The sequence below is a fragment of the Symphalangus syndactylus genome, chromosome 4, assembly GCF_028878055.3.
Source record: "Symphalangus syndactylus isolate Jambi chromosome 4, NHGRI_mSymSyn1-v2.1_pri, whole genome shotgun sequence".
Lineage (NCBI taxonomy): Eukaryota > Metazoa > Chordata > Mammalia > Primates > Hylobatidae > Symphalangus > Symphalangus syndactylus.
In genome coordinates, this window is record NC_072426.2 from 13,569,241 (window position 1) to 13,684,713 (window position 115,473).

At 41.2% G+C, this 115,473-nt stretch overlaps 1 protein-coding gene across 7 annotated transcripts; it reads right to left on the reverse strand.

The window, feature by feature from the left end:
• Nucleotides 1-4,667: 4,667 nt before the first annotated feature.
• On the reverse strand, nt 4,668-109,334 carry MRAP2 (melanocortin 2 receptor accessory protein 2). Of its 7 annotated transcripts, XM_055274128.2 has the most exons (7): nt 83,478-83,628; nt 75,780-75,852; nt 69,920-70,003; nt 68,561-68,776; nt 41,101-41,234; nt 33,363-33,462; nt 4,668-6,464 (listed from the first exon to the last, which is right to left on the reverse strand). In XM_055274128.2, exons 5-7 carry the CDS (start codon nt 41,225-41,227, stop codon nt 6,074-6,076), a joined length of 618 nt encoding a protein of 205 aa, XP_055130103.1. In that variant the 5' UTR covers nt 41,228-41,234; nt 68,561-68,776; nt 69,920-70,003; nt 75,780-75,852; nt 83,478-83,628; the 3' UTR covers nt 4,668-6,073. The 7 variants fall into 7 exon arrangements, with proteins under 7 accessions (XP_055130103.1, XP_063493886.1, XP_063493885.1 ...); XM_063637816.1 differs by lacking the exons at nt 75,780-75,852; nt 83,478-83,628 and having other exon boundaries at nt 69,920-70,355; XM_063637815.1 differs by lacking the exons at nt 68,561-68,776; nt 69,920-70,003; nt 75,780-75,852; nt 83,478-83,628 and adding an exon at nt 102,941-109,334.
• Between the last annotated feature and the right edge of the window lie 6,139 nt (nt 109,335-115,473).

A 115,473-nucleotide genomic window follows, 5' to 3' on the forward strand; every position in this document is an offset into this window, starting at 1 on the left:
AGGCCTCTCGGGTTTCTGCATGTATAGTGAGCAGGGGAAAACTGACAGCCTTTGTCTCAGCTGTCTATTCAACAATGTTTGCAAAGTGAACAGCCTTGGAAGAGGGAGATAGTGTCTCCCTCTGGAGCACAGAGCAGGTTTATTTACTATCCAGCATAACAAAGATAGTATCTCCTTCGGAGGTAAAGGCCAGGGAGGTTTGCTTGCAACCCATTGTCAAAACACAGGGTTCCCCTGAGCTCAGGGTTCCTCAGCCATGATACCAACCCACTGTGTGCACAGCATCTCCTTGAGCCCTTGCATCACCACACTGTGAGACCTGGAGGCAAGAGGAACTATTTTAATTTCTATTGCTGTTGTAAAAAAACAAAACACAACTAACAATGTGGAGTTGGTAATGGGCAGTGGCTGGTAGAATATTGAAGAACATGATATAAACTGACTAGATTGCCTTGAGTAGACTGTTAGTAGGAATATGGATGTCAACAACTCTAAGTGATGACTCAGAGGGAAGTGCTGAGCATGACAGAAAAAAAATTTTACCTGGCTGGGCGTGGTGGCTCACGTCTGTAATCCCAGCACTTTGGGAGACTGAGGCAGGCAGATCACGAGGTCAAGAAATCAAGAACATCCTAGCCAGGAGGTGAAACCCCATCTCTACTAAAAATACAAAAATTAGCCGGGCATGGTGGTGCACACCTGCAGTCCCAGCTACTTGGGAGGCTGAGGCAGGAGAATCGTTTGAACCCAGGAGGCAGGGGTTACAGTGAGCCGAGATCGCACCACTGCACTCCAGCCTGGCAACAGAGCGAGACTCCATCTCAAAAAGAAAAAAAAATTATCTTATGAACTACCTAAATCATCATGAACGGACTATTGGTAGAAATATGGACATTATTGGTAGAAATATGGACATTAAAATGGAAATGAGGAACATGTTATTGGAAACTGGAGAAAAGGAGATCCTTGTTACATAGCAGCAGAAAGCTTAGGTGAATTGTGCCGTGCAATTATGTAGAAAGCAAAATCTGTAAATAATAAAGTTGAATATTTAGCTGAGAGGATTTCCAAGCAAAATGTTAAAGATGAGGCCTGGTTTCTTCTTGCTGCTGATAGTAAAATGCAAGAGGAAAGATACATTGAAGGAAGAACTTTAAGTGAAGAGGAATCAGGATTGATGATTTGGGAAATTCTCAGCCAATTACATTGCAAAAACACTAAAATTAGGAGACTCATCATCAGGAAAGCATGCTCTGGAGAGAAAGCCAAGAACCGTGACTAGGCAACCTTTGCTATTGTCTCAAAAGAAACAAAAAGAGTATTAAATCACACAGGGGGCTCTCTCTGAAAAAATTAGGAGTGTGACTCATGGATCATTTTATCCATTTAGTACAAACTAGGAATAGAGATAGGGTTATTCAGGAGTGATCCACAGAAGAGCCTCTTGCCTAATGTAGTAAGTTTCTGTGATATATCCAGGAGACACCCTAGTTCTTGAAAATGTTATACCAGCAGAAACACTGCCAACTGTGAGACAGCCAGGCTGGTCGGTTTCCTGTTTTGGAGTGGTTTAGAGAAAAAGAACAAAAGCTCCTTACTCAAGTTGTAGCTTACCTAACTTCCAGCCAATCAGCAATAAAAGATCCAAGAAGCTGTTAACCACAAGTTCCTGCTTTAAGGGATTAGGGACTTCCCTGAGGCCCCATATGCAAACTTGGACTTAAACTTCAACTCATAGCTACCCCTTCCTCATTTTAATGCTAAAAGTCACTACCAGGGGTGGAGATTTAAAATGTAATGTGACATGCGACGTACAAAGAAGCATGCGAAGCCACTGCCCAAGCGCTAGAGAAACTCCTCCTATACATGCCCTGATAAAACACTTACCTATGGAAAGGCCCTGTAAAACTAACTCACATACTACCCTCGGGGAGCAGCCTGCCCTTTTCCTTGTGCAGCGCTGACTTCCCTGTGTACAAGCTAAAATAAAGCTTTCTCTTTCTCTTTGCTGTTATGTCTGGTGATCTGTATTTCCATCCTGGAAGATTACAAGAACCCAGGGTGCTGATTACATCTCATGGCACTCCAGATAGAACCCTCATTTTAGGGTCCTGTGGGAGCAAATGGTACAGCCCAGAGGACAGAGATAGCTGGCCAGGCACAAACCAAGGCAGCTGCACCACTGTTTCAGCCCTGGTGCCTTGGTGAGTCAAGTTCCTACATAGGATAAGTCCCCATTCCCTTTTTCTTTCTCTCTCTATTTTTCTTCCCCTATTCTCTCTCTTTCTCTTTGCTCCTATGTTTGGTGATCACTCTGGATGTCTATACTGGAAGATTACAAGAACCCAGGGCACTGATAACAACTTTAACTGAAATGGACAGAGTGAGGGCAAGACAAATGAAGGCTATCAGACTCCCAAAATTCTACATGCAGAAAAAAAGGCTGATAAAACTACTCAGCTACAAACACATTGTACTTTTCAAGTAGAAGAACAGATGATTCCAAGAGTGGAGCTTCAGGCCCAGAGGATGTAGCCATAAGTCATGAAAGACTATTTCCAGGACTTGCAGCTTAACAGTTTTCCCGGTTTGAAGGATTTGTTATTTTTTGGGACTGATGATTCATTGTTTTCCTTCCATTTTCTCCTTTTTGGAATGGGAATACAGTTGATCCTTGAACAACACAGGGTTGAACTGCACATGCCCACTTGTATGCAGAGTTTTTTTCAACCAAATGGGGATTGAAAATACAGTATCCTTGGGATGCAAAACCCACATATATGGAGAGTGAACTTTTCATATACACGGGTTCTGCAGGACCTACCGTGGAACTTAAGTATGCAAGGATTTTGGTGTATACAGGGCGCCTGGAACCAATCCCCTGCATATACTGAAAGACAACTATATTAGTAACTAGTATCTTATGTCGGTCACATCATTGTATTTTGGGAGAAAATAACTTATTTTCTAGTTTTACAGGTCCACAGATGGAGTTTTTCCCCAGGATGAATCATGCCCAGGATCTCACTAATACTGAAATTAGATGGTTGAGATAATAAGATTTGAGACTTTTAAGCTGATAAGATTTAGGGAATACATGTGACTTTGAATTGATTCTATAGTGAATTGAGACTGTGGAGTATATTGGGATGGGGTGTATGTATCGTGCATATAGAATGGATATAAACCTTTGGGGCCAAAGGTAAGACTAGCAGGCTAATGGTTCCCCAAACACGTCCACATCCTAATCCCTGAAACCTGTCAATATGTTGCCTTATGTGGCAAAAGGCACACACTCTACAGATGTGATTAAATGAAGGATCTCAAGATGGAGAGATCATCTTAGGCAACCCAACGTAATCACAAAGGTCCTTATAAGAGAGAAGCAGGATGGTTAAAGACAGAGACGTAAAGTGGAAGAAGAGGAGCCACAGAGTGGGAGCAACCCCTGGAAGATAGAAAAGGCAAGAAAACTGATAAATCCTGAGAGCCTCCAGATGGAATGCTGCTGCGCTAACACCTTGATTTTAGCCACTGAAGCTGAGTTTAGACTTCTCTACTCCAGAACCGTAAGACAATAAATCTGTGTTGCTCTAAGTCACTAAATTTGTGGTAATTCGTTACAACAGCAGTAGGAAACAAACTCAAGAACCAACACGAGCATGAAGCATATGTGGCCTGCTGTGATGTAATGAAGATTTTTTTCTCTGACCCGAGACTCTTGTGTCTTCTGGCAGCATCCACGAGACTATGGCAAGCTGACTTGCAGAAGCGGCAAAATCTTGGACCATTCACAGTTCTTAACATTTAGTTCATAAAAATGATGATATAGTCATGGGTATTTGTCTGACCTTTAAATATCTTTCAATCTTCTGATCAATAAATCTACTTCTAAATAAGATACCACTTAAGTAGCTGCGAACTTTAATAATAGCCCATGATTTATATTTCATTAAATAAATTATGCATAATCATACTCATATTAGAAGTTAAACTCTGGCCAGGCACGGTGGCTCGTGCCTGTAATCTCAGCACTTTGGGAGGCCAAGGCAGGCAGACCACTTGAGGTCAAGAGTTCGAGACCAGCCTGGCCAACATATAGTGAAATCCCATCTCTACTAAAAAATACAAAAATTAGCTAGGCGTGGTGGCACGTGCCTGTAGTCCCAGCAACTTGGGAAGCTGAGGCAGAAGAATCACTTGAACCCAGGAGGGGAGGCTGCAGTGAGCCATCCAGCCTGGGCGACAGAGCAAGACTCCGTCACTCAAAAACAAACAAACAAAAAAGTTAACAAACTCAGCATTCTTTAATACTCTTGCTCTCTTGCATAAAAAGCTCATGAAAATAGCATCTATTTGTAAAAATATGTTAAAGTAGCTTTAATTACAAACAAAAATTCCATACTTTGTTTTACTATTCAGAGTCTTAAAGAATGATATTTTCTTTAAAATACATCATAGAAAAAGGATTTCTTTTAGCGAAATAATCCCTAAATGAAATCTCATTCACGACTCAGATCACCAGAATCCCAAAGATGGTAGAGTCAGCACTGCCTACTCCAAGAAGTTAGGAGACATTATAAACATGGTACAACTTTTTGGGAAATAAAAAATTGGATGTTGGGAAATAAAAAATTGGATGTTTGAAAATAAAGAACCAGAGAAAATTTCTGTGCAGTCAAATGCATTTATTTTGTAGCTTAAGCAAGACAGGTGGTGAACAAATTCATAACGAAAATGCCACCCAGAGATTAACAGCTTGCCATGCATGCAACTGTGTGCACAAAATCAAGTTGTTTTAATACCAGCGTGCAGCTTTGATTCCTCATGAAACTAAAGCTGTGTTGCTCACATGTTTACATAACTCAGGCCACCCTGAATATCTGCTAGTGGGGAATTTACAACCCACTGACCAACTCAGCTCAAAGCCAGATGACTATCACCTACACATCTGCCAAGGTAATAGCATGGCAAATAGTATTTTTCTTGTTCTGTAGCCAATGGCACAGATACACCAACACAGAGATACCCAGAAGGCACCTCCTCTCACTCAGCTGACAAGCTTCCTAACATTTCTTGGGGACAAGAGTACCATGCATGTACTATGAATTGGTACTTATTCTGAGGCAGGGGATGGCTGTCCCCAGATTAGAGCATGGGTGGTTGGAAGTTCTCAGAAGAGCTTTTTCAGCACAACCCACCAGAAACACTGGCCACCGTGACTGTGTAAGATGAGTCTCCTGGCATTCTGGTAGACACTCAGATCCCCTGACTAAAGCTTGGCTCAATTACGGTTGAGTGGAAGGTACAGAGATTTGGGAGAGCCTACAAGAGATACGAGGCGGTACCCTAGTTTATACTGTTTTATGTATAGCTCAGCCTCATCTGAAGGCAAAGTCATAAATTCACAAAATATTAGAGGTGGGATGGATCACTCCAGACCTGTCAACCTACAGTTAAAAATGGGGCAGCCCAGAGAGGTAAAGCAACTCGCTAAAGGTAGAGCATACTAGTGGCAGGGCCAGATTAGAACATGGTAGGCTAATCCTCACCCAAGAATGCTGACAATAAGTGTTTGGCCAAATTTTTCAACAATCAAGACGGGCTGGTATAAATCAGAGCTGTCCAATCTTTTGGCTTCCCTGTGCCACATTGGAAGAAGAGTTGTCTTGGGCCACACATAAAATACACTAACACTAACGATAGCTGATGAGCTTCAAAAAAAATAGCAAAAAAAGAAAAATCTCATGTTTTAAGAAAGTTTAAAATTTGTATTGGGCCACATTCAAAGCTGTCCTGGGACACATGCCGCGGGTTGGACAAGCTTGGTGTAAATACTTTAATACATACCCCCAAAGCTCCAAATGTATTAAAAAGAAAAACAAAACAAAACAAAAAACCACTCAGCTTAATCAGCTCAGCTCTCTTCTAAAGGCGTCTCTTCTCTGTCTCTCTGTCTCTATCTCTGTGTCTCTCTCTCCCCCAAACACACACAATTTTGGTGGATGTAGATTTCTTGCTACATAAAGACAGAATCCACATCTTCAGGAAGACGCTTTACAGAGCATGCTTCTCAATCCAAGTCTTTATGTGAGGTCTGGGAAAGTGGCTTAGTTTCCAGAACAATAGGTGGTTCAGAAATCAGAAGATCATCCTCCCCAAAGGAGTTCTGGTCTGTGTTCACAAAGTTGGGGATGTCAAACTTCATGAGCCTGTTCAGCTCCTCCTCTGGCTTCTCACTGCTTCTGATGGCTTCCTGGAGTTGGACATCACTGTCAAGGGCTGTGGTCTGGTGAAAAGCTTTGGCTCTGTCCAAGCGTTCCACCTCATTGATGTAGCAGTGAAAGAGAGACCTGGACTCCTCGTTGCCTTGGCGAGAAAATACCTTATCTGGCTCCAGAGGTCTTCCAAAGTCTGACACAAAGCTGTTCATTCTGAATCTCTTCTCTGAGGACTCTGCATTGCTATTTAAAAAAAGAAAACAAAAGATTGCTTAACTCCAGCCCATTCACCTGCAGAATCATGGTCTTCTGCACGTGGGGCAGGCCACCACATTTCCACTAAGCACCTATTGAGTGTAAGCCCCTTGCATGGCATGCAGACAAACATGAGAAATAAGAGAAATCCCTTTTGAGTATGTACGGATAAACCCAAGGCAAAGGCTTCAAGATGAGGACCCCCAGATCATCCTGAAAACAGACATCTTGCTGAGGAATTCCCCAATATTCTGCAGACACACCAGTATTTTTCAGTGGAATTCTTGGACCACTTGCATCATAATTACTCGAAGTGCCTCTTAAAATGCAGATTCCTGGGTCACAGACCCTCAGAATCTGTGAATGTAGGCTCAGTAATAAGCATTTTCATATATTCTCTAAGGCTCATTACTCACACCGAAGTGTAGAACCACTGGCCTAAAAACAATAATACTATCTCATAGGGGTACATTAAATATTTGCCAAAATGCTATAATATCCATTTTTCTCACTTGATTCTCACGGGTAACCAATACAGTCACTTAGGGCAAGAATTATGATGTGCATTTTACAAACGTATGAACTCAGGCAAGGAGCAGTCAAATTGCCCACTTAGTCACACAATCAGTTTGTGATATGAGTGGGAATAAAACCCAGATCCCTAATCCCTTGTTTCCTTTAATGTGGAACAAATAAGCAGTTCAAGGGTAATAAATGAGTCAATGAGTGGATAAAATAACTCTCAATTAGTCCCACAAGTGAATGAAAAAAAGAGCCCAGGTCAGCTGAGAACCTGATACTCCATCTACTTTAATCACCATCCTTTCCAGACTTAAAGAAGAATTGCCCACGCACAGGGAGTGACTCCTTAAGGGCACACATCATGACTGAACGTGTTTTCAAGTCCAGAACAGAACCTGACAAAAATCAAGCTCTGGAGTCTGTGCTCAACAGATGTGTAATCCTCTCAGTGTTCCCAGTTCTTAACTCTCTTCCTTCCCATCCTATCACTCAGGAAAAAGCACTTATGACCAAATTCTGTAAGAATTTGGGCAGAGGAGAAAAAAAACAAAAAACGAAAAACACAGGTCTGGAAAACCTGATCATATATCACTAAACTCCAAATTATCAAAATCACCTGGATTTCAGAGGTCAGCAACCCTAGAAGGTTTGTAATCCAGCTAGCTGAAGGAATTTTAATATCAGATCTGTCTCCTAGCAAGGTTACCTGGGTGACATCAAGCAAGAAATCCTTTCGGAAACCTGCATTTTTCCTTTTAATAATAAGCCGGGTTAACAATTTTCATTGCCCACTAAACAAACATGTTGTGAAGGTCAAAGGTTTATGCAAGAATCCAATATTCTACTACGTCAGGTACTCAGAATTCAGAGAAAATCATTTTAGAGAGACGGAAGATTTATGCTTTAGTGCAAATTTACATGGTCTTCTTTGTCTTTCTGTAAATGAGTTTCCCCCAATTGTCATTTCACTCAGGTTTAAAAGATATTTGAGAACAGAGATGAGTGTGCCAGCAACCTGTGACCTGATAAACTAAAATGTCACCTAGGAAAAAGAGTGGCTTAAAGCTGTGAAAGGAAAATATCTTGGACCCCCAAATCACTAAGCTAAAGGGAAAAGTCAAGCTGGGAGCTGCTTAGGGCAAACCTGCCTCCTATTGAATTCAAAGTCACCCCTCTGCTCACTGAGATAAATGCATATCTGATTGCCTCCTTTGGAGAGGCCAATCAGAAACTCAGAAGAATGCAACCATTTGTCTCTTATCTACTTACAACCTGGAAGTCCCCTCCCTGCTTCGAGTAGTCCCGCCTTTCCAGACTGAACCAGTGTTCATCTTACATACGTTGATTGATGTCTCATGTCTCCCTAAAATGGATAAAACCAAACTGTGCTCTAACCACCTTGGGCACATGTCTTCAGGACCTCCTGAGGCTGAGTCATGGGCATGTGTCCTCAATCTTGGCAAAACAAACTTTCTAAATTAACTGAGACCTGTCTCAGATTTTGGGGGTTCACAAAGCATTTGGAGAAAGCATAATTAAGATTGCTGGGGCCAACACCATTCCTCAATTCCAAAGCTAAGAAGCTCTGAGAAATAGCTTTTCTGCCTACGTGTGGCACCAGCTGAGTGCAACAGCAGAAGCCCAGCTGTGTGTGGCTGCTCTTCCATAACACAGCTATGTTTCCTGGAATTAAAGTCCATTACTCACCCTTGCTGGAGAACTAAGGCACAAGAGACCAAGATAATTTTGTCCCTCCCCAGGACAGTGCCAAGGCAGTAGACATTAAAGCCCCTCTGAGGTGCCTTTCCTGCCCCCTGAGGCTACCCTGTGCTCCCATGGCCACCCCCTCCCCTCTAGATTCCTCCCGATGATCCCTTGGTATGGCAACAGTACGATGTGCCTGATTCTCCCTTCCTGAGAAGAGCAAAAAGTTCATCTCTGTACTCTTAAGAGTCCAGTAAATATTAAACACTCAATACACTGGACTTTTATTTGTCTCTTCTTTCCTTGACTGATAAACAAAAGGACCTGTATGTTGTGAAAGTTGTCAGAATAAATATGGAGTCACTTATGTTATTAAAAAATAGCCTGATGAATAGAGCTGGGGAAGGCCATGAAGTGGGAACTCTCACTCACAAATGTCTGATAACAAGAACCATCATGAAAGACTGCAAAAACCATAAACTTGCACAAAAAAACACTTCTATAAGGACATCTGCCCAGCAACTGCCTGTCCAACCTGGAACTGGCACCACCCATATTGTTCCTTGTAGCTAAGGATAACTCTCCCCAAACAACTATGTAATCCTCCTTACTTTTCCTTTAAAAACCTTCATCTTCTTTTACTTCCCAGAATATGCACATAAGTTATATGGCATGAGTATTTTCATTGCAATGACCCATTACCATGGAAACATCATTTTCTTTTAGAGAACCTCTCAGTGTTTGTTATTTAGGTTGACATAAATGGTCTCCAGAAGTGGAACCTGAAGCAAGATCACTTTTGGAAGGAATCAGTGATTCTTGGAACCTGCAGGCTGTGCTCACCTTGAGCCCACTTAGCTCTCTGCTTCCATGGCTCATCTGTTCTGCCCTGGTGAGTCTTCACTCAGGGTAAGCCCCTTCTTCCTGATAGAGGCTTTGTGACTTTATCTGAGATTTGGTTTGGTTATAAACCTACCTTAAATAAAGAACGCTGCATCTCTCTTGGAACAATAAAATTCTGTTTTTGGCAAGCCCTTCCTGAGAAGTGTCCTTGTGGAAAGTACTCCGGTTTCTACAGAATGTATAATCTGTCTTGGAGACATGTCTTTTCTGGTGAGTTCATTTTTGGTTCTTTCTGCATGCCTAGTTTAATATTTTGTTTGATCTGCATGCCTGGGTTAAAATTTCTGTGAACATTCCGATTTGGGTTTGGTTATGCATGTGTGTAAATGATTTGGCTCTTCCCCCTTGCTTGTTTCTGAAAATCTTTCAAGAGCAAAAATAAACATCCTAAGTGGTGGATGCAGGATGGCTAATTAAAAGCCACTATGTTGGTTGCCACTGTATAAGACACCAGTCTAAACTCCTGACATTTTCCTGACAAGATTTAAAGAATTTTCTTTGCACACCAGTACAAACTCCTGACGTACCACTGATATGATTTATGGGATTTTCTTTGCTTTTAAGAAATTAATAAGAAATGAAGGGGCCGGGTGCAGTGTCTCATGCCTGTAATCCCAGCACTTTGGGAGGCCGAGACGGGTGGATCACGAGGTCAGGAGATCGAGACCATCCTGGCCAACATGGTGAAACCCCGTCTCTACTAAAAATACAAAAAATTAGCCGGGCACAGTGGCAGGTGCCTGTAGTCCCAGCTACTTGGGAGGCTGAGGCAGGAGAATGGCCTGAACCCGGGAGGTGGAGCTTGCAGTGAGCCGAGATCGTGCCACTGCACTCCAGCCTGGGCGACAGAGTGAGACTCTGTCTCAAAAAAAAAAAAAAAAGAAAGAAAGAAAGAAAGAAAGAGATGAAATGAGATTCTCAAATACCCAGGCATGCCAGGTCTTCTGGGACTCCAGCTGGCTACATGGCTTTTCCTGGTGCACACAAACTCAATGGGCATCATGGAGATCATAAACTCCCCAAGCCTGTTTATCTTAGAGATGAAACAGAAACTGCAAATATAGAGTTAATACATAGAGCCTTCTAGGCTCTCTCTCCTCTATTTCCTTTTTCTGCCTATTTTGAATCTGCAGACTTTTCTGCTGGTGTTAAGACAAACTCACTGCTTATGGCATTCCAGTCAAAATGCAAAAAACTTAACAGCTTTACAGATTACAACAGGTTCATGAAAACCAACAATTTAGATACCTTTGGAAATGTAAATCTAGGTTTGTCTGACTAAAAAGTGCTTTTGGTAATGGAACACTTAATTAAAGGACTGGTATTCTAAATGCAAATAACCACATAAATGTTTATAAAAGTTAGCCTCTCAGAGCAAACAAGTCAAAATCTTGAGCTCAGAGGAATACTGTATCTTTGTCTGGCATAAAAATTGCTTTATCTGCTACGGAGGGACTAGAAAAAGCTGGAAAAAAAACCTGTTAAAATGCTTCCTCACTCACATTGACTAGTCAAGCAAACCAGACCAGCAAACAAAAGATTGTTACTAAAAATTCAAGGCCACTTGAAGATTTTATTTTTTTTATACAATTTAGCCAGTCCTGGCTAAAATATAAATATTAAAAATATACCCTAAACTCATTTGAAACTGAAATAAAGGATAAGAGAGGTTTATTATAATTATTATTATCAAACTGCTATGAAAATTTCCTTATCCAAAATTTTAGTTCACAGCCTTAATAAGATTATCTATTGGGGCAAATAAACATTAGCCATGTGAACAGGTCCCATTTGTCGGAAATATAATTTGAGTTCAACTGTCCTTTTACAAACTGAGTTTGTATTACTATATTACACTGTCTCATGACTAAAATATCCAGATGAAAGCTAGAGAATCTGCTTCTATGTATTTGTATTGTCTGTATGTTTTAATGTTGTGTGTATATAATATTTTTCTACTAAAATATATTAAAGAGATCTGATTAATAAATTTAAAAGGGAAGAAAAGCACTTAAATTGAGCACTGTAACAAAAATATAGTAACTAACCCATGTGTTTTTAGTTCACATTACTTAAATAATTTTTTGATAAATAAGCTGGTTTTAAGTTTGTTGATAAAATAAAAATAGAGAGGTCTTCAAAATTGTCAGCATACATTTTTGCCTGGGTTTACTGTTCATCAAGATTGTACTAGATGTTTTAAGGTGATAAAATTATAAACTCACCCTAAAAACAGAATAAATTTGTTTCTGTAATTCTTTGATATGTAAAACTAATTTCACATTGTTGGCTTAATAAAAGCAGCTGTATCTTCTGAGTTATTGGCAAAATACCTATATATTTAACTTTAAGGTTCTTACTTAGGTGAACACCTGATATTCACAGGCTATAAAAATGATTAACAAAGAAATAACTTAAAATGATGACTAGCTTTGTCTAATATCTCAGTTTCTATGAGTAATCCAGGTATAATTGTTAAAAGTAAACAGGCCAGGCATGGTGGCTATTGGGAATAACGCTCAAAATCCTAAGGAGATTGAACACTCAAACAAGGGATTTTTAGCAAAGCAATTTTACTTTTGTGTAGAGGGATGTTTTTTTGTTTTGTTTTTTTGCCAGTCGCGATGAGAACACACTTGAACAAAGGGGCACGAAAGCCTTTATTTCTGACGCAAGTCCTGCCCCTGTGCTCTTTTTCTATTGGCCGGGGTCGGGTCGCACAATCTGAATTAATCTTGGTTGGTTAGACATTTGAACTTTTTTTAGATAAGGTGGGCACGTAAGGGAGAGAGGGGAAAAGGGGAAGGGGTGTCTGTGATGAGCTAGAGGGCTAGTCTTTTTTTTAAATAAGGAAAGGAATGTGAGCTCGTACTGAAAAGCCTGGTACTGTGGCATGTCCTGGCATGTAAACAAAGGCAGAAAGGAAAAAAAGAGAAAAAGGAGAAAGGGGTTGGGGAGTGGGTACTATGAATTAAAGAATAAAGGATTGATCAGGCTATTTGAAGAGAAATCTCATCATATCTCACAGTGGCTCACGTCTGTGATCTCAGCACTGTGGAAGGCCAAGGCAGGAGGATTATTTGAGCTCAGAAGTTCGAGATCAGCCTGGGCAACATGGCAAAAGCCCTTCTCTACTGGTAAGCAGGAGACAGAGACATGGAGAAAGTTATAAGTAAGAAGATGCACTTCCGGTAAGGAAGGTTAAAAAGAAAAGAGAATAATTTCGTATAAGAAAGAATCTGTGTAGTAAATTTTTGTTCTAAAGTAAAATGACTGGTCATTTAAGAAAGAGGAAGAATGGGACAAAACTAAAGGCTTAAGCATGTTACTGAAGATTTGAGCAGGTCATGAAAGGTTCATGAAGGCTATAACTAGATGGGAATTATCTATAAGCCTTGCTAAAGATTGAGCTTTAATATTAAAAGTATACTAATACGAGAGAGAAAAAGTTATATTTCTAGAGAAAAACTACAACACTCTTGTTATTAGATTTTTAGCTCTGTGCATTATTTTCAAGTTCTTGTTATCTGCCTATAGAATAGCTGGATCCTGAATTATTCTAGATTCTTTCAATCCAACTCTCTACCATGGAATTACTAAAAATGCAAACTGTTCTGTTTCTGAAGCCCTATAACCTTAAACTTGGTGAATTTTAAGGGACAAGTCTAATGTCTAATGTATCGGTCAGACAGAGAGTTCACCAAAGCACCTGTATTAATCTGTTTTCACACTGCGATAAAGAACTACCTGAGTCTGGGTAATTATAAAGAAAAGAGGTTTAACTGACACATAGTTCTGCATGGCTAGGGAGGTCTCAGGAAACTTACAATTATAGTGGAAGGCAGAGGGAAAGCAAGGCACATCTTACATGGCAGCAAGAGAGGGGGAACCCACCACATACTTTTATTTATTTATTTATTTATTTATTCATTTATTTTTAAGATGGAGTCTTGTTATGTCACCCAAGCTGGAGTGCAGTGGCTTGATCTTGGCTCACTGCAACCTCTGCCTCCCAGGTTTAAGTGATCCTCCTGCCTCAGCCTCCCAAGTAACTAGGATTACAAGCATGTGTCACCACCCTTGGCTAATGTTTGTATTTTTAGTAGAGAAAGGATTTCAGCATGTTGGCCATGCTGGCCTTGAACTCCTGACCTCAAATTATCCATCTGCCTGGGCCTCCCAAAGTGCTGGGATTACAGGCGTGAGCCACTGTGCCTGGCCAAGGAATCACCACAGACTTTTAAGCCATCACATCTTGTGAGAACTCACTATCACAAGAACAGCATAGGGGAAACTGCCCCATGATCCAATCACCTCCTACCACGTTCCTCCCATGACACATGGGGATTACAATTTGAGATGAGATATGGGTAGGGACACAGAGTCAAACCATATCGGCACCTTATGCCATAAACAGTCACATTCAAACTGCAAACCAAGATGAGAAGTTGACAGCTTCATGGCAGTAGACAGTTTTTCCCAAGACATCAGAAAAAGACTCCATATCATAATGAGACTTTGATCCCTCTTAATGCCTACCTTTTTCATTTCACAGGATAATGGTGCACTTGAAATTTCACAATCAATACCTTTGGCTGGTAACTTTAAAAAACCTGACCTAAGAGATCCTTTAGTGCACCTAATGGGTGATTTTGTCAACATCCCTAATACAACTGTTGTTCTCTGTCTGCTCTACTTTAATTCAACCCACCCTTGGGATGCCAGGTAATAAAATTGCTCTATATTATCTATTGTTTAAATAAGTAAATATATGTGCTATTGCTAATACTACATACTGTACCTAGATATAGTCCTCTGGGAGAATTGAGACCCATATATACAAAATAAGAAACAGGTCACATAGTTAAAACAAGTCTCACCTAATCCCCTGTGTTCATTTGATTTATTCAATTGGTCGCCTTTAAGCCCAGGTTCATGCCTCAAAACTGTTAGGCAAACTGAGATTATCATATTACTATTAATTTTACTTTCTACTTTTCTTTGTAAACTTTGTACCTGTTACTTGTTAAAATTCTTCAGAAGTACAACTCCTAACAGAATAATGCTGGACCAGCACTTTGAAGTAATAGCCAACACCTACAAAACAGACAAAATTGAACTTAAATATGGACTTCAGGTAGACTTAGCCTGAGAGCCACTCCCTCCAAACTTCCTTTGTTGCTCAAATGTGGCTAAAAGGCTTTTGACACTGATTCCTAGTCACCAATAACTTCCCTCTAATGTAGGACTAGATTAAACCAAACCAGTACAGGTAAATCCCAGCACCAAGGGACAATCAAAATTTAACTATGGGATGATTCATCAGTGATGCCTTTTGAGAAAGATCTTCATCAAACAAGGGAAATGTGAAAGTTGTCAGAATCAAAATGAAGTCACTTATGTTAAAAACCCTGGCAATAGGGCACGGTGGCTCATGCCTGTAATCCCAGCACTTTGGGAGGCTGAGGCGGGCGGATCACAAGGTCAGGAGATCAAGACCATCCTGGCTAAAACGGTGAAACCCTGTCTCTACTAAAAATACAAAAAATTAGCCAGATGTGGTGGCAGGTAACTGTTGTCCCAGCTACTTGGGAGGCTGAGGCAGAAGAATGGCGTGAACCTGGGAGGCGGAGCTTGCAGTGAGCAAAGACCATGCCACTGCACTCCAGCCTGGGTGACCAAGCAAGACTCCGTCTCAAAAGAAAAATCAAACAAACAAACAAAAAAACCCTGGCAATAGAGCTGGGGAAGGTTATGAAAGGAGGGTCCTCATGCATGAGTGCCCGTTAATAAGAATCATCACAAAAGACTCTGCAAAAGCCATAACCTTGCACAAAGGCCATCTCAGTCTTACAACAAAAAAATACTTCTGCAAGGACATCTGCCCAGCAACTATCTGTCCAACCTTGACTGACGCCACCTTTGTTTCTTTTTTTGTTTGTTTGTTTGTCTGTTTGAGACGGAGTCTCGCTCTGTCGCCTAGGCTGGAGTGCAGTGGCGCAATCTCGGCTCACTGCAAGCTCCGCCTCCCGGGTTCACGCCATTCTCCTGCCTCAGCCTCTCCGAGTAGCTGGGACTACAGGCGCCCGCCACCACGCCCGGCTAATTTTTTTGTATTTTTAGTAGAGACGGGGTTTCATCGTGGTCTCGATCTCCTGACCTCGTGATCCGCCCGCCTCGGCCTCCCAAAGTGCTGGGATTACAAGCGTGAGCCACCGCGCCCGGCCGCCACCTTTGTTATTAATCCTTGTAGCCGAGGATAGTTATCTTGAAATAACTGTGTAATCCTCCTCACTTTTCCTTTCAATATCTTTATCTTCCTTTACCTCCTAGAATACATACATAGTTTACTATATGAGTATGCCCATTGCAGTGCCCTATTACCAAATAAATATCATTTTCTTTCAGAGAGCCTCTGTTTGTTCATTTGGGTTGACAATGTGAAAAACTCATCGTGGACACCCCTTGCTTCAATTCAGTTACTATTCTTATCATCACTGGGTAAAGTTCACATACCATATATGTCACTGTGAAATGCATAAACCTTAAGTACAAAATATGATGAATTTTTATTAATGAACACACTCATGTAACTACCACCCCAATCAACATAAAGGACATTTATTTCCTTCATTCCAGAAAGTTTTATTCCATTCAATTTCTACCCCCTTTAGGTAACACTGCTCTGATTTGTATTTCCACAGGCTAGGTTAGCCTGTTCTTGAAATTTATATAAATGGAATCATATAATATATGGCTTTTTGTGCTTGGGTTCTTTTGCTCAATGTTTTTGAAATTTATCTATATTGTTGCATATGACAATAGTTTGTCCTTTTTCTTACTAATGCCCATTGTATGAACATACTACAATCTATTTATTCATTCTCCTGCTGAAGGACATTTGGGTTGTTTCTAGCTTGGGACCATGTGAGTAAAGCTACTTTGAACGTTGTTGAGAAGTCTCTTTGTGGATATGTTTCTACTGCTCTTGAATAAATACCTAAGAATAGAATTGAGTCATATAGTAGATCTATGCTTAACTTTATGAGAAACTGCAAAGAGTTTTCCAAAGTAGTTGTACCATTTTACACTCCACCACAATGAGTAAGAATTAGTTTTTCCACCTCTGCTGTAGTCCATTTCATGTTGCTATAAAAGCATACCTGAGACTGAGTAGTTTACAAATAAAAGAAGTGTATGTAGCTGAGAAGTTCAAGGGTATGCCCCTGGCTTCTGGTTAGGGCTTTCATGCTGCAGCACAACACTACAAAGAAGGTCAAAGGAGAAGCAGAGCCATAAAAAGGAAGGAAAATCTGAGGAGTGTCCTGGCATTACAGCAGCCTGCTCTTGAGGGAACTAATCCATTCCCAAGAGAGCTAATCCAGCCTTAAGAAAGCACGAACTCACTACTGTGAGAATAGCACCAAGCCATTCACAAGGGATCCACCCCTATAACCCAAACACCTCCCATTAGGCCCCACCCTCCAAAACTGCCACACTGGGGATCAAATTTCAACATGAGCTTTGGTGGGGGCAAACAAGCTATCCAAGCCATAGCAACCTGCTTCGCAACATTTGGTGTTGTCAATCATGTTAATGTTAGACATTCCAATGGGAGTGAAATGACATGTCATTGTGACTTTAATGTGCATTTCTCTGATGTGTAATAACATCTGAGCATCTCTTACTGTGCTTATTGGCTATTGGTTTATCTTCTTTTGTGAAGTATCTGTAGGAGTCTATTTAAAAACTGAGTTGTTTGGTTTTTGTTCTTGACTTGTGGAAGTTTTATAATATATGCAGAATATGAGTTGTCAGTTATGTGTATTGCATATATTTTCTCTTGATCTGTGACTTGGCATTTTCATTTTCTCAAAGATGTCTTTTGATGAGCAGAAGTTTTAATTAGTTGTTTATCAATTTTTTTTCCTTTATGTTTAGTGCTTTTTACATCTTCTCTAAGACACAATTGCCTACCCTAACATCATGAAGATATTCTCCTATGCTTTCTTCTAACTATGTTGGCCAATATGATACATTACCAATATGTGGCTATTTAAATTTAAATTAAGTAACGTTCAAAATTTGGTTTCTCAGTCATATTACCCACATTGCAAATGCTCAGTAACCACATGTGGCCAGTGGCACCTAACTGGACAGCACAGACACATTTCCATCATCACAGAAAGTTCTACTGGCCAGTGCAGTTCTAGGAGCTTTTACTTTGAAGACACACTCCGTATTGAGATGAGGTAATCTCATTCATTTTTTTTTTCGTATGTTTATCCAGTTAGACCACCACTGCCATTTAAAAAGATTTTTCTTTCAATTGACCTTATACAAAAATCACTGTATTACTACATGCTAGTAATGAAAAGGTAAACTCCATTCACAACAACATCAAAAAAAATAGAATAGTTAACAATAAATTTAACCAAGAATGTTCAAGACCTGTACTCTGAAATCTTCAAAACATCGCAAAGGGAAATTGAAGAAGACCTAAGTATATGGAGACATAGATCATGCTTGTGAATTGGAAGATTTCAGGTAGAAAATCATATAACCATAGACATAAGCTAGGCAGTTTCCTTCTTTCAAGAGCCAAAAGCCCTTCAGTTTCTATCTGCTTATGTTCATTCTCTAATGCCTTCCAATAATTTTTCAGGGTTTGTCAAGATTTCATCATTGTTAGAAGCTCTCCTGTGTCATCCTAACTGTGTCGTCCTACAACTGTTTATGTTGATAGAATCCTGAAACCATTTTTTTACTTATTTGTTCTGAGAATTTGTAGTCATCATTTTCTGCTTATTATAAGAAAGGCTATTGGACTTAACCTATTGACTGCAACATCACAGAACTCTACCAGCCAAAATAAAGACTGTTCAGACTGTTCTGATCCTTAGCCTTTTCTTCTTCTCACCACAGGTTAAGTCATATATTCTGTGTACCTGTAAAAGTCTTTCTACCTACACAGAGTGCATCTAACACAAGGACCCACCCAGTCCTTTAATACCCAAAGTGTAACTGTCATTTCCTCCCCAGGACACCCACATGCTCACAAACTTTCATCAACTCCCCAACTCCTCTGTCTGACACTCCAGGCCCCTGGTCTCATGTCATCTGGCCTTTCCAGTGTTCTCTCCCACCAGTCCCCTTGCTAATCCTACAGTCTAGTCTAGCCACAAAGGATGTGACAGGCCCCCAGTGTACTCAGGACTGCCACTCTTTGTGCCTTCGTTTGTGCTGTTCTTTCTACCTGATAGGCCCTTCCACCAGTCTGTCTGTCAAAATCAAATAGCTTCTTCACCGTCAAATCCAATGTCACTGACTCCATGGAGACACTCTGATCTCCCAACGGGAAGAAATCTGTCCCTCCTCTGTGCTCTTGCCATATTTTACTAACCTGCTCTTACAGGTTGCATCCTTTTCTGCCTTGTGTCAGGGCTATTTTGTGTATGGTCTTTCTCTTCTATATACTGATGTGCTGTATTTGGTTCATCTTTGCATCCCTGGAAGAGCCTTCACTACTTAGACCTCAGTGAGCACTTTATGAAATACCATGTACTGAACAGCTATATCTGTGGGCTTGTCCAAAGCCCTGATTCCTATGAGAGGCACAGCTACTCTGATGTTAGTGAAGTGCTCCTACTTCTGTGACCCTGAAGACAAATCAAGACAGAAGGATAGACTCCTTCCACTTCCATTTGCAGAGGGACAACACAAGTAATGCTCTGGATTATTCCACCAGCAATTTTCCAGATTTTTGATGAGTTTTTACAAATGAAATACCTGCTGCTGTGCCAATGGTCTTAGCATGCTGACCACTGTCTTCAGGTTGCCCCACTCACGAAAAGTTGTGGGCAGATCAGCCTGTGGGCACCTGATATTTCCAGCAGTCACTTCCAGTGGGCTTTTAAAGATACATATGCCTGGCCAGGCACAGTGGCTCACGTTTGTAATCCCAGCACTTTGGGAGGCCGAGGCAGGTGAATTACTTGAGGCCAAGAGTTTGGGACCAGCCTGGGCAACGTGGTGAAATGCTGTCTCTACTAAAAATACAAAAATTAGGCTGGGTGCAGTGGCTCACACCTGTAATCCCAGCACATTGGGAGGCAGAGGTAGTTGGATCACCTGAAGGTAGGAGTTCCAGACCAGCTTGGCCAACATGGAGAAAAATACAAAAATACAAAACTAAAAATAAAAATACAAAAACTAAAAATACAAAACTCAGCTGGGCATGGTTTGGGCACCTGTAATCCTAGCTACTCAGGAGGCTGAGGCAGGAGAATCACTTGAACCCAGGTGGTGGAGGTTGCAGTGAGCTAAGATCATGCCACTGCACTTCAGCCGGGGTGACAGAGTGAGACTCTGTCTCAAAAAAAAAAAAAAAAAAATTAGCTGGGTGTAGTGGCACACACCTGTAGTCCCAGCTACTCAAGAGGCTGAAGTGGGAGGATCACCTGAGCTTGGGCAGTTGAGGCTAGCAGTGAGCCGAGATCGCGCCACTGCACTCCAACCTGGGTGACAAAGTGAGACTCCAACTCAAAAGAAAAAAAGAATAACTCCTGAACAAAAGTTATAGACTGAACCAGACACATAAAATAGATTTTCTACCCTTTCATAGCAGTAGATACCTCAGAATGACAGGGCTTCCTCAGGAATCACTCACTACATCTGCATTTTGCCATCTAGTTCCTGTGACCCTGGTCAATATCAAATCTTTTGAACAATGACATTTCCCTGCTGTTAGTCTTCACTTCCACGTACCCATTCTTTAATGAGTGCCATATTCAGGTAAATTGCTATTCAAGATAGAATATAATTCCCATTTTTACACGGTCCTGAGCAATCCTGCACCGGCCCCTAAGGGAAGAACAGCCCCACCTGGATGAGATGTACTTAACAAAGGCTACAAAAGGAGGGTATGTGAGGCACGTAATGTCTGGGGTTTGATAATTTTTCAAGAAGTCCAAAGTATTCTACATAACAATGTGACCCAAACTTTTCCCATTACTCTCTATCTGGCAGATTTATGATAATGGGGCCATAATGCTTTAACAAGACAGCATGCAGAGTAAATGGTTCCTTAGCTCAGAAAGCAGGAGGAAATGCTTCTTTTATCTTCACTGTCCTTCAAAAATCCAGATAAGAGATCCCCTGCCTGCGCCACCATACAAAAGCAAATATTCCATGGAAAAAATAATCCCCATCAAAGCTGCTTCTTAGGCCTAAAAGCTTTTAAGAAGGGTGATGTCAGCTTTATAACAGTCTTTCTTCCTCTGTAGTCTACCTTCTCAGTGCTCACCAATACCTGCCTCTTTCCTTCTGGATGCACAGAAGACTACCCTTCCCAGCCCTGGGCAGTCAGGTGGGTGTGGCTAGTTCTGACTAATGAGCTGTGGGAGGAAGGGATGTGTGCTGCTTCCGGCTGAAGAATGGAGGGGCAACCTTGAGATCTCCAAGTGTTTTCTTACCATGTCACAGCAACCTAGGAGGCCGCGTGGTGGGGAAAGGGCAGCTGCAAGTGGAGATGTTTCTGTCTGCCCCTTGCCAACCTTAGCAGACATGCAGTTTAAGCAAGAAATAAACCTTTGTTGTGTTATACCAAGATTTGAGGATTAACTTCTTACTGTCTGACAGCCTAGCCTAGCACATATTTCCCCCCTTAACAGAAGCCACTAAGTAGTTAGTGATTCCAGAAGTTCTCATTCTGGCATGATCCCAGGTTAAACAATTCAGGGGAAAAAAATACCCATTTTATTGCAGTGTGATTGGCCCTGTGCAGTTAAATGGATCTCAACTCCTGTCATCCAGTACATTAAAGGAAAGTCCAGCCAGGATGGCGGATAAACATTCTCTCTCAGGTAAACTGTGATTGGTTCCTGGTGGCTGCCTGGAGATCTGTTTTGAAAATGATTCTCAGGCAAAAGTCTTGGCTACACAGGGAAGATGATGCAGTCCATTGCTGATGTCTGTTGTGGGCACGGGCACAGGGAGTCAGGGCACAGGTGGTGTTATCTGTCATCCTGTGTCTTACTACTATCAAAGGGAAGCTCACACACTTCCATGTGTCAGCAATGATGAGATCCTAGGGAGCCATTTGGCCCTGGTCTGAGACGTCTCCAGGGAGAAAAATATTAAATTCAGTGGTAGATCCAAGCACCAGTCCATTCTGAGCTTCCAGACTTACTCAGGTATATTAACCATGCTGTTGGAATCACGTTCCAAAAGGATGTTGTTGATGTTCTACTTTAGGAAGTAACTGGTGACAAACCACCCAGAGAGCTGGATATGTAAAGCAATCAGAATTCAAAGGTGTTGGTCCTTCTGACTCATCACCAGGATTCTCTACCTAGCTGCCATTCTAGATTCATCTTACTGTTTCACTTTGAGACACAGCCAAGGTGAAGCTGGGATAGAATGAGGCAACATTTTGAAAGTGTAGATATAATGCTTAGGGTCTGGGTATCCCATGGGAGAATGGGTTCCTTTGTCTTCTCCCTCCTACTCTTTACCTGGACTCTTCAGCTCACACAGTGACTCATCTTTACTGAGGGATGCTCTGAGCCCAGCTATTGCAAGAAGCTCCACCGTCTGCTCACTTCTGTGTTTACAACAGGGATGTCCAATCTTTTGGCTTCCCTGGACCACATTGGAAGAAGAATAATTGTCTTGGGCCACACATAAAATACACTAACACTAATGATAGCTGATGAGCAAAAAAAAAAAAAAAACAAAAAAACAAAAAAACCACAAATATCTCATAATGTTTTAAGCTAATTTACGAATTGGTGTTGGGCTGCATTCAAAGCTATCCTGGGCCGCAGGTTGGACAAGCTTGGTTTATAATAATCCCAGCAGGCAGACACTTCCTTATTTATATATAAGGAGTCTCAAGCACAGAGACGTTAAGAATCCAGGCCAAAGTCTCAATAAGTAAACCTGGAAATGTTTGAGTCCAGAGCCCCGTGCTTGGCACAGTATGTGACAAAAACAAACAAAGTAATCATCATGGCGGATGGGAGGCAGGACTAGATTGCAACTCCAACTTGGATGGACAGAGCAGTGTGCAGAGGCTCGCACTGTGAATTTTAGCTCCAGATTGACTGCAAGAACAAACCAGCAATCCCAAGAGGACCCACAGACCCTCTGAAGGAAGCAGATTGCTCCTGCAGGACCCAGGAGAAACCCCAAATATTGTGGGTGCCCCAACTGCAGAAGTGGGAAAGGGAGAGCCTCCTCTCCTGAACACACATCCCCACTAAAGTAACTGAAGGTCTCTTTGTGGGAGAAGTTTCCAACCGTACCTGAAGCTAAGTCAATTTAGAGAGCCGAGTGAAATACAGCGGTAGAGGAAGAAGAAAGGCCCTGGGCGCTCGCTGGGTCCACAAGCAGGCCATTCCTGCCTGGCACCATAGGAATCTATCAGCAGGGCGGCCAGAGGAGCCGGGGGATCAGGGGGAGAAACACCAAAGGGAGAAGGAAATCTCCAGCTGAACTTTGTAACAATTTGAATGGGGCAAGAAGCCTCCTGGCCAGAACTCGGGGAAGGACACGAAACCAGTGTGCAGACTCCATAGGTGGGGAATGAACCAAGCCCTTTTCTTTCGCAGCTGGGAGGAGGGTAGCCTGGGGCAATTTCTCAAGCCCAGCTGCCCATTGCCTGGAAACAGATTAGGGGCTGTTAGTGGGGACATGGTGGGAATGAGACTGGCCCTTTGATTTGTATGGGAGGTGGGTGAGTCCTGTGACTGCTGGCTTTTCTCCACTTCCCTGACAACCTGCATGACTCAGCAGAAGCAGCCATAATCCTCCTAGGTACACAACTCCACTGACCTGGGAGCCTCACCCCCATCTCCCACAGCAGCTGCAGTAAGACCCACCCAAGGAGAGACTGTGCTCAGACACGCCTAGCCTTGCCCCAACCCAATGGTCTTTCCCTATTCACCGTGGTAGCTAAAGACAAAGGACATATACTCCTGGGAGTTCTAGGGCCTTGCCTACCACCTGTTTCTCCCCAAACTACCACAGCTGATGCTCTCTGGAAAGCAACATGACCCGGCAGGAGGCCAACCAGCACAAAAATAGAGCATTAAACCACCAAAGCTAAAAACCCTCACAGAGTCCATTGCACCTCCCTACCACCTCCACTGGAACAGGCACTGGTATCCACGCCTGAGAGACCCATACAAGATTCACGTCACAGTATTCTGTGCAGACAACCCCCAGTACCAGCCCAGAGTCAGGCAGACTTGCTGGGTGGCTAGACCCAGAAGAGAGACAACAATCACTGCAGTTCTGCTTACAGGAAGCCACATCCATAGGGAAAGGGGGAGAGTACTACATCAAGGGAACACTCCATGGGACAAAAGTATATGAACAACAGCCTTCAGCCCTAGACCTTCCCTCTGACAGAGCCTACCCAAATGAGAAGAAACCAGAAAACTAACTCTGGTAATATGACAAAACAAGGCTCTTTAACAACCTCTAAAAATCATACTAGTGCACCAGCAATGGATGCAAACCAAGAAGAAATTCCTGATTTACCTGAAAAAGAATTCAGGAGGTTAGTTATGAAGCTAATCGGGGAGGCACCAAAGAAAGGCAAAGCCCAATACTAGAAATCTAAAAAACGATGCAAGAAGTAAAGAGAGAAATATTCAAGGAAATAGTTTAAAGAAAAAACAAAACTTCAGGAAACATTGGACACACTTATAGAAATGGAAAATGCTCTGGAAAGTCTCAGCAATAGAATTGAACAAGTAGAAGAAAGAAATTCGGAGCTCAAAGACAAGGTCTTCAAATTAACCCAATCCAAAACATTGAAAAAGAATAAGAAAATATGAAAGAAGCCTCCAAGAAGTCTGGGATTATGTTAAACAATCAAACCTAAGGATAATTGGTGTTCCTGAGGAAGAAGAGGATTCTAAAAGCTTGGAAAACATATTTGGGGAAATAATCAAGGAAAACTTCCCCAGCCTTGCTAGAGACCTAGATATCCAAATACAGGAAGCACAAAGAACACCTAGGAAATTCATTGCAAAAAGACCATTGCCTAGACACACTGTCATCAGGTTATCCAAAGTTAAGACAAAGGAAAGAATCTTAAGAGCTGTGAGACAGAAGCATCAGGTAACCTATAAAGGAAAAACCTATCAGATTAACAACAGATTTCTCAGCAGAAAACTACTAGCTAGAAGAGACTGGGGCCCTATCTTCAGCCTCTTCAAACCAAACAATTATCAGCCAAGAATTATTTCTCCAGTGAAACTAAGCATCATATATGAAGGAAAGATACAGTCTTTTTCAGACAAACAAATGCTGAGAGAATTCGCCACTACCGAGCTACCACTACAAGAACTGCTAAAAGGAGCTTTAAGTCTTGAAACAAATCCTGGAAACACATCAAAACAGAACCTCTTTAAAGCATAAATCACACAGGACCTATGAAACAAAAATACAAGTTAAAAAGCAAAAACAATAAAACCAAAGTACACAGGCAACAAAGAGCACCATGAATGCAATGGTACCTCTTATTTCAATACTAACATTGAATGTAAATGGCCCAAACACTCCACTTAAAAAAATACAGAACCACAGAATGGATAAGAACCCACCAACCAACTACCTGCTGTCTTCAGGAGACTCGCCTAACATATAAGGACTCACATAAACTTAAAGTAAAGGGGTGGAAAAAGGCATTTCATGCAAATGGACACCAAAAGCAAGCAGGGGTAGCTATTCTTGTATCAGACAAAACAAACTTTAAAGCAACAGCAGTTAAAAGAGACAAAGAGGGATATTATGTAATGGTAAAGGCCTTGTCCAACAGGAAAATATCACAATCCTAAACATATATGCACCTAACACTGGAGCTCCCAAATTTATAAAACAATTACTTATAGAACTAAGTGGGGGACTTCAATCCTCCATGGAGAACACTAGGCAGGTCATCAGACAGAAAGCCAACAAAGAAGCAATGGATTTAAACAATGGATTTAAACAAATGGACTTTACAGATAGATTCAGAACATTTCATCCAACAACCACAGAATACACATTCTATTCAACAGTGGATGGAACTGTCTCCAAGATAGACCTTATGATAGGTCATAAGACAAGCCTCAATAAATTTAAGAAAACTGAAATTATATCAGGCACTCTTTCAGATCACAGTAGAATAACACTAGAAATCAACTCCAAAAGGAACCTTCAAAACCATGCAAATACATGGAAATTAAATCACCTGCTCTTGAATGAGCACTGGATCAAAAATGAAATCAAGATAGAAATTTAAAATTCTTCAAACTGAAACACAATAATGACATAACCTATCAAAACTTCTGGGATACAGCAAAGGCAGTGCTAAGAGGAAAGTTCATAACCCTAAACACCTACACCGAAAAGACTGAAAGAGCACAAACTGACAGTCTAAGGTCACATCTCAAGGAACTAGAGAAAAAAGAACAAACCAAACCCAAACCCAGCAGAAGAAAGGTAATAGCCAAGATCATCAGAGCAGAACGAAATGAAATTGAAGCAAAAAAAATACAAAAGATAAATGAAACATAAAGCTAGCTCTTTGAAAAGATAAATAAAATTGATAAACCATTAGCAAGATTAACCAAGAAGAGAGAAAATCCAAATAACCTCATTAAAAAATGAAACAGAAGTTATTACAAATGACACCACTGAAATACAAAAGATCATTCAAGGCTACTATGAACCTTTACGCACATAAACTAGAAAACCTAGAAGAGATGGATAAATTCCTGGAAAAATACAACCCTCCTAGCTTAAATCAGGAAGAACTAGATATCCTGAACAGAACAATAACAAGCAGTGAGATTAAAATGGTAATTTAAAAATTACCAATAAAAAAAGTCCAGGACCAGACAGATTCACAGCAGAAGTCTACCAGACATTCAAAGAAGAATTGGTACCAATCCTTTTGACACTATTCCACAAGATGGAGAAAGAAGGAACCCTCCTTAATTTATTCTACGAAGCCTGCATCACCCCAATACTAAAACCAGGAAAGGACATAACCAAAAAAGAAAACTACAGACCGAAATCCTTGATGAACATAGATGCTAAAATCCTTAACAAAATACTAGCTGAGTCCAACAACATATCAAAAAGATAATCCACCATGATCAAGTGGGTTTCATACCAGGGATGCAGCGATGGTTTAACATATGCAAGTCAACAAATGTGATACACCACATTAACAGAATAAAAAACAAAAATACATGATCATCTCAATAGATGCAGAAAGTGCATTTGACAAAATCCAGCATCTCTTTATGATTAAAACTCAGCAAAATTGGCATACAAGGGGCATACAATGTAACAAAAGCCATCTATGACAAACCCACAGCCAACATAATACTGAGTGGGGAAAAGCTGAAAAGTTCCCTCCAAGAACTGGAACAAGACAAGGATGCCTACTCTCACCACTCCTCTTCAACATAGTACTGGAAGTCCTAGCCAGAGCTATCAGACAAGAGAAAGAAATAAAGGGCATCCAAATCAGTAACGAGGAAGTCACACTGTCAGTGTTTGCTGACGATATGATCATCAGCAAACCCTAAAGGCTCCTCCAGAAAGCTCCTAGAACTGATAAAAGAATTCAGCAGGCCGGGCGCAGTGGCTCATGCCTGTAATCCTAGCACTTTGGGAGGCTGAGGTGGGTGGATTGCCTGAGCTCAGGAGTTCGAGACTAGCCTGGGCAACACAATGAAACCATGTCTCTACTAAAATTAGCCAGGCATGATAGTGTACGCCTGTAGTCCCAGTTACTCAGGAGGCTGAGGCAGAATTGCTAGAACCCAGGAGGCTGAGGCAGGAGAATTGCTAGAACACAGGAGGCAGAGGTTGCAGTGAACCGAGATCATGCCACTGAACTCCAGCCTGGGTGACAGAGTGAGACTCCGTCTCAAAAAAAAAAAAAAAAAAAAAAAGAATTCAGCAAAGTTTCCAGATACAAGATTAATGTACACAAATCAGTAGCTCTTCTATACACCAACAGCGATAATCAAGAACTTAATCCACTTTTACAATATCTGCAAACACACACACACACACACACACAAAACAAAAAAACAAACTTAGGAATAACCTAAGGTCAAAAGACCTCTCCAAGGAAAACTACAAAACACTGCTGAAAGAAATCACAGATAAAACAAACACATGAAAACACATCCCATGCTCATGGATGGATAAAATCAATATTGTAAAAATGACTATACTGCCAAATGCAATCTACAAATTCAATGCAATCTCCATCAAAATACCACCATCATTCTTCACAGAATTAGCAAAAATAATTCTAAAATTCATATGGAACAAAAAAAGAGCTCGCATAGCCAAAGCAACACTAAGCAAAAGGAACAAATCTGGAGGGATCATACTACCTGGTTTCAAACTATACTATAAGACCATAGTCATCAAAACAGTGTGGTACTGGTATATAAATAGGCACATAGGCCAATGGAACAGAACAGAGAACCCAGAAATAAACCCACTTACAGTCAACTGATCTTCAAAAAAGCAAACAAAAACATAAAGTGGGGAAAGGACACTCTTTTCAACAAATGGCGCTGGGATAATAGGCTAGCCACAGGTAGAAGAATGAAACTGGATCCTTATCTCTCACCTTACACAAAAATCAACTCAAGATGGATTAAGGACTTAAATTTAAGACCTGAAACTGTAAAAATTCTAGAAGATAACATTGGAAAAACGCTTCTAGACATTGGCTTAGGCAAGGATTTCATGAGCAAGAACCCAAAAGCAAATGCAATATAAACAAAGATAAATAGCTGGAACTTAATTAAACTAAAAAGCTTTTGCATAGCAAAAGGAACAGTCAGCAGAACAGACAACCCACAAAGTGGGAGAAAATCTTCACAATACATACATCTGACAAAGGACTAATATCCAGAATCTACAAAGAACTCAAACAAATCAGTAAGAAAAAAAAAAAAACAATTCCATCCAAAAGTGGGCTAAAAACATGAATAAACAATTCTCAAAAGAAGATATACAAATGGCCAACAGATATATGAAAAAATGCTTAACATCACTAGTGATCAGGGAAATGCAAATCAAAGCCACAATGCGATATCACCTTACTCCTGCAAGAATGGCCATAATCAAAAAATGAAAAACCAGTAGATGTTGGCACGGATGTGGTGATCAGGGAACACTTCTACACTGCTGGTGTAGAATGTAAACTAGTACAGCCACTATGGGAAACAGTGTGGAGATTTCTTAAAGAACTAAAAGTAGATCTACCATTTGATCCAGCAATCCCACTACTAGGTATCTACCCAGAAGAAAAGAAGTCATTATACGAAAAAGATGCTTGCAGACACATGCTTATAGCAGCACAATTCACAATTCCAAAATCGTCGAACCAACCCAAATGCCCATCAATCAACAAGTGGATAAAGAAACTGTGATATATACGGTGGGACACTACTCAGCCATAAAAAGGAATGAATTAACAGTATTTGCAGCAATCTGGATGGGATTGGAGCCTTATTCTAAGTGAAGTAATTCAGAAATTGAAAAGCAAACATCATATGTTCTCACTGATATGTGGGAGCTAAACTATGAGGATACAAAGGCAGAAGAATGAAACAGTGGACTGTGGGGACTTGAGGCGGGGAAGAAAAGGTGGGGGTGAGGGAGAAAAGACTACAAATATGGTATAGTATATACTGCTTGGGTGATGGGTGCACCAATATTTCACAAATCACCACTAAGGAACTTCCTTATGTAACCAAGTACCACCTGTACCCCAATAACTTATGGAAAAAATAACAAATCTGGTTGCTTGCTAACACTTTCGGTTCAATAGAAGGAAGAGATTAAAAATTGCCAATCTGAGATAGTTGAGTGTAGTGGTTAATGACAGGAACTTCAGCACCGAAGAGACTTTAGTTTGAGGTTTGACTCTACATTTTTTCTTTAACTTGTGAAGCCTCAGGCAAGTGTCTCAGCCTCATCTTTCTTATCTGTAATATGGGAACACATGGAATTTACTTCATCTTCCTGTGAGGACTTGGTGAGATATAAAGTAATTAGTTGACCCTGGCATCAAAAAAATGGCTCTTATTATTTTCAATGTTGTATTATCCTTCCCCTCACCCCCTAATTATCACAGGCAAACTTAAAATTAGTTGTTTTCTATTAACGTTGGCTATATGGAAAAAAAAATGTCCACCTAAGAAGGAAATTCCTGCCAAACAAATGTCAAGTCTGTTAAGACCTAAAAGCCTTTATACAGATTTATTTCAATGTTTTTCCACATGTTCTGATTCTTTCAGTTTTCTATTATGATATACTGCAACCAAATGCCATATCTTATACTGTGTCAGCCTGTGTACAGAAGCATTTAAAATGTGGCCCTGAGGGAAGATCCATTATCTTCTTAAATGTTAAAAAAAGTTATTTTTCCTTAACCTTGTTAGAAGAATTCAGGGTTACAATGACCCCTGTTCTGTGATTGAGCATTGTTCAGAACAACCATCAAAGACAGACTGTCTAGGGGCAAAAGGGAACTGCTGACTGGAAGGCTAAAAGGCAAGTCTCAAGTACCCAGGGTTGCCATGACACCACACGGAAGTGAAGATTAGTCAGGGATCTCCAGAGAAAACAGAACCAACACAGTGTGTGTGTGTGTGTGTGTGTGTGTGTGTGTGTGTGTGTGTGTGTGTGTATAAAGAGAGAGTTTTATTTTAAGGAATTGCATCATGTAACTTTGGGGGTCAGCAAGTCCAAAATATGTAGAGTGGGCTGGCAGGGTGAAGACAGTCCAAAGACAGTGTCCTGGTAGAACCCCTTTTGGCTTGAGGAGGTCAGTCTTTGTTCTATTAAGGCCTTCAACTGACTGGATGAGGCCCACTCACAGAATGGAGAGTAATCTGCTTAACCCAAAGAGTACTGATAAATGGTACTCTCAACTAAGAAATACCTTCACAGAAACATCTAGAATTGTTAACACATAAAATTAACCATCACAGGAAGTCACATTCTATTTTGTGCTAGTGTTCCTAGTCCTAAAATCTCCTGTCTTCTATATCACACACATCTATCTCAATAACCCACAAAACTCCATCGGTTCCTCTGAGGAAAAGGAAGATTAACAGGGTATTATTATTCCCTGACCACTCTATGAGTTGTGCCTTAATCTGAGTTTATTCTAGGCTTTTCTTAACCCGCTTGTAACCCACACCATATTTTCAAATTCCCTGGGCCAATATAATAGAAGTGAAGCATGTGCGAATATTTACAATGACATGAAGAGAGAAAAAGGAAAGCTTGTGTCTTTTTAGTGGCTGTTAAATAGATTCTCAGCCATATGTCTCCAAATGCTTCAATAAAAATGATATTTTCCTTTCATTTAAAATATTTGTGTTTAAATTTTTTTTTAAAAAAAAGGGTCTTACTCTGTCATTTAGGCTACAGTGCAGCAGCACAATCACAGCTCACTGCAGCCTTGACTTCCTGGGTTCAAGTGATCCTCCCACCTTAGCCTCCTAAGTAGCTGGGACTACAGGTGTGCACGACCATGCCTGGCTGATTTTTGTATTTTTTGTAGAGCCAGGGTTTTGTCATGTTGCCCAGGCTGGTCTCGAACTCCTGAGCTCAAGCAATCCTCTCACTTCGACCCCCCGAACTGTTGGGATTACAGGCATAAGCCACCGCGCCTGGCTGTGTTTACATTTTTTTCTTCCTAGCCCCTGATATCTAGAAATAGCTGAGTGATAGCAAGAACTGTTCCCTTTGCACAGGCATTTGTTATAGTTCAAGTGCAGGCTGAAGAGTGAACCACAGATGCCGGAGGCTGTGATGAGGCACAACCATGAAAGAGAGCTGCTGCCAGGCTGTGAGGCAAAAATGAGATACTGAATATAAAAATGCCAGGATTCGGCTGGGCGCGGTGGCTCACGCCTGTAATCCCAGCACTTTGGGAGGCCGAGGCGGGCGGATCACGAGGTCAGGAGATCGAGACCATCCTGGCTACCATGGTGAAACCCCGTCTCTACTAAAAATACAAAAAATTAGCCGGGCGTGGTGGCGGGCGCCTGTAGTCCCAGCTACTGGGGAGGCTGAGGCAGGAGAATGGCGGGAACCCGGGAGGCGGAGCTTGCAGTGAGCCGAGATGGCGCCACTGCACCCAGCCTGGGCGACAGAGCGAGACTCCGTCTCAAAAAACAAACAAACAAACAAACAAACAAACAAACAAGAAAACCAAACCAAACCAAAATACCAGGATTCCTGTGAAACTTCCGTTCACTCTCCCAGGTCTCTCCCACCCTCCCCTGTCCTGCTGTGTGCTTGGGAAACCAGCCATTGATGCAGCCTCTGGCTGCTGGTTGTGTTCAGCCAGTGGGGAGCAATGGTGAGAAATGGGAAGGAGGGAGAAGACTGAGGTCTTGGTCTTAACTTTGAAGCTCCTTCCCCGAGAGGACACACTGGATTTGCTGTGTGCCTCAGCCCAAAGTCACAACTCCTCTCAGCAGACTCCCGGGTTCCACTTGTGGCCCCACCCCTTGCTTCCTGGGATCTAGGACGGCTGCTTCTCAGTGTTGCCAGCCCCGCTGTCCTGAATGAGCCTGCATAGTTGCCCTCTTCCCTGTGCATAACTTCTGAACAGCCCCTTTATCAAAAACCTTTTTTCTTTTTTTTTTTTTTAGACAGAGTCTGGCTCTGTTGCCCAGGCTGGAGTGCGGTGGCGTGACCTTGGCTCACTGCATCCTCCACCTCCCAGGTTCAAGTGATTCTTGTGCCTCAGCCTCCCGGGTAGCTAGGATTATAGGTGCCCTCCACCACAACCGGCTAATTTTTTGTATTTTTAATAGAGACAGGGTTTCGCCATAGCGAAGCTGGTCTTGAACTCCTGGACTCAAGTGATCTGCCCGCCTCAGCCTCCCAAAGTGCTAGGATTACAGGCGTGAGCCACCATACCAGCCAAAAACTCTTTTAATTACTGTTGCCTGCTGGTGCTGACTAATAAGGTATTCAATATTCTCTATTTTCCCTTTTATTAAAAATTTGGTACCAAATATATAAATCCTTTAAGATATTTCTGAATTTTTTACAAGCTATTACTGAACAAATACTTTTTGATGTTTCTCAATGTTCTTTAAGCACTCATGTAATACTTTCCTCCATCAATCCAAAGTCTAGCATCATCACAAGTCCTACCATGTTAGGAGAATTATGTAAACCACAGTGTTTGCCTTTGTATCCTAGTTTTAAGAAAACTCTGTTAAGTTTATTAATCATTGTCAATAGTTAAATTGAGTTGAGTATCCAGGAACAACTATTACTCTGCTTTTTGAAATAATTGTTAAAACTGGTTTTCATCCTATTTTGCCATTGTCTTTTCCACTGTTTTTAATATGGTGAATCATCTAAATCCTTTTGGGAATATGAATAAAATACATTGTAATTAATAAACATTTCAATGTCAAAATCAGGCCCACATCAGCATTAAGACTATAGGAAAGACCAAGAAACCCAATTTCATAAAAGTCCACTTGAAAATAAGCCCAAGACGCAAGAAACAAAAAGCCAGGAGAACAGTTGGATCCCATCCACGGGCATCTAGGTCCAGACAGCAAATCCATAACCACCCCCTTCTCTTCATCCACTGGAAGCACCTCCGGCCCTGGGTAGTAGTTTCTATTTCCTCAGTCTCCCGTGAGCCTTAAGAGACATTTAGGAACAGCCCAAACTTACTCTTGGTGTGGGGCTCCTGTCTTGGTCAGCAAGGTCAGCACAAAAAACATAAAAATCACGAAGACTGCAAGACCAACCCAAAATCCAATCACAATGGAATCTGAAAGACAGTTAATACTGGGATTAGTATTTCACAGTAGTTTAAAACTTGAACATTCAAGAATCAGAGCTTCTTGGAGAGGCTTTGGTACATGAAACATGAAAGGAAATCAACAGTCTGATCCGCAGTTGGCTGGAGATTGATAAGATGTAAAGGATGAGGAGGAGGGAGGAGTCTGCTCCGCCTCCAGGTTTCTGTCCCAGATAGCATGAAGGGATTTAGGCCTCATTGACTCATGCTTTCCACATCTCAAGGAAGGAACCTAGACCAGAGCATAGGTTATCTGGGACCCCAAGATTCCACTAATGTGTTTTGAGTTAGAAAATAAAATTTTTAGCAGACTACCAACTCAAGTTTTAAGTGCATTTGGATTCCTACTGTTAAAAGAAAAACTTTAGACAAATTAAATTTAACAGGTCTTAACTGTGCAAGGAAAACAAAATTCTTGAACTGGGAAGCTCCCAGAATCAGAATAGATTCAGAGAGACTCTGGGCTGCCTCATGGTTGGTTAAGATTTAGGGACAGAAAAAGGAAAATGATGTACAGAAAAAAGAAGCAAGGTACGGAAACAGCTGGATTTGAACACCATTTGAACAGCTGTCTGCCTGGGAGTGCCTAAAGTGCAGCTGCTGTGATTAGCTGAGACTGAGCTACTGTTACAGAAGCATTCGCTAGGTTTTCAGTTTGCTTACCTAGTAAGCTAGGTCACAGCTCATACCTAAGAATGCAAGTATGCAAATATGGAGGCCTTCTTGGGCCAAATTTTAGTTTAACAACTCAATTGGTTAGCAGCTCAATTAGGTAGCAACTTTGCATTCTCACTTACGTTCACCATGGATAATTCAGGCTTTCATTAATTCTTGCAGAGAACATACAGATGGCCTCTTGAGTGCTCTCTCTGCCTTCTGCCTTTCCCCGTGCTTTATTTCTGTACAAACCTGCTTTAATCACAGCCCTGATGATACTGCCCTTTCATGAAAAGCTCTCCAACAAAAACAGAACTGACCCACTTTTCCAGATTAAAAGAGATTCCATACGTAAAGCACTTTATACAAGGTCTGACATCTGAGAAAACAGTACACCACAGGTGCTGGCTACCGTCATTAGAATTGTCATTTTCTCCCAATTTACCTCACTTTAAAAGCCATGTGTTTCCAATCAAACTAGGGGACACTGTGTCCCCGTATTTACCTTAGCCACAGCTTCCTCACAGCCACACCTTACCAGGGCTCTTACCAATACCTGGCTGGAACGACTTTTCCCAACGCGGAGCTAATGAAAGTGTATCCATCCTTCCGAGTCCATCCACTACAGTATCTACTAAGCCTCAACTAATTTCCATAATTGATGTGTCCTCTCCCTCCTTTGAACCCAATAACATTTTGTCTGTACTTCCCTAAACAGGGCTCTCCTTGGTCCTATCTTGGATAACAATCACAATTCTTTATCTCTAGGACCAAGGTTAGATTGGATTGTCTACAGAACTTGGTACTTGCACAGTAAAGCCTCAAATCTAGGACACAACAGAGTTGAATCATTCTACATTTTTTGGCCTATACTAAGAAGCTTATCTATGTGGAAATACAATGAGGATGCTTAGCAATCTTCTAAAAATAAGTGATTGGAGCTTAAATATTAAATGTGTTTAAATGCAAAGCTTTATTCTAATTAAATTATGTATATGTAGCACTTTTTCCAAAGTGAAGAAATCAGATTAACAATTTACTCTGCATAATTCATACTTTCATCCCACGTATACTGTTGCCTAGAGGTTAACAATGTGTGTTCAGCACTCTGAAAAACTAATGTGTCTAACCTTAAGTGCCAAAGAAATAGAAATTGTATACTTTGCCTTTTAATATAGTAGAAATGAGGTATAAAAAAAGACATAAGGGAAACCTTGATCTTAGAATTTTGGCCTCCAGAATTGTGAGAGAATAAATTTCCAGTTATTTGTTATGACAGCACTAGGAAACTAATACAACTTGTTTAACATAAATTTAAATTTAAATTTATGTGTTAATTTCCTCAAATCCCACTTCTATAATCTTGTCTAATACAGCTAATTTATAACAACAACAACAACAAAAGACATAAGGGCCAGGCGCAGTGGCTCACGCCTGTAATCCCAGCACTTTGGGAGGCCGAGGCGGGCAGATCACGAGGTCAGGAGATCAAAACCATCCTGGCTAAGACAGTGAAACCCCGTCTCTACTAAAAATAAAAAAAAAAAAAATAGCCAGGCATGGTGGCAGACGCCTGTAGTCCCAGCTACTCGGGAGGCTGAGGCAGGAGAATGGCATGAACCCGGGAGGCGGAGCTTGCAGTGAGCAGAGATCGCACCACAGCACTCCAGCCTGGGTGACAGAGCAAGACTCAGTCTCAAAAAAAAAAAAAAAAAGACGTAAGGACAAATACCAAACACCACATGTACTGAGGTACAACTAACACCAAATAATTAAATCTCAACTATCTGGACATGGACTGTGAAGAAACATTGTACAGATAAATAACAGTTCCCTATACTGTACTTTATCAACTGCCTGCATAGCAAAAGCAAATTCTAAAATTATACACCAATGCTATATTTAAGTTTTCGGTTTAGAACTGAATCATGTTGATTGACATTTTTCAAATCTGTGTACTAGGAAGGTGTTCTGCCAAGGACAGCTTTCACACTGCAAATGGTGGACTGACTCCCAGAGGTGGAGGAAAGCATGCCCTCAACCCAGCCCAGTCCCCCTTCCCTCTGCCCTTCTAAGTGCCCCCAGGGAGCTAATCAAAAAGCAGCAATAATGTGAAGCATAGGAGGGCTACGGCCTTCAGAGAAGGCAGGTGGTGGCAGAGTTGGGGAGAGGCAGGCTGTGGGTAGAATCTGAGAATCCTCATGATCCAACAGCATTTCCAAACATTTCCTTAATAATGCGGCATCTATGTTTTTCATGGCAATATGCTTTAAGTAGCTCTGCTTATTCACATTCCCCTTTGAACAAAATTTAGCTTCCTCAAGTTATTTCCACTAATTTCCCCCAACCTCATCTTCTGCCCTATGACCCATCCCCAGGGGATTTTCTCACCCTGAGCCTCTTACGAGAAACATCAGAGATCCCCATCTCATCCCAGAAATATCCAAACTCTCTTTAAGTTTTATTCACATGTAAGTTTCATGGGCATAGGCGCTACAGTAAGATGGGAAAAGTGGAGCCCCTGGTCTTCCCAAAAGCATCCTTTTCTGGGAAGTCAGAATAAAGCTTTATACAAAGCAAAGCTCCAATGAGGCTAGATGGTTAAGAAAGTCAAAAGAAACCTTCCAAAGGAGTTTCCACCACAGCCAAGCTACCACACTCTGTCCTGTCTAGACACTGAGCTACTTGGAGACTACTGTTGTAAAGGGGTAGAACAATTGCCCCGGGGAATTGCAAATGGAATGTGTCAGAATAAAGTAACCCCCCTTAACCTAACCTTTAATGAATGGAATGGAACAAGAGAGCTGAAAGTTGACATGATTTTTTTCCTTCCCAATCTAGGGTAGGACTAGGTTAACTACTCCACCCGACTCGCCCTCCTCTCCACCTCTTGAGGATAAATGGTGAACTTTCCATTTTGTGGTTATATGAAAAACAAGGGTTAATATTTCACTTGAAAGAGAGGGTTCATGATACTTTCCTCACATCACTTTTTGTTCCTAAGGCAGTAGGGTCAATTCTGTGATATGAATTCCTGGCAAAGAGCCAACAGTGATGTTCCCACACTTGTCTCTACTATCTTACTCCAAGCCTTTGGAAGCTCTAGCTCTGTTTCTCATCCTAACGACCTGGCTTCTTGCTGACTCATCCATGCATGGGTCTGGTATCTGCAAGGTGGCACATGAAAAAGCATGAATTTGGCCACCACTGATAGCTCAAATTAAGAGGATATTCCTTCAGTCTTTTCTCAACACAGCAGCCAGAGTGGTCCTGCTAAAATGTGATTGTCCACTCATTGACTCATCAGCTTTTGCTTCTGATGCTTTAAGAACACCTTGTCTCACCCAGCCACACCCTTCATAAATGACCCATTCCTCTCCTTCCCTTTATAGTGAGACACTTAAGAGATTTGTGTGTACATGCTGTCCCCAATTCCTCTCCTCTCATTTCTTCTTGAACCAATTCCATCAACCTTTTACCCCCAGCACTCCACTAAAACTGCTTTCCAAATCATTGCCAGTAACGTCTACATTATAAATCCAATGGTCGAATCTCATTCTTCAATTAACTTGACCTAATAGCAGCCTTTGACACAGACTGTCTTTGCAACCCTTTTTTCAGTTGGCATCCAGAAGACCACAATTGTCCAGTTTTCTTCCTACTTTCTGTACGTTCCCCTCAGGCACCTATGCTGCTATGCAACCCTCCAACTTCTAAACACAAGCGTGCCCAGGGCTCAGCGTTGGACTCTTCAGTTTTCTATCTACACTCACTTATCCAGCCTCTTGGCTTTGAACGCATACCATTCACCTGCTGATGACTCTCAAGTCTACAGTTTCCCCCAACACCTCTCCTCCCTTATCCTCCTGGATATGTGATAGGTGTCTCAATTTAACAGGTCCAAAAGGGAGCTCCTGGGGTTCCTCTCTGAAACCTCCTTCTCCCATACTCTTCACCCTCTCAGTTAAAGGCAATTCCATCCTGCCAGTTACTCAGGTCACAAATCTTCAAATCATTCTTGACTCTTCTTTCTCTTACACATACCGCCAATCCATTGACAAATCTTGCCAGATCCATCTTTTAAAAATATCCAGAATGTATGCATTTCTCACCACTTCACTCTCCCTATCTGACTCCAAGCCACCATCATCAGCTGCCTGGACTATGGCAAAGGCCTCCTGAATGGTCTCGGCTTCTAATCTCATGCCTTTCACTCCCCAGTTGCAGAATGATCTGTTGAAACCTAAGCCGGATGGCACTCCTCTGCTCCAGACCCTCAAGTGACTTCTCAGAGTTAAAAGGCCAAACAAAGTCCTTAGCATGACCTCTAAGGCCCCCCCACGTCCTTGGCCCCACAGCCTCTCTGACTTCGTTTCCTGCTGTTCTGCCTCTTATCACTCCCCTGGTACCACGCTGGCCTCCTTGCATGATCCAGTTCACTCCCGCCAAGGATCCTTTTCTGGGATGTTCTTCCCCCAGATATATTATTGCTCAATCTCTCACTTCCTTCAGGACTTTTCTCAAATCTCTCCTTCTCAGTAAGGCTTTCGATGGCAATTCTATACTGTCACCTCGACACTCCACATCCCTTTACCCCCACTCTATTTATCCTTTTATATTGCCGTCTGACATTATCTATTTAACTATTTATTGTCTGTCCCTCCCACTAGAATGCAAGCTCTATATGAGGAAATATTTTTGTCTTTTCAGTTCACTGTTGTCTCTCCAGTGCTTAAAATAGTATTGCACATAACAGATGCTGAACAAATATATATTGAATGAATGAATAAATAAGTTTCCACTTTGTTGGTGCCAAATCTGTATCAGATACATGTCCACTTCTGATACGTGATAAGGTTTAACATTGGATTCAAAACTGATGGCAAAAGAATTCTCAAGGACCATCTGAGGTTGCTTCTCAGATGAAACACCCTTTGAAGGTAGGAATCTTAATTTCAGCAGAGGAACTTCGTCTAAAGATGGAGCTATTGTTGCCAAGTATGATCCATTACAGGTAAGGCAAATAAAGATAACTGTTACGGTCATTCCTGTCCGCAATGAATGCTTCCCCTTGAAATGTCCTGCTTCTGTTCTTTTGAATCTGCATCTAATTAGCTTTGCATTTTGCCCAGCAAAACAAGGAGTCATACTTGAAGGTCAGGATCACAGCATTTTTACATGAAAGAGACTGTACCAGAGCACACATTTCAACAGTTGACTTGATCTTTTCACTTTCCTGTATATCTGGGGTTTTGTGTTTGTTTATTTTTTGTTCTCAATGTATTACATATATTGTCAGGTTCCTGAAGCTAAAGGCTGCTACTTATCAGCTCTCTTATATCAGAACGGTAAGTGCTCAGGCATTTTTGTTTTATCTTCATGTGAATATTAAAATTAACAAAAGCAATTGTTATTAATGGTATAGTAAGTAAAGTAAGTAAGGAAGGAATGAGTCACACCTCTGCCTATGTTTCTCAGGAAGTTTTCCAGCTATAATTATTTCTAGAATGCAATATCCTCAAAAAATAGTTTATTCAATCGTCTCTGGAAACGTACCAACCAAAATTACAGCAGCAGGCCTGTCTTCTGTGCCTCTTAAACTAAGGAAAAGAGACAGAAGCAAGCTGACACAAAAGTAAAGTTGATGTCACCAAGCAGTGAAAGCCCACATTTCAAGAAAATATGTGGCCATTTTCCCAGTCAGTTTGATATCCACTATAATTCAGAACAAGCAATTGTCCTTACATAAAGGTTATCCTAGAAAAACAACATATTAAAGAATTTAAGTCAATTAAAGAAGGTGATTTCACACCGAACAGCCTTCTATCAGATAATCAGTGACAGCATACCTTGATGAATACCATGTGCTTTTTTTTCCACAAAGAAATACTGAGCAGATGTCAATAAAGGAATGAATGGAAGTATTTAATTATTACTACTCACTTAAGGGGTAAAGGACATATGGCTTAATTAATGATTTTTGCTAAAGGAACAACAATAGAAAGCCCTTCTTGCAAAAGAGCCCCAAGTTGGTGCAAGAGATCATGAATGCCAAGACAGGTCAGGATAGAAGCAGCCAGGAAATAATTAAAGGAACGAAAAGACTTTCTTTGCTACATGTGTTTCTCTGATTCTAAGCCCTCTTATATTTCCTAATGTGTCCCACTAACCTGGACCAGTTCAGAACGTAAAAATTTTACAGTGCTGTGGATAATTCACTCTGACAAAAGTGAACATTTCGGGGATATTTACGGGGTTACCACGACAGGATCTGAGACTGGGCAGCAGTTCCTGCCTACCATGTTAACTCTACCTAATGAAGCAAGGATGTTCCATGCTGGCCAGTCAGCATTCAGTTATGACTGGAGTTGAATAGCAACGTCTCACAGAATTACATTTTCTTGCTCTGTGCTGGACCCTTAATTACTCCAATAGCATGAAACACAATTCACTCCTAGAACACAGTGTTAGAAATGATCGCAGGCTATTCTGGTCCATCATTATGAACACACATGGATACACTGCTCTCCACAGCTCCAGAAAACCAAGTGGGATGAAAAGACGCTGCTGTGCTACAAAAGAAGGTTCTTCAAATAACAGTTCCAGATGCTATTTTTATACATATTTTTGATAGTTCAAACATTCACAGTTTGGAGGAACTAAAATAGCAAATGCTTTTTTTAAAATTCTCAATCTCAGCTTGACATTGATTCATGTTCTCCCACTACGGGAATGTTTTAGTCTTTCATCAATTAGAATCACCAAGGGCCTCCTGGACCATTCCTGAGCAATCAGCCTATGTGTGGAGGTGAGATGTTTTGTAGGATTTGGGAGGTAGGGAACAGAGAGTTCTGTAAGAAGAAAGAATGTTCAGGAGAAGTCGTCCTTGGGGATTTCACAGGTTAAGAGAAATACAATTATGCATACAATGAGGAATTGTATAAAACTTACATTTATGAGCCTTCAGTCCGTCAAAGGAAACTGGTCCAATCTCATAATATTCATATTCCCAGGTGTAATCAGAATTAGATGCCGATTGCTGGGAGGTTCTGTTAGAAATTAACCTCTGGGCAGACATCTCCAACCTGCACAGATGGAGAAAGTCAAGGGCAGAACCTGTTAATTCATCCAGAGCTGCACAGTTACCTTAACTACTCTTGATGGCATTCAGGAGTTTGGCAGCAAACCCCTGGAGGAGGTCTTACCCCCTAGGCCAGGAGGGGTTCCTACCAGCTGTTCACACCTCATATCATGTGGCCACTACTTCCTTTTCTCTCGCCGCTAGAGTGGAATAATGTATTTGAAGTCAGACACTGTATATTTTTTGTGAGCTTAACCCAGTGCCTGGCACATAACCAATGTTCAGTAACTGATGAAGGAAAGAAGGAAAGGAAGGAAAGAGTATGTGAAAATCTCTGAGCTTACAGCTTCAGGCTCAGCACCTATACCTGCAAGAGTATGGAAAGAGCCTACTGAAACTAGTTCATTTCTGATACTAATTTGATGTATTACTCAATCTCAGATTGACATTGATTTATGTTCCCCTATAAGGGAATTTTTTAGTCTTTCATCAATTAGAATCACCAAGGGCCTCCTGTACCATTCCCGAGCAATCAGCCTATGTGTGGAGGCGAGATGTTTTGTGGGATTTGGGAGGTAGAGGACAGAGAGTTCTATAAGAAGAAAGAATGTTCAGGAGAAGTAATCAAATTAGTATCAGAAATGAACTAGCTCAGTAGGTATCCATTGAACACCTACTATGCAACAATGGAGATAAGCAACCTAAGGTTTTGTTTGTTTGTTTGCTTTCCTTGCTTCCAGTGGGGTTGGAGGAAACTAAGTTTAATAAAATGGAGTGAATAAAGAAAAACAGGCAGCGAAAGTTGCATAGTGGATCTTGCAGAAGATCCGCAACAGAAGTCCACAACTTGTCCAACTGCCTACTCCTGAAATTTATCATATTTTCAGGATTTCCCAAGTATCTTTGTTAACTGTGACTATTTTAGACCAAAAAATCCTAACTTCTTTGGGAGAAGATGGTTGCGCTGCGCAGCATGGATGCCGAAGGTGATAAGTCAACGCAGCCTGTTTTCAATAACTGTGTTTGAGCACCTACTGTGTGCAAGACACTGCACACTGTGGGGTGGGCAGAGATGCCTGAGACAGATGAGTACTCCACAGACCTTCCCTTGTAATGGAGAAAGGAAGACAAAGTGACAAATAGCAGTGACATAAGGGAAAATCTGAATGAAATATCAGCAGAAACGAAGATTCACTGAGCAGTCACTAGTCATTTGAGCTTCGAGATTGTTGAAGCAGCCCCGCCTCAAGAGCTTTCTGAGGTTTCTTTCGCCCACATCCCTCCCCACTGCCTCCAGGGCACAATCCTCTGGGAGGCTGCGGCAAAATCACCACCACTCTTCCGCCCCACTTCTGCATCACTCTCCCCTTTCCCTTGCCCCTTCTTTCCCATCCCAGACATGGATTCCACAGAAAAAGACTCCAATCCCACGTCATCATACTGTCCAAAGGATGGGCCCAGAAAGCCTAAAATATTTACTTTCTGGTCTTTTATAGAAAAAGTTTGCCAATCCCTGCTCTAGAGCCATGAAAAAAAAAAAAATCTGAGCTTCAGTTTTCCCACTAGTAACATGAAGATGATTATGGTACCCACTTCATGGAGTTGCTATAAAAATTAAATGTGATGTTGCATGAAAAATTAAGAAAAATATTAGCAGGCAGCACAACTATTATTAATTAGAAATGCTGATCTTGAATAGAAAAGCCTCGCTTTGTTCTTCAGACACACCCAACTCCCTGGTCAGCCAATTCTTATCAAATGCACCAAGTGTTAACTGATTGATTCAAGCAATCCACCTGCCTCACTCTCCAGAGTGTTGGGATTACAGCTGTGAGCCACGGTGCCTAGACAAATAAATAAAACTATGACAAAAAATTACTTAAAGGTGTTTAGATCATTTAAAAGTTAAAATGATCAACATTTACATCCTAGGAGTCAGGCTATTCTACCAACTCAAAAATAAAATAATCTTTCTCTCCTTTTTTTCCTTTTTAAGGAAAATAAGATGAAGTCTGGCTTGATCATATCATTTTTAGTAGAAATCAACATTACAGCTACTATAATAGCAGAGCAGAGGGAGGCACTAAACTTCATCTGGAATAGAAAAATAGTGAAAAGTACTTAAAGGAATAAAGAAAATAAAGATGGAGGGTGTTGTCTATTCAGCACACCACAGAATCGAGAGCTGTTCTCCCATGGCCACACAGTTCTCAATGTCAGCACACAGTGGGGACCCCCATCTGTGGCTACCAGGGTCCACAGGACCAGTCAGAAAGCAGCAGTAACACCACCCTCATGGGGCCGGTCAGGAACTAGTCAATAAAATATGTCTGTGTAAGAGTTAACTGTAAGGAATATCAACCACCCACCCTACAATAGAGACATGCCTTCTTTTTCTCCCCCTTACACTATTCCCTTTCATCTAAAGGAACTATTTAGGGACGGATTACTAAAGGGCATTACCAAAGGGTAATGAAAGTTACATGTGCAAAAGTCCTGAAGGTGGGAAGAGAGGAGCAAAGTTCTGACAAACACTGACAGACAAGAATGAGTGAATACCAGAGCCAGCCTACACGAGGTTTTCATTCTGCAGAATGAAATGTGACACCAGCTCTCCCCAAGCAGCCACCAGTTGCCTGAGTAGCCTTCAAACAAAAGGAGGGGCATTTGTCTCCACTGGCTCTTTCCTCTCACTTCTTGAATCCCAAAGATAGTTTTGGAGGACAGAACCTCTGACCTCTTCTTTAAAGCAGTCACCTAGTGCCCTTGAAAAAGTGCATGAAGCATTATTTTTTCATGCAAGCCTCAAATTAATCAGCTTAGGCCATCAGATGCACAAAGACCAACAACAAACATAAGGCAGTGCTAGGGAAGTGTTCTGTATCGTCCCAATTACCAAGCCCAGCAATGGCTCTCCAAGCTTTGCTGAAACATAAGCTGGGAACTGCCAGCATGTCCAAGTAGCAGCCCCCACAGTCTGCTATTCCCGCCACAGTGTGCATGATCTCGGCCATCTACGTGGTGAGGGAGGCAGCCTGGCCCTGAGCCTCACTCCCTGGGGTGCTGACAGGCCGGCAGCTGCTCGCTCTTGAACACAACAGCAGGAAGCGGCAGCTCCACGGGCAGCTGCTCTCTGTACGGCTGCCACTCCTGAGAACCACCCTCTCCGCACTGAGATTTTCTTAATGTCAGATTTCTTTATAAAATTAGAGTCATGAAAAATAACTTCTTTGACAGGAAACATATCCTAAACAAGCTTCCAGGAGCATGAGAGAGAGACTAAATTGCTCTTTTGAACAGCTGAAAGCATCATTGCCAACAAAAGCAAAAATGAAGATTAGGACTGCATCCCAAAGTTAGCCCTGAAAGGAAGCTTACCTTTTCCAGGTGTGCACAGGGTAGTGTGGCCCAGGCCAGCCCATTGTCGGAGAAGAGGGGAGATCACAAACCCAAACAGAGAAAGCGTGGTGAGCAGGCCCAGACACCTCTCATTAAACCATCGCCCCTTCTCCAACCCACATTCCCATCACTTTCATCCCTTCTTCGGACTATCCAATCTTTCCTGCTCCAATCCAGGTTCCCATACCACTCCTGGGCACTCTCTTTTCCTCCCTGCCCCCCTTTTTTTGAGACAAGGTCTTACTCTATTGCCCATGTAGGAATGCAATGGTATGATCACAGTTCACTGCAGCATTGACCTCCCTGGCTGAAATGATCCTCCTGCCCCAGCCTCCCAAAGTGCTGGGATTACATGCATGAGCCACCACACCTGGCCTCTTTTCCTTCTTTTATTTTGAGGCAAGTCTTGCTCTGTCACCCAGGCTGGGGTGCAGTGGTGCGATCTCGGCTCACTGCCACCTCTGCCTCCTGAGTTCAAGTGATTCTTCTGCCTCAGCCTCCCAAGAAACTGGGACTCCAGGCACAGGCCACCAGATCCAGCTAATTTTTGTATTTTTGGTGTAGACAGGGTTTTGCCATGTTGGCCAGGCTGGTCTACAAACTCCTGACCTCAGGTGATCTGCCTGCCTGGGCCTCCTAAGGTGCTGGGATTATAGGTGGAGTCACCGTGCCCAGCCCTCTCTACCTTCTTAAAAATGGATCAAGCAATTCTCTCCACCTCCCTGAATTTGAGGAGATGTACTCAGACATAGAACTTCTCAAAGAGTGAATAAATGCCTTTGTATCAATATCCCTAGTGGATTACGATGGTATGCATGTTAAGGGGGCTGCTTCTTTGGAGTTAGACTCTTTTTTTCCATGTTAAGGGGTAAACATCAGCAGATGAGTTTTACAAGTGACCACCAACCCAGGCACAGGACTAGCACATTAAGAAGACATCCAAAAGGTGCCAAAAACCCTGAAAAATGAGCATGCCCCCACACAAACATGCACACAACTGACGGCGCAGCTACTAAGGCATTCCAAGAAACTGCCAGCCAGTGCCACAAATCCAAAGACCTATGCTGACCAGTTTGTACAGGGGAAGACCTAATGGCCAGTCAGATGATCAAAGTTCCCAATTGCAATGACTCTCTCACCTTCCTCTTCAATCCGCAAACTCCAAAAGTAGGCATGCCACCCAGGACCACCAACCTCTGTTCTGGCCCAGGCCAGAAAGGTCTTGTCAGTTACCTGTTCTTATCCTTCTTCCTCTTACTTCCAGGAAGACTGTCCGCCGCACAGCATAGAGAAGTCACCCTTGTGACTCATAACCCTCTCTCTCCTCCAGCAAAGAGACTTGAGAAACCAAAGATAAAGCTCAGCCACGCTGCACTTTGGTGGCTGATGAGCCCAAGATGGGAACTTCAGAAGCGCAACTTTAGAAGCTTAATTTCCTCCTTGCACAGAACAATGGTGCACCCAGCTTACCTGTGTCTAGGTGGGTAGGGCCACACAGAAAATGAGAGACTTCAAGGTTATGAATCACACTCTGAGCCAGCTGGATCTTCTTAAAGCATCTCTATAAGGCAATGCCTCCCAGCAAGGGATCATGCTTGACCCTCTCAATCAAAGCCGCCACACTGTCCTCCCAGGGCAGTACTTTAAAAACGGTAACATGGTGTTATTCTCAAGTTTATTTCTCCTTTTTATAGAGTCTGCGTGAACCGCCACCTTCTACTGGCACTTCCCACTTAATTCCCAGGTCTGCTGATTCTTTTTCTGTGAATCCATTTTAAGTCAGTGATGTCTTTCATGGGGCGTGGATTTTTCTCTCCTCCAATTAAAGAAAAAAGGTCATTCTTCCAGGACTTTGTAGTCTTCTCCTCCTCACGACTATTTTGACTCGAGTATGACTCTTACTTTTGAAGTCTAATGATCTGGCTACTCAATTCAGTCTAGAGACATTACACACACGTACACACACACGAACGCACGCACGCTGGGCTCTTCCTTTTCAAATGGACATACTTCCCACATTTCTCTACACTGCCAAGTTTTATGCCATTCTCTAGTGTTTCCTAGAAAGTACTCAATTACCCAGCAGCCCTCAAAAAATGGCGACTGACAGCTAACAGAGAATTCTGGATGTATCTATTTCCTGCCTATCCCTGCTTCTCCTGTGCACATCAGCAACTTGTTTCCGGCAGCAAGACAGCGAACAAAAAGCGTTGCCAAGCCTGAAGACTTCTTCCATCTTAACATAAAAATCAACGCCAATAGAAGATCAACTTCCAAAAACAGAAATGGGACTTAATATTTTACACTGATAGATATTCAGTCACCACCTGAAATAAAGAATTGCTTAATTAAGAAGTGGGCACCCTTCTTTCACCAGCTGGTGTCTCAAAGGGGACAAGCAGTTTGGATTCATAAATCTACATCTTCCTGTTATGCCCTGGGCACCTATATAGTAGTAAACAGGCTAGTAAGCTGTTTTTTTTTTTTTTCCTGAGACAGAGTCTCCCTCTGTTGCCCAGGCTGAAGTGCAGTGGTGTAATCTCGGCTCACTGCAACCTCCGCCTCCTGGGTTCAAGCGATTCTCCTGCCTCAGCCTCCCTAGAAGCTTGGATTACAGGTGTGCACCACCATGTCTGGCTAAGTTTTGTGCTTTTAGTAGAGAAAGGGTTTCACCACGTTGGCAAGGGTAGTCTCAAACTCCTGACCTCAGGCGATCCGACTGCCTCTGCCTCCCAAAGTGCTGGGATTACAGACATGAGCCACCACACCCAGCCAGAAGTAATTTTTAAAGGGAGTGTTTCCTGGCTCTGTAGTACTCCACAGACTAGTCCCATTCTAATAGACTTCAGCTGGACATAAAGAATTTCATGCTACACACCGAGGAAAGAAGCTGTGAAGTCTCCATGTGGAGAAAATTTCCAGAGAAGAGAAGAGGCATGGTCCTGAGACGCGACTGCACCTCTGCCCCTGGCTCTACAGATTCAGGGAGCTGAATTTTCAGTTTTCCAGAGATAAAAAAGCCCTTATGGAGTCAGTCATGCTAATCAAGCATAGCAGAATGATTTATAACGAGCATATCCATTTGCTGAATAAGGAAAACAATGGCCAAGCTGACCACAGCACATGTTTTACATGGTCTGGGAAACAAAATTTAAGATCTGAAGATTAGCTGGTGAATGTAGAATCAAGACAAGGGAGTTATAATACGACAAAACAGGACCCTAATGCTCCACCCCACTACCCGTGTGCCAATGTGTTAGACTACCAGCCCGTATTCCAGGGTCAATGTCCTGTTGCCACCACAACATGCTATCATGGTTGAGTTGGGGTCCCCATCACAGGAAAGGCATAGGCTTAACTCTCGCCTTTTCTAGACCTTGCTTTTCTTGGTCTGTACTTCAAAAAATTCTAGGCAAGTTGAGGGCATCAGGAGAATACCAAGCCAGACACTTTTATTACAGTTAGGTTTTCTGGGTTCCCATGACTATTTTATTTTTGCTCTATTTCTAAACTGTTAGGAAAAGTATGCTTTAAATTACTAGTGTCAAGTCAAAGAATCAACTATCAAAAAGAAATGCTTCATAATGAGATACCACTTCACACCCTATTAAGATGGCAATTATCAAAAATCAGAAAATAAGTGTTGGTGAGGGTATAGAGAAACTGGAACCCTTGTGCACTGCTGGTAAGAAGGTAAAAAGGTACAGCCACTGTGGAAGGCAGTATAGCAGTTTCTCAAAAATTTAAACATAGAATAACCATATGATATAGCAATTCTAATTCTGGATATATATACAAAAGAACTGAAAGCAGAGACTTGAACAGATATTTATACACACCTATGTTCATAACAGTATTATTTACAATAGCCAAAAGGTCAAAACAACCCAAGTGTTAATCACAGATGAACGATAAACAAAATGTTGTATATACAATGCAATATTAAGCCTTAAAAAGCAATGAAGTTCTGAAACATGCCACAACATTGATGAACGTTGAAAACATTATGCTAAATGAAATAAGCCAGTTACAAAGGGACAAGTATTGCATGATTCTACATATATGAGGGTACCTAGAATAGCCAGATTCCTAGAGACAGCAAGTATTGGGTTGGTGCAAACCTAATTGTGGTTTTTGCAAATACTTTTAATGGCAAAAACCATGATTACTTTTGCACCAACCTAATACAATGGTGGTTATCAGAAGCTAAGGGTGGGGAAATGGGAAATTGTTATTTACCAGTAAAAGAGTTTCAGTTTGAGATAATGAAAAAGTTCTGGAAATTGATAGCTGTAATGGTTGTACAACAATGTAAATACATTTAATGCCACTGAACTGTACATTCAAAAATGGTACATTTTATATTATGCATTTTTAACCAAAATACAAAAAAGTTCTAATATTGTTTATAATTTTTTTTTTAGGCTAGGCTTGGTGTATCATGCCTGTAATCCCAGTACTTTGGGAAGCCAAGGCAGGTGGATTGTTTTGAGTCCAGGAGTTCGAGACCAGCCTGGCCAACCTGGCAAAACCCCGTCTCTACTAAAAATACAAAAATTAGCTGGGTATGGTGGTGCATGCCTATAATCCTAGCTACTTGAGAGGCTGAGGCACAAGAATTGCTTGAACCTGGGAGGCAGAGACTGCAGTGAGCTGAGATCATGCCACTGCACTCCAGCTTGGGTGACAGAGCAAAATGCTGTCTCAAAAATAAATAAATAAATAAATTAAATAATACAAATAATTTTTAAAAAATAAGAAGAAGCAGTGCTTCCAAATCACAGCACTTGAGGGGAGGGTAATGAGAACTCTCTAAAGCAAAAGAGAACCCCAGAGGATGACAGAGGGTGCTGAGACATCTGAGCACCCCTCCCTGTGTGGATCCTTCCTCCCTGGTCCACCTTCAAGGATCCAGCTTTGCTCTTTTCAGCCGCCCTGTGGGGATTCCCTTTCAAGTAAAAGGAACATTCCCTCTAAGCTGTGAGGAATCACCCCTTTCAACCCCTGAGAGAGTCATAGACAGGTGGGAGAATATGTGTGCTTTGCCAGCTCATGGTCCTCTCACCCTGACCAGTCCTGGAAACACACCAGCCACTTCCCAAATTCTCCTTTTTTTTTTTTTTTTGAGATGGAGTCTCGCTCTGTTGCTCAGGCTGGAGTGCAGTGGCGTGATCTCAGCTCCCTGTAACCTCCAACTCCTGGGTTCAAGTGATTCTCCTGCCTCAGCCTCCTGAATAGCTGAGACTACAGGCGTGTGCCACCACACCCGACTAATTTTTTCTACTTTTAGCAGAGATGGGGTTTCACTGTGTTAGCCAGGATGGTCTCCATTTCCTGACCTCGTGATCTGCCTGCCTTGGCCTCCCAAAGTGCTGGGATTACAGACATGAGCCACTGCACCCGGCCAAATTCTCCTTTTTATAAGCTTTACCTTCTGTTGTACCTGCCATTAGCCCAATTCATTTCAGAAGTCCACTACAAATTATCATTCCAAAGCTTTCAGGTCCTTCTCATGGATTACATTGAAAATTAGCAGCTTCCCAACAACAAAAAGGAAGCACCTTAGTTTCATTAAACCGGTTCCATCCAGTCTCTGGGGAATGTTTTCTAGACACCAGCCCGTTTTCATGGACCTGGAATACAGAGTTGCCAGCATTTTTATTTTGCAAAGTAAGGAAAATTTAAAAAAAAACAACTATTATTAACAATTATCATTTTGTAGACAGTTATCTTAAACACCCTCCAAGTAGAGAAGATATAATTTCACAATAAAGGCAGTCCTCTGCAAGACAGGAGGGCTAGCAGTCTGACATCAATATTTTCACAGCAAGCAGACACTTCCATGGCGGTTCGCATGACACTCCTCTGTCTACTGCATTCACATGAGAGCTACCTATTACGGCTGAAATACTCACCCCCTTTACAAACAAAGGAAAAGAACTGGAATGGATGCAGTGAAAGTCCTTCCAGATCTATGATTCTGTAACTTAACAAAATACCAAGTTGCTTTTCACTTGTATCACAAACTCAGTGGTCTGTATCTATTTGTATTATGGGTGTGTATGTGTGTTCACATGCATATGAAAGCACACACACACACGTGAACATACACATTGTGTGTGTCTGTATATACTTTTTTTTTTTTTTTTGAGACAGAGTCTCGCTCCTCACACAGGCTGGAGTGCAGTGGCATGATCTCGGCTCAATGCAACCTCTGCCTTCTGGTTTCAAGCCGTTCTCATGCTTCCGCCTCCTGAGTAGCTGGGATTACAGACGTGCCCTACCACGCCCAGCTAATTTTTGTATTTTTAGGAGAGACGGGGTTTCACCATGTTGGCCACACTGGTCTCAAACTCCTGGCCTCAAGCGATCCGCCCACCCTGGCCTCCCAAAGTGCTAGAATCACAGGTGTAAGCCACTGTGCCCAGCCTGTGTGTATACTTTTTTTTTTTTCAGGCTTCTTCATCTTTAATGAAGGGTGACGGCTGGGGGGCAGGTCATTCGTGGAGGTGGCTCCAGAACACAGAGGTCTTGGGGGCAGCCTTGCCTACGCCAGGGCCTTCATCAGGGTTTCAGTGCAGATTTGGATCTCTGCCCTTGCAGCCTCATCAGCTGTACCCGACAGCTCCACCAACACCTTATTCAAGTTCATCGTGGCTGCCCGATGTCCAGCATGTCCAGAGTCACTGCCGTCATTCATTGTGTATAAAGTCATTCCTTAGCATCTGTGGGGACTTGGTTCCAGGACCTCTCAGAAACCAAAATCCAGAGATTCTCAAGTCCCTAGTATAAAATGGTGTAGTATTTGCATAGAACCTATGCACAGCCTCTGGTATACTTTAAATAATCTCTAGATTATTTATAATACCTAATACAATATAAATGCTATGTAAATAGTTGCTATCCTGTATTATTAAGGGAATAAATTACAAGGAAAAAAAGTCTGTGCATGTTCAGAATCCTTTTTTTGTTCAAATCTAGTCAACTATCCTTTTCTTGTTTAAATATTTTCCAACCACAATTGGCTAAATCCATGGATGTGGAACCCACAGGTGTGGAGCCCCGACTGTACTACAATGTGAATACGGTGCTGTATGCACTGAATTGTGTCCCCACACCCAACATCCATATGTTGAAGCCCTAGCACCCAGTATCTCAGAATGTGACTGTATTTGGACATAAGGCCTTTTAAGGGGTAATTAAGTTAAAATGAGGCTCTCATTCATTCTGAAGAATATCTTCATAAGAAGAGGAAATTAGGACACACAGAGAAAGGCATCTGGGGAGCCCATGCACAGAGGAACAACTGTGTGAAGAGGCAGCAAGAGGGCAGTGGCTACAAGCCAAGGAGGGAGGCCTGGAGCAGAGCTTCCCTTATGGCCGTCGGAGGAAACCTACACGTGACCAGCACCTTGATCTTGGACTTCCGGTCCCCAGAACTGTGAGAAAATAAATTCCTTTGGGAGACCAAAGCAGGTGGATCACCTGAGGTCGGGAGTTCAAGACCAGCCTGACCAACATGGAGAAACCCAGTCTCTACTAAGAATACAAAAATTAGCCAGGTGTGGTGGCGCATGCCTTTAATCCCAGCTACTTGGGAGGCTTAGGCAGGAGAATCACTTGAACTTGGGAGGCGGAGGTTGCAGTGAGCCGAGATCGTGCCATTGCACTCCAGCCTGGGCAACAAGAGCAAAACTGTCTCAAAAAAAGAAAACAGAAAATAAACTCCTGCAGGTTAAGCTACCCAGTCTGTGGTATTTTGTTGTGGCAGCCCGAGGAAATTAATATAGGTGCTGAAATTAATTTGGGGAAAACAATGTTCTCTTTGGTGAACTAATTAAACTGTCCTAGGAAGTCCATTAAAAATGACTTACTTTGTACCAATCACTCTAACTGAAAAATAAATACATTTTTGAAAAGAAAACATTTACAAAATGTCATTAATCTATCCCACTACATGCCGTCTTCAGCAAACACATCTACTAAGTTCTCGTAAATATGCCCTTCACAGAGAAAGAGCACTAGTTTTGAACATACTAACATTATTATGAGTCCATTCAGATCGACAAGGATATTTTAAACACTGTTACTTAACCATGAAAGATTTAGTAGAGGTCAAAAAGTCAAGGACTGTGGACTGTGGGCTGTGCTCTTAAAGAATTCAGGCTTGTATTTCAAACTATCCTCTCCCACACAATGAACTTCATTCTTTCAAATACACCCACCCACCCACTCACCCCACACCCCTCCCCTCACACACACACACACACACACACACAGGTTAAGGGACAACACAAAAGCCTGAAGACATAGACAGTAGAAACAACAGGGCCATTAAAAAAGGGAGGACTTAAGATGGTACAGGAACCTGCAGCGGGGGAACCCTCAAAATGGTCCTCTGAGCTTTTGCCCATTCAGTTCCACCTGCAAGCTGGACTGCCTCTCCCTCCTCTCCAGATTCCTGTCTACCCTTGAGAGTAGGGATCAGATACTACCTCCCCCAAGGAGATCTCTCCAACTATTTCACTACATGAGGATCTCTCTCTTCTCTCAAATCCCATTACATGGATTATCTGAATCTCTCATTTTAGTAGCAAGAAAATATACATCAGACTCCCCAAAGACTAGACTTGGCCTCTCACTGAGTCCTCATACTGTTTTATACAGCTGCTATTCTAAAATGGCCTGACTAGGTGAATTAAAACTTTAAAGATTTTAAACTTTCAAATTCGACCATTTTAAGAATATCAGGGAATCAACCACTGTTTAAATTCTAATTAGTGGAGTTTTTGAAACATTCATTGTCCATATCATTATCAGTATTTTTGTCAAAGCCATTCAGCAAGTCTCTAGGAAGTTCCAAACTTTCCCACATTTTCCTGTCTTCTTCTGAGCCCTCTACATCTCCAGGAAATTCCAAACTTGCCCACATTTTCCCGTCTTCTTCTGAGCCTTCCAAACTGTTCCAACTTCTGCCCATTACCCAGTTCCAAAGTCGCTTCCACATTTTCTGGTATCTTTAATAGCAGCTCCCCACTACCTCAGTACCAATTTACAGTGTTAGTCCATTCTCATGCTGCTAATAAAGATATACCTGAGACTGGGTAATTTACAAAGGAAAGAGGTTTCATTGACTCACAGTTCTGCAGGACTAGGGAGGCCTCAGGAAACTTACAATCATGGCAGAAGGGGAAGCAAACACATCCTTCTTTACACAGCAGCAGCAAGGAGAAGTCAGAGTGAAGAGAGGGAAAGCCTCTTATGAAACCATCAGATCTCATGAAAACTCATGGAGGCAACTGATCCCCTGATTCAATTACCTCCCAGTGGGTCCCTCCCACGACACATGGGGATTATGGGAATTCAGTTCAAGATGAGATTTAGGTGGGGACACAGCCAAACCAGATCACACTGGTAGGAACATGATGTAGGTTTTATATGATATAGTTGATCTTAAATTTGTTTCTTTCTCTCTCTTCTTTCTTTTTTTCCCCACAGAAGATAGAATTATATTTCCTGAAATAATCTATACAAAGGTTTGTAGAAATATAGAAAACGTTTACAACCACATTCTCTCACTCAGCTCCTAATTTTTCTCTCTTGTTAAACCAGGCAACTTCAAAACTAATCCTTAAGAAACCCCTCCCTCAGCCTGCTCTGCCTTCCAGTGATTGTTGTTTTTGCTATTACCAAGGACACGCAAGAGGAAAACAAATGCAGCTTGCAGGAGAATTATTTGAAGCTTACAAACTATTTTCACTTGAAGGGTTATGAAATTTTACTAATGTTCTCTAGTGAGGCAAAAATTACACAGGTCTTGATAACAGAAACATGAGCAACAACTAAACTCAGATTTTAACATATATAATTTTAGCATCTCATAAAGATAGTCTCAACTTCTGCTTTTTTACCTCATATCTCAACAATACTATAAGGGACTGCAGAATCATGATTGCAAGGAAAATGCATACTTTCCCCCTCTCCAATAGCACTAAGCACTTCTCATACTCCAGTCAAGAAAAAAAATCACTTTGTACCCTGACATGAAGCAAAAATAACATGATCATCCTGCCTGAAAGTTGGTCTCCAAAATAAAATTTCAAACACATCTCACTCCCTTAAAGAAACCATTTTTTCCCTTGATTGCTTGCTATGCTGATGCCTGAAAACAAGTCACGACTTTTAGGAATAGATAATTGTGTGAGAAAGTTGTTTTCAGTCATGAACAACAGACTAATGTAAATGGAGAACTTTGGTAATTTGGTGGAATATTTTCTTTCAAGTATTTATGGTGATTTTATTTGATGAGCCAGTCTTATAAAGCCTGACTCCCTTGCACTCTGGGGAAGTAAACATTTTCTTTCCTTTTCTAACTGCTTCTGCCTCTAAGTCTTCCTTTGTCAAAAGTAAATGTAATAATAAACACAGATTGCTACTCTACTTAATTTTAACCCAAGCATATATTACCTACTCTGAGCTAGCACAACTTGTGGGGCCTGCTCAAATGTCAACTGTATTTTGGTTTTCTATTGCTCCTTAGAATATACTCAAGGGATTCATCTTCCCTGCCCTCAAACAAATACTTGAGTAGATCCCATGATGTTTCTGCTCATGTAACAACTTCAAAGTCCCAAAGAGGCCAGTCACAGTGGCTCACACCTGTAATCCCAGCACTTTGGGATGTGGAGGCAAGAGGATCACTTGAGCCCAGGAATGCAAGACCAGCCTGGGCAACATAGCAAAACCACGTCTCTACAAAAAAAATTTTTTTAATTAGCTGGGCATGGTGTTCTGTGCCTGTAGTCCCAGCTACTTGAGAGACTGAGATGGGAGGATCACTTAAGCCCAGGAGGTTGAGGCTGCAGTGAGCTGTGATCATGCCACTGCACTCCAGCCTGGGCAACAGACAGAGTGAGACTTTGTCTCAAATGAATAAATAAATAAATAAGAAATATAAAAGCCTAAAAGAATTAAAATGTCTAATCTTTGGAAACAAAAGAAACTCTAACCCATTATAACACGAATTTGCCCTATTTCTGCAATGTCCTGCTGCATGCTGGTCTCATGCTGGGGTTGGGGGAAGGTAAACTTCTTTTCTATTTCTCCACCATCCACTCAACTGCTAGCTAGTTTCACATCACTCCAAGATCAAAGCAGGAGGACAGGACTGAATTAACTGTCTTCATACCTCACATGGGTGTGTTAGTAATACTCACCTTCCTTCAGCTGGCTGCTCATTCCTACTTCTGCTGCCAGGTGCCCTCACTCTTAGGCCAGCCCTTCCTCCCATGTGGCCTTATCTGGCTCCCAGATCATCTTCAGACATCCTTTGCCCTCTGGGAAGGTGAGTGATCCAGCCACCTAGGCCCCTGTGTGAGTCCCAAATGCAAGAAGCACATGGACAGCTCAACTCACTCTCAAACGGCCGCATTGAGAGATGACAACGTGCTAGCAGCCCTCGCTCGCTCTCAGCACCTCCTCGACAGTGTCCACTCTGGCCACGTTTGAGGAGCCCTTCAGCCCACCGCTGCACTGTGGGAGCCCCTCTCTGGGCTGGCCGAGGCTGGAGCCAGCTCCCTCTGCTTGCGGGGAGGTGTGGAGGGAGAGACACGGCCGGAAACCTGGGCTGCATGCGGCGCTCCCGGGCCAGCATGAGTTCTGGGTGGGCGCAGGCTCACCGGGCCCCACCATCCCTGGGCAGTGAGGAGCTTAGCACCCAGGCCAGCAGCTGCAGAGGGGGCGCCGGGTCCCCCAGCACTGCCAGCCCACCTGCGCCACACTCAAATTCTCACTGGGCCTCAGCCACCTCCCCGTGGGGCAGGGCTCAGGACCTGCAGCCCACGATGCCGGAGCCCAGCCCCCCACCCCCCACCCCGTGGTGGGCTCCCACGCTGCCCAAGCCTCCCCGATGGGCGCCACCCCCTGCTCCACGGCGCCCGGTCCCATCAACCGCCCAAGGGCTGAGGAGTGCAGGCTTGTGGCGCGGGACTGGCGGGCAGCTCTGCCCGTGGCCCTGGCATGGGATCCACTAGGCAAAGCCAGCTGGGCTCCTGAATCAGGTGGGGACTTGGAGAACTTTTATGTCTAGCTGGAGGATTGTAAATGCACCAATCAGCACTCTGTGTCTAGCTCGGGGTTTGTGGATGCACCAATCAGCACTCTGTGTCTAGCTCAAGGTTTGTAAATGCACCAATCAGCACTCTGTGTCTAGCTCGGGGTTCGTGGATGCACCAATCAGCACTCTGTGTCTAGCTCAAGGTTTGTAAATGCACCAATCAACACCCTGTGTCTAGCTCAAAGTTTGTAAACGCACCAATCAGTGCTCTGTGTCTAGTTAATCTAGTGGGGACTTGGAGAACTTTTTTGTCTAGCTAGAGGATTGTAAATACACCAGTCAGCACTCTGTGTCTAGCTCAGGGATTGTAAATGCACTATTCAGCACCCTGTCAAAACAGACCAATCAGCTCTCTGTGAAACGGACCAATCAGTTCTCTGTAAAATGGACCAACCAGCAGGATGTGGGTGGGGTCAGATAAGGGAATAAAAGCAGGCTACCGGAGCCAGCACTGGCAACGCACTCTGTCCCCTTCCACATTGTGGAAGGTTTGCTCTTTCGCTCTTTGCAATAAATCTTGCTGTTGCTCACTCTTTGGGTCTGCACTGCCTTTATGAGCTGGAACACTCACCGTGAAGGTCTGCAGCTTCACTCCTGAAGCCAGTGAGACCACAAAACCACCAGAAGGAAGAAACTCCAAACACGTCCGAACATCAGAAGGAACAAACTCGGGACACACCATCTTTAAGAACTGTAACACTCACCGCGAGGGTCTGTGGCTTCATTCTTGAAGTCAGTGAGACCAAGAACCCACCAATTTCGGACACACCATCACTTGCTTTGGGATGAAGGAAGTAAATCTATTCAACAAAGCCTCCTTGCTCAACCCTCATATTATTTTTCATTTTGTTTATTTAAACATTTCTTCATATTCCTTTGCATGATGAACCCTCATACTCTTGAAGTAACCAGTGGGTTCAAGAGTTATGGAGAGGTTCTCAAATATCTACCTTGATATTTCATTTAGGAACAAAAGCCAAAATAAGAAAAATTAAAAAAAAAAAAAGACTAGACAGAAAATGACACAATGAGGCATTATCTGGTAATCTTCCAAATATCATAGCTTGGTATAATAATAGTTCCTTAAATATATTACACAAACATCATAAGAATATTTTCTTCCAATAGTTTTTGTACTCCAAGTAACGAAAACATTCCCCTTGAAAGCTAAAAAGGACAGATGTGATATTTTCTTTATAAATTTGAACTAATTTAATATGTTTGATAAAAGTTATCTATGAACTGTGGCTATCAAAAAAAGGTCACAGATAAATAATTCAGAGATGAATTCTGATTGGCAAAATACCTCAGCATCTGGGGGCCAACAGAAATGGGGAGGAGGAAGCGAACACCTTTCCAGAATATGTTGATGACATAATCTGCAAGGTAAAAGAAGATGACCCCCACTGTGACCAGAGTGGGGCTAGCTCAGAAGGCTGAAAGGGGGCAGCTAGCGATGGGTATGAACACTCACGCAGAGGCAGCAGGATCGGCAACGCAGAACAGGACACATGCATCACCAGCGCGCGCTTCACAAACAGTACTTTCCCTTGCTCGTGCAATGCACTCTGGTATCTTATCTTTCTCTTGGCTTTCATGTTTTAAAAAACCGCTATTTGCAACTCACTAAACTGATCATTAGCGTAATGAGTCATAGCCCACATGTGAAGACAATCGATACAGCATACCCTGATCTATAGCCCAGTAGATTGCTAAAAAAGGGAAGGGAGTTGGTTTGGCATAAGTCTTTGTAAATTCTTCCCTAGGTAGTTTTGAGCTATCTTAAAGAATTTGTTCTAGAATATTGCCAGGATTCAATGTTTCCCTCTTTTGAAAAGTCTCCTGGGTCCGTTCTCATCTCTTATACCTGTGCAAAGATGACTGTAACCGCTTTCACTACTCTAGGACATCTGCCATTTGGGCTTTGAACAATCCAGTCCAGTTTTGGACTTCGAGACCCTCTTTAAAGGGTTTAAGCTGGTCTTCTCATTTTGAAAAGAAAGATACAGACAGGAAGCAACTCTTCCTTTTCCTATCACCTGTTAATATCATCTATTCTTCCATAAACACTGGATGATCTTCCTTATAAGAACAAAACTCCTTGTGGGTACCCCAGCTCATAGTGACCTCTAGCATTGCTGACCTTATCCTTGCAGGCCCACCTCACTCTCCTGCATCTGTTCTTGGCTGTGTACCCCATGCAATGTACCTAAAGGAAACTAGACTCACAGTCCTAGCTTCCAGACCCCTACTCCCCACTGTTACTTAACTGGGGGAGTCACCTTGGAAAACGTATTTAATATCGCAATCTAATTTTCTCCACCTGCAAACTGAAAATACTACTGTTTACTTTTGGGGTTTTCGTAAGAATTAATTTATGCATGAGAGCTCCCTTCTCTCGTCTCCCTGGACACATTCCCTCAAGCTTCCTTTGTCTTCAAAACGCCAGAGTGTTTCACTGTTGTCAAACTAAGTGCGGAGTAGTGGCTGAGATTCTGTGCCATCTAACATGCTGTGGAAACCACAACGCCTCCAAACAGGTTTCTGCAGAGACTACTCTTTGCCTTCCTCAATTAATTACACAGAAAGGATGGGAAAGGCACGGGGCACGGGGCACGGGGCGCGGGGCGGGCGGGGGAGCGGGGGCGGGTTGCGGGGTGGGGCGGCGGGGAAAGTGTAAAACCCCTATTTCCCTGTAATCAGTAACATGACCTGCGCGCAGGCTCCCCAGTCCAAACAAAATGAATGAGCAACTGTCAAGCCAGGGATCATCTGAGAACCCTGCCCAATGCATGGGGGCGCGCCCGGGGTCAGGAGCCAGCACGTTTCCCCAGCCCAGGGGGGCTTTCTCCGTTGCAAGGCACCAAGGCGGCAGGAGGGCCGCAGCAAGGAAAGTTTTCTCACCTGCGGGAAAGCGTGTGCCTCGGCAGCTGGGGCCCAGCGGAGGGGAGGAAGCCCGCCCAAGCCCCGAGCGCCGCCGCTTCCAGGCTTTTCGGACGCCCAGCGGCGTCCATACGCACATCAGCGGGCTGCCGGGGAGGCTTTAAACTTGGTGCTCTCCACGGGGTCCACACTCTTCCCGTGGGCGTCCTCCCACCCCAGTTCTCCTCCTCCCACCCCATTCTCCAGCCCCCCTAAACTAAAGACTGCCCCCAAACCCAAGCAAGCCCTGCCTTGACCAAAGCTGCACGCGCCCCGCACCCAGCGCCCGGGCTTTGCTCGGCCCTGGGCGCCCTGTCCCGCCAGTGGTTACCGGCTGGCTCGCCCCGGCCCGAGGGCTCGGCCCTGGTTCCGGCTCCTGGCTCCTCCGAGGTGCGCGAGCGCCGCCGCCGCCGCCTCCCACCGCCCAGGGCCAGGCGAGTAGCTAGTGGATCCGAAGTGCGGCGGAGACGCGCGCTCCCGACCCACAGCGGAGGCGGCGCGGGGCGCTGGAGCCGGGGCTGCAGCGCGGGAGCCGCCTCCCCAGCGCGAGGCCGCCTTGGCCAAGAGGAGGCGAGCTTTGCAGAGCCCTTTCCTGCTCACTTTGCCCCTCCGAGTCCGGGTCAGAGCCTGAGTCAGAGAATTCTTTGCCATCCCTGGCTCTGCAGTGGGTCGCTCCGGTCAACTTTGGGTAACAGGAGGAGCTCATTAGCTGAGCGAGAGGGAGTGGGGTAGCATGAATCAAGGTTTATGAAAAATCGGCAGCATTGAGTTCAAGTTCAGTAAGGCCAGAGCCCCCCATAATGTGCTGCTTAAATTACTACGTCGATTTTAGTTTCTCTTCCTGCCCACTGGTCCAGGTGTCAAAGGGCAGTCAGACGTTCAAACGGGGTCCCAAAGGGCTAGCACTGGGCCGGGAGTAGTTTCAGCATAGCAGGGCTGGCTCATCTCTTCCTCCCTTGAGTCCATATTGCATGCCAGGCATTGATCTGGGAATACAGATGCTTGGTGCTTGCATTCTACTAAAGAGACAGGCATAAACATAACAAATAACTAAAATACATAGTATGTGAGATAGTGATGAAGTGCGGTGGATAAAAAAGAAGGGAGGAAACGGGATAATGTTTGGAGGTAGGGGGTGCATTTTTAAATGGGATGGTCGAAGATGGCCTCACAGTGGAGTAAAGATCTAAAGGAGATGAGACAGAAAGAAGTCACGCTGGTATCTGGAGAGAAAGCACTTGCTGTGTGGCAGGCACTGAGATGTTCTTTACTGCATTAGTCATTTCTTTTACTACTCTCCATATGCCATATTAGACAGGTATTACCACCATTTCCATTTTACTGATGAGAAACTGTAACTTAGGAAGGTTCAAGGAACTGCCCAAAGTCATATGCTAGTCAATAGAGGAGCTTGCCTTCAAGGTCAAGAAGCCTGGTGCCCCAGAACCATAGTTTAACCACCATTATACAGTAGCAGGGGAAATGCAGCACCCATGCAGGCTGGTGGCAGTGTGGTGAACTCAAGCTGGTGCCTCATCCACAAGCAGTTTGATTCTAAATAACATAATTTGACAGTCTATGATAAGATTTGTTAGTCATTCCCCAAGTGTCCACACCAGTTCCAGTTGCTCATTCCTGTTCACAGGGATGTGATTCCTCACCCCTGCAGTAGAGCCTCTGCCGAGCGTCTTCAGGGCATTGTGAACAAGAGTGACAGAACTGCTGCTTCTGAGGGGCTACGGCGTGAACAGGCCAGTTTCTGCCTTAGCTGTTGGCATCAGGTGGCCTTGTTCCGGGCAGAGTGTCAACGGCTCCAGACAGAAAACCAGGGCACACTGTACTTTGTGAAAAAGGCAGGTCACTAGCCCTTAGTTTCAGAAGCGGAAACTGCAGCATCTGGTGAAACAAGGACATCAATAGGATGGCCACGCCCACATTTCTCTCCTAGGTATCTCCACCTCCTCATGGTCGCATTCATTCCCGTCTTCCTTCCTCCACTGTCAGCAAAAATCTTTTGACCTTTCCTTTGTAGGAAAGGCCATTTCAAACACCGCTTCTCCCAAAAAGCCTTCCTCACTGTCTCAGCTACAAACGAACTCTTAATCTAAAATCTGATACCTCTTATGGTACCTGACATTTCCTACTTTATTTTAAAATTTAGCCTATACTGTATACCTTAACTCCTCCATAGGCCAAATATTAATTTATATTTAATTTCTCCACAGGTCCTAGCATAATGTTTTCTACCCAGTAGACATTCAATGAGTATATTTTTACTGTTGTTGTTAATAAATTAATCTGCGAGAATACAGCTTCATTGTCTTTTAATTTTGTCTTTTCATTCCAAGATAACTCACAGAAATTTAGTGACAGGACTGAGTTATATGTAGCTATAGCTGTTGTTCATCAATATAAGTTGACGATGGTTTGTCTTGAGGTAAATTCCATTTCCCTTATTTTAAGATTAGAAAACGGAGGCTTTAGAGTAATTTCCCTTAGGTCACAATACTAGTCCTCAAGAGAGCCAGGATTTAAACCCAGCACTGTTTGGCTCCAAAATGAGCTCACCACAAGCTCGTACTTCTCTTCTTTCAGTCGTTCATTCAGGAATGCATTCATTTGATCTTTCAACAGATATTTGCAAACATTGACTGTGCTCAGCTCTGTCCTAGATACCAGGAAAATAGCAATGATTAAAATACAGTCCTTGTCCTCAAAATGCTGACAATCCTGTAGAAAGGACAAAGGTAAGGAAATAATAAAAACTTCGTGTTATAAACCTTTCAGACTCATGGAGGTCCTAGAGGAGCACTCGGCTTAACTTAGGTTATAGGAAGTAGGAGATGACAGTAAGGATTCTCTAAGAAGATAGAATGTAATTTTAATGTTGAAGTTTTTTACAATGCTAATGAGGAAAGCATATGGTAGACAGAGGAAAGAGCGCCTGCAAAAACACACGCGTGGAAGGATACGATGCATTCAGAGAATGGCTTTGCTGATTCAAGAGGGCTGCAGCATGGTGATAGCAGAGTTGACATGAGGCTGGAAAGGTAAGCAGGGCCAAATCACAAGAGGTGCACAGAGTAGCTTTATGAAGTTCATCATCCGCTTAATATATATAAAAATCATGGCTGTCTATGTATGTCAACTTTCCAGGGTAGAGGTTATCTAACTTTAGTCAAATTCTCAAAGAGGCTGAATGACCCAGGGCTAGGAAGTGGGGAAGTCACTTTCCTTTCCCACAGCCTTCCATAGGTCCATGGACTACAGGAAATCCCAAGCAATTGTAACATCAACCAGGATATGCTGGATACCTGGATTGGGGTGGGTGCAAGGCTTGCCCCTGCCAAATCACCTCCAAACATGCAGTGGCACTGACATCCCTGGACAAGGATGGCTGGACCCTGGTCCTCCCAGCACCTGCACCCATGTGCCTTCTAAGTGTGGAAGGAAGGGGTTGCTGGGTGGCCAGGAGGCCAGGAGGCAGGGAGGCACCTAACAGTGTGTCCTGGGAAGGTGGCAGAAAGCAGGACCACAGAGAGCCACGACTCTAAGCCCTAAGCGCATGCTTCATTGCCTCATCTGACTTCAATTTCTGCGATGGGCTGAATGGTGTCCCCCAAAATTCATATGCCCTAAGCCTCGGTACCTCAGAATGTGACTGTATTTGGCGATCAGGCCTTGAAAAAGGTGATTAGGTTCAATGAGATCATATGGGTGGGCCCTACTCCAATCTGACTGATGTTATAAGAAGAGACTAGTACACACAGAGAGACACCAAGGGGCATATGGGTACAGAAGGACTCCGATATGAAGAGGCAGCAAGGGGGTGGCTATCTGCAAGGTGGGGAGAGAGGCCCGGAACAGAGCCTTTCCTGACAGCCCTCAGAGGAAGCCTACCCTGCTAGCACTTTGCTTTTGGCCTTCATTTCCAGAATTGCAAGAAAATAAATTTCTATTGGTCAAGCCACCCAGTCTGTGGTACGTGGTTATGGCAGCCTGAGCAGACCGATAGACTTATAGAATACCAATTCAAATTTCAAAGAATTTTAAGAATTCCAAGATGGTGATCACAGAGCATTAAATCCCCAGGGAGGGGCCCTTCTAAGCATGGTGTCCTGTGCCACTGCACCAGCCATATGCCCATGAAGCTAGGCCTTGGGAGTTGGGAAATGGAGATCTGAAGACAGCCTGGGGTTCATCAGTGAGGTGGTGTGATTAAAGCTGGGGGATGGGTGAGATTGCTTCTTAGAAACACAAAGTGAGAAGAGAAGAGGGCTGATGTCAGAAAGAGCAACTAGGACATAGAGGTGAACAAGAAAAGGTGGACCCCAGTGGAGAAATGGATAACAATGTCTAAGGCCCAAGGACATGTAATTAGGAACCAAACCCCACGGGCCCTGGCACGGAGGTCATGTGGTAGGCGTTGGGGCCCGGTTGCTGCTGGTTAAAGAACAGGTAGTGCAATTACAGGCTACTCTTCTAAGCAGGCTTGGGAGGAAAGAGGAGAATGGGGCTGCTCAGGGCCCTTGTGCAGATTTATGGGAGGCAGGAGGTCAGGAGGCCTAATATCCAGCCCATGCCCTGTCGCCAAAGCTAAATCAGCCTGCTGGAAGGGCCAGTGGAAGGCCTTCTAACCAAGATTCCAACTGGCCTAGGCCTGATAACAAAGCTGTAGCTGGAGCTTTTCTTGTGTGTGTGTGTGTATATATATATATATATATATATTTTTTTTTTTTTAATCTGAATCCTCTCCCTAGCTCCATGAGAGAAGCAACTGTTCTGCCTCCATGCAGCCTCCAGAACAGTGGCACATAGTAGGCACAGGAAACAAATGTTGAATAAACCAACAGGATACAGAGTCAAGGGAAAGGTTGTGCTTGTTTTGTTTTGTCTTTATTCATTTGTTTCAGATGAGAGACATAAACATGTTTCTAGATTGAGAACAAGGACCCCAAAGGAAGAGATAAGTTGAAGATAAGAGTTGAGAAAGGAAATAATTGATGAATAAGATAATAAAGAGTAAGAGAATAAATCAAGAGAACTTCTGGAGGGGAAAAAAAAACCTGAATTATTCTTCGGGAAATTTAATAATTTAGTCATTCAATGATGAGTATCTTGCATTTCCTGGGCCCTTCTGGGGTTAGGGAACTGAAGGGTTGGAGGGTCAGGGTGGATACAAAAGAAAACCTAAGATGTATTCCCTTCCATTTGTTCAAGGTGACACCATCTAGTTAAGAAGTATTTTATGGAAAAAATACACAGCAATGAAACACAGCAAGAATGTTCCCCGAAGTCTCAGTAATAAAGAAAGATTTGAAAACAGAGTGAACTGAGAAAATGCCCAGAGGCATTACCGCAGAGGTGGAGAGGAGATAGGGAAAAGGAAGTAGAGAGAAAAAAAGGGAACATGAGCTCTGGCATGGTCTCTTGGCAGTGGGCCGGCTGGCAGCTCTCAGCATCAGGAAAATGGGGGCTCAGTGTTGACTCAAGACCTGGGAAGCTCCATTTATTTTCCAATTGAGTAGGACCAATGCCAGCAGTCAGGCTCAGCAGGAAGCAGTAAAATCAAGACTTGTCTCAGAGAAGGACACATCCCTGAGAGTTAATGTGTCTGGGCAGGGAAAACCTGGTTCTTTCATAATGAGTCCAACAACAAGGTAGGACCAACTGAAGAAAGTGATGAGAAAGAAAAATTGACATTGTTTTCAGAAGTTAAAGTACATGCTATGGCACAGTCACCTCTCTAACTTGCTTGTTTCCTTTAGAGACGAGGGTAATCAAAGGCAAAACCGCACACACACACAGGAAGCCAGGAATTCTACTAGCTAAAGCCAACCCAGGGAGCAGCAAGTACAACTCATATCAAGGATACAGTTTCCCCCTTTTCCTCAATTAAGTTTCAGAAAATAAATAGGAGGAGGGAGTGTTCAGAAACCCCAAGGCTTCCAAGATTTGAGCAGTGCACGCTGCAAATGGTCATGTACTCATCATGAATTGCTCCCATCTCATTAATGGCAATAATTCTCTGACCATTTCTTTCTTAGATGATTTGAGGGTTTATTGCGTATTATAAACTTTCTTACTCTTTGGCATAAATTGGATTTCATTTGCTTTGTCTTGGTTTTATACTGTTGCTCTTTGCAAATCAGCACAATTATTCCTGAATATATGTGCACTGCTTTCACTTGCCAATCATTCCTTTTTATTCCAGGGAACACATGCCAGGGCACCGCACATCCCTGCAGGCTCATACATACAGGACCTCAGCCCCTACCTCCTGGTAATATTCATTTTTTCTTTCCCTTCCAATGTTTAATCATTTACTTGAAGCTTCCCTCTTACCGCTAATCCTATTGTTTTGTTCCTCCAGTAGAACTGCACAGACTTCCACCCACATAACGCGGCACTAGGCAGACAAAACATCTGATATATTTTAGTTCATGCTTGGCATTCATTCAAGAAGACGAAGCTGTGAGCCATGCTGAAATGCCAACTAAAATTCATTTTGCACTACCAGAGAGAGAGAGAGACGGCGCACCGAGGAGAAACTGTAGCCTCATGGTGATCACGTGTAGTCCTCGGCTCTAACACTCGCAAATTTCTTTCCCTCAAAATTGAATTGATGCATTTTGAAGTGAAATCCTGATGGCTTCTTGTTTACTATCACACAATCATGAGGAAGCTTCAGTTTATTGGCACAGAGCTCAGCCACTCTCAGACAGCAAATGGAAAAGAGAGACTAGCTTGTCCTGGTGCCTTGCTCCTTGTTATTCCTTCAATCGTGCCACAGCCAATACAAGGCATGACAGAATTATTCCGAAATAGAGAAACACGTTGAGCCTAGACATTGACTGTTACAGCGGTGTGGGTGGAGTCCACACATACTCATGCCCCTTCTCTTTCCCACATGCCCGCACACCTGTCTATGCAGTGAGGGGAAGATGAGGTCTTGCAGCCCTGGGTGGCTTCATCTGCCCATGAGGGTCACTTTTCTTGGTTCTTTTACCTCAAAGATATCCTGTGATCACTATGTGCTGAAAGCAGTCAGCATTCTTCTGCCTCTGCTCAAATTATCTCTAATACTATTCTTAACATTTCTGGTCCCGCCGAAATTCATGCCCATTTTGTAGAAACTGACCCAATGTGAAGAAGATGAATAATAAAAAGGAGGGGTGTGTGTGTGTGTGTGTGTGCACGTGCGCGTGTGTGTGCATGTGCGTGTGTGTGTGTATCTGGGTATGTGTGTCTGTATATAAAATCTCAGAAAGAAATGTTGAAATAAATATGAAACTTTTTTTATTATTTTAAAGGTAATATCAGCACTTTTTGGAAAACAAAATAGAAGAAAAAGTCATCTATAACTTAACTACTGTAAAACCACCAACGATAGCATTTTGTACTTTTATTTATTTTTAAATGTTTTTATTTTTAATTTTTATGGATACATAATAGTTGTAAATATTTATGGGGTACATGTGATATTTGGTACCAGCGTGTCAATATGTAGTGATCAAAGCAGGGTAATTGGGATATCCATCACCTAAAGCATTTAACATTTCTTTGTGTTAGGAATACTCTAATTCTACTTTTTAGTTATTTTGAAATATACAATAAGCTATTGTAAACTATAGTTGCCCTATTGGGTTACTGAGCACTAGATCTTTTTTTTTTAATCTAACTGTTATTTTTGTGCCCATTAACCAACTCCTCTCTATCCTCTCTCCCCACTACCCTTCCCAGTGTCTGGTAACCATCATTCTGCTATCTCCATGAGTTCAATTTTTTTTTTAGCTCCTATATGTGAGTGAGAGAATGAGATATTTGTCTTTCTGTATCAGGCTTATTTTACTTAACATATTGCATTTACTTTTAGACTGTTGTAAAACATGGCTGTTTACATAGTAAGCATATGGTGTATTAGTCCATTCTTAAACTGCTATAAAGACATACCCGAGACTGGGTAATTTGTAAAGAAAAGAGGTTTAATCAGCTCATGGTTCTGTGGTCTGTACAGGCTTCTGTTTCTGGGGAAGCCTCAGGAAACTTACAATCATAGTAGAAGGTGAAAAGGAAGCAAGCACATTTTCACATGGCCAGCAAGAGAGGGAGAGGAGGGGTGGGGTGCTACATACTTTCAAACAACCAGATCTTGTGAGAACTCTATCACAAGAAAGTCAAGAGGGAAATTCGCCCCTATGATTCAGTCACCTCCCACCTCCCACTGGTAATTACAATTCAACATGAAATTTGGGTGGGGACACACAGCCAAACCATATCATATGGTACCTTTAAATGAGTATATTGATTTTCCCACATAATTCCATTATAATGTAGGCATTTTCTATATTATTATATAACTTTATAAGCATTGACTCTTTTTTGAGAGGCTGGTCTTGCTATGTTACCTAAGTTGACCTTAAATTCCTGGGTTCAAGTGATCCTCCCACCTCAGCCTCCTGAGTAGCCAGTACTACAGGCAGGCACCACTGCACCTGAATCCAAACATCAACTGTTAATGGCTGAGTAGACACCATAATTTCTTTAACTATCTCATTATTAATAGACATTTAGGTGGACTCCAGATTTTTTTCTACTATAACTATTGCTGCAATGATATTTATATTTATCTTATATAAAGGCAGATATGATAAAATACACAGCTATATTACAGATATTACAAAATACAGTTATTCACTCTGGACCTTAATATTCATTTCACATTTGCAGAAATTTTTCAGATGTCTACCAATAGGTGGGTCCAGCGATATCTAGCTTTGCAGACAAGGGTCCCCTGTGGGTAACAGCAGACACATATCAAAACAATTTTTTGTTTAAAAACCCTAAATTTCTCGTTATTTTATATCAAGAAATGTAATTATTAAATGCCTTACGTTTAGAAGTGAGAAATCATCCATTTAGCCTGGACAGGATAAATCTGAGGGCAGGGAGAGGTGATAACTGTCTCCAAATGTCTGAAGGCCCAGAAGCCCAGGGAGACTTGCTCTGTGGCCCCAGGTGGAGGCAGGTTTCAGCTGAGTGAGGGGAACTTCTGCCAGGTGGTCTAGAGAGTTCCCTCTTGTGTGATCTGGAACAGGCTGGATAAGCACCTGGCAAGGACAGAGTCAAGGTGTTCATCAACCTGCAAGGCTGGATTAAGCTCCCTGCCAGCCCCGAGAAACAGTGACTCTAGAAGTTATATAAAATGAGTGTTCTCTGGCCGGGCATGGTGGTTCGGGCCTGTAATTCCAGCACTTTGGGAGGCTGAGGCGGGTGGATCACCTGAGTTCGGGAGTTCAAGACCAGCCTGACCAACATGGAGAAACCGCGTCTCTACTAAAAATACAAAATTAGCCAGGCTTGGTGATGCATGCCTGTAATCCCAGCTACTAGGGAGGCTGAGGCAGGAGAATCGCTTGAACCTGGGAGGCGGAGGTTGCGGTGAGCCAAGATCGTGCCATTGCACTCCAGCCTGGGCAACAAGAGCAAAACTCCGTCTCAGAAAAAAAAAAAAAAAAAAATAGTGTTCTCCTTTTGTAAAATAGAATATAATTGATTACCAAAATCTTGAATAGTTTAAAGTGAAAAGGTGGTTCCTTTATTACGATGTGCATTCATTCAACAAATTTGTATTGTGAACTCATCATGCTTCAGGCATTGTTTTAGAAGCTAGGGCTCCAAGAGTGAACAAACAGACAAAAATCCACGCCTCTACAGAGCTTACAAATGCGTAGCACACTTTTCAAAATGTTTCACGTTTTCTTATTTGACCCCATGATGATTGCTGAGGTATGTAGAGCAGCTATTTTCCCTGCTATGAATGAAGAAACTCAGGCTTAGAAAGATTCAGTGACCTCCCCAGGAGCACACAGAGAGTTGTGTAGGAAGAATGAAAACTCATCCCATCTGGGCAGGATGGCTCCCAGCACTTTGGTAGGCTGAGGCTGGATGATCACTTGGGCTCAAGAGTTCAAGATCAGCCTGGACAACACAGTAAGATCTTGACTCCAAAAAATTTAAAAATTAGCAGGGCATGGTGGCATGCACCTGTAGTCCCAGCTACTCCAGAGGATGAGGTAGGAGGGCTGTTTGAGCCCAGGAATTTTAGGCTGCAGTGAGCTGTGATTGCACCACGTACTCCAGCCTGGGCAACAGAGCAAGACTCTGTCTCAAAGACAAATAAATAAATAAATATGAAAACTCAGCCCTGGTAGTGCCTGCTCTGGTGCTCCGCACCTGCCATGTTACCTCACCTGGGGTCCCTGCATGTGGAGAGGAGCTCATATTCCTGCAGTCCCACCTCAGACTTCTGGAGTGGACAACATATCCTGAGTTTCCTAAAAATTACCACGTATTTTATGTTACAAAGAGACGAAGCCGCAGAAGGAAGCAGTGCTCTTTACAAGCCTAATATATTTTAATTTTTAAGCCATGAAGTTCTCCAAAGGCTGACATTACCTCTTACTGTTTTTTTTTGAGCCAGAGTCTCACTCTGTCGTCCAGGCTGGAGTGCAGTGGCGCGATCTCAGCTAACTGCAAGCTCCGGCTCCCAGGTTCATGCCATTCTCCTGCCTCAGCCTCCCGAGTAGCTGGGACTACAGGCGCCCGCCACCATGCCCGGCTAATTTTTTTTTGTATTTTTAGTAGAGACGGGGTTTCACCGTGTTAGCCAGGATGGTCTCGATCTCCTGACCTCGTGATCCGCCCACCTCGGCCTCCCAAAGTGCTGGGATTACAGGCATGAGCCACCGCGCCAGGCCCTGTTACTCATTTTTGAAAACCCCAAGTCTGGCACATAACACGTGCTTTATCAGTGTTTGTTAACGGATAACCACAACTCACAAAAAAAAACCACTATTCTTATATTGTGTTTTTAAAGTATGTTGATCTTATGAAGTTACAGTACCTTAGAAATGGGAAGTGCTGGTGTTTCATACAACGTCCAAGAAACTAGAAGGGTAAAGTACAGATCTGTGTATTGATAACAGAAATGTTTGGCAAAATGTGCAGGACTGGCAGGGCGTGGCGACTCACACCTACAACCCCAGAACTTTGGGAGGCCGAGGTGGGAAGACAGCTTGAGGCCAGGAGTTCGAGCCCAGCCTGGATAACACAGCAAGACCCTGTCTCTACCAAAAAAAAAAAAAATTTTTTTTTTTTAATTAGCCAAACCTAGGGGCACAGACCTCTAGTCCCAGCTACTTAGGAGGCTGAGGTGGGAGGATTGTTTGAGCCCAGGAATTCAAGGCTGCAGTGAGCCATGATTGTGCCACCACACTTCAGCCTGGGTGACAGAGTGACACCTTGTCTTTAAAATAAAAATAATAAAAACATGTAGCACTGATGCCTTAGGGAAATAAGAGTCTGGTTTAATCGTCATTTTAAAGCATCGCTTATTTTGAGAGTTGCATGATTATTTTAGTGCACTTTAGTATGTTCTGCTTAATTAAATTCTGGCCTTTAGTTTTCCAGTACTTTACCAAGTTCTCCATTATAATCACTGGATTGTATTTACCCAGAAGTAATCGTGTGACATCACAGATGTCCCCTGCACTTGGAAATTGAGAAAGATAAACATATCTCTCCATGGAAGGTTTCTAGCAGGTTTCCCTCTATTTAAAGGGAAAAGTTAATGAAAAAATGGCAGCATACTCCCTCCTTATGTTCTCATTAATTGACAACAAAGCCATGTTAAACCTAAAGTAGAAGATGGGATATATGTATACATATACATACATACATATCGTTTTAGTCCATTTGCGGCTATAACAACATACGATAAACTGGATGGTTTATAAACAATACAGATCTGGCCGGGCGCGGTGGCTCAAGCTTGTAATCCCAGCACTTTGGGAGGCCAAGGCGGGGGAATCACGAGGTCAGGAGATCGAGACCACGGTGAAACCCCGTCTCTACTAAAAATACAAAAAATTAGCTGGGCGTGGTGGCGGGCGCCTGTAGTCCCAGCTCCTCGGGAGGCTGAGGCAGGAGAATGGCGGGAACCCGGGAGGCGGAGCTTGCAGTGAGCCGAGATTGCGCCACTGCACTCCAGCCTGGGCAACAGAGCGAGACTCCGCCTCAAAAAAAAAAAAAAAAGAAAATCAGTTCTTCCTTCCAGTTTCTGAGGCAAACTCAACTCATAGTGCTGATTAGAGAACAGAGTTTCTGCCAAACTCTAGTGGATGTTCTACCAGATTTTGCAAGCAGAATAAAAACAAGTCATCAAAGAGCAATCAACTGTGGGCTACATTTCAGTTGTCTCATCGGGCAGGAGATGTTTAATTCTATACCAGATGCAAGGTTTAAATCAATAACTCATGCTTCCTTAAATCTCAGGTAGAGATCGTGGATTTCTGCATACTCTAAAGACATAAAATATAGAATATTTGCTACAGGATAAGAGATACTAATACACACAGTAACATTCTTATCTTCCGTCCACAAAAGATAATTATTTGTTTATATTTAACATACATTTATATGGCATTTATTATTTGCCATGCATGGTATGAGTATCTTGTAAAGATTAACTCATTTCATCCCCGTAACAACCACATGATTTGGTAGGTACTATTAATATCTTTATCTCCATTTTGCTGATGAGAAAACCGAGGCTTCGAGAGCTCAGATAAGTTGCTCAAGGTCACCCAGCCTGCCTGATTAAAACGTAGAGTCTGCTCCAGAATCTAGGCTCTTATCCACTTTGTTATGCTGCCTTATTAAATATTTTAATCACAAAATTTTAAAGTATTTAATTCAAGATGGTGGACAAAGTAGGCACCTGCTACTTTGATTCAACCATCTTGCTAAGGCCTGGAAAATTCCTTCCTGTCCCAGTTTTGCTGTCATCAGTTGGGTCTGAATGGAGGGTTCCACCTGTTTCTCCATTCCCTGTTCTATTCCCAGGCTCCCAAATTATTGTTGCCCATTGGTTGCCAAATAACCCTCTCAAGATCATTAATTCATTCACTCCATAGAGTCCGTTCATGAACCAAGTCTGTACTTGGTATGGAGAATATCTTCCAGGTGATTGAAAATATAATAAAAATCAGACTAGAAAATATAATAAAAATCAGACATTAATAAAGAATATCTCAGCCAGATCAAAGAATAGCGAGTGATTCACCCCTGTTTTAGTGAGCACCAGTGCTAGACTATATGATAGTATGAATTAAAACAAACAGTATTAAGTGTCTTTATGGTTCTGGTTCTGTACTAAGTTCTGGGGACATATCAGTAAATAAGATAAACTCAGCCCCTGCTTCACAGAGCATACAAGCTTTGCAAAAGGCTACCAATAAAAAAGTAATTACAAGTGCAACTATAAGTTATTTAAAATTATAAATTATATTTCTAGATTTGACTTTGTGAAATGCTAAGATTCTCTGATGCAGCAGTTATATTCTCAGGAGCTCCTTATCCAGTCTGCCAATTCCTCCTTTTAGAACTTTTGTAATACACATATATTAGCCACTAAGTAATTGAATTGTAATTCAATCAGCATTGCTATTGCTGGGTGGCAGAGAGAGATTCAGCACTTACATAGGTGTTATGTCATGGTGGGGTGCACTGGGGGATTCTCACTGGGGAAGAATTCTTTCCTCCAAAGATCCTAAAGAGACAAAGTTGGCCACATCCATAGCACCCTAGAGGGGAACAAACCCTCCCTTGAAAATCAACTGACAAAAATTTAGTACATAAACTCTATAATTGGAGAAGTTTCTTTTTAAAAAAGGACAGTGTCTCAGTGATAAAGGCCTTGAGCAAAAGGCAGAAATTAATTCAGTACGGATTGTGAGGACAAGAGCCACAGAGACACATATGTGAATCCAGGCTGCTCTGTAACCAAGACAACTTTCTTTGTGAAGTTATCATTATCCATTTAGTGAAGACAAAGCGGCAATTGGTACCAGAACGCAGCTTGCGATCTTTGAAGTCTGTATTTCTAAAGGACCTATACATTCTTCTTAGGAAGAAAGGACTATCATTTCTTTCTGTCATCTTCATAAATTTCTAGGTACACATCTGGAGAAGGTGGGAACTTCCTGATCAGAATGAGCCAGCTAGGTAAGCAGACCCCTGAAGAGATGCTCACACCTTCTTTACCAGGGCTCTGCTCTCTGCACTTACCTTCATTCAGCAGCAAGGGGCAAGTGTTTTGGAGAGTGACCATTTCATCAAACAAACATCTTTCTGTTGACTGTAAGCTCTGTTATTGCCTCTCAGAAGAACGCCTGAGCTCCAACCCGAAGGGTCAATGCTACAGCCCTGAGTATTGCTTACGGTTATCATTTCCTTTTCATATTCTCCAAGCAGAGCCCCAATATTTTTTATAAGACTTCATCCACTTAATAATTTTTACTGAAATATATCCAGTATGAACAACAAATGAAGAATGTGCCAACCAGTGTGCTAGGGCACTCTTATCCAAAGGATCTATCCCCATGGAGGACCTTGGTGTCCTAAATAGTGTGAAAGGATGCTCTTGGCACTGCTACAGATGGATGACTGAAAAGGCCTGTTTAAGGAAAAAGTCTGTTTAAGGAAAAGCTATAGGGGCCTCTGTGTTCAGTGGCCCTGGCACACTTCACTTTCAGGATTCAATTAAACGAGTCCTAGGGCACTGTGAGCCATTAGTTTTGCTACTCTGGGGTAATAGCAGGAGATTAGAAAGGGAGGTAGGAAGGGAGATCTGAACAGTGTTCTGGGGTCATCGCAAAGCAGCAGCCAGAGTTATGTGCCAAGATAACATTCTGAGATGCTGCCTTCAGGATGGCAAAGTAAGGCTGGCCAAACCCAGTACTGAAGGGCAATGAAGTATGTGAAGAAAGCCCCAGGCTTCATGCTGATAGAGCTGGCCAATTTACTTTCTAAATAGGCCAAGTTTTTCCGTCCCTAGAAAAATCAGTTGTCCATAACAAAATCTGATTAAATCATCAGTGTTTTATGATCAGTATGGGGATTTAGAATTACACACAGGTAAAATGTGTTGCTAAATGGGATGTGTTAACAGACAAAAAGACCTTGAAAGAAAAAGCATTTGTGGGCTCAGAAATTGTTTTATGTCAGCTGGGCGCAGTGGTTCACGCCTGTAATCCCAGCACTTGGGGAGGCCTAGGTGGGCGGATCACCTGAGGTCAGGAGGTTGAGACCAGCCTGGCTAACAAGGTTAAATTTTGTGTAAAAAACACAAAAATTAGCCGGACATGGTGGCAGGAGCCTGTAATCCCACCTACTTGGGAGGCTGAGACAGGAGAATTGCTTCAACCCAGGAGGCGGAGGTTGCAGTGAGCCAAGATGGCACCACTGCACTCCAGCCTGTGCAACAAGAGTAAAACTCCTCTCAAAAAAAAAAAAAGAAAAGAAAAGAAAAAGAAATTATTTTATGTCATTCCCATTTAAGAAGTAAGATCTAAAGAATATTTCCAAAGGAAAAGGAAATAACAATAGAAGGGATTTTTGTTCATTTTGTTTTTTATTCTTACTTTCATCCTTTTGCCAAGTCAAATTTTAAAGACTATGAGAAAAATCATAACAAATTGAAGCAAATTCTGACCACAGTTCTAAATATATATATTTAGGCTCAAGCAACCTGCCTCGGCCACCTAAGTAGCTGGGACTACAGGCACATGCCACCACGCCCTGCTAATTTTTGTATTTTTTGTAGAGACAGGGTTTCATCATGTTGCTCAGGCTGGTCTCAAACTCCTGAGCTCAAGTGATCCACCCTCCTCAGCCTCCCAAAGTGCTGGGATTACAGGAGTGAACCACCGCTCCCAGCCAGAGGAGGTATTTTTAAAATCCATTGTCATGGATGTATAAGGACTTTAATTCAACACTCAATAAATATTTCCTTTCCAACCCCAGTGGACACACAGATAAGGATTGGGAAGGAAAAATCTAAAATCAATTGATGACATAGGCTTTGACTAACTTAGGTCTTGGGATTTGGAAGACCAGATAGTTTACTTACACTCCAACTAAAGAATGTCCATGGCTCTCCCAACATCACCCAATGTGACAGTTCCATTAGATGACACTTTATCTGTAGCATGACACTTTTATATCCTAGCAGAAAAGTGCATTTCAGAGCTCATACTTGTTTTTACTAACCTGCCTATTCCTAAGCAGCCAGTGCATTACCCCCATAGCTCCATGTATCTCTTTAGATCTGAATGTGAGGCCCCTAGAACAAAAAAAAAAAAAATGAAAAAAATTTCAATAATGATTTTTGATGCTGTTATTCAAAGTACTAGTAGGTCTTTCGAAAAGAGCTACAAGGATATTAGGGATTAGGGATTCACAAGGGAACACATTATAGAAATGATAAAAACTTGAAAAAACATTGTTGTAAAGCTCTTTGTCATGGAATTTTTGACTCCTGTGATTGCTGAGGATAACCTGGCTTGTTCTAAGCCACTCACCTTGCCATGCCCAGGTAATATAAATTATTTCCTTCTAAGGCAATTGTATTTAACCTGATAAATAGCAAGTGACTCTGAAGTCTGGGAAAATTCAAAGTTCACTGCCTTAATTCCTGATGCCCAGAAATACAAGTTCCCAGCTCTGGCTCTCCCAATGAACGAAGGAAAAGGAAATAACAATAGAAGTGTTTTTTGTTTGTTTCATTTTGTTTTGTTTTTTATTCTTACCTTCAATCTTTTGCCAGGTCAAATTTTAAAGACTTTGCCACAAAAATCACAACAGATTGAAGGAAATTCTGCCCACGGTTATAAATGATTAAAAAACCGATCTCGTTTTTTTGTTTCTGAAGAGAACATATCAAAGTTTTGTGTATTTGTGTTCTCTCTCTAAGCCTAAGACTTGGAAAATACGAGTTAATAATAATATATAATATGTTTTCAACTCTGTCCTCCATCTGCCCCTTTCTTTAAAGAGGCATTAAAAAGGTATCCCAGTAATCCCAGCACTTTGGGAGGCCGAGGCAGGCGGATCAAGAGGTCAGGAGATTCAGACCATCCTGGCTAACACGGTGAAACTCCGTCTCTACTAAAAATACAAAAAATTAGTGGACGTGGTTACAGGCGCCTGTAGTCCCAGCTACTCGGGAGGCTGAGGCAGGAGAATGGCCTGAACCCGGGAGGCAGAGTTTGCAGTGAGCCGAGATCGCGCCACTGCCACTCCAGCCTGGGCGACAGAGTGAGACTCTGTCTCAAAAAAAAAAGGCATCCTTTTCTATAAATTATACCTGAATCTATTTTTCTGTGAACTATTTATGTCCTTTGCCCATTTTTCTATACCTTTTTTTCCCCAGGCTGGAGTGCAATGGTGCAATCTCAGCTCACTGCAACCTCTGCCTCCTGGGTTCAAGCGATTCTCTTGCCTCAGCCTCCTGAATAGCTGGGATTACAGGCGCCCACCATCGTGCCCAGCTAATTTTTGTGTTTTTAGTAGAGACGGGGTTTCACCATGTTGGCCAGGCTGGTCTAAAATTCCTGACCTCGTGATCCACCCCCCTTGTCCTCCCAAAGTGCTGGGATTACACCGCGCCCAGCCTAACACTCTTTTGTTTTTGAAACCCGCATTCATCCCCGCTTCCTAATTAAGTCCTCTATTACATCATGAAAGTTGGAAGCTGGAAATTACGATTTAATAGACTTCCTTTCTTCCCTCTGGATGCAATTTACATTGTATGAGTAGAAGGCCTCCAAGATTTTGGAAGGTGTCGAATTTCCTTTGCCTGTTTCTTTATTATTTCTCCCGAATTCTTTTCAACTTTTAACAGAGAAAAATTTCTTTTCATTGTAATATTTCATTGTAAAATTTCATTTCATTGTAATATCAAAAGATTACAGTGTCTAGTCTATTTCATTTATGCTCCTTCCAATTATGCCTTCTTTCTTTCTTTCTTTCTTTTTTTTTGTTGCCCAGGCTGGAGTGCAATGGTGCAATCTCGGCTCACCACAACCTCCGCCTCCCAGGTTGAAGCCATTCTCCTGCCTTAGCCTCCCGAGTAGCTGGGATTACAGGCATGTGTCACCATGCCTGGCTAATTTTTTGTACTTTTAGTAGACACAGGGTTTCTCCACGTTGGTCAGGCTGGTCTTGAACTCCCGACCTCAGGTGATCTGCCCGCCTCAGCCTCCCAAAGTGCTGGGATTACAGGCGTGAGCCACCGCGCCCGGCCAATTATGCCTTATCTTTATGAATTTTTTTTCTTCTAGTACTCTGCTGGTTTCACCAGCTCACCAGTTTTTATCTCTTTCTGTTGCTTTGCCATCTTGTCCATGAGTTCTTGCATTTTTGCTTTCTGGCCTTCACTTTGAGTGGCAATTACTTACTAATTTTTTAAGTCCATGAATAGCTTCCTCTCCTTGTTATTTCTCTTCATTTAATCAATGAAATTTCATGTTTCACTTATATATTTTTCTGTCAGAACAGAGCTTTATTATGCAGGCAATCCCTGCAACATGCAGCAGTACATGAAAATAGATGGGAGAAGAAGGCTTCTTTTTCTTTCTTTGTTTCTTTTTTTTTTTTTTGAGACAGGATCTTGCTCCATTGCCCAGGTTTGGAGTGCAGTGGTACGATCTCGGCTCACCACAGCCTCCCTCCTGGGCTCAAGTGATCTTCCCATCTCAGCCTCCTGAGTAGCTGGTACTGTAGGCATGTGACACCACACTTAGCTAATTTTTAAAAAATTTTTGGTAGAGACAAACTCTCTCTATGTTGCTCAGGCTGGTCTTGAACTCCTGAACTCAAGTTATCCTTCTGCCTAGGCCTCCCAAAGTGCTGGGATTACAGGCGTGAACAACCGCACCTGGCCAAGAAGGTTTCCTTGTTAATGGAAAGATAGGGTTTGACAAATATTAATAAAAAATAAGCTTACGCTTTATGGGATTTTTATTATTGAGAACTTATATATAAAAGAGGATTGTAATATATGAAAGCAATGTGAAAGATGCCCTTGTAGTGATGTAAGGACTGTGGCCTTTGGAGAGAACTTACATCAGCACATTCAGTGTGGTTATAGGATAGCTGGGGACCTGTGAGGCCTGAATTCTGAGGTCATACCAATGCAAGTTCCTGCATATATGCCCAGGGAAAGATGCAGTGATATTTATGGATAAGATGGATCCATGAATTCTTGATATCCTTTTTTAAACAAATCTTAACATAAACTTTATAACCATACTTAGCTCATATTTAGTTATTCACTGAAATGCTTGGGAAAGGAATATGTTACCTCGACATCTACCATGAAAGGAAGTATCCTCATGGAGCTGCCAGGTATTCCTCTACAGATATCTCAAAGTTTATGTGATCTACTCAACAGCTTAAAAAGCTGTGGACATCTCCAGCTAATGATACACATGCTCAAGTATTTTGGGGCATGTGTACTGATGTCTGTAATTTACTTTTCTAACTGAAGTTGAAAGCATGATTGATGGCATGGTATGGCTCTAAGAGCATCAAGAAATGAGTGGCGCTGATACAGATAAGAGGAAGAGATTACTTATGATCATTTTGACTTTTGAAGTCCTATCTATGAGACTTCATAATTGTGATCAGTGCATTGGTTTCCTAGGGCTGCCATGACAAAGTCCGGCAAACTTGGTGGCTTAAAACAACAGAAATGTATTCTCTCACATTTCTGGAAGCTAGAAGTCCAAAATTAAATTGTCTCTCTGAGGGAGAGTCTGTTCCATGCCTGTCTCCAAACGTTCAGTGGTTGCCAGCAACCCTTGGCATCCCCTGGTTCATAGATGCATCACTCTAGTATCTACCTCCCTTGTTACATGGTGTTCTTCGCTGTGTGTCTGTGTCTCTGTTCTTTATTCTTATAAGGATGTTAGTCCTATTGGATAAGCAATCTATGCTACTTCAGGGTAGATGAACTCAAGATTGTGTTACACAAGAAGCCAAAATGGAGCAAGTGGCTTTTAAAGAGATCCATCAGGACAGTGCCACTTGACCTTATTAAAACAATCCATTTGAGTTGCTACTCTTGAACAGTCTCCAGAAATCTCCTATTTGAAGTCGACTTCTAGCATCCAGACTTACTATGTATGATAAGAGACCAAAATTTAGCATGCTGGAGTTTATGCAACTCAAGTATTGGATGCCCAAGTAGGGGATCCAGTGCTGGACACCCGACTCAAACTTGGACAACTCCCTGGGGAATTTCACAACAAGATTGCTTGGAAGGTAGTGTTTTGAATTTTGAAATAGTAATAGGAGAATGGTCTTAACAGCATTTCCACTGAGAGTGGCTCTCTTTGGTATTGTTCCCATCATCGCGAAAGGGGTCCTGGCCAGGAGCACCTTATATTGGAATTCAATTTAGAATAACCCAACCTTTTAACTAAGCAAGTCAATCAGGCAGCTTTGAGAAGAAGACAGGGTAGAGAGGAATCATCCAGCTGTTGTGACTGACTCCTCCATTTTTACCTTCTGGAATTAAATATACTAAGCCCTTAATATGGGAGTATGTAAATGCCATGAAATCAACAACTACATAGCAATTGCTTTCACTTCTACAGTTTTCCTCAGTACTTTATAATGAAAAGTTTTAAGCATACAGCAAAATTGGAAGAATTTTAGAGTGACTATCACCTAGGTTCTGCCATTAACATTTCAGTATACTTGCTTTCTCATATATCTATCCATTGATTCAACCCTCTGTTCACCTATCAACCCATCTTATTTTTATGTACTTCAAAGTAAATTACAGACATCAGTACACATCCCCCAAAATACTTGAGCATGCGTATCATTAGTTGGAGATGTCCACAGCTTTTTAAAACTGTCCCTCCCCACCCCCCCAAAAAAAAGTGTTCAACATGAATGTAAAATATATGAAAAGCTCATAAGATGCCAAAAAGGTATAGAAAAATGGGCAAAGGATATAAATAGTTCACAGAAAAATAGGCACAGGTATGATTTACAGAAAAGGATGCTTTTTTTTTTTTTGAGCCGGAGTCTTGCTCTGTCGCCCAGGCTGGAGTGCAGTGGCGCAATCTCAGCTCACTGCAAGCTCCGCCTCCCAGGTTCAGGCCATTCTCCTGCCTCAGCCTCCCGAGTAGCTGGGACTACAGGCGCCTGTAACCACGCCCGGCTAATTTTTTGTATTTTTAGTAGAGACGGGGTTTCACCATGTTAGCCAGGACGGTCTCCATGTCCTGACCTCATGATCCGCCCGCCTCGGCCTCCCAAAGTGCTGGGATTACAGGTGTGAGCCACCGCTCCCGGCCCAGAAAAGGATGCCTTTTTAATGCCTCTTTAAAGAAAGGGGCAGATGGAGGACAGAGTTGAAAGAATATTATATATTATTATTATTGGTAGAAAGGATATTTTATGGTTGAATTATATAAATATATTGCCTAGTCAAAAATAAATAATTTTATCTAAGAAGACTAGAGGAGGAAGAGAACTTGACAGAAGTTTGGTGAAATCCTACAAAGGCAGATCAAAGGCTTGAGAATCAACGTTATGAGGAGTGAGGAGTCTGTGTTATTCGAGTCAGAAAAGGGAAAGTTGAGAGCTGACAAAATAGAACTTCGATGTACAAGATAAGTGCTAGCCATGTGCCATCTTCCCTGAAAACAGAAGGCAGAAGAGATAAAATAAGAATGATTGAGCTTGAATATTTATTTAATACTCTAAATGTGGAACTAGGTTAGCAAACGAATATATAGGACTTGCCTTCTCTGAACCCAGCCACTTCTCCTTACTCTGTGGGGTGTTTGACAACACCTATGGCCATGAAATATAGAACTCCAAGTTCACTTGCTTTAATACCCTGCACTGACTTTTGTCGGAGTCCAGTTGCTTTAGAACAGAGTACAAGGCCCTTCAAACTCTGCACCTGCCTGTCTTTTAACCTAGGGGGTATTGATAGGCTCTTTTTGCTTTCTTCTTTTCACACAATGCAGACTCACTTTGGGCTGGCATAACTTCCCATTTTCAAAACCTACGGTGCATTTTCATGTCTCTGTGCCTTCACTGATGCTGGTCTCACTCCGTAGAATATCCTTCTACTTATCTTCCTAGAGATTCCCCCTCACTCTGGAGACCCAGCAAGGAACACCCCTGTGAAACATTTTTGGAACCCTTCCTAATTGCCACATAATTTGTTGTGCCCTCCTATGCCTTCCCATGCCATCTGCCCATATCTCTGTGCTATTGGAATAGAGGCTTGGTACTCCATTAAATTTTCACAGATGTCAGGTGTTAATTATTTTCTTATCTTTAGAAATCAATATGGTGGCCCACTGCTAGCATAGTACCTGGCCTCAAGTTGTGGCGACTGCATGAAGAATGAGGTGTAAGCAACATGGTTGGGAATGAGAAAATCCAGACTCTTACTCTGTGCTTATGTATTTCAAATACATTCAGAAAATAAAATGATTACTAGTCTGTTCTCCTATGTTTACATCTTCAGAGACAGGATCCAAGGCAATCTCTGGAGTGTACTGAATAGATCCTAAGTACGTAAGAATATATTCAATTTCAAAAGATGCACAATGGCCCTGTTAGCAATTGTATAGTAACTGTAGAGCATGGGATATTAATGTGAAAAAGCATGCTTTGAAAATGAAGCACCATCAATTCTCCATCATACTTAAAGATGACAATTTGGGCATGTATTCCTGATTACACATGTATTTAAAACTTCCGAACTTAATTTGCTACTCATACATTTTAGCATTTTGGTTTATTTCCTCAAGAAGAAAAAACCCACAAATGTTTCTACTTTGACCACATCAACAGTGACTTCCACATCTCCAGTCATAAAATACACAGGAATAGGACCTCTTTATGAACGCTTGGTTTTGGAACGGGATCTTCTGTTTTTTAGAAAAAAATGCCAGAAAAATATTTTCTAATTTATGCTTCATCAAAAATTTTCTATTATCAAATTTAATCTCAGGTTTATATTTCATATCCAAAGACTTTTTCAAACATGCGAGTCCGTATGAAACCATTTCTTTTATTGTAATTGGGAATTTTCAGGAAATTGAATCAACCAGAAATATCTATGCCTTCTTGCATTCCCACTTCATATCGAATCTATATAAGTTGAATGAAACTCATCTGAAGTTAGGCCAAGCTGGGATGAAGTTCCAGTCCAGTCATAACTGTTGGACCTGCAGCAAATACTCATCCTTGCAAAACCTTTGTTTTCTCACCATAAAAGAGGAATAACAATGATGTGCCCTACAGAGTTTTGAATTACGAATAACATAGAAATTGGCAGTACACAGTACCTGGCACATAATAGGTTCTCAGTAAGTTTCACTTATTTATATCATGGTTCCATCTGCCAATTAATATTTTCTTTGCCCTATTGCTGTTTCTTTAGTCTGGATCGCCCTTATGCATTCCTACCCTTACCTGACCAGGCAAACTCATCTGGGAACTTATACACTAGTGTTAACTCCCCTGAGAAAACTTCCTGATTCCCTCCCACCTTTCCAGGCCAGGTAGTCACCTTTGCATGTTTCCCTTAACATTCTGGGGTTACTGCTATCATTGCCCCTCTTACACTGCATCAAGATGGTTATTTACTTATCTGTCTCCCCTACTTTGGTATAAGTTTCTTGAAAGAGAGCTTGGGTCTTGATCTGTGTTATTTTTATAGCTTTATTTCTAGCACCATATCTGCATTTAGAAGGGAAGTAAATATAAGGGCTCCTAAAATACTTTAGTCCAGACAATTAAAATTAAAAGACACTATAGGTGTTAAAGAGATACCTGCAGACATTATTCACAATAGCCAAGACACATGCTATAGTTTCAATGTTTAAAATTTGTATGTTGAAATGTAATCGCCAATGTGACAGTCACCTGTAGTCCCAGCTACTCGGGAGGCTGAGGCAGGAGAATGGTGTGAACCTGGGAGGTGGAGCTTACAGTGAGCCAAGACCACACCACTGCACTCCAGCCTGGGTGACAGAGCGAGACTCCATCTCAAAAAAAAAAAAAAAAAGGTGAGGCCTTTAAGAGGTGATTAAGAAGTCAAGAGGGCAGAGCTCTCACAAATGGGATTAATGACTTGATAAAAGAGGTGCTAGGGAGCAGCTTTCCTCTCCTTTGCCCTCATGTCCTTTTCATCATGTAAAGACACAGCATTCATTCCCTCTGGAGGATGCAGCAACAAGGCACCATCTTGGAAGCAGAGAGCAGCCATCACCAATGTCTTGATCTTGGACTTGTGGCATTTTATTATAGCAGCAAAAATGGACTAAGAAAACATGGAAGTAACCTAAATGTCCATTGACAGATAAATGGGCAAATAAAATGTGATACACATACACAATGAAATATTATTCAGGCTTAAAAAATAAAATCCTATGATTTATAAAAACATGAATGAACCTGAAGGACATTATGCTAAGTGAACTAAGGCAGATACAGAAGGCCACATACTACATCATATCACTAGCTGATGAATCTAAAATAGTAAAACTCATAGAAGCAGAGCTCTTTATTCATTCATCTGTCAATGGACATTAGGTTGCTGTTGTCTTGTCTTAGTCCATTTGTGCTCCTATAATAAAATATCATGGTCTGAGCAATTTGTAAACAATAGAAATTTATTTTTCACAGTTCGGGAGGATGGGAAGTCCAAGATCAAGGCACTGGATCCAAGAATGGTGGTTGTTAGTTGCTGAGAGAGGAGGGGAAACAGGGAGGTATTGGTTAAAGGGTACAAAGTTTTGTTTATATAAGATGAAATCCTAGAGATCTACTACCCAGCACAGTGCAAATAGTTAATAATACTGTATTTTATACTTAAAAATTTGCTAAAAGACTAGATCTTATGTTAAGTGTTCATGTCACACACAAATAATTATAAATAAAAATAATAGGAGGACACTTTTGGGGGTAAGGTATAGATTTATGGCATAGATTGTAGTCATGGGCATAGGCTTATCTCCAAACTCATCAAGTTGTATATATTAAATGTGTATAGCTTTTTGTATGTCAATAATAACTCAAAAAAACTGAGAGAGAAAATTTGTAACATTCCAAATATTTTATATTTTTAAAATCTTGAGGTAGTCATAACCTTTCTCAAAAAAGAAAAGAGTCATGCTTTTTTGTTAATCCAAAGAACCTCAGATTCTGGGTGTATTGTTTTCATGTAAGTAAAATAAAATGATAACTCTGCCAGAAGCAAATTCAAGTATAAAATGAACAATGCCCATAACGTGTATCCATGATGTCCAAAGTCCATGACGATGTCTCAACAAATATATAGATGAAGAAATCATGGATGAGAGATCTTTAGTTTTAGGTGAAAGTTTGGGAGAAAGTTTTGAAGAGTTCAGTGATAAGTGTTTCTAAGCTGATTCTGTGTAATTCTTTGATGAACTATGTTTGAGAGTGGAGTAGTACTGATTCCAGAAATGGGGCTGGGATGTGCAAGAGTTCTCAGTATCGCCCCTTTCAAATCTCTCTTCGCACACAAATGTTTCACCACTTAAGATTAATTAACAAAATCATCTTTCAAAATGGGAAATACCACTGGGGGATGAAGGGAGAAGTAAAACAATAATTTAAATCCTGTAATAATTAGTGTTACACTTCGCTAAGGTCAGAGTCAATCTTACTAGAGGAGAGAAAATCTGAGGCTGAACGCTCAGACCTGTACGCTCATTCTTTACACTTTTGCTGCAAAATGGTATATCCAGATTTTGTAATTGCCAGAATCTAGGGAGGTGCTTCACTTCAAAATTCAGGAAAATGTGGCTTTCAAACCAAAGGCATGCAGAAGCCTAAAAGAACCTATATATATATATATATATATATATATATATATATATATATATATATATATTTAACAGCAAGTACACAGAGAAAACATTTTTATTTATAATTACTCTCTATTACCTAAGGAAGGAAGATTCTAGTAAATGAAAGATTTGATTTGCCATGAACAAATGAAGTCACTAACTGGCTATCTTTTATAGACGGTTTTAAGAAATGAACGTGGGGAGCCCCAGCTGGAGGAGTCTGTACCACATCCTATAGTTCTATCTAAAAATGGAGATATAGAAGGAGGAAAGGCTGGAGAAAGGAGGTGGAAGTGAAGCAGAGACTCAGCCCCCTGCTGTAATGAAAGACAAGATAATATATTGTCTTCACATGGGGAGGAGGTAAAAGGCTCCGAGCTCTGTGAAATAAACCAACTCCTCCCACCAAGCCTCCAGTGAAATATCCATTTCTCATCAATGCTTGATGGAGAGGCTTTTTGTTGGGGGGGGAATAAGGAGACCCTCTGAGTTCTGAATGAGATACGACAAAAACTGTCCATAGCTCCCTGCATCGGTCTCACACAATAATTTAGTATTTTGGTTTGGTTTAAACCCCAAAGTGGACAAACCAATTTCACTATCAACAGAGAAAAAAAAAAAAAAAGACAAACTAACCCCAACCACCATGGGGTGTACATACTGCAAGGTTTTGCTTTTGGTAACTGGTCAAAAAGAGGGTTAATTTGAATTAATAATGATTAAACTCTTTAGAAATCTTTGAAATAGAGTTTAACCTGCCAGGCTGTCACAATCTAAACTGGAACAGCTATACTGACACAGTTGTAAATATTTCCCTTTGAAATCACAACAGTCCAGTACAGGCTGCCTCTAGTAAAATCCTCCCTCCTGGCTGATTAAGTCAGTTGCTATGGTAACAGAGTTAGCCGCAGCAAGTACCAGAAAATCATTTTTCATACCCAGCATGATGCCTCCCCTTTTCACAAAATAATGTCAACACTCAGACAGGCAAAATAACATAAAAGAAAAGCCCTAATTGTGGACACTCTAGAAGTCACAATCTCTTACTTGCTCCACTAATCCATCTCCCCCACATCACCCCATCACCTGATGCTTACCCAGAAAATTGTTTTAATTCATCCTGCCCTGCATCCTATTACATATCTCTCTTCTCTTTGGACTGGTTTTTATAGTTACAGTGTCATTCTACAGTCCTCCACAGATGTTCACAGGCAGCCAGGAGTCAGATCAGTCTCAATATCTTTCCTAGGGTCCCATTCATCCACACTCCAATTACAAACACATTCTGCAGGATCCTTCCCTGAGAAGGTAAATGTGCCATCATCCCCGCCAAAGTGACTCTGCTTCCTAAGTTTCTTATTTCATCCCATGATGGGGCTACTTTCCTAAATATCCCTGATTCATAATTCTGGTGTAACTTTACTTCCCCATCTCTTCTGTTTCACAGGTCCCACCAGCTGCTAAGTTATTCAGATACTTCTTTGTCATGTTGCTTGATTTCAATCCTTCCTCTGCCCTCCCTCACAACTTTTCAAATTCAGAAACTGCTTAACCTATACTTTGTGACCAACCTCTCTGTTGGCATCATACTCTCTCATTTTCCCTCACTCTCTTATTTTAATATTGAGATCCAAAAATATTTTTCTTTTCTCAGTGTTTAAAAAGAGAGCATTCCTTGTAGGACAAAACCTGCCCATATTGAGGAAATGAATGGTCAAATAAGCTGCTTTGGGGCAAAAGCTCGGTCTGAAGGGCCTAAAATTAGGTGGAACTGATGCTACAGTAGGCGAGGGGAAGAATTTGTCTGTTACAACAGCAAATGAGGAAGGAAGTGGGAGACAGAAAGATGGGAACTCCAAACCTTTAGTGAAGTGAGCAGAGTCACAAAATGTCTAGTTAAAGTGGGTTTTATTTCTTTTCTTTAGTGTATTTTGTAGGTTTTGAGTGTGTGAATGTGTGGCAACTAGTAAAAGTGCTGTGCTTATCACCCGGATTGGTATGGGCAAGACTTGGGCAGCCAGTTCTGTTAGGCAGACAATGGAGTTAAGAAAAATGTATGAAGAAGTCAGATATTCTCAAAATCTTATAAGGGCTCTGGATTCTCATTTGCCACGTGTTCAAGTATTTGATGTATGTTTACATAAATCCCTGAGGAATAGAAGACCCCTGCTGATGCCTAGCTTCCCTTTTACTGAATTTATGTAATTTTATAGGCTGCTTTTAATCCTTTCTGGCCTAAGTGAGATCATAAAAGTAAGCAAATAAAGAATTTTAAAATAATGTGGAAAAGGGCACTGCTTATAAATTGTGATTATAACCTTATCAAAACTATTCATTGGGGAAAAATAACTTGAAAGGAAATATGTCAAAATGATCAACGATGTTTGGTAGTGGGATTATGAGTAACTTTTTTTTCAAACATTCTGTAATATGGTTAAATTACTTTAGTTTTAAATTTTAAAAAGGTAACTATGAAGGCTATTTAACAACATGAGGAGTTGATCATGATAGAATGTTAAGATTAAAAATTATAACAAAAGTAGTACTTCAGTATGTCTGCAATAACGTAAAATAAAAATGCATGTAGATAGGAGGTGGAAGGGATCTTAAAAGTTGTCACAGTTTGATTTTTTTCTAGGAGGCAGATTCTAAGACAGAGTTGGATTCAGGATGTTTATCAGGAAATACCCTTAGGATCAAGACCTGTAGAAAGAAGGAAGAGGAATCAGGAATGGGCAGAGAGGGGAGTCTAGAGGAACTGTCCCATTAGAGTTGTCCCACATTAGGCCAGAATACCTGGTCTGTATACTCCCAATCAGTCATTGGATGTTGGCCACTGAGGAAGAAAGTGAGCTTGGGAGAGTCAGTTCTCTCCGTCCAGGGGCTGCCAGCTGAAAGGTGTCTCATAACAACACTCTTAGGAGCTAAGGCAACAGGTCCTTCCCTGAAGGTCGATCTGAGTCACACATGTCCATATTCAGGACAAAATAAAAACATTTTATATAGAATGGTAGGCTAAAATGTCAAATTTTTTTTTGTAAAAATCATTTTTAATATTGCTACATCATCTTTTTATAGCTATAAAATGAGGATTTTCAGCTGAGGCAGATGAATTGCTTGAATCTGGGAGGTGGAGGCTGCAGTGAACTGAGATCAGGCTTCTGCACTCCAGCCTGGCAAGAGAGCAAGACTCCGTCTCAAAAAAAAAAAAAAAAGAGGATTTTCATAGTATTACTCTCATAGCACTGTTGTGAAGATTAAAAAGATAATAATTGTAAAGCACAATGCTTGACACAAAGTGTACAATATTATTACTGTTCATTGTTTTAACATTTGCCAAGTTATACTACCCTGAGGAGTCAGTGCTCTTCTTGTAACTAGTCAGTGCCAAATCACTTTTTTTTTTTTGCACCTGCCCCTTATATTTCTGCTTCCTGGCATTGAAAATGATGTAAGGATGTAATGCGCGAATTGTGCTATCTTGTGAACATACAATGACAACCAAGGGGACAATAGGCCAAAACTGAGAATGGTGAAGCAAGGGAATAAAGTTCTATGATTGGCATCTTGGAGGTACCAAACAACCATTATGCCATCTATACCATTCTAGACTACTCATTAAATAAATAATAAATACCCTTATGATTTAAGCTACTCTTAGTTGGGCTTTGTTACTTAAAGCTAAAAACATTCCTAACTAATATGTAGGGAAACAGAAATAGATGAAAGATTGGGAGGAAAAAGTGCATAACATTTATAGGCTGGCATGAGCTCTGTAAATTAGTAGAATTGTGTGAATATGGGAACATAATAAATGTCACTTAATGATAAGGTTACTTCTGACTATATCTTTTTCAAGTTTATCCATGATCTAATTTTCTGAATACCTCCCTTCCCATGATACAAAACAAATTAATCCCCACTTTTCCTTTAAGCCATATAGAGAAGATGTGTGGGAAAAAGAAAGGATGTTAATGAGATTTTCTGTTTATTGGTATACACCAGTGTGGCCATTAACAACAAAAACAACAACAACCCTTCATTTAGGAAAATGCAGCTGCTAGAACTTTTGTAAAAAGACCTGCATCCTGACAATTCCCAATTGTACCTATAGTAAGTAGTTCCTAAATGTGAGCCATTTATCCTCTTTATTATTCAGCAGGTATGGTGCCTGTGGAGTTGGAAAGACACTTTAATTTCCATTTCTTAGGAAAGCTGTATGGACATAACACACCTGATGACTGGTATAGCTCACAGGGGGAAGACATTTAGGAACCACGGGCAAAAGCCACTTTCCAGAATATTCCCAATAAATGTGAAGTTGAGAAAAGAGTAGACTTTCGTGCATCCCAAATTTTTATTCTTCACCCTCAATAAGTGTTGCTGCTTATCCGAGGTAAATTTCAAATTTTTATATTGTCCACCTCATATATTTAAAAAGCTACAGCAATAATTTCCTGAGTTATTATTTTTGAAGAGTTTCAAGAACTGTCAAGTTTTGAATTGGAACACTATGAAAAATGAGACTGAGTGTCTGAGATGGCTTTTAAGAATAAGGTGAATCTGTCCCAAAAGAGATGGATAAAATGATCTACACCCAGGTCTACTGATCATGGGCACTAATACACATAGGGAAGATGGCAATTATTTAGCAAGATATTTCCCCAGGTTGGTGGCACATTTTTTTATTTACTTATACCCCAAATCCTGTTCTGTTATGGCTCTTAACTTTAAGTGGATGACTGAAAGTGTGTCCCAGTGAGATGATTTCTCAGTTCATGGTTGAATTCCACAGGACTAACAGAAAAGCTCCCTGCCACTCTCTGCTGGAGTTGTGCTTCTCTTCCAGATCACAACACTTTCCAGCTCTGACACACTGGTATATCCTTCCATACCTGTCTCTTGGCTGCTCACAAGCTTGAGCATTTGTCTTTAACCCATCAAAAGTCATGCAAAAGTCCATGCATATAATGCCTGTGTAGCCTGACTCTACTCTCAGGATCTGTTTGCTGCTTTATCTCAGCACATTAGGTGAATCCTGAACTGTGAGGACAGGCACTGAAGCAGCTGGCAAGGCAGGTGCCACAAAGCCCCCATTGGGACCAAGTGCCTATGTGCCCAACCAGTTCTCACTTCTTTTGTTCATGCTTTCCTCAAGCCCTCTGCTCATCAGAAATGACTCAGAAATACCCAGCATGAAACACAAGTTAAGCAAGCAAAGTCCTTAGCTTCAGGGTGCCTACAGGGCCCTAAATCAGACTAAGTGATCAGAGGTCGCAAAAAGGCCGACATAGCACAATCATGAAACTCTGAACAGATGCATCAAATGCATAATGGACTGGGGAGTTACTTTTTAACCTCAAGCCAAAGAAACTGGCATAGAAAGGACCAATTTTAATGGATGAGAAAAAGAAATACTTGGCAGAGGGATTAAATTATTCCCTCTTATTCATACATTGCATGACTTCGTAGCAGAAACAAAGCTACTGAAAATTTTCTCCTAGATTAGAGACTATTCCTAGAGTTCTCTTTTTAGTTTAAATAAGGGTAACACAATGTTGGGCAGTGTTTTCCAAAATGTAGGATGAGAGCCCTTTTGCCCAGAATTACCAGGGGAGCGCTTGTTTAAAACCCAATTGTTCTGACACCATCCTAGACCTTAATCAGAATCTCTGGGGAGTGTGTATTTTAACCAGACCCCAGATGATTATTATGTGTCCTCAAATTTGAGACCTATAGATATAGGGAAATGAAATTTTACTAACATCATCTCTGTTTCCCAAATGTGCCTAGAGCCCTGAGGCTCTTGTTAAATAGAGTCCTGGGCCACTCCTCTGGAGATGCAGTTTCAGTAGGTCTGAGTCAAGGCCCTGGAATCTGTATGTTCCATAAAAGCCCCAGGTGATTGTTATGATGGGCAAGTTTGGGTAATTCTGATACAAGATGATTGCTTAGAGCATATCTCAGTTATACTTCATAAAAATGAAACTGACATTTATTAAGTCCTTACAACTAAACACTCTGTTGAATGTTTTACTGTGTTAGCTCACCTCAAACCAATCTTATGAGGTAGGTAGTTTTATGACACATTTTTTAGAATAGGAAGATAAAACTTTGCAAAAGTAACTCAAGGTCACATATCTAGTAAGTAGTGGAGACAGAATTTGAACTCAAGGCCTAGGAATCTAGGATTCCTGTTCATTCCCATGGGACCATCCTGTGTATCTTTATATATCAGACAACTGCCAGAACTGAGTCACTCTACCTTAGATTTTCTACTGTATTTATATCTGTCGATTTTCATTTTCTTGGTTTTGCAATTTTTTGAAACAAGGCTTAATACTCCAGGTCATAAAACCTATTCCTCTTTGTTTTACGAAGTGTTTTTCTAACCAAAGCCTTATTTTTCGATTTTTATTAAAAATTTTTTTTCTGTGTACAATATAATACCAAATTCACTTCTTTGTGGGAACACTGGAAGTTTCTGTACTATTAGCTTCTCCTTCAGTGACCTCGTTGACTCTGCTTCTATGTCACAGCACAGAACTCAGGATTATGACTGCCAAGGGACTAAAATGGATGCCACAAAATCTCCCTCTTAGCAGCTGGAACAAAAAAGCTTTGATCTTAGGTGTTCCTGATGATTTTTTTAAACTATGTCTATTGTTTGCACATAAATCTGAGTCAGACTGATCTCCTGAGCCATGAACTAATTTTGAAATCTGTTGAAGTTTGTAAAAAAACAATTCTCAAATCAACTTTCTGTGTACACACATTGCCTGGGACTGTGCTACTTCAATGAATGGGTTGTGTCAGGGTTAGAGAGGGACATAGAGAGGTCTCAGTGGGAGGAGAAGGGAGTGGGTAAAGGGTGAAATTTTCCTTTATTCCAACTCTGAAGAAGAACATCATCCTCATTAACAGCTCATAGGAAATGAAACATATCTAAACTGCAGGGATTATGGTTTAAACAGGAAAAAGAAAGGTTTGTAACTGATCCAATTAGAAATTATATGACATCTCAGCCAACACGACATGACGGGACTAACTCAAATGTATAATAATTACATATGTCTACGGAACAAGCTGCAGACAAAGGTTATGGGCTTTCAGGGCACAAGGTCTCTCAGATAACCCTTGCAGTGTCTGAACAGAATGTACACTAACCAGAAAGGAAGATCGATGAATCCTTTTAGGCAGGTGGCTATTCCCAACTATACATGATTTGTAACATAATCCAGAAATGTGTATTCCCAGTCTGAATTTATTTTTCCTACCTTCCTCTGTTTTGCTCTTATGAGTAATTCCTGCTCTTAGAGAATGCTCTTCTCACCCTTTTTCTGATAACCTTTGATATTTCTATGTAGGTAGAAGGATACCTCATGACAGTTATATTTGAATGGCAATTGTTTTACTTGTCCTACATGGGGAAATTTGTGTTCCCCAGGTAGGATGGTCTGTCTCAAGATACAGCCAGATGTGACCCAATGTGGAGAATGAAGCCCATCTGTGAAGAGCCAGAACTTGGGTCCAAAGAGCTATACAATGGGGTAGGCAGGTCTGGGGAAAAGGGCTTCCCACACCCCGACTCAACCTGAAGTCTAACAGGCTTCTAAAGGCCAGCCACGCCATGCTGTCCTTATATACTTTTACATTTATTTAATAAACATCTATAAAGAGCTTACTGTGTGCAAGGCACCATTTTAATCACTTTACAAAGACTCACCCATGGAATTCTCATGATAACCCCTTGAGAGTAATGCTCTTATGATCTCCACCATACAGAGGAGGGGAACAAAGGCATTTGCTCAAAGTCAGCCAGCCAGGAAGTAGTAGAGCCAGGCTAGGAGGTAGGTTCCTGAGTCCACTCTCTTCTTTAGCCTTATCCTGTGCTGTTCCCAAGAAAAGCCTAACATGAGATAATGGGCCATGTCATGTCAGTAAAGAGTCAGACAGGAGCAAGTGGCACTCAGAAGTCCAGGCTAAACGGGGCATAAAGAAAGTCTAAGGAAAGGTGGCCAGGCGTGGTGGCTCATGTCTGTAATCCCAGTACATTGGCAGGCCAAGGCAGGCGGATCACCTGAGGTCAGGACTTTGAGACCAGCCAGGCCAACATGGTGAAACCCTGTCTCTACCAAAAATACAAAAATTAGCTGGGTGTGGTGGCGGGCGTCTGTAATCCCAGCAGCTCGGGAGGCTGGGGCAGGAGAATTGCTTGAACCCAGTACGCGGAGGTTGCAGTGAGCCGAGATTACGCTACTGCACTCCAGCCTGTGCAAGAAGAATGAAACAAGGAAAAGAAAGGAAAGGGAAAGGGAAAGGAGAAAGGAAGAAAGGAAGAAAGAAAGAAAGTCCAGCTAAAGGTAGGAACAGCACTTAGGCTATCAGGGTCAGAATAGCCTGGGGTCGGGAAGGAGGCTCTGAACCAGGGGTGGCTGCCTGGTGGGGCATACATATTCAAAGGATCATTCTTGTTTCTGATTTGTCATAAAATATGCATATGGCTAAACATACCTTTTTGATTAAAAAATCCATTCATTCACCTATTTACTCATTTATTCACTCATGTGCTCATCATTTATCCGTCAGTCATCCAACAAACATTTACTGAGTATGTCTTATGCGTCAAGAACTTTGCTGAATGCCAGGGGAGAAAATAATAAACCATAGACCATACACTACAATTTTAAGATTTAATAATATCCCTAACTGAAAGTACAAGTTCCTTCTGAGAAGCCCAGTGAATAATTTACATTCAAACTTGTTTAAAAATGAATGAATGCTAGATTGTAAGTTAGAAAGGAATACGTTTGTCCATGATCTAGTAGTAATGCACATTCAATGTGGATCTTAACCATTTTAATTGAATAAGTCAGTGTTTCCCTATTGCTAAACTGATATTAAAAATAAAAAATAACAGGAGATGAAAATATAAATTTTGACTTCAAATTCCTTAAAAAGAAAAAAGAAAACTATAGGTACTATTTGAACCATACATTTAAACTCCAAATCAACATTATTGCTTAAGCAATTGTTCTTTTATGGAAAAGGATACATTGATTTTTATTTCATTAGTAGGGTATAGCTTTTTAATAGACAAGGTAAATAAATAGGCAATTTAAATCAAGGTATCCATTAAATAAATTGGGTAAATTAGGATTTACTTTAGATTTGTGGTTCTCAAATATTTTGGTCACAACACCATTTTACAAGTCTTAAAAATCATTGAGGACTCTAAAGAGCTTTCATTTCTGTGGATTATATTTATCAGCAGTTATGATATCAGAAATAAAACTGAATTTTAAAAATATTTGACTGATTCAAAATAACAATAAGCCAATTGCATGTTGACATAATTAACATATTTATGACAAATGTGTTTTCTAAAATAAAAACATTTAGTGATAAGCGTGGCATTGTTTTACATCTTTAACATCTCTTTACTGTCAGCTGGATTCTCATGTTTGTTTTTGCTTTCAGTCTGTTACAATATGCTATTTGGGTTGAAAAAATTCAAACTTCACAGAGACATATAGTTGAAAAGGAGACAAGCATTTAGGTAGCCTTTTATAACTGTGGATAGCCTTCTTTGACATAACATCAAATTTCAACAAGCAGTAGTTTCTGAAAGGTAAGCTTCATTGTGGGATGTGAAATGATTAACAATGAACTTTTGGTACTCTGTAACATTAAAATCCACTGGTCTATCTTGCACTTTGAATAGATCTTTACCCATGTATATTTTTTACAAGATTACATATTGGTAAATATAAATTCAAATATTGATATCAAAAAGTAAATGATATTAAAAAAAATCACATTTTTGGCTGGGCACAGTGGCTCACACCTGTAATCCCAGCACTTTGGGAGGCTGAGGCAGGCAGATCATTTGAGTTTGAGACAGCCAGGCCAAGATGGTGAAAACCCGTCTCTACTAAAAATATAAAATTAGCCGGGTGTGGTGGTGGGCGCCTGTAATCCTAGCTACTGGGGAGGCTGAGGCAGGAGAATTGCTTGAACCTGGGAGGTGGCGGTTGCAGTGAGCTGAGATCACTCCACTGCACTCTAGCCTGGGTAACAAAGCAAGACTCCGTCTCAACAATAACAAAAAAATCACATTTATGAATACCTATAAATCTCATAAAAATGTCTTCAAGCATTGTGAAGCGGACAAATTCACAGTGGAAGATAAAAGTTTTCCAAAATTCTAATCTCTTACAAGTTGAAACTTTATCATTAGCACAAAACACAAAATCAGCAACATTAGCAAAAAATGTTAGTCCTGGCAGTGACAGGCTACTTTGTTAATTTTCCAGAAAATATCTGCCAAAATACCCCACTGAATAACCACAGTTTGTATTTTCTTTGTTCATTCAAGTAAAAATGGTGTCCTGTAAATAAAGCAGCTAGCTCAGCTTGCAACTCAAATTGATTTTCCTGAGACAACCATCTTCCTTCAGGATGCAGCAGAAGTGAAAGTCACTGAGTTGCTGTAATATTGGAAATTGTTCCTGCTGTAACATCTTTTATTTACTTTTCATCCAGCAGGCATTCAGCAATATTTGACTTTAAAATTGTAAAAGCTCTCTCAGTTATTGGTTATGTTCTTATGGTTAATGCAATATGACTATTTATCCTAGAAGATGCTTCAGGGAGTTTTCACTTCTAGTTCAAAAATTTGTAACAAATCATTTTTGGCATTTAAAGAGCTCATCAAGTCTACAATTAAAATATTCAATTTTCCTTCTTTAAACTATGAGTCATTGCCCTCAAAACTGACCGCAGCTTAACCGACACACTATATCATCTGAAATTTTTCTTTTTCATAAGACCCACTATGGCAAATTATTAACATCTAAAAAGTGAGGGAAACAGTTTTCATCATTTGTTTGTTTCATTTAAAGTTTTGCATGATTTCTTTGGAAAGTCAGAATTCTCTGTTACGTCAGTTTTCATATTTTTCGGTATCTTTAGACACCGATGGTACAACTGTGGGTTGAGAAAGCAAGTCTTCTAATTTCCCTTTTGTAGACCAATAATCTTTCCTTAAATACAAGAAAAATATACTACAATTTAAAAATTCTGTATTAAAGATTGTCGGACTGTAAAGTAAGTTTTAGATATAATTTAAAACATGAAAGTTTTCATAAGATTTAAAAATTGTTATAAAATTGCATGCATAATATGATCCCATTTATACAGAATTATGTGTGTGTATATAAACATAGAAAATTTACGCTGAATGTTCACTGACATGCTCATGGTGATAATCTCTGAGAGGTGGGAATTTAGCCATTTTTGCTTTTTTCCTTTATACCTTGAGTATTGCCTAGGTTTTCACATGTATTGTTTAGAGCATTTTAAAAGACATTTTCCTTGTTTGTTGCAGGGAGGGAAGCCTGTTCCCTACGGTGAGCAGTCATTGTGCAAATACCTTGGCGGATGTTATAACTGCCCTAATGCATGCCGCCTTGTGATGTGATGTGGTCAGGATGAGTGTGACTAGTCAGATGATTTGATAAGTTTGTGTGGAAGTGATTTGGGAGAGAAAATTGTCCATGCTAATCAGAGTCTGCAAACGTGGATGTGAATGCCAAAACATGAATATTCTAATTTAACTTATTAAGAGAACTATAACTGTCATAGCCCACTGGATTATCAACTCATTGTCTTCCAAATCACAGAACTGATTAGAGAAAACAAACTTTAGAGTTACAGAATGCCAGAATTGGAACTTACCTTTCAGAAACTACTGCTTGTTGAAATTTGATGTTATGTCAAAGAAGGCTATCCACAGTTATAAAAGGCTACCTAAATGCTTGTCTCCTTTTCAACTATATGTCTCTGTGAAGTTTGAATTTTTTCAACCCAAATAGCATATCGTAACAGACTGAAAGCAAAAACAAACATGAGAATCCAGCTGACAGTAAAGAGATGTTAAAGATGTAAAACAATGCCACGCTTATCACTAAATGTTTTTGTTTTAGAAAACACATTTGTCATATTTTTAGTAGAGACGGGTTTTCACCGTCTTGGCCTGGCTGTCTCAAACTCAAATGATGAAAAGAACTTAGAGATCATCTGTCTTACTTCTATCATATTAAAGATGAGAAAACTGGGCCCCAGGAAGAAGAATTATGTCTTCCAGGTCGCGTGGAAATTTAAAACTCTCTCTCTCTGTGTGTGTGTGTGTGTGTGTGTGTGTGTGTGTGTGTGTGTGTGTGTGGTGAGGAGCAGCGTCATTTGGGAGGCCTGACACCAAGTCCACATTGGAGCCATGATTTATCAGCCTTGGAGGAATAGTGACCCACCCCTTACTCTCCATGTCTCCCTTATCGACATCTCCAAAATTTTCTGTAAGCTTCTTGTCACAATTTCCAAGATAGCTGCTTATCCTGGTTTCATTACATTTTACTATATAAGTTTCCTGTTTCCTTCAGAGGAGCCACTTCATTCTCACATATGCTATCTAAACCTTAAGGCAGATGGAACAGCAATGTACACTGTGTTCATGCTTATTAGTATCAACTGCAGACTAAATCTTATGTGCAGACTCCAGGGATCAGTCTCTGTTGAACACATTCTCTATTCTTTTAGTGTATTTACTGTAAGGATCATTAGACAGAGCAGCAGTAGCCTGTGGACTGTAAGCAATGGACTGGGAGAAAATGAAGGTTGACACTCAAAAGTCTATTGAAGGTACATTCATTGCCCCCAAAATTGCTTAAACCTACAAAATGTAAAGCCAGGTTCAACTGAATGTGGCTGCTTAGCAATCTCAAAATCATTTTGGAAACAGTTGGGGCACACACTAGGATTGTTCAGAGAAACAGAACTACTAGGGGGGTAAAGAGAAGAGGAGAGAGAGAGACAGACTGCACACCTGGCTTTTTCACGTTCTTGTATTTGCTCCCCAGACTGTCCTCAGCCCTGACCATCAAAATCCTACTTCCTGACGAAGCAGCTCAAATACCAAATCCATCCAAAATCTTTACAAATGTTCAAATCTAAAATAACATGTTATTCATCTGTGTTTCCCAGAAGAATAGGTTTCTTAATGATTCTACAAAACAAAAACGAAAAACATTCTCCCTTATACATAGATCTTTTAAAATGCATTCTTCTGGATGTAAGCATCCTGAGGACAGGGACCATCCCTACATCTTCACAGCACAGGCAATCACATATTCAATTCATTGCAGAGCTAGAGAAACAGGGAAGTGGAACAATTTCTCAAGGTCACCCCACAGGACAAGAATACTTAGAGATAAGGCAAAGTCTTGTTGTAATTATCTACCCCCCGTCTACTCTTGCACTCTGCCGTCTGGGGTCACCTCATCCCCACCTGTACATCCAGGCTGTATGATTCTGGCCTTAGCTGAATGAATATAAGAGGTGCAAAATCAATTTATTAGCTCAGCCTGAGTTCAGCTAACTTTGCTCTTGCCTTGGACTCATAAGTCCAGACCTTGAAGGGCTAGATTTTCTGCCCTTCAGCACACGCCCTCATAGCTGAGGTGAAACAATTATGAGCTTATAAGAGTTTCACGAGACCACGGCCTTGGGTAGGGACTGAAGCTGTGGGCTCAGGAGTCAAGAGATCTGCATATGAGTTCTAAATGTTACTCCCACAAGCTAAGGAACTTGGTTAATTATGCAACTTCCCCTAGCATCTATTTCACCATCTGCAAAGTAAGAATTATTAATACAATGCAGTTTGTAAGGTTTAGTGAGGAAGACATGAGATGCAGTTTGTGAAAGTGCTTTACAACATTGCTACAGATCTCAGTGATTCTTGAGATCAGGTCCCCCATGGACTTCTCACTCCAGCCCTTCTGCCCCAGAAACACTTTAAATGACGGGCCTGGTCCCAATACACCAACCTTTCAACTAGGGCCAGATTAAGATCTTTATATAAACTAATGTTAAGTGTAAGGAATTATAACACAACATTCTTATATTTCCTAGGACAATAGCTTTGAGGATATTTTTGAAATAGAACATTCTTTCAATAGGATACTCAAGGCCCCTGTTTTGCTGCCCCAAGCACATTGTGGCATCAGCCTAGTGGTGAGCCAGCATGGCCTTCCTCTCGCTTTCATCACCTGAGGCCTGGCTTTCTCCTGACTGAATCAGCTGAAGCCCTCATCCCTGACTACCCTGGTCTGACTCACTTGTTCTAGAAATGATGAGGTAGGAGAAAAGATCAGCAAATGGCATGGTCTAGATGGAAAGAGAGTTCTTACCTTGACATCAGTCATTTGAGAGAGGGCAAGCCAGTCAGGTGAGATGAGAGCAGATGGCTCATACTTGGAGTAACTCTGGTTGAGTGAGGCAGAACTGTTTTCTCTAGGTGAGATCTGAGAGTTGGGTATGCATCTTCTGTGCCAGAAGGCACGATCAGCTATTCCAATTCAGAAAAGTTATGTTTTGCTACTTACCCTTCCTCTCCTGTGTTGCCTCCTTTCTCATGACTGGAGCATTTTAGCAGATGGGAACACTGGGTCCTCCAGGTACCTGGCCTTACTGCCTTTATAGACATCCGCCAATCCCTTCACTCCTATGGCCTTAACTCCTCTTACCCACTGATATGGTTTGGCTCTGTGTCTCCACCCAAATTTCACCTTGAATTGTAATAATTGCCACTGTCAAAGCCAGGACCAGGTGGAGATAATTGAATCACGGTGGAAGTTCTTCCTGTGCTATTCTTGTGATAGTGAGTCCTCACAAGATACGATAGTTTTATAAGGGACCTCCCCCTTCGCTCGACACTCATTCTTTCTCCTGCCACCCTGTGAGGAGGTGCCTTCTGCCATGGTTGTAAGTTTCCTGAGGCCTCCTAAGCCACATGGAACTTTATAAATTACCCAGTCTCAGGTATGCCCTTATAGCAGCATGAGAACAGATTAATATACCCATTTATGCCCAGTCTGAAAGAGCTTTCAGATAACCTTGGCTCAAGGTAAAGCTAATCTTTATAACTTAAGCTTCAGTTTCTCCTCCAGGAATCCTGTTATGATTCCTTAATATGGAGTGAGGGTTCTGTCTCCACCTCTCATATCACTTTTTGCATATTTCTAATGTAGCATTTATTATGATGCACTGTAATTGCAGGTCTATTTATTTGCATGCCTAATTAAACTAAGGACTTTTTCATTAAAATAAAAGATTCCATTACACTGAGGGATGGAACTATTACCCCAGAGTAGGCTCAGAAGACATCAGGAATTCTAAGTCACCAAAGAGATCAAATTGATGGGTGACAATACAGACATATATACACAAGCTCTTCCAAATACTTCCATATTACTTAGGTGCTTGCCAATCCTGGAGAAAGGGAAATCCATATTATCTGTAGGTCTTGACTACATGTGGACAGGGGGTTCATCAGCATGGCAAAGTGCCAAATGCTAAAAGAAATCAGCCCGTGGACTATGACTTAGAAATAAATATGTAGACAGTCGTTGCTTTCTTATTTTCTTTTCACTTGCCTGCCATGCTGTGATTTAGCATTTATGAGCTATGCAGTGAATCAGTGTTTTAAGAAAATAGAAGACCCTTTTTCTTTTGACTCTAAGGTTACATAGAAATTTGTTATGCAATAAAAACAACATTAACATTCTCTGAAAATATTCCCTTGGAACATACCTTCTAGGGCTCTCCAAAAGCTACAAAGAAGGGTTTCAAAATTTTTCCTTTAAAGAACAACTTGAGTCTAGCACCTCTCAGAGGAAATGCCAGCCTCAATTTTTCTTGACTTAATTTCATTTCGAAAATAGTATACTTTCTTCTTCCTCCTCTCAAGCTCTGCTCCCTAGTCCTAGGAATAAAAGGAGTCACAGCAAAGCAGCTGCATTTCATAGATAATGAAGGTAAGAGCAAAAGTAATGATATTGAAGACAAAAGTACATTAGAGAGAAATGACAAAACCAGTGACTAATTCTTAAAAAATGCTAATAACTAAAACTTTGAAAGTACTGATGAATGAGAGGAGAGAGAGCAGGTAAATAGTAGAAATAAAAAAATGACTTTAACTACATATATAGAAAGAATACCAAGAATAAAATAATTTGAACAAATTTTTTGCCAATAAATTAGAAAAGTTAGATAAACCATTTTCTAGGTAACATGCTAGCAAAAATGATTCAAAGAAAAAAATCACAGAACCAAACAGACTTAAAAATATTAAAGACAATCTATAAAGGAGTTTTAAAAACTGCCCATGGGTTCGGGAAAGAGGACTGAAACAGTTTTACAAGTGAGACCTACCAACTGTTAATGGAGCAGAGTCCTGTCATGTAGGAATTATACCTTAGATTCTTATGCTGCAATGTCATAGATATGTGTCTCTCACCTTCATTAGGCCTCATCTTCCATCTATCAAGGTATAAATTTATCCATGTATAAGGCTGGCTTATACATTCTGTCCTAGAAATGTGTTCTAGATCTTCTCTAGGACAAGGAGGGACCTTCTACTCTATGGTGGAACACACAGATCCTAGAAGAGACCAGGTTTGGGGATTTTTCCCCTGTTAACAAACAAACAAACAAGAGAAATAGGAGAAAAAAAACCCAAAACCTGGTCTGTTCTAGGATCTGTGTGTTTCCTTAAAGTCTTAGTTTGATTATGTCACAGGTAGTATGAGTGACTCCATTTTGGTTTGTTCTGCTCTGTTGGAGCCTTGTGCGTGAGTTCAGTCGAAAACAATGGCCTTCCACAATTTTGTTAAAAAACTCCCCTTTTTGGTCAGGTTCTCACTTAGGTGAGAGTGTGACCAAAACTTAGGGCTTTTGTATCACTCTTAGTTACCATCATTTTGGGTTTCTGGTCTCAGTATGTCATTCATAGGTTACAGTGCCCTCATGGTCACACATTTCTTTCAGCTCTTGTCATTCCAGTTGGAGAGACCATTTGACTTTCTAGAGATGGCTGCAAGCAAAAATTTAAATCTTTTGAGAGAATACAGCATACCAGGGAGACTACTATTATGAATATCAGGAGCATAACATGAATAGTTACCCAAGATCCCCATAGACCAAACCACCTAAAATTAAATAGATCAAAGAATAAGCTAGATAAAGGGTCTGCCTGCTTAACTAAGCAGTCTCTTCATTAATCCCCTACAGCTGAATCTCTGTAATATCTGATGTGATGTATTTCTCCACAAGTGCCAGCAGCTGCACAGATACTTCTCTGTTTAGCCAGTAAGTAATCTACAGCAATTCTATTATTTAGCATAATTTTCACAAGAGAATTTAAAGTCTGTTTTGCAACCATAGCCTTTACAATAGAATCTGCTATAGAGCTTATTATGAGGGTTACATTTCTAATTATTGTCTCTTTTACCCCAAACCATGGGGGAAAAGGACCTAATAAATAATGCCTTTCTAGAAGAGTGAAGACCTCCTGGCATTGTTCTCTTTAACCCATGATGTGGGTTAAGAAGAGTGAACCAATGTGTTGTTTCTGACTGATTATGAGGCCACATATGTACCTTTAAAATTTCTTACCTTCATTGGGCCTCATCTTCCATCTATCAAGGTATAAGCTTATCCATGTATAAGGCTGGCTTCAAAATCCTTCACAAATAAAAGTATACACAATTAGTGCACACAACAGACCCCCTTTTCACTTCTATTGTTCATAGAAGCATAAGCAAGTGAAAAAATATTCAAAGATGAGAGTCTCATGATAGTAGAGAAGTCTTGATGCATGATCTTGGGAAAAAGCTGTTCATATCAAGGATGCAATCTTCTTCTGGGGAGAAACTTCCTTGGTTAGCTTTACCTTAAGGGTTCCAATGGGTATAGTTCCAAGGGTGTGGATGAACCCGTCTCAGTTGTGAAATTATTAGCCCAAAGTTCAAGGTCCTGAAGTTTTGCTGCAGTGTGGATGCCAAGGGCATTCTTTCTCTGAGGTTCTCAGAAGATCCGATCTTCAGGTTCTAAATTATGAAGGGGTTGATGGTCCTCAGTAAGTGAACCATGAAATGCTTTCTTTACCTGGTGAAAATACATGGTGGTATAATAATCTACTGTTATAACGTCAGCCCTCTTGCATGGGAAAGCTTTTATACAACCAGAAAACATGCATTGAAAATTTCAACTGAATGAAATCCCTCTATAAATGTCTGACTGGCCCATCAAGTTGCCAAATGTACCTAAAGCTTTGTCTTCCAAGGAATATGGGTTTCACAAACCAAACATTGGTCATAAACTATTTTAGCAATTTAGAAATCACCACACCAATATATGTTTAATTTGGATCATTTTATGTTTTCCATGATGAGTCACACAATGCAGAACTTTTAATAACAAAAGTTTTGAGGACTCAGAAAGGACAAGGCAGCCCTCCTGGTTCCCTGTGAGCCCACGCTTAATGTTGGACTTATGTTCTCTTGAATACCAGTTGTTTATCCAATTTAGGTGCATAGCACTGATAACTAATGGATTATCATAGGTAATTTGACTTAGACCATGGAGTTCATTCAAATTGTATATCTAAACAATTTCAGTATTGGTTGATTTAGCATGAAAGTCTGGCAAAGTATTTTCTTGGTGTTCAATTAATTTTTGTTCTACCTGGGTTAGTGATTTTATAAACCAGTCAGTCTTTTCATTAAAGTTATAGGAATTCTTACCTGTATTCAAGAGTGCTTTTCCAGGTCCTTTCCATCCTTTCATAAACCTCCTAAAATATATCATATTCTAGGATTTTCAGTGCTTGTGAAGTTTTCAGAAACTGCATCAGAATTAAGCAATTAACTGTGGAAATGACTTTAAACAGTCATAAAAACACAATTGACATGGAAATTTCGTTATTTCTGTGATCTACAATAACTAACATAATACCTGATACAGTTTGGCTCTGTGTCCCCACCCTAATCTCATCTTGAATTGTACTCCAATAATTCCCATGTGTTGTGGGAGGGTCTCAGTGGGAGATAACTGAATCATGGGGGTGGTTTCCCCATACTATTGTCATGGTAGTGAATAAGTCTCACAAGATCTGATGATTTTATCTGGGGGTTCCACTTTTGCATCTTCCTCATTCTCTGTTTGCCTGCTGCCATCCACGTAAGACAGGACTTGCTCCTTCTTGCCTTCCACCATGATTGTGAGGCTTCCCCAGCCATGTGGAGCTGTAAGTCCAATGAAACCTCTTTCTTTTGTAAATTGCCCACTCTCAGGTATGTCTTTATCAGCAGCTTGAAAATGGACTAATATAATAACCATAATTATGATTGATAGTATATATTTAGTCATATTAGAATTTTAGAAATCCCATACAATTTTGGAACATATATTAACATTCACTAAAATATAACCTGAAGAAAAGTGAACATTATTTTTTATTTTGACAATACTTCCCATGTAACTTAACATGTCAAATAATCCTGTTTACCTATCTTTTGGATGCTTCAGGGGCCCTCTGTATTATCCCAAAGTTAGAGGTTGGAAAAGAAAATTTTGAAGCTGAAATTTGATTTTGGGAAGCCTGCCAAATATATTAAAGATTTCAAACACTTGATATTATAAAATAGAATTCCAGGTCACCATAAGTCATTTATTTTGCCAAAATAATGACTCAAAAAATTCAAAAAGGCAAAAACTTTTACTTATTGATAGAGGGAACATTTAGCTTTCCAATCTGCCTCTTGTCTTTCCCTTCTTTTTCCTGTAGTTTATTTAAAAGGCAAGCAAAAATCTTTCATTATCCTTTAACATTAGATGAAAATCTTGTTCATGAGCGAAAGCCAAATTTCACCCTTGCATTAGTGTACTCTTAATGTCAACCCCAATCTTTAATAAAACTTTACAGACAAATCTGTCCAACCTTAATCAGTTTTTCTTACGATAGCTGCAAAGAAAATTAAATACCTAGGAACTAATTTAACCAAATAAGTGAAATATTTCCACAATAAAAATTATAAAACACTGGTGAATGAAATTGAAGAGGTCACATAGAAAAATGGAGAGATATTCATTGTTCATAGATTGGAAGAACCAATTATATTTAAATGTCCATACTACCCAAACCAATCTAGAGATTCAATGTAATCCTTATCAAAATACCAATGACATTCCTCACAAAACAAAAAAAAAATCTGAAAAATTTTAAGGAACTGCAAAAGATCCAGGATAGCCAAAACTATTCCGAGCAAAAAGAACAAAACTGTAGGAATCACTTTATCAATTCAAATTATACTACAGAGCTATAGTAACCAAAACAGCATGGTACTGGCATAGAAACAGACACATAAACCAGTGAAGCAGAATAGAGAACCCTGAAACAAATCTATACATCTTTAGTGAACTCGTTTTTGACAAAGGCTCCAAAAGCATACATTGAGGAAAGGACGGTCTCAATAAATGGTGCTGGGGAAACTAGATATCCATATGTGGAAGAATGAAAGTAAACACTTGTCTCTTGCCATATACAAAAATAAAATGATTAAAGATTTAAATATAAAACCTTATACAAAGAAACTCTTACAAGAAAACACTGGAGAAAATCTCCAGGACATTGATCTGGGGAAAAATTTTCTTAAGTAATGCCCACAAGCACAGACAACCAAAGCAAAAATGGACAAATGGAATCACATCAAGTTAAAAAGGTTCTGCAGAGTGAAGGAAACAATAAAATGAAGAGACAACCCACACAATGGGAGAACATATTTGCAAAGCCCATTTGACAAGGGATTAATAACCAGAATATATAACAAGTACAAACAACTCAAGAATCTAATAATCTGATTTAAAAATGGACAAAATATTTGAATAGACATTTTTCAAAAGATGACATGCTAATAGCAAACAGTTATATGAAATGGTGCTCAACATCACTGATCATCAGAGAAGTGCAAATCAAAACTGCAATGAGATATCATCTCACCCCAGTTAAAATGGCTTTTATCCAAAAGACAGACAATAACAAATGCCGTTGAAGATACAGAGAAAAGGGAACCCTTGTACACTGCTGGTGGGAATGTAAATTACTAAAACTACTAGAAAATAGTTTAGAGTTTCCTTACACAACTAAAAATAGAGCTACCATATGATCCAACAATCCCACTACTAGTAATATCCCCCCAAAAATGAAATCAGGATATTAAAGAGATATCTGCACTCCCATGTTTATTAAAGCACTATTTGCAATAGCCAAGATTTGGAACCAACTTAAGTGTCCATCAGCAGACAAATGGACAAAGAAAATGTGGTACATGTACATGATGGAGTAATATTCAGCCATAAAAAAAGAAGGCCCTGTCATTTGCAACAATATAGATGGAACTGGAGGTCATTATGTTAAGTGAAATAAGCCAGACACAGAAAGACAAACTTTGCACGTTCTCACTTATTTGTGAGAGCTAAAAATTAAAACAATTGAACTCCTGGAGATAGAAGAAGGATGGTTACCATAGGTTGGGAAGGGTAGTGGGAAGATTGGAAGGAAGTGAGGATGGTTAATGGGTATAAAAAATTGAAAAAAATGAGTAAGACCTAGTGTTTTATAGCACAATAGGGTTACTACAGTCAATAATAATTATACATTTAAAAATAACTAAGAGTATAATTAAATTGTTTGTAACACAAAGGATAAATGCTGGAGGTGACAGATATTCCATTTACCCTGAGGGGATGATTACATATTGTATGCTTGTATCAAAATATCTTATATATCCCATAAATATATACACCTACTATGTACCCATAAAAATCAAAAATTAAAAAAAGAAAAGCACTATGTAAATATTAGCCATTATTATTTAAGATTTAATGGTCAAGAGAACAAAAAATAGAATATTTAGGTGTGAACACACCCCCAAGAATGTTGCTCTACATCTCACAGAACACCTTGTGCACAAATGTAAGGCCTTCTTCTGCAGCCCAAGCTTGTATGTTGGGGCCTGAGGGAACTGGTAGTTATCTGAGAGAATCATTCTGGCACAATAGGACAGAGCTCCACGGTTTTATGACTGAGTGCACAGGTGGCACTTTCTCATAGTACTTTTGAATCTGTACTCTTCCCGAAACTACGCTGAGTGCAGGAAACCCTGTCCTTGCTTTCCTTTGCCACTTCCTAACTAGGTGAGGGAGAGCGTACTTTCTTCTAATGGTTTATTGTGCAGAATTTCCACCTTACAGTTTAGAATAATAAATTCAATATTTTAAAATACGACAAGTATATATATTAAAAATACCACAAAATATACAAAATGTAACAAAAACTAGCTTTTATGTAATGATTTTCTGTGATTTTTTTCCTCAAGTAGGTGGCTCTTCTGAGAATTCCCTGTGACAATTCTTGTATAAATAAAATAACTTGCTCAGAATGTGGAAACCCTCAGCCTAACAAACACTTGGATGTATTTTAGTAAAAATTTCAGGCTTTTCCTTCACACATGTTTAAAGAGCAATTGCAGAGCACAAATAACTGCTTTTCTCAGCATGTTCTAAATGAGGAAATAGAATTGTAATGCAGCATTGTCTCTCTCTCTCTCCAATTTCATCTCCATTTACTCTTCTTGCTTATTTTAAGGACATCTACATAGGCTGACTGTGTAGATGTAGACATTACAATAAAAACAGTCCCCTTGCTGTTCCAATTACCATGGCCTAAGAGGGCTAATTAGACAATCCTGTGTCAGAACATAAACTCTGAATTTGAAAAAGAAAGTTGCCAACACATTTTCAGCTTTATCTCCAAGTTCCCAGTTGATATAAAGCTGTGAAAGAAAAATAAGAACTTGGGACCCCAATTCATTATGCCAAAAGGAACAAATGAAGCTGAAAGCCGAGTCATGCAAGAAGCTGCCTTTCCTTTTGTTGCTAAGCAGATAGCTAGAGATAAAAAGTTAAATAATTCCAGAGGTAGCTTATCTTACGTAAAGTGCCAATTTATTGAGCATGAGATGAATACATAATTGCCTATTCCCATACCTGCTTCTCTTCTATTACAACATGGGGATTACTATACCCTACCCCTCTCCCCTCCAGCCTACATTTTCCCTTTAAATATCGAAGCCCTCAAATTTATCTATGGAGAAAGACTCAGGCCACAGACTGTTCCTGTGGGTCCATGTTATTTTCTTCCAGGCATGTCTTTAACCTTGGCAAAATAAACTTCTGAATTGATTGAGACCTGTTTCAGATACTCTTTGGTTTATAAACTGGTGGCCAATGGAAGAGACGAGGTGGCCTGATCTTTGACAAATCTATCTGTGCTTGGTACCAGCTTGGCCTATCTTTATTGCTCAAACCAATAATACAATTTGCTGAGGTCTGGGACGTCCTTTCAGAGAATCATTGCTCTCCCCAAATTTGGTTGAGGTCTGAGGTTCATTTTGCTTTATAACTCCTTTCCTGGAGTTTTACTCACTTCCAACAAGGAAGATTAGTTTTCCTGTTTCCATGATGATGGAGAGCCAGCAACTCCTTTCTGGAGGTTCTGCTCGCTTCCAACAGAGAAAGCGAGTTTGAGTTTTTTCCTGCTTCACAGATGGTAGACAGCAGTGTTCAGCCTAAGCCTCATTCCTAGGTAAGTAGCTCAATTGGAGTTTTGTCTTGAAAAAAATTCTCCTTAGTGACTGAAAGTTAAGATTGACAAGTAACTGGTCTTAATTTCTCCTTACCTTTAAAAGTTCTCAGTAATCATATTTGTTTTGTTATTTTGGTTTTCTTCCATCAGATTGGATTAACTCTACCTGACTTGGTCAAATTTGAATGAGAATTCCAAATTATGGGGAACAAGGCCTCTGGATTCACTAAAATTCCATGCAGCTGTAAAAAAGAAAAAAAAGGCACGCATTTGGTTTCTCTGTTCACTTCCTTTCTTTAAAAATTGTTTTCTTTAAAAACCTGGCTTGGAGGGTCCTACGCCCACGGAGTCTCGTTATTTGCTAGCACAGCAGTCTGAGATCAAACGGCAAGGTGGCAGCGAGGCTGGGGGAGGGGCGCCTGCCATTAGGTAAACAAAGCAGCCAGGAAGCTCGAACTGGGTGGACCCCACCACAGCTCAAGGAGGCCTGCCTGCCTCTGTAGGCTCCACCTCTGGGGGCAGGGCACAGACAAACAAAAAGTCAGCAGGAACCTCCACAGTCTTAAATGTCCCTGTCTGACTGACAGCATTGAAGAGAGTAGTGGTTCTCCCAGCACGCAGCTGGAGATCTGAAAACGGACAGACTGCCTCCTAAAGTGGGTCCCTCACCCCTGAGCAGCCTAACTGGAGGCACCCCCCCAGTAGGGACAGACTGACACCTCACTCAGCCGGGTACTCCTCTGAGACAAAACTTCCAGAGGAACGATCAGACAGCAGCATTTGCCATTCATGAAAATCCGCTGTTCTGCAGCCACTGTTGCTGACACCCAGCCAAACAGCGTATGGAGTGGACCTCTAGCAAACTCCAACAGACCTGCAGCTGAGGGTCCTGTCTGGTAGAAGGAAAACTAAGAAACAGAAAGGACACCCGCACCAAAAACCCATTTGTACATCACCATCTTCAAAGACCAAAAGTAGAAAAAACTACAAAGATGGGGAGAAAACAGAGCAGAAAAACTAGAAACTCTAAAAAGCAGAGTGCCTCTCCTCCTCCAAAGGAATGCAGTTCCTCACCAGCAACGGAACAAAGCTGGACAGAGAATGACTTTGACGAGTTGAGAGAAGAAGGCTTCAGATGATCAAACTACTCCAAGCTACAGGAGGAAATTCAAACCAATGGCAAAGAAGTTAAAAACTTTGAAAAAAAATTAGAAGAATGTTTAACTAAAATAACCAATGCAGAGAAGTGCTTAAAGGAGCTGATGGAGCTGAAAGCCAAGTTTTGAGAAGTACGTGAAGACTGCAGAAGCCTCAGTAGCTGATGCAATCAACTGGAAGAAAGGGTTTCAGTGATGGAAGATGAAATGAATAAAATGAAGCGAGAAGGGAAGTTCACAGAAAAAAGAATAAAAAGAAACGAACAAAGCCTCCAGGAAATTTGGGACTATGTGAAAAGACCAAATCTACGTCTGATTGGTGTACCTGAAACTGACAGGGAGAATGGAACCAAGTTGGAAAACACTCTGCAAGATATTATCCAGGAGAACTTCCCCAATCTAGCAAAGCAGGCCAACATTCGGATTCAGGAAATATAGAGAACGCCACAAAGATACTCCTCGAGAAGAGCAACTCCAAGACACATAATTGTCAGATTCACCAAAGTTGAAATGAAGGAAAAAATGTTAAGGGCGGCCAGAGAGAAAGGTCGGGTTACCCACAAAGGGAAGCCCATCAGACTAATAGCTGATCTCTCTGCAGAAACTCTACAAGCCAGAAGAGAGTGGGGGCCAATATTCAACATTCTTAAAGAAAAGAATTTTCAACCCAGCATTTCATATCCAGCCAAACTAAGCTTCATAAGTAAAGGAGAAATAAAATACTTTACAGACAAGCAAATGCTGAGTGATTTTGTCACCACCAGGCCAGCCCTAAAAGAGCTCCTGAAGGAAGCACTAAACATGGAAAGGAACAACTGGTACCAGCCTCTGCAAAAACATGCCAAATTGTAAAGACCATCGAGGCTAGGAAGAAACTGCATCAACTAACGAGCAAAATAACCAGCTAACATCATAATGACAGGATCAAATTCACACATAACAATATTAACTTTAAATGTAAATGGGCTAAATGCTCCAATTAAAAGACATAGACTGGCAAATTGGAAAAGGAGTCAAGACCCATCAGTGTGCTGTATTCAGGAAACCCATCTCACATGCAGAGACACATATAGACTCAAAATAAAGGGATGGAGGAAGATCTACCAAGCAAATGGAAAACAAAATAAGGCAGGGGTTGCAATCCTAGTCTCTTATAAAACAGACTGTAAAACAACAAAGATCAAGAGACAAAGAAGGCCATTACATAATGGTAAAGGGATCAATTCAATAAGAGCTAACTATCCTAAATATATATGCACCCAATACAGGAGCACCCAGATTGATAAAGCAAGTCCTGAGTGACCTACAAAGAGACTTAGCCTCCCACACAATAATAATGGGAGATTTTAACACCCCACTGTCAACATTAGACAGATCAACAAGACAGAAAGTTAACAAGGATACCCAGGAATTGAACTCAGCTCTGCACAAAGTGGACCTAATAGACATCTACAGAACTCTCCACCCCAAATCAACAGAATATACATTTTTTTCAGCACCACACCACACTTATTCCAAAATTGACCACATAGTTGGAATTAAAGCTCTCCCCAGCAAATGTAAAAGAACAGAAATTGTAACAAACTGTCTCTCAGACCACAGTGCAATCAAACTAGAACTCAGGATTAAGAAACTCACTCAAAACCACTCAACTACATGGAAACTGAACAACCTGCTCCTGAATGACTATTGGGTACATAATGAAATGAAGGCAGAAATAAAGATGTTGTTTGAAACCAATGAGAACAAAGACACAACATACCAGAATCTCTGGGACACATTCAAAGCAGTGTGTAGAGGGAAATTTATAGCACTAAATGCCCACAAGAGAAAGGAGGAAAGATCCAAAATTGACACCCTAACATCACAATTAAAAGAACTAGAAAAGCAAGAGCAAACACATTCAAAAGCTAGCAGAAGGCTAGAAATAACTAAAATCAGAGCAGAACTGAAGGAAATAGAGACACAAAAAACCCTTCAAAAAATTAATGAATCCAGGAGCTGGTTTTTTGAAAAGATCAACAAAATTGATAGACCGCTAGCAAGACTAATAAAGAAGAAAAGAGAGAAGAATCAAATAGATGCAACAAAAAATGATAAAGAGGATATCACCACCGATCCCACAGAAATACAATCTACCATCAGAGAATACTACAAACACCTCTACAAAAATAAACTAGAAAACCTAGAAGAAATGGATAAATTCCTCGACAAATACACCCTCCCAAGACTAAACCAGGAACAAGTTGAATCTCTGAATTGACCAATAACGGGCTCTGAAATTGTGGCAATAATCAATAGCTTACCAACCAAAAAGAGTCCAGGACCTGATGGATTCACAGCCGAATTCTACCAGAGGTACCAGGAGGAACTGGTACCATTCCTTCTGAAACTATTCCAATCAATAGAAAAAGAGGGAATCCTCCCTAACACATTTTATGAAGCCAGCATCATCCTGATACCAAAGCCTGGCAGAGACACAACCAAAACAGAGAATTGCAGACCAATACCCCTGATGAACATTGATGCAAAAATCCTCAATAAAATACTGGCAAACCAAATCCAGCAGCACATCAAAAAGCTTATCCACCATGACCAAGTGGGCTTCACCCCTGGGATACAAGGCTGGTTCAACATACGCAAATCAATAAATGTAATCCAGCATATAAACAGAACCAAAGACAAAAACCACATGATTATCTCAACAGATGCAGAAAAGGCCTTTGACAAAATTCGACAACCTTCATGCTAAGAACTCTCAATAAATTAGGTATTGATGGGATGTCTCTAAATAATAAGAGCTATCTATGACAAACCCACAGCCAATATCACACTGAATGGCCAAAAACTGGAAGCATTCCCTTTGAAAACTGGCACAAGACAGGGATGCCCTCTCTCACCACTCCTATTCAACACAGTGTTGGAATTTCTGGCCAGGGCAATCAGGCAGGAGAAGGAAATAAAGACTATTCAATTAGGAAAAGAGGAAGTCAAACTGTCCCTGTTTGCAGATGACATGATTGTATATCTAGAGAACCCCATTGTCTCAGCCCAAAATCTCCTCAAGCTGATAAGCAACTTCAGCAAAGTCTCAGGATACAAAATCAATGTACAAAAATCACAAGCATTCTTGTACACCAATTACAGACAAACAGAGAGCCAAATCATGAGCGAACTCCCATTCACAACTGCTTCAAAGAGAATAAAATACCTAGGAATCCAACTTACAACAGAGGTGAAGGACCTCTTCAAGGAGAACTACAAACCACTGCTCAATGAAATAACAGAGGATACAAACAAATGGAAGAACATTCCATACTCATGGGTTGGAAGAATCAATATCATGAGAATGGCCATACTGTGCAAGGTAATTTATAGATTCAATGCCATCCCCATCAAGCTACCAATGACTTTCTTCACAGAATTGGAAAAAACTACTTTAAAGTTCATATGGAACCAAAAAAGAGCCCGCATCGCCAAGTCAATCCTAAGCCAAAAGAACAAAGCTAGAGGCATCATGCTACCTGACTTCAAACTATACTACCAGGCTACAGTAACCAAAACAGCATGGTACTGGTACCACAACAGAAACATAGATCAATGTAACAGAACAGAGCCCTCAGAAATAATGCCGCATATCTACAACTATCTGATCTTTGACAAACCTGACAAAAACAAGAAATGGGGAAAGGATTCCCTATTTAATAAATGGTGCTGGGAAAACTGGCTAGCCATATGTAGAAAGCTGAAACTGGATCCCTTCCTTACACCTTATACAAAAATTAATTCAAGATGGATTAAAGACTTACATGTTAGACCTAAAACCATAAAAACCCTAGAAGAAAACCTAGGCATTACCATTCAGGACATAGGCATGGGCAAGGATTTCATGTCTAAAACACCAAAAGCAATGGCAACAAAAGCCAAAATTGACAAATGGGATCTAATTAAGCTAAAGAGCTTCTGCACAGCAAAAGAAACTACCATCAGAGTGAACAGGCAACCTACAAAATGGGAGAAAATTTTCACAACCTACTCATCTGACAAAGGGCTAATATCCAGAATCTACAATGGACTCAAACAAATTTACAAGAAAAAAACAAACAACCCCACCAAAAAGCGGGTGAAGGACATGAACAGACACTTCTCAAAAGAAGACAGTTATGCAGCCAAAAAACACATGAGAAAATGCTCATCATCACTGGCCATCAGAGAAATGCAAATCAAAACCACAATTAGATACCATCTCACACCAGTTAGAACGGCGATCATTAAAAAGTCAGGACACAACAGGTGCTGGAGAGGATGTGGAGAAATAGGAACACTTTTACACTGTTGGTGGGACTGTAAACTAGTTCAACCATTGTGGAAGTCAGTGTGGTGATTCCTCAGGGATCTAGAACTAGAAATACCATTTGACCCAGCCATCCCATTACTGGGTATATACCCAAAGGATTATAAATCATGCTTCTATAAAGACACCTGCACATGTATGTTTATTGCGGCACTATTCACAATAGCAAAGACTTGGAACCAACCCAAATGTCCAATAACGATAGACTGGATTAAGAAAATGTGGCACATATACACCATGGAATGCTATGCAGCCATAAAAAATGATGAGTTCATGTCCTTTGTAGGGACATGGATGAAACTGGAAACCATCATTCTCAGTAAACTATCGCAAGGACAACCAAACACCGCATGTTCTCACTCATAGATGGGAATTGAACAATGAAAACACATGGACACAAGAAGGGGAACATCACACTCCAGGGACTGTTTTGGGGTGGGTGGAGGGGGGACGGACAGCATTAGGAGATATACCTAATGCTAAAATGATGAGTTAGTGTGTTCAGCACACCAACATGGCACATGGATACATATGTAACAAACCTGCACATTGTGCACACGTACCCTAAAACTTGAAGTGTAATAATAAGAAGAAGAAAAAAGAAAAAAAAAAAGAAAGATCAGCATCTGGGCACCTGTGTCAGATTAACAGGGTTTTCTTGGAGCATTAACTCACTTTTTAATTAAAAAAAGGTTACAAAAATATTTATAGAAATTATATATTATGGTCAAGATGATTAAAGTTTAATAGTTTTTTTTATAAGATTTGAGAGAGATTTAATTGGCCTCATGCTGTCTTACTTAGGGCTTATAATTTGGAAAAGTAAGTCTCCTGTCTCTAAAAGTGTTTGCTTTCTTTTCCCCAAATCTTTGAATTATTACTTTGGCTAAATGAATGACTTATTTTACAATGACCTATGATCCTATTTTGTGATATCAAGTGTTTTAAACTTTTGTTTTTTGAAAAACTTTCCAAAATCACATTCTAAATT

Excerpts from the sequence above, each read along its gene's own strand:
- MRAP2 (XM_055274124.2), bottom strand. The coding sequence starts at position 59,758 with ATGGACGCCGCTGGGCGTCCGAAAAGCCTGGAAGCGGCGGCGCTCGGG. Across the intron at positions 41,235-59,648 it reads AGGCACACGCTTTCCCGCAG|GTTGGAGATGTCTGCCCAGA; the intron begins GTGAGAAAACTT and ends CCATCTGTGCAG. Across the intron at positions 6,465-33,362 it reads ACAGGAGCCCCACACCAAGA|CAATGCAGAGTCCTCAGAGA; the intron begins GTAAGTTTGGGC and ends TTTTTTAAATAG.